General features: G+C 40.8%; 1 protein-coding gene across 3 annotated transcripts; it reads right to left on the bottom strand.

The window, feature by feature from the left end:
• Window positions 1-76,980: 76,980 nt before the first annotated feature.
• Window positions 76,981-133,487, bottom strand: BDNF (brain derived neurotrophic factor). Of its 3 annotated transcripts, none has more exons than XM_059406728.1 (2): window positions 133,204-133,487; window positions 76,981-80,664 (listed from the first exon to the last, which is right to left on the bottom strand). In XM_059406728.1, the coding sequence occupies exon 2, from the start codon at window positions 80,641-80,643 to the stop codon at window positions 79,900-79,902; it is 744 nt and encodes a 247-aa protein (XP_059262711.1). In that variant the 5' UTR covers window positions 80,644-80,664; window positions 133,204-133,487; the 3' UTR covers window positions 76,981-79,899. The 3 variants fall into 3 exon arrangements, with proteins under 3 accessions (XP_059262711.1, XP_059262720.1, XP_059262702.1); XM_059406737.1 differs by lacking the exon at window positions 133,204-133,487 and adding an exon at window positions 114,262-114,593; XM_059406719.1 differs by lacking the exon at window positions 133,204-133,487 and adding an exon at window positions 113,134-113,354.
• Between the last annotated feature and the right edge of the window lie 10,692 nt (window positions 133,488-144,179).

The following is a 144,179-nucleotide window of genomic DNA, read 5'->3' as shown; positions in this document are numbered from 1 at the left end:
TACAAGAGTCCTTGCTGTCCAGGAAGTTGTAGAGGAGGAGCTAGACAGAGAGAATTACAACATGGCAGGACAATGTATGACAGAATATGTGTGATGCTCTGGGAGCCTGTTGCATACTCGGCTCCCTCTGGTTTATATGGAAGTGATATCTTGGCTGAGCTGCAAGGAGAACATGCATCCCCAAATGAGGACATTGAGAAGTAGTCTAGGCAGGGAAAACACCAGTTTGCCAAGACCTGGAAAAGAGAAAGTTTAGAGCACTGCTCATAATTTAGTATGCCTGGACCATGAAATACCAGACAGCATGTGATGAGAAACAGAATTATGGAAGTGAGTGGGGACCAGTTCATAAGAAAACTTAAAGTTACATGAAGGATTCAGACTTTATCTTTTGAGAAAGAAGGTTACAGGGGAAGGTTTTAAAATGGAAGGTGGGTGTGATATGATCAGGTTTGTAGTTTTAAAGGGTCACGCTAATTGTAGTGATAAGAGTGGACTCAGGAGAAGAGAGTAAAACTGGAGACAGAATAATCCAGTAAAAGGCTATTTCAATAATTTAAGCAAGGGATGATGGTGGTCTGAACCAAAGCAGGAGTAAAAAGGGAAAGAGATCATAGATTTGAATACTATTTAAGAAGTAGTTTGTCAGGTTTTTTTTTTTTAAGATTTTATTTCTTTGTTTGAAAGAGAGAGATTGAGAGAGAGCATACACAAGCCTGGGGGAGGGGTAGAGGGAGGAGAAGCAGACTCCCTTCTGAGCAGAGAACCTGACATAGGACTCCATGAGCCAAAGGCAGTTGCTTAACTGAGTCAGAGGTGCCCCATTAGGCGTTTTAATACCTCTTCTCTGAGTTCTAGCCCTCAAGCTCTAAGTACTCCAGTTCTGATGATACATCATCTGCCTTTTTTCTGGAATCTCTCCATTGCTGGTGCTCCTAACTGTCTGAGTCTTCTTCTAACCTACTCTCCTACTTCTGCCTGATCCCTGGGGTCCAGCTACCTCTTGTTGGCCTCTATGAAGCAGCTGGAGAACCTCTTGCACTCCATGTCTCTCTCTCTCTCTCTCTCTCTTTTTTTTTTTTTGGTCCACATATGAGAGATACTGCTTACTTAGATTTGCATTCTCCTTTGATATCATGAACTGGAATCTCTGTGGGAATCTGTCATCTCTCTTTCCCTCTCAGACTGAGCTTTTTACTAGCACTTTATATATTTCAGAGAATGAATCTAATTCCAAGTCCAACTTTTCAGGTTACTTGTCAGCAGTTGAGACATGCTGAGCCTCTCTTCAAGATATAACAAAGGGAAAGAAGTGGTTTGTCTGCGGCCATACTACCCTGAACACGCCGCATCTTGTCTGATCTCAGAAGCTAAGCAGGGGCGGGCCTGGTTAGTACTTGGATGGGAGGGAAAGAAGTGGTTGAGAAAATTTTCATGGATTGAAAAGTGATAACTTTCTCCTACTTTCCCAGGAGTTTTTTCTCTGTTCATTCTGTATTCCTATATGTTGATGACTCCCAAATTTATAGTTTCTGTCCTGAAATCTACTGTATATACTCTGCTCACTAGATTCTTCCATCTGGAGGTCTCCCAAACACGTAAAGTCCAAGCTAACAGCTAAACTCTATGCTGTAATGCTCCTTTTCCTTCTCTTCTTCACATATTATTTGTGCTGATTAATGGCCCTATCAATCACCTCTGTCAAATAAGCAAAAGATGTAAGAATCATTCTGGAATTATAAAGTCTTCTTGCATACTTATTCTATAATAGATCAGAATTCTGTTTCCTAAATACATTTTAAACCTTCCTTATCTCTTCTACATTCTTATTGCCTGAGTTTGGCCTTTTTATGCCTCATGATGGCTAGTCATTTTCTGGTTCCTCTCTCTGTCTCTAATCTTGTTATGACCTAATCCTTCAAAGATAGGAACCAACTGACTATCTCTGATCCTCAGAACTGAGTATGAGATGGGCACATGAAGGTTCCTTGTTGAATTCAACTTTGAATAAAAAGGACATGTGTGTTCCTTCTTTTTAAAAGTCCCTCTGAACTAAGGTCTTCTTTTATCAATATTTTCCTTCTGGGTCCTAGAAAATTCCTCCTGTGCTATGGAAAACCTCAAGTCAGGTTTCTACCAAGACTTTGAGAGGATTTGAAGCTCTTTTTAAATAAAAAGTTTAGCTTTTTCACAGGCATTGCTATGGCTCACTTTGGGGGGTGAGAAGGCCTTCTGCTGGGGTGAGAATACAAGTCAGGCTCCTGAATTTTTATAACAGAATGTCAGCCTTGCCACCTGACAGTCTAAAACATATGCCTAAAGCATATGGATCTCTTTTCAATCAACACAATGTCTTCACTTCCTCTAAAGAGCTCAATCTTGGACTGACTGAAATTCAGCCCTGTCAAAAAGCTTAGCTGAGAAGAGTGATATTTGAGAGATATTTGAAGCTAACCATTCAGTCTCTACATTTTAACCTTAAACCAAGTTTAAAAATTTATTTAGACTACAGCTCTAATTCCATTAGAAATGTCATCATTGAATGACATTTAAGTAACATGCTATCTGGTTTTATGCAGGAATGGTAAAGAAATGTCTACTTCAGAAGAACCACCTCTAAAGTATTTTTCCATTATCTTACTAAATGTATCTTCAAAAGAATGTTTCTAAAGGAGTGGAATACTTTTTATATTGGGTAATGAAATCTATTATAATTCTCTTCAAGACAAAGTTTCAACATTTAAACTACCCCTTCTTTGGGTAACAGTTATTATAGAAAAAACAATAAAAGAGAAACATTTAAAGGACAACAACACTCTAAAGAACAAAATAAATGTTTCTTTGGACAAGAAAGTGAACAGAAATACAAAGCAATAAATGGGGCAGTAGCTGAGGGTCTGCTAGGCTCTGGCACTGTAAGGAGGCAGAGACAACTAGAGTTCAGTTCCCATGGGGTGACAGGGTCTAAAGGTGCCATGTAAGTGGGGATCAGACCTGGGATAGTTGTTTGAAATTAGGGCATGAGATGGGGTACAATGACATGAAAGAAAGCTTAAGACAAACAAACAAACAAACTTCTGTCTGCTACTACCTGAATATCTAAGAAGGGAAGATCTAGACACAACCTTGAAGCCAGGATCTTAACCAGCAACCAGAGCTCTAATGTCATGATACTTGCCACATTAGCCTACCCTTATGGGGCAGGATACCTGATTATCAGTGTAAGATTTCATCTTAGCTTGGGAGGCTAGCTGGATTGGGTGGAGGCAACTGAAAAACAGCCAGCAAGGAAAGGAAGGAGAGAAGATAGATGGAGGAAGAACCCCCTAAATAGTGGACAAAACTTCCTCTTACTCAAGAAAACTTGAAATTCTAATTTAATTTACATAATTTACAAAGAAAAAAATCCTAAGAAAAGAGAGTAACAAAAATAAATTAAATACTTTTTCAGATGAAATGAAAATAACTGAATAATCTGCAAAAGGCTTTATGGTAAGATATCTAGATTTTCACCAACAAGATAAAATAAGGAAACAATTCATAATAAAGAATAAGAAAAATATGCAGAAACAAAACAATATCAGGCAGATCTAGAAATGAGCTTAGAGTTTCTAGATAATAAGATTATATAAATTTTTTAAAAGACAATATCAAAGAGAGAATTAATAAATCATAAAGTAGAGCTGAAGAACTTATGAAAGAGTGGTTTGGAGAATTGAAGGATAAACTGGTAAAATTTAGCTCAATAGAAGTTTCAAAAAATTAGAATAGAGGAAAGTAGAGATCTAACAGTTGAAGAGACATTGGCTTAAGTGTTGAAGACATAAATCCTCAGGTTAAAAATGTAGTCTACATTCTAAGAAGGTTAAATAAAAATAAATGAATATTTAGAAACATTATTATGAAATTAAAAATAAGGAGAAAATATAAAATCTATTCAAGAAATTGATTCTTGGAGCACCTGGGTGGCTCAGTCTGACTCTTGATCTCAGCTCAGGTCTTGATCTCAGAGTTGTGAGTTCAAGTCCTGTGTTGGGCTCCACGTTAGGCATGGAGCTTACTTAACAAAAAAAAAAAAAAAAAAAAAAAAAAAGAAAAGAAAAAGAAAGAAAGAAAGAAAGAAAGAAAGAAAGAAAGAAAGAAAGAAGAAACCATCAGGCAGACAGCAGACTTCACATCAACAACTATAGATACTAGTCAACAATGGAGCAATACCTTCACTCTCAATCAGTCTCAATCTAGAATTCTATGCCTGGCTAAACCACCTGTGGGATTAGGCCCAGAACCTAAACATAAAAAGACTTTCTTAGGAAGAAAATCTCTATTCTTCCTTCTCACAGTATCATTTCTTTGGACACATATTGAGATAAGACAAATGTGGACTGTTGCATGTAAAAACAACAATTTGTCTTATTTACTGTGAAATTTCGGTTTGGCAGGAGTATTCCTGGACTGGGATTGCTATAGGTAGGAGTATAAACCTTGGACAGGAACAATATAAAAGACTAATGGGTTAAAGCTGTGTCTTCTCTGTACTAAGTTAAATCACATACATATTGAATTCATCCCAGGGTGCCTGGGTGGCTCAGTTGGTTAAGTGTTTGCTTTCAGCTCAGGTCATGATCCCACGGTCCTGGGATGAGTCCTGCATTGGGCTCCCTGCTCAGCAGGGAGTCTTCTTTTCCCTCTACCCCATCCCCCTGCTCGTGTTCACTCTCTCTTTCTTTCTCTCTCTCTCTCTCTCTCCCACACACACTCTCTATCTCAAATAAATAAAATCTTAAAAAAAAAAAAACCCACACATACATATTGAAGTCATCCCTATCTGTTGCACACATCCTGGGTAGATAAGGGGAGAAACAAGAAACTGTGTACATACATAAATTTAGGGCTTCCCAATTGGAAAAATACTGTTTTTCCTGACTTCTATCCTTCTATAAATCTAAATAAATATAATGATAGATTCAAACATATTGTGTTATGTGAGTTTGGTTGCCAATCCTAACTTGTGATCACTGCTAGTGGTGTTATATTCTTATTGCACGGAAATAAAAACATTTTCCCACATGTAAGAACAAGAGAATTTTTTACTCACAAACCATCTTTAAAAGAATTCTAAAGGATATATGTTAGCAAGAAGATATTTTAACTCAGAGGAAGACTGTAATACAAGATACAAAATTAAGCAGAGAAACTGAAAAAAGTAAGTGGCACAGTATTCAAAACAAAAAACGAAATCTCTGAATAAGAATAATAGAAAATAGAGGGGAGTCCTCCCTGGGTACTTAGTAGGTTGGTACCTCTGTTTTGTTTGTGAGGAACATAGAGGTATTAATGCTGAATAATGTTACACTCTTCTTGAAACACTTATAAAGAATGTATTTTTTGAATCTAAGCATAGCAGTTAAAAGGATAGATATACTTTCTACAGCGTCCAAATTTGTAGAGAGAAAAGAGAATATAAAAAATTTACAAGTTCTTCTGAAGGTAGGAGTGGAGGCTAAAAAAAAGCAATGACTTTCAATGACTTTCCCTTTTTGCTGTGGCTGTCAGGAACCTAAGACAAATTTTTTCCTTCAATTATTTCATCCTATGTTCCTAATATGTTTTATCTTCCCTTCTCATAAGATAATTTTTACCTCTTTTACCTTCATTTAAAATATCCATATATTAAAGTTAATTTCCTTTTTGTATTAAAATTATAGAATTTTAGAACTAGAAATGCTCTGAGAGATCTTCTCGTCCAAAGAATAAAAAAAATCAAAGAAGGTATGCTACTATTATCTTATCTTGTGTGTAAGGCAGAAATTCTTAATAAAATACAGTGTTTCTTCTCACTAAGTCTAATCATGTTCTTAAAGTACATCTCAAAAATCTTTTCTATTTCATTTGATTGGCTCAAGAGAGGAAACCTATTTACTAATCCAGATCAAGTCCAAGTGTGTCTTGGAGAGGTGAGGAGCTTGAGACATGGACAGGTGAGGCAATTTGTCCAAGGTTACACAGAAACTGAGACAAGAACTGAGCCCTCCAAGCACAGTGTTTTCTGTATTGGACTTAGTTGAATCCGGAATATGTCTCCCAAACAAGAAAACTTCTAACCCCTGAGAATGCTGCTATTACGTTCCTGAAATCTTATTTTTAAGTTCATTTTCTTAAAAACAAAACAAAACAAAATTTTAAAAAAACAGTTGTAGTCTCTAGTTCTGGGCAGGATGAAGGAAAAATTCCATTTTGCTCCTCCCACTAATCACAACAAACCCGCCTGGACAAAATACATAAATCTGAAAAATAGAGAAGTTGGGCTGGCTAGGAACCTCAGGACTTGAGTAATTACTTAAAAGTAAATTCCCTGTTTTTTCTTTTCTTTTCTTTCTTTCTTTTTTTTTGCTCACTATTTGTCTTGGTCTTAGCACTACAGAAGCCTACTACTGGAAGCCCATGAAGACCAAAAAATAGCCACAAGAGGAGCCTGGCCTCTCTAGAAAAAGAATGTGAGAAGTTCTTTGTGAAGAGTATCCTTTATCAGAAACCTTTATCCATATGTACTTTCTTACAGGGCTCATTCCATGGGCAAGTCATGTCCCTCCTTCATCCTAATAGATGCAGGGTAGACTCCATGGGGCAGAGCTCTGTTGCCCAGACTCTCTGCAGTAAAGAAGTGGGGGAACCTTCCCCTGCAGAACTGTGGGTGGCATTCTGACTTCCAGCCCTCTCTTAGTAAGCTCGGGCTGCCATAGCAGGAGACCACAGACTGGGTGGCTTAAACAACAGAAAATTATTTTCTCACGGTTCTGGAGGCTGAAGTCTGAGTTCAGGGTGCCTTTGGATTGGTTTCTGATGGGATCTGGATTCCTGGCTTGCAGATGGTTGCTTTCTCACTGTGTCCTCCCGTGACCCTTCCTCCATGTGCATCCTGGAGACAAAAATGTCTCTTCCTTTGCTTATACCGACGCTAGTCCTATCAGTTTAGGGTCCTACTTTTAAGACCCCATTTACCCTTAATTACCTCTTTCTAGGGCCTATCTTTAGATATAATCACACTGGGGCGTTAGGGCAACAACACATGAATTTTTTTGTGATGGGGGGCGGGACACAATTCATTTCATAACAAATCCTATCCTGTAGTAATGAGGAGGTGTACCTCTCTGGCAGAGCCTGTGCAAGGAACCCTGATCTCCATCCCTGCTCTGCATTAATGAGAAAAAAAAAAAAATAGGTAAATCAGACTTCATCAAAATGAAAATCTTTTGCTTTGTGTAAAATACCTGCTAAAAGGATGAAAAAAAGTCACAGATTTTCAGATTACTGTCTCATAATGAACTTGTATTTAGAATAATAAAGAACTCTCTAAACTCAATAGTAAGAAAACAAACAATCCAATTAGAATATGGGTAAAACACTTGCATAGACACTAGTCTAAAGAGGACAACTGATTATCATAAACACGTAAGTCTCTAGGGAAATGCAAATTAAAGCTGCATGTGTTACATATTACACACATATAAAATAACAAACATTAAAAATATCAATAGTGCTAAGTGCTGATGAGGAATGTAAAATGGCTTAGCCACTTTAGAAAATGGTTTATCAGTTTCTTATAAGGTGAATATACACATATCATATGACTCAGCAATCTGTGTCATGGTTATGTATTTCAGAGAAGCAAAAAGTTACTTCATACAAAAACCAGTACGTAAATGTTCATTGTGGCTTTCTTTGTAACGGTCAAAAACTGGAAGCAACCCAGATGTCCTATAACAGGTGAATGCATAAGCAAAGCCATTAATCTACACCGTGGAGTAACTACTCAGCAATAAAATTAACTATTGACACATATTCACAATTTAGATGCATTTCAAAGAATTATGCTGAGCGAAAGAAGCCAATCTCAAAGGGTTACCTATGGTCTGTTTCCATTTATATAATATTCTTTTTTTTTTTTTTTAAGATTTTCTTTATTTACTGGAATGAGAGAGAGAGAGAGCATGAGTTGGTGGAGGGGTGGAGGAGAGGGAGAAACAGACTTCCTGCCGAGCAGGCAGTCTGATGTGGCCCCATAACAGGACCCCAAGATCGCGACCTAAGGTGAACGCAGCCGTGTAGCCAGCTGAGCCACCCAGGAACCCCTATAATATTCTTGAGGAGACAAAATTCTAAGGGTGAATAGATGAGTGGTGGCCAGGAGTTAGGTTTGGGGCTAGGATATAATGTTAAGGTATAACCCAAAGCATTTCTTTGCAGTGATAGGACAGTTCTGTATACTGGCTATGGTGATGGTTACACTAGTTACAGAACTACACACACACACACACACACCCCAAAAAGAGTCCATGGCAGAACTTATGAAATCTAAATAAGGTCAGTACTTGAGAATAGTAGAATAGTATTGTACCTAGGTCCATTTCTTGGTTTTGACAATGCACTATGATTATGGAAGATATTATCATTAGGGGAAACGGTGAGATACACGACACTTCTCTGTATTATTTCTAGAAATCTTTGGTGAGTCAAAAACCATTTCAAAATAAGAAACTATACTTTTAAAAGATCAGTTGTAACAACATTTTGGAAATGTTCTAATTTCAAACCTATCTGACTTCAAAGCCCATGCCATTACGTACTATCTAATACTAGCAAGGAAACGTTGGAAAAACAGCTCTAGACCTTAATAAGCAGGCACAAATAAGGGGCACTCCCAGCTACTAAAATTCTTTTTGTTTCCTTAGGCCTTAGGAGAACAAAACACAAAAGAGGAAATGGTTCCTTGAGATGATTATGGCATTTGAGGCAGGATGGTTTTAGTTGATCTTATCAATCAACTCTCTTAGGACAATCCCCACTTGCTTGTGATATAACATACTATGAATTCCTCTCGCTAGATTTTCAGTCTATATTCCGACATCTAGATGTTTTTCCCCTGAATATTTTTGTGTTAAAATGTAATGCCCCCCAAAGTTCTTTATTATCACTTTAATCAGTTAATAGGGAACGAAGCATAAGGGAATCCAACAAGTTTAAAATAAACTTTTTAAAAGTTGGAGCCTATAGGCTTTTTATAATTTTTCTTGCCCTAATGTCTCATTAGTGTTATCACATTCCTAAAATACCTAAAATAGTCAAAAGTATAAAATGCTCAAGTAGGGAGAGAACTTAGGAGGCAGCATTTTGAAACTCTCAAAAATGTTAACTGGGAAATACATAAAACAACTCTTTCCTTGTCAGGGTTAAGGTCATGGGAAACACATCTGTTTGCATTTGTAGAGTATGCTGTCACAGTCACAGTAAACTATGCCGCGTGAGGCCACGGAGCAGAAAGCACAGCAGCAGTGCGCAGTGACATCATCAACCAAGCATGGATATCCCAAATTGCTTGAGAGCAATCATCATAATATTCAGGGTCCCACCAAAATGTTGTGATTAAACATCTACAACCAAGGCTGTGTCCAGAGGCCCTGCTTTTGTTCTGAGTAGGGTTTATTTGAAGAAAATGGAATGTGATTGTAATGGGAAGCCTGGGCTGGCTCTGTCTCTTCAACTCATTAGGCTGCTGTAATGTGCAAGAGGCAGTAGGGTGGAGGGTGGCAGGCTCTGCAGAGGCTCCTAAGTTCCACACACCACCCTGGGGCTGGACGAGGGATGGGGGATGACAGGTGCAGAGGACGTGTCTGAAGTCCTCCATCAGAGAACTCCCGAGAAGCTGGAGCCCTAGCCTTCAGGGCAGAACTCTCAGGAGGGTGCTTTCTATCATAGTCAAAAATTCCGGTGATACATTGTTCATGAGAAAAATCAGACAAGGCAATTACAGGAAAGAGCAGGAAGCCACTGCTGTCTTCCAATCAGAGTTTCAATATTTAACCATCACTTCCTAAGTATGGTTGGGCTCGGTGAATTATGCACACAAGGCTGTCCAGGGAGATTTGCTCCTAATAATGGATTTTTGCATCACAAATGAATAGGGCTGTTCATCTTTGTATTCATATCTCTTTCCTGGGGTTACTTTTGCCTGATTTGCATTTTTACCTGTGACTTTGACTTTATTATAAGAAATATATGAAAAATATGAAGAATCCTCTCTTATCACCATGGCCCACAAGAGCCCAAACTGGTTGACCCTGGATTATTTAAATATGCTTGCTTCGATATTTTGTCCTCACTTGCATGCAGGACTTCAAGTAGGTACAAGTCATATACATATACGTATACATATACACATATACCCATACATATACCCATATGCATATGCATATACAAATCCAAACATGCTATTTCCATCAGGAGAGTAAAAACAGGCACTGGCCTGCTAGGAGCCAAAAGCGACAAAATGCAACTATATATGGCTGAGATAGATAAAATAAAAAGTGGGAAGCCAAACACACAGAAATGGAGTAGAAAGCTGGTCACCAGTGGCTGGGCGGTGGGGAACTTGGGTAGATGTTGATGAAAGTGTACACAACTGTAGTTAGAAGATGAATAAGTTCTAGAGATCTGATGGACAGCATAGTGATTATAGTCAGCAATACTGTGTTATATACTTCAAAGTCGCTGGAAAACTAGACCTTCAGTGTTGTCATGGCAAAACACAAGTGATAATTATCTTATGTGATAGGAGTGTTACCTAAGGCTGAGGCGGTAATCTTACTGAAATATATAAAGATACCAAATCAACACGTGGTACTCTTTAAACTTACATGGTGTTTTTATGTTAATTCTATTGAAATACAAAAATTAGGTTATTTCACATTAAAGAGATAGTAGGAACCAGGGGCATCTTTCAGAGCAGTGTTGGGAGTTGGTGGCAGCTGGGAATGGGCTACTGTCCTTTGGGTGGCTTTGAAACTTCGGGGAGGCCCTTCCCATTTAGCACGGGACTCTCAGTCTTGAAGGATAAGGGTAGCTATCTCTTCTCCTGAGGAGGGAGAATGCTCACTTGTTAAGAGACTGCCTGGGCTTTGACCTCTCCCAGGCACAATTTAGCAATTAAGGTTTTTATTTTTATTTTTTTATTTTATTTTATTTTTTAAAAAAGATTTTATTTATTTATTTGTCAGAGTGAGCACAGGCAGACAGAGTGGCAGGCGGAGGCAGATGGAGAAGCAGGCTCCTGCTGAGCAAGGAGCCCAATATGGAACTCGGTCCCAGGACGCCGGGATCATGACCTGAGCCGAAGGCAGTGGCTTAACCAACTGAGCCACCCAGGCGTCCTGCGATTAAGGTTTTTAGATCATACTCGGCATTACTGATGTCATAACAAACTTTACTGTCTAATATAACTCAAGGGAAGTAGTGGCTTATTTTCATCGGCATACTTCTCATGTCGAATTTTTTTCAATTTTATTTAGATATAGTTGACATAGAACATTTGTATAAGTTTAAGGTGTAAAACCTGCCCATTTGATATGCTTGTATATGGCCAATAATTACCACTGCAGCTTTAGCTAACACTTCTGTCTTGTCACACAATTACAATTTCTTCTTTGTGGTGAGAACATTTAAGATCTCTCTTAGCAACTTTCGAGTATATAATACAGTATCGTTAACTATAACCACCATATGCTGTACATCAGATCCCCAGAACTTCTTTATCTTACGATGGCAATTTTGTGCTTTTTGACCAATAGTCCCCATTCCTCGCCCTCCCGCCCTGGTAGACCACAACTCTACTCTGTTTCTATGATTTCAGGTTTTTTAGATTCCACATATAATTGATATCATGTAGTATTCAGTAGTTCCTCGTCTTTCTCTGTCAGACTTCTTTCACTTCGCATAATGCCCTCAAGTTTCACCCATGTTGTCACAACTGGCAGGACTATTTCCTTCTTTCGCACGGCTGCGTGAGATATGGATATAGATATAGATATATAGATACAGATAGATATAGATATAAATTACATCTCCATTGTCTATTCATTGGTTGATGGAGTTTAGGTTGATTCCGTATCTTGACTGTTGTGAATAATACCACAAGAAACAGGAGAGTTCTTACCTTTATTAAGGCTGTGCCAATGAAAAGCAAGAACATCCATGTAATGGACAGTCTCTTATTTTTCTTCCTCTCCCCTTTCCTCCTTTCTTTCTCCCTCCATCCCTCCCTCTCCTCTTTCTTTCTCCCCAATCTTCCCCCTCTCTCTCCCACAGCAGAACTTTTTGAGTGCCATAGGCACTGTGCTAGGCTCTGGGAAAATCATGCTAATAAGATGTAGCTACTGTCCCAGGGATGATTTCACAATCTAGTCTGGAGTACAGAAAAGTAAAGAGGCTATTGCAACCCAGTGTAATCAGTGAAGTAACAGTGTAACAAGTGGAATAGCATATGATGCTGCTACTGCTGATGTTGTTGATGATAGGGATTTATGTTCACTATCCCTTGAGCTAGGTACCATATATTATTCCTATTTTACAGGTGAAAAGCCTGAAGCTTAGTCAATTTTGCAAATTTAAACACTTAGCAAATGTGAAGGTGACATTTGAATCCTATCTAAGCAGTCATTCAAATCAAGCACTTTGATCCTACTCAGTTCGGTTGTATGGAAAAATATTGTGGTGGGATTGTGAAACCAATGCGGTCTTGGGAGATCCCAGAGTGGTCAGGGAAGACTTCTTAGAGGAAGGTACAGCTCATCTAAGAACTGAATAAAGATTAATAGTGGGAAGAGGGAGTAAGTATTCTTGAAGAATAAGATAAATTTGGGTCTGAAATCAGACTATTCCCACCTCCTAGCTTGGGAGCAACATTTAACTTCTCAGCCCCAGCTGCCTTATCTATTAAAGAAATAAGATTAATGTATGCCTATTTTGGAGTTGTTAGAATAAGATGAGATAGCATATGTAAAAGTTCTATTATAGGGCTTGGCATTAGGAAGACACCTAGGAACTATAACTTTTCTCCAGTGTGCCAGTAAGTAATATCCTGTTTCACTGTGTGCCAGGGAACATGTAATTGGTGTTAACCCCAAAGCCATGGGATAATTCAGATAGTTTAAAATGAGAGTTTAGATTATTTGTTCTAATTTATACTAGCACTAAAACCCTGATATTCTCTTGGTTATTTTGGGTATTTCATTTATCTACTTGTTTAACAAGTCATTCAGCTATCATTGAATATACTTTAAGATAAACATTCATGGAGGAAATAAGATGTTTGGCTATTTCTCAGGAAAAACAGAGCCTGAAAGGAACATTTATCAAAACAACCCAATTAAAAAAAAAATCACTGTAACTGGTTGCTGGGATAAAAGGAAGACATGAATCTAAAACATAATCAACTTGCTAAATGTTTCTCAGGTTTATGGTTATTTGTAACATTTTAAAAAATTGTGTACCTTATGATGGAATCACTTCCAGATGTAAGAAGACCCTCTTCTCCACATCATTTAATAATACATTAAGTACCATTGAAATTAACTGATGCAATTTGTTTGAGCGAAGTGGATGTACCTACCACTCATACCTACAGATGAGCAATCTCAAGCAAGATTTTTGATCTTTCTCATTAAGCTTCTTTTCTTCTTCCAATGTCATATCTCAATTAACAGATATCATCTTAAATACTCAGGCTAAAAACTCTGAGTAATCTTTGTCTCCTTGTATCAAAGCAACTGTTAAATGTGTTAGGCAGAACTCCAAGACAGGCACCAGACTCTTGTCCCTGATATAATAGGTCATGTATAATCTCTTCCCCTTGAGTGTGTATAGAACCTGATTTCTTTTTTTTTTTTTTAAGATTTTATTTATTTATTTGATAGAGATCACAAGGGGACAGAGAGGCAGGCAGAGAGAGGAGGAAGCAGGCTCCCCACCGAGCAGAGAGCCCAACGCGGGGTTTGATCTCAGGACCCTGGGATCATGACCTGAGGCAAAGGCAGAGGCTTCAACCCACTGAGCCAACCATGTGCCCTAGAACGTGATTTCTAATTACTCCAGTAATTAGGTTACATTATATTGCAAAGGTAAAACATTTTTGCAGATGTGATTAACGTTTCCTATTCAGCTCATTTTGAGTTAATCAAAAGGGGATTACTTGGGTATGCCTGACCTCATCAGATGAGTCCTTTTAAAAAGGAATTTAGCCTTCCTTGAGCCCAGAGACTTGAAACAGCAGAGATTCCCTTGCTGGCCTTGAATTAGTACCCTGCAATGTTTGAGAGGAGGAAACCTGGGGCAAGAATCTCAGAGTGACCTCTAGTAACTGAGAGGTATTCCCCAACGATAGCTACCAAGAAAATGGGGGAATTGAGTCGTATAACCACAAAGAAATGAATTCTGCCAACATGGGCTTGGAAGTAGATTCTCCCCTAGTCAAGCCTTCAGGTAAGATCACAGCCCAATCAATACTTTGACAGCAGCCTTGAGCAGAGACTTAACCAAGATGTCTATACTCTGGAGACAATAAACATAAGTTTATTGTGAGATAATAAATGCATGTTGTTTTAAGTGATTAAGTTTGTGTTAATTTCTTATGTAGCATAGAAAACTAATACATTAAGTTCTCTTCATTCTTCCCTTCAATGTTTATATTTATCCTTTTTTCTTTATTGCTCTCATGTCTGATTCAGGTCCCTCATGTTTCTCATCTGAACTAATAACTTTTTAGCTAAACTTCCCGCCTTCAGTTTCTCACTTCTCTTGGAATCCATTGCCAGCATATTTTATCTTCCAGAAACTCAGTTTTAATTATGTCTCCCCTCTCGAAAAGTGTTCATCATTCCCATTTCCCCACAATCAAAGATGTACAGCTTAGTCATTTTGTGGCTATGGATTTGGATCTAAATTCTAACCTTTAATGAGCTGTGTGAACTTGGGCATGTCAATAAATGTCTTAAGGCTTAGTAAAATCCAAGTCATAACTGGATGTTTCTCCTGAGGTTATTGTAAAAATTAAATAAAATAATGCACATAAAGTTTTTGTTACATAGTGTGTGCTCCATAAATTGTAGCTATTTGTAGCTAATTGTAGAATTAAATTCAAACCACTTATTCTGGTATTTAAGCTATAGGTGAGCCTCAAAAAACATTCACAGTGACATCTCCTTCTATTTCTTTCCTCAAATCAAACTGATCTGCCATTCCAGTATACCAATGAATTTGAAGTTCTTCTTAGTTATATATTATACAATCCATGTTTTTGTCCATTGTTTGTTTTCCTCTTTTAGATTAGAAGGGTGTTTTTTGTTTTGTTTTGGTTTTGTTTTTGTTTTATTTTGTTTTTTGTTTTTGTTTCTGCCATTCTAAACCTATCAAAATTTCACATATCTTTTGAGGATTAGCCTTTAGGAGACCTCCCCTCTAACCACAGCTACTTTTCTAGTATCATGATACTGGATACTTAGAACCTGTTCTGATTTGTCAGAGGTCCATTCTGATTGGTGATCTTATATAAGTTGTGTCTTTTTAGTAGCAATCTTGCTTACAATCTTTCTTTTCTTTGATGTCTCAACTCAGAATTATTATTTTTTCTGGGTGTTCCTATAACAATTTGCTTGTACCTATGTTTTATATGTCAAACAAACTATGTTTTGAACTTCAACTTGTTCACATGACTATCTTCCTTACTACATAGAAAGAAGAGAATATCTTTAGTTCCCTCCCACATAATAAATGCTTCAACCTTTGTTGGATGATTAAGAATCAGTGTCCTTGGGTGCCTGGGTGGCTCAGTGGGTTAAGCCTCTGCCTTCAGCTCAGGTCATGATCTCAGGGTCCTGGGATCGAGTCCCAGGGAACAGAGAACCCTGGAACAGAGTTCTCTGTTCAGCAGGGAGCCTGCTTCCCTCTCTCTGCCTGCCTGTCTACTTGTGATCTCTCTCTGTAAAATAAATAAATAAAATATTTAAAAAAAAAAGAGAGAGAATCAGTGTCCTTGAGAGGTGACTTCGTGGCTCAGTCAGTTAAGCTTCTGACTCATAATATTGGTTTAGGTCATGATCTCGGGGTCCTAAGATCAAGTCTCAAGTCAAGCTCCGTGCTGAGGGTAGATCATGCTTAGGATTCTCTCTCTCTCCTTCTCCCTTTGCCCCTCCCCACTTGCTCATGTGCTCTTTCTCTCTTAAAAAAATAAAAAAGAATTAGTTTCTTTGAGCCATTTGTCAGGCTTTAGAAAGATGAAGCAGATTTTTGTAATGGATAATGTCTACTAATGGTTGACTGGCTTCAGCAGCACCTTATTTGGTCTAAATAATTAAATATTCTACACAAGAATGCATCAAAGTAAAAACTATGTATGATTTATAAAGCCCAATAAAACCTATAAAGATTTGGATGGCCAATTTATTTAAATGAGTGTATCTCTATCTCCATATCAATGTTTCTTTGTCAGAATAATTTCAGATCTTCATTGCTGTAACAAATTCTTTTATGTCAAGCAATTGCATTTGTGATCCTGAAAAAATCCGAGACACCACCTAGTCTGTGGATCTGCAGATGCGAATCCATGTGACTCTGTCTTCCCTTTCTATCTTCTAACCCATCTTTTAGTACACACTCTCTTTGCCTGGCTTCCTCTTTTTTTTTTTTTTTCTTCCCAGCTGAGGACCATTCTTCTTGCTGGGAAATGTAGACCTCAAATAGAAATGATGTAGCCCTCCCCCTTCTTTTTTTCACTTAGTAACTTTGTATAATAGTCCCCAAAGTGTATAGGCATTCTGTTCCTCATTTTCCCACAAAATGTGGCTGAAGAAGCCTTGTCTTTAGAAATACAACTTCATTTCTTTCTCAGCATTATCCTGTTAAAGCTCATTTCTAGAGGCCCGTGATTGCCTTTGCTGTTAATTCTTAGCTGGATCCTCATTTACTCCAACTTCTATTCATTTTAAATCTGATCTAGCTAGAATAGATAGAATAGAATAATGCTCTCAGAATTTTAGAGACCATCAAATATGTATGTGCATGCATTTTTAAAAAATGCTTTCTATTTACCAAACACAGTGCTAATTTTATATGACTTTTCATAGTGTCCTCTCCCACAAACCTGTGTGTCATATATAATTACTATCCTTGCGTGTGTGTGTGTGTGTGTGTTTAACAAGGTTAGAGAGGTTAAGTAATTTTCCCAGGCAGTTTGTAGCTCTACCTTACTATCCTTACTCGGCAAGGAGAACTGAGATTTAGAAAGGTTGAATATCTTGCTTAATGTCAAACGACTCGTAAGTGGCACACCTAGGATTCAAACCTACATTTTTCTTGAGTCTGTCGTCTGAACTCTTACCACTCCTTCCCCCGCCCCCCAAACCCCGTGCTATAACTCCTTCCTCTCTTTTGAAGCTTTTGACATCTGCTTTCTTAAAACCTTCAGCACATATCAGCCTCTGCTGTATATTTCCTCTCCTTATTATAAATTCCAAGATGACATGGTAACCACTCAGTTCTTTCTTGTCAGAGAAAAGTTGGTCCAAAATAGCAGTCTTTTTGCTGCAGCTTCTATTATTTTAGAGATGATATTCAGTAAGGTAAGTAAAACAATTTTAACCACTTTACTTTGAGCTATAAAAGACTTCCAGTAGATGTCAAGAGAGTTGCAATTTCCCATCAACATATAGTTCGTCTCTGTGTGCCAATTTTGTTACACCCCTTATTTTAGTATATGATTGTTCCCTAAGCCTGTGCAGAAATCAGATATACAGGCATCAAATGGTAGACTTGGTATTATTATTATTTTTTAATATTTTATTTATTTATTTGACAGACAGAGATCACAAGTAGGCAGAAAAGCAGGCAGAGAGAGAGGAAGAAACAGGCTCCCTGCTGAGCAGAAAGCCCAAGGCTTGGCTTGATCCCAGGATTCTGGGATCATAACCTGAGCTGAAGGCAGAGGCTTTATCCCACTGAGCCACCCAGGCCCCTAGACTGGACATTATAATGGAGGACTCTGTTTCCAGAATAATAAAGCAAGATCCTTAATTATACCACAACTTGGAGGAAAAAAAGACAACGATGTTAATTCTGTTTTTTAATACATTTTCCTTAATATTATTATTTTCCTTTAACCTAAGTATCAACTGACAGCTTAATTCCAGTGAACTCAACTGATGGCAAAGAATCCACTATTTTTGATAAATCTAATGACTTCAATCTTGGTTTTAATTGTAATAAGCTAATGAGAAATATATTACGTAGTGGTAGCATTACTACTAATCTTTTTATTTCCCACTCACATTTCAGAAAATAGTCACAGACTTTTATAAAAGAATACTCCAATAATTGCGCAAACACTGTAGTAAGGGCAAAGATGGCTACATTGCTGAAACTAAGTTGTCTTGGTCAACCAACAGGCGATGCCATTCAGTGAGAGCTGGAAGTGTTTATTCGAAAGTTCATGGATAAATGTTCAAACTCAACACATAAAAGGAAGTTTAAGAGTTCCCATTTGTAATTACAAAAACTCAGGGCTGCTGGTATGTTTTAGGAAGGCACTGTTCAGGGATGTTGGGTGGCTCAGTCAGTTGGGCATCTGCTTTTGGGTCAGGTAGTGATCTTGGGGACCTGGGATGGAGTCCTATGTTGGGCTCCTTGCTCATTGGGGGGTTTGCTTCTCCCTCTGCCTGCTGCTCCCCCTGCTTGTGCTCTCTCTCTCTCTCTCAATCTGGCAGATAAAATAAAATCTAAAAAAAAAAAAAAAAAGAAGGCACTGTCTCTAACTTCTATCGATTAAATAAGCAGTAGCATGCTTCTGTAACTATTAGTTCTGTTTCATTCTCATTTTCTCCTCACCCAAATTGCGTTCATTATGCTTCCAGTGTCAAGATTGAGGACTCCTACTAATCTTAATCTTAATCTTATTTATCCCTGGGCTCCTTTCCTTCCTTTTATAGTTGATCCATGTCTTTCGGGAAGACATTTCCTTTGGTTGCTGTATTCTTGATATGAATTCTACCAAATGTCAGGAAAGCCTACGAATTATACCTACTTTCTTATATTAAAATATCAGATTTTCCAGTTACCCATTTTAGTCAATATTGCTTATTTGCAACCAATAGAAATCAGCTTCAATTAGCTTAAGCAAAAAGGGGAATTTATTAGAAAAAGAAAACAGGGATGGCTCATTAAACTCTAAGATAAGACATAAAACTGAGTATTTTTAAACAGCTTGCTCATTGTTCTGTGTCTTTATGGGTTCAAACATTTATTGTTGTTATAGTTAATTTTTTACATGCCTTCACAAACCCCCATAATTTTCTAGGTAGGCATAGTGTCACCTACATAGCAGATCTGAATACATGTTTGTTGAATGAATAAATGTACTTCATTCACTTTTAGGGTGCTGTCACCTCTTCTTCTTCTTCTTCTTTTTTTTTTTAAAGATTTTATTTATTTGACAGACAGAGATCACAAGTAGGCAGAGAGGCAGGCAGAGAGAGAGGGGAAAGCAGGCTCCCTGCTGAACAGAGAGCCCGATGCGGGGCTCGATCCCAGGACCCTGGGATCATGACCTGAGCCGAAGGCAGAGGCTTAACCCACTGAGCCACCCAGGCGCCCCACCTGTTCCTTTTTGGAAGAAGATATGACAGTGACATTTGTCACTCCACAGACTGACAGGATTGATTTGACTGATCTGACACTTAATCTTCATGTTTCTGCAGACTCTAATTTTCTATATAATGTATGAAACTCTTAAAAGATCAAGTTAACACTAGTTCAGGATAATTACTTTATCAAACCATTCAATTAGTTTTCTTTCAAAGCCAGAAATCCTGATTTGAAAAATTATTTTTTAAACCAACTTAACAGTTTGAATTAAAGATCTGAATTAAGAAAATCTTTGCAAGAATAGACGTTGTTTTACTTTTTTTTTTTGGTATGAATTTTACCTTCATTTGAGTGCCCAAAAATCTTAGTGCTTTAAGATGCAGTGGTAGTAAGACTAGGTCAGTAAGGCTAGAGGAAACAGTAGGAAGGTCCTTGGCAAAATTGTTCTATACCAAACCCTCCCTTTCTGGGACTCTCTCCTCCCGTTACTCTTCATGATCAGGTTTCCTCCCTGGGACCCTAGTCCTTGCACTTGCTTTTCTCTTAGCATTTTAGCAAGTTCTGTCTGATTCCCAAACAAATTCCTCCAATCCCTTCCTCAACAGACTCCATTTTGCCTTTCCAGAATGTTATATTTAAATGTCTTATGACATCCTCTTGTGAAAATACTAATTGTGATCCAACTACATATTTAGCTCCACCTTCCACACCACAGCCTGAGACTGTCTCAGTTCCACACTCCTGCTACAGATGCTGTCCCCTCTTTTGAGGGTACCATTTAATCATTAATACATTTTTTAGGCCTAGGGTCTTTGCATCTGCTCTAATGAAAAGATATGGCTCATTTATTATTGTGAACATCAGTGGTAGTTACCATACAATGTATTGTCTGTACAAGGAAATGTTTGAACATGAAAGGAAGTGCTGTCAATTCCAGTACAGGCATACATCGAGATCACCCTGGGCAGATTGGAACTACTGTCACCCTAATTATTAGTGATTATCAAGTTTACCTAGGAAACTACCTTTTTCTATTGAGATTCATTTATTTCTCTTGATGTGTTTAAATCTCTCTTTGACTTTGCAAATTTCTGGAGTGAGTTATTTGAGGAAATAGATTAAGGACCAGACTTATTGAAATGTTCTTTAAAAGCAAACAAATAGGGGCGCCTGGGTGGCTCAGTGGGTTAAGCCGCTGCCTTCGGCTCAGGTCATGATCTCAGGGTCCTGGGATCAAGTCCCGCATTGGGCTCTCTGCTCAGCAGGGAGCCTGCTTCCCTCTCTCTCTCTCTCTCTGCCTGCCTCTCCATCTACTTGTGATTTCTCTCTGTCAAATAAATAAATAAAATTTTAAAAGAAAAAAAAAAGCAAACAAATACTGTCCATCAATAGATGCATGTATATACCACATCTTCTTCATCTGTTATGCATTACATCATTATATATATATATAATTACATATATCTGTTACACATATTTATATACATATGTATCTTTATCCATTACATAATACACACACACAATGGAACATTACTCAGTCATAAAAAAGAATGAGATCTCTTTATTTGCAACAGTATGAATGGAGCTAGAGAGTATAACACTAAGTGAAATAAGTCAGTTAGAGAAAGACAAATATCATATGACTTCACTCATGTGGAATTTAGGAAACAAAACAAATGAACAAAAGGAAAAAGAAGAGAAAGGGAGAAACCAAGAAATGGACTCAACTCTGGAGAACAAACTGATGGTTATTAGGATGGAGGCAGGTGGGGGAATGGGTGAAATAGGTGAAGGGGCTCAAGAGGACACTTGTGATAAGCACTGAGTAATGTATGGAATTGTTGAATCACTGTATTGTACAGCTGAAATTAATAGAACACTGTATGTTAACGATACTAGAATTAAAATTAAAAACAATTCTATACTAGAATTAAAATTAAAAACTATACTGGAATTAAAATTAAAAATGAAATTCTTTAAAAAGCAAATAAACATCATCTCAAGGGCTTAGTCTGTCAAAAACTAAGAAACATTTGCCTTTTACAAGTTCCCTGACAGTGACAGGGACACCTTTTTTTAATATAAGGGATTGATTATATTGTCAGTTGGTGTTCTACTCTTCATTCAGCTTCTTTAGGTTAGAATGGCATTAGTTCTCTAGGTTCTCTTGAGAAGCCTCTGTTAGTTGGAACGGTGTGGACCATAAGGTTCTGTTACAGAAATACACACCCCAAATTGGCTAAGTATTTTAACCTCTTTTAGGTAGCAGTTTCTGAATTTCCAAGTTGGGAATAATTCTTTGTATAGACATACATGATTATAGAGTCTCTGAATTGATCCATACCTCAAAAATAACTAATCCATAGGTTCTCCACCATGGCTACATATCTGAATATCAGTGGAGCTTAAAAAAATACATATGCCTTTCCTGTTTCCAGAAATTCTGATTTAACTGGCCTGGAATGGGACCCAGGCACAGGCATTTGGGGGAAAAAAAAAATGCCTCCGATGATTTGAATGAGCAGTCAGGACTGAGAATCTCTGATTGAATTCAGCAACTCATTTTACTTCTGAGAAAGTGAGGCCCTTTTACTTCAGCTGTCGCTGTGGGTTAACAATTCAAATATCCCTGTGAATTGTGAGATGTTTTTAAAAGGGCTCTGTGAATGTGACATCACTTTCTTTATTTAGAACTGATCATAATTTTTATGGCTTCCAACAGATGTCTTGGTTTCTTGAATTATCCTTTCACGTCATGGGGCTTCTAGAGGACTTGCTGCCAAAGGAGCCGGAAGGTATGCCTTTTTTTTTTTGTTGTTCTCCAGGTAGTAGAGCTTATTTTAGCTTTTTAATTTCTTCCCAGTCCTTTTGCTTCAATTCCTTCATTTATCTTTTTTGCCCATGGAGTTTGTCTTCTAACACTAGATTATGTGGATATATCGCTGAAGATTTCACAACGCCCCAAATATTTTTCTTTTGCTTTTATACCTGAGTGATAGTTGAGCTCAGGTATCAGCAAGCTATGGCCCATGGGCCAAATATAGCCAGCTGTGTGTTTTTGTAAATAAAGTTTTACTGGGACACTGTCATGCCCATTCATTGATGTATTATCTATGTCTGCTTTCAAACACAATAGCAGAGTTGCAACTGAGTATTTGAAGGTATTTACTATCTGGTCCTTCACTGAAAAAGTTTTCTGACCCCTGGTTTAGCTAGTTTTAAAATGCTTGGACTGTGAGTCATTTTTAGGCATTGCTCATCTTCTAATGTTAAACAATGCTGCAAGGATGTCAGAGGTCAGCTCGGTTCCTGCCCACTCTTCTTTTACTCACATTAATGACTTGGTCTTTTTGCCTGAATGCTGAAAGAATTCTTTCTGTATTATTGAAATCTAATAGGCTATATCGTGGCATCACTTGTTTTACATTAATTTTCTTGGGACACTGTACATTTGATCGTTTTTTTGTTTGTTTGTTTATCTCTCTTGTTTATATACAGAAATGAACACATGTAATCCAAGGATACCGGTTATGTACATTTTCAAACATTGATTGGCTTCTGTCGTGCTTTTTTCATATTTATTTATTTTGCTCTTTATTTAAACTTGGTCTTTTGTATACTTTATAGTATTCTCAGGAATATCTATTCCTTTCTTCCTTGACTCTTGTATTTTGCTTTGAGATAATTAAAAGTTCTTATTAAATTCTTGGGGTAGGGTGCCTGGGTGGCTCAGTGGGTTGGGCCTCTGCCTTCGGCTCAGGTCATGATCTCAGGGTCCTGGGATCAAGTCCCGCATGGGGCTCTCTGCTCAGCAGGGAGCCTGCTTCCTCCTCTCTCTCTGCCTACTTGTGATCTCTCTCTGTGTGTCAAATAAATAAATAAAATCTTTAAATTCTTGGGGTATATGACCATATGTTTGGTCGTAATTTTAACTGTCTGATGGCAACATTTGGGGGGGCTGAATGTTCTTCTGCCATTTGCTTTTTTCTGTTTCTTCTTTCTCTTGTAATATCTTTCTGTACTAGCTCCTTTTCAAGGAACCTATCATCTGCTACTTAACTTTGAATGAGATCCGTTCTTTCTGAACTAGCTATTTGCAGGAGATTTATAGAGACAGAATAATATTGTATTTCTTTTATTCCTTTAAAGGTTTATTTATTTGTTTATTTATTTATTTGAGAGAGAGAGAGAGAACATGTGCATGCCCGTAGGCAGAGGGGCAGTGGGATAGAATCTTCAAGCAGACTCACTGCTGAGTGCAAACCCTGATGTGGGCCTTTAGCTCAAGACCCATGAGATCATGACCTGAACCAAAACCAGGAGTCAGATCCTTAGCCAACTGAGCAACCCAGGTGCCCCTATATTTCAGAGTTATAAGAAATTCTTTACAGTTCATAGTTCATTCTCTAATATTCATTTCCTTCTTCTTCTATAACAACAGGATCCAGATTCTATTCATTGTCATTGTGCCCAGCTAAAATGCTAAAATTCCCAGCTTTCTTTATAGCCGGTTATGGCTGTGTGACTAACTCTATCTGTAAACCAATATGGAAAGCAAAAAAAGTGTTGAGTGTGACTTCTGGGTAAGCTCCTTAGTGGGAGGGGAATGAGGCCCTCTTACCCCTTTAGCCTGGAATATGCATTACTGGAGCTCCAGAAGGCATCTTAAACTATGAAGTAACCTTGAAGGTGGAAGCCATGTACAGACAGAAGCAGAGCAGAAAATTAGTAGCTGGGTTCTCTGATGACACCGTGAAATTATGGTACAAATTCTATTTTAAAAATTCTTTTAAATGAGAGAAACATCTATTATGATGTTAAGAGCTTAATCTTAACTGACACAGTCATAAAACTTTTTTAGAAATAATTTTTTAAAAATACTTTATTTATTTATTCAAGAGAGAATGAGCATGTGATCATGGGTAGGGGGAGGAGCCGAGGGAGAGGAACAGGTAGACTTTGTGCTGAGCACACATCCCAGTGCTGGGCTTGACCCCACAACCCTGAGATCATGAGCTGAGTGGAAATCAAGAGTCAGACACTGAACCAACTGAGCCACCCAGGAACCCCAGTAATAAAACTTCCCATAATGCAGGGTTGTATGAGTGAGTGTGGGTACATGGGTGTGTGAGAGAATTGTGTTTTCAGGGCTAATGGAAGGTGGCAGCTGACAGTTCAAGGTCATTTCCACCTTGCCTCACCTCACTGATTGTTTTCCTGTTAAGAGGTCATGTACGTGTGGTTCTGCCTTCAACCCCAACTTCCTCACGTCTCTGGGGTGACAAATGAAGACCAAAGAAGTTTCCATTACAAGGCTGCGTGTTCCATTACCACTGCTGCAACAAGGAATTGGCTTCTCTTCTCAGGGTCTCCCATTTCTGAGGAGCACTGCTGCTCTGCACATTTTGCCTGAGCTCTGTGTTCGCAGCGAGGCTCCGGTGCTGTCTTCCCACGGGCGTCCCTGGCAGTCTCTGCGTTGACCAGCTCCTTCCTCACACATGAGGTTCAGGTTTGGAGCTGTTTCCTAGTTTGGTCAAAGATGGAGCTTGCATTTCTGTTTTCCTTCTGTTTATTGTTGCAGGGTGACTTTGGAGATGAGAAAGAGCATAGGTGTCCTTACTCCACCAGGTTAAAACAGAAGTCCCCTCGCTTTATTTTTCAAACACGATTTTTTATAAATTGGAAAGGGAATGTATGTTCACTGCGGACATGCAGAAAAGTGAAACAAATGAAGGGGAAAATTGCTGATAATTTTGCCAATCAGTGGTGACTCCTGTTAACATTTTAGGGAATATTTTTCCAAATGTTCTTTCAGTTTCTCTCTAAGTAAATTGGTACATAATAATTTTTTAGCCTGCATGTTATTTATTAACCTCTTTTATTGAGCTTTTTACAAACATGATATGGAATATCACTGAATAGTCCACATCACTATTAATTGCTCTTTAGCATTCCAATGTATGAATGTAACATAAGTTATTAACCAGTCCCCTGGTTTGGGACACTATTTTTTTCCTGCATGTTAGCCATTATAAATAATGCTACAATATACTTTTTTTTTTAACTTAAAAAAAGAAACAGCAACAAGCAAAGCATGTCCTATTTTTCACATTTCCTTAGCAAAAGCTTCCAACTGTGAAATTTCAGCTCAGGTCAGATGGTCATTCATTAGGAATTAGTAGTGGACTATGAGGTTCTTCTTATTATTCAAGGTCAGTGCAGAGGCAGAATCATAAATGGGAGCCCCGGAGCTCAGTAATTATTTTCAACGCTGTGGCAAGTTCAGGCTGAAGGTCTGTGTAGCACAGGCACAAAGGTCCACAGACTTCAAGGAATGGGACATCTACCCCGCTGGGGATTCCTAACACCCTAAAACCTAAAGAGCCCTTCTACCCCCCCCCCCAAAAGTCTTTTTAAGAAGACTGCTTATGTTAAACCAATTTTAAACTTAAAAATTATTTCAAAAACAGTACATTTTCCTTATATACCCTCATTCTACATCCCTTAAGAGAACCATCTTTTTATTTTATTTTTTAAAGCATTTTATTTACTTATTTGACAGAGTGAGAGAGCACAAGCAGGGGGAGATGGAGAGGGAGATGCAGGCTCCCTGCTGTGCAGGAAGCCTGACATGGGGGTCCATCCCAGGACCCTGGAATCATGGCCTGAGCCAAAGGCAGGTACTTAACCAACTGACCCACCCAGGCACCCCAACCATCTAATATTTTTTTTTCCTTTAAGATTTTATTTCATTATTTGAGAGAGAGAGAGCCTACATGAGCAGTGGAGAGGGGCCAGGTGAGGGGCAGAGAGAGAGGCAGACACCCCACTGAGCAGCGAGCCTCATGGGTTCTCCACCCCAGGACCCTGAGATCATGACCTGAGCAGAAGACAGAAGCTTAACTGAAATCGACTGAGCCACCCAGGGGCTCCTTAAGAAAATGACTTATCTAACCATAGTATAAGGCTGAAGAACAGGATGTTATCATTGGCACAATATAGGCAACTAAGCTACAGACTTTATTTGATTTTCCCCGCTTTCCCTACTAATGTTCTTTTTTTTTTTTTGTACTAGGATTCTAAGGATGACCCCACATCCCCACATTACATTCAGCTGTTGTTTCCACATACCCCCTTCTAATTATAAGAGTTTCTCAGTCTTCCCTTGTCTTTTTTTTTTTTTTTTGACCTTGACACTTCTGATAAATACTAGGCAGATACTTTGTAGATTTTTGCTCAGTTTGGGTTTATCTGATACTTTTTCATGATTAGATTGAGGCTGTGCAATTTTGGATAGAATGCTGCAAAAATGCTCTTGTAACTCTCTCAGTGCATCATATCAAGGGGTTCATGAGGTTGACGTGTCTAATTGTTAGTGGTATTATTACCTTGATCACTTGGTTGGATTGGTATTTGACCGTTTCTTCATTGAAAAGTTATCACTTTTGCCTTCATAATTGCTAAGTATCTTAGGAGAGATACTTTCCGATTATGCAAATCCTATTCCTCCTCAAACTTGTGTGCAGTAATCTGAACATCCACCAGTACATCTTGTCTGCAATAATTACTGCTATGTTTGTCTATTGATGATTCTTTATTTTTCTCTTTTCTTCTAGGTTTTTACTGTGAGTTTATTGTGAGAAAGAGCTATTGCATCCCCCCATTTATTTATATGATGATTTGTTATATGCACATGGACACATTGATATTTATTTTATTCTCTGGATTAAAACCTAATGGTATCAATATTGATTTTGTTGTTCCAGCTTTGGCCATTAGGTTGCCCCTGTTTTCTTTGAGATGCTGCCGTCTTACTTCAGCATTTCTGTCTGCCGTCACAGTAGGTTCCAGGATCATCTTGTGTTTTCCCTGCTCCCGCTTCAAAATCAACCCTTCTAGGAGTTCTCTTCATTGGAGGATGGTCTTTAGAAACTAAGATCTGGGCACCAAGTTTGTTTATGTTTGCTGAACTATTATTGCTACTGGCAGGCAGAGCTGGAAAAATATATATGTATGTAATATATTTCTATATATGAACCTATGTATATATAGGCAGGAGGTATATATACATACATCTCTCTATCTATCTATCTATCTATCTATCTATCTATCATCTATCTATCTATCTATCTATCTATCTAACCTATATACTGATTCCACTCTGAAACCACTGGGTTTATTCTAGCATCCCTCCTTTTCCTTATTTATAACTTCTTTTCCCAATGGTAAAAAATTCACTCTCATGGGGCACCTGGGTGGCTCGGGTCATGATCGTGGGATCCTGGGATGGAGCCCCATATCGGGTCCCTGTTTGGCTGCTTCTCCCTCTGTCTCTCCACCTGCTCATGCTCTCTCTCTCTCAAATAAACAAAAATGTTTAAAAAATTATTTATATATTGATGATTCTTTATTTCTCTCTTTTCTTCTAGGATTTTGTTGTGAGTTTATTGTGAGAAAGACCTTTTGGTCTGTGGTGTATGTTATTAACTTTTTTTTTTTTTCTAGTTTGCCAGTTGTCTCTCGACTTTATGACACTCCCATTATGTAAGATGGGGAAGAAAGGAGAGGAATGGGTGGTGGTCTGTTGATAGTAGTTCCCATAGACTGCACTTCCTTTTTTGTAAACCTCATCAGACTTCCTATTATTTGTTGAATATTCTCTTTTTTACTAAGTTCTACTCGTTCGGTGTCTTATTTTCCTATTATATAATGTGTCCCATGGGGATAAAGACTATCTTCTTTACCTATTGCTTTATCCTAACCAAATAGTGCCTGGTACATAGGAGGTACTCAATAAATACTTGTTAAATGAATAAATACATAAGTAATCTGTGACTTAGAATCTTGGTTCCCAGTAAAAGAGTGTGTGAGATATAAGGACATATAATACATGGTACTCTCTCTTCAATTAGTCTGCAGCCTAGGTATACACTTAGCATCAAGCACACAAAACTCTAACACTTTTTCTATAGAAAAAAAGATTCTATAGCAGGAATTAAATTTAAGCCTTTGCCCCTCAGTTTTGTGACCAGAGCTCAGTAATGAATAAAACTACTCTGATCCTTTAGGGTGATTGGAATAAAATATATACTTGTCTACTTTTTCTCATATCATCTTATAGTAGCAAAGGAACACAAGATTGAAATTAAGGAGTTCAGGGTATAGTATTTTAACTCTCTAGAATTTACTTTCCTAATCTGTGAAATGCAGGTGAGGCCAGGCGCTAGAGTGATGATTGAAATGGACCTTCCTAAAAATAACCTTTGTAAAACTTTTAGATAACCTAAAGGGAGTATACAAAGGGACACTTTTACAAGTATCTTCAACTCAAAGAGGCTAGAAAATACTGGGTCATCACAAATGCAGCCAGAAAAATGGACCTTCTGTCATTATCACATCAAACTATACATGAACTTAAAACATGTAGAAGGAATATTAAATTTTTTCATACAACACGAAATAAATCCTTGATAAACCAGGGAACAATGTCTTGTCTAAAGGAGTATTTGACATTAATTGATCTGCAAATGTTCAGGGATTTATCATTGATTACAGTGGAATACAAAGAAGACATAAGGATTGGCATGGATTGCTATCAGTCAGGAGAGAGTGTTGCACTTAGGCCATGAGAAATATGTGTGTGTTGTCAAGTAGCTGAAAGAATAAGAGTGAAATGAGCTGTCAAGAATGCATGAATGATTAATATATACGTGCGGTGACATGGGTTGGAATATATTGCACATTCGATTGAGTGGGAAAAGTAGGGGGTATCTAGTACCTGTAAATATATGTGGGATTGTTTTAATATTGTGCATTGATATTAGCCAGATCCATTAAGAGGTTGTCAACAAAACTCATCCATTTTTCTTACATTTCTTGTATCCATGTTTCTTTTTCATTTCCTCTGCTTTTTCTCTAGATTAGAACCAGCATTTCATGTCTTGGTTATTACAATGGTCTCCCAATTAATCAATACACCAGTCTTCACCCAATCCAGATGACCTCATCTAACAACCACCAGGTCAGTATTCCTAAAGCATCCTTTTAATTCTCTCAATCCCCCATTCTCTTACTCCCACAAAATTGCCCAGAATAGTGAGTTTCAAACTGTGTTCTAGGACCATACAGAGTATGCTGCAGAAACGTGCTATTTATTTTTACTCAGCCATTGTCTTTCCAGTGTCTAGCATAATACCTGGGGCAGAATAAGTATCCAGTAAAAATTCATAAAATGAATGAATGAATTAGGTGACTCATTGCTTGCTAGAAGATGGAATTTGAGATGACCAGAAGACTAGATTCTACTTCCTCTTGAATCAGCAGCCCCCACTGTTACCTACTTATTATGTTGGTGTTCCCAAGTTAAATTTTATTTAAGAGTTCTGTTGCTTTAAGTGCTTGTTTAAAAATCAGCAAATATATAAAGATGTCTTATCTTTTCTTGCACCTGACATTCAAATCACAAATTAATGTTCCAAAGACAATTGCTCCTACTCCCTGAAATGTAGAAAATATCATCAAGTGTTTTTCTCAGCAATCCTCCCCCATACCTCATGGCCCTGTGGGGGCTGCCATGTTTATTCTTGTATGATCCTATGCCTGAGACACAGGTTTTGATCCAAACATAGCCAATTAGAGTATCTTGACATCCAGGCCAGAGGTGATTTGCTTGAGGTGGGCACCTGACCCCTGCTGGGCTCTGGGATTTAAAACATTTATTTTTAGAAACTGAACAAGAACAATCTGTCCATTTCTGTGGCAAAAACAATAAGAAACTCTGCATGTTCAGGTCTCCTTTTTTTTTTTTTTAAATTTAAAAACAACATCTTGGGACCTGTGGGTGGCTCAGTTGGTTAAGTATCTGCCTTTGGCTCAGGTCAAGACCCCAGGGTCTGCGATCGAGCCCCACTCAGCAGGGAGCCTGCTTTTCCCTCTGCCTGCCACTCCCCCCTGTTTGTGCTTTCTCTCTCAACCAAATAAATAAATAAAATCTTAAAAAAAAAAAAAGGCACATATATTTTGGGGGGATTTTCTTTTTCATTTTTCTTTCTTTCTTTCTTTTTTTTTTTTTTAGTTCCAGTGTAGTTAATATGCAGTGTTATTAAACATTATTAGTTTCAGGTGTTATTAGTTTCAGGTGTACAATATACTGATTCAGCAATTTATACGTTACTCAGTGCTCATCATGATAAGTGTGCTCGTTAATCCCCATCACCTAATCACCCATGCCCCTACCTACTTCCACTCTGGTAACCATCAGTTTGTTCTCTGTAGTTAAGAGTCTGTTTCTCGGTTTTTCCCTCTCTCTCTTTTTCTTTCCTTATTCGTTTTGTTTCTTAATTTGCACATATGTGTGAAATCATATGATATTTGTCTTTCTCTGACTGGCTTATTTCACTTAGCATTAGATTGTCTAGCTTCATCCATGTTGTTGCAAATAACAAGATTTCATTCTTTTTTATGGCTAAGTAGTATTCCATTGTATATACATATACCACATCTTCTTTATCCAGTCATGTACTGATGGGCACTTGGGCTTCTTCCACAATTTGGATATTATAAATAATGATGCAATAAACATAGGGGTGTATATATCTTTTCCAAATTAATGTTCTTGTATTCTTTGTGTGAATGCCCAGTAGTGCAATTACTGGATCATAGGATATTTTTATTTTTAATTTTTTGAGGAATCTCTATACTATTTCCACAGTGGATGCACCAGTTTGCATTCCCACCAACAGTACATGAAGGTTCATTTTGTCTCTAATCCTCACCGACACTTGTTTCTTACGTTTTTTATTTTAGCCATTCTGACAGGTGTGAGGTGTTACCTCATTGTGGTTTTGATTTGCATTTCCCTGATGATGAGTGATGTTGAGCATCTTTTCATGTGTTTGTTGACAATCTGTATGTCTTCTTCGGGTCTCCCAGTATTTGGAGAAAGCCAATCTGGAGTGGAAGAGACAGAAGCAAAATGCAGAGAGAAGGAGAAACAAGAGGGAGAATATCCTGGTGGCATATGAGCCCTTTACTCTACATGTTTCTTAGGCTGTCAAAAGTTGGCTTCTATGAAATCAGACTCTGGGATGGAGTTTAGGGTATAAGATACTTACTAGGAAACAACAGTCATGGAAATGAAGGGAAGAAACAGAGAGAAGGAGAAACTGAACTGCAGCACAGGTCTAATGAAGGTTTGGATGACCTCACAGAGAGCTCTGCAGTGTTCAGTGACCATCAGAATTATCCTGCTGACCTGAGAGAACCTGACCTTTATCCTCCCACAGTGACTGGTCACTAGATATGGAAGATGTGTCCTTGGGTGAGGCAACTCGCTATAGCTGAGGCAAACCGTGAAGTAGCTAACAGCTGATGGCTGTCTACTGACCACATGGCCAGTATCTGGGGCAACACATCCTTCTTTGAAAGGGATCTGGACAGCACTTCTCATATCCATCACCAAGGCCCACCTTCAGCCTGCCTCCACTGTTTAATGTTCAACCCTTTCTTTTAATTATGAGACACTTCAACCTGTTTTCCATACATTTCTGTTTTTGCCAAATCAAGGTCAAGTTAGATTTTTATCACTTCTTGAGTATCCAGTATGTGCCAGGCACAAGTCTAAATCCTACTTTTTCTGAGGCTCCAGCCGTTGCCCCACACATTTAGAAAGCCCTTTGTTACCAATGATCCCCCAGCAAGTTCACTCTCCTCTGAATGCCAGTAGCACTCATGAGTCTACCATTCACTCAGCACTGCTGTGCCTTTGCCTTTGCCACTGGTGGAACAGTTTTTGTGACACTGTTCTATGAAATAATAGGGACCTCACTGAAGAATGGGGTCAAGAAATTCCTGTGGGACTTGTCCCAACCTCTAAGAACATTATTCATTATATTTTAGTGTTTTTTAATAAATTTTTTAGAAGATTTTATTTATTTATCTGACGGAGAGCTAGAGAGAAAGCACAAGTAAGCAGAGCGGTAGGCAGAGGGAGAGAGAGAAGGAGGCTCTCTGCTGAGCAGGGAGCCTGATGCGGGGCTCTATCCCAGGACCCTGGAATCATGACCTAAGCCAAAGGCAGCCCCTTAACCAGCTGAGCCACCTGAGTGCTCCTGTATTTTTTGTTTTGTTTTCTTTTGCCGCTCCCCCCCCAATATTTATTTATTTATTTATTTATTTATTTATTTATTTATTTATTTGAGTGTGGAGGGGCAGTGAGAGAGGGAAAGAATCTCAAGCAGACTTCCAGCTGAATTCGGTGTCCGATGCAGGGCTCGATCTCATAACCTAGAGATTACAACCTGAGGTGAAACCAAGAGTCAGACGCTTCACTGACTGAGCCACCCCGGTGCCCTACTAATGAGGTTCTTTTGTTTTGTTTTGTACTAAGCTTTTGGAATCCAGGGTCTTTTACTTTTATTGCGGTCAAATATATATGACTTAAAATTTACCATTTTAACCATTTTTAAGTGTATGTTTCAGTGGCCTTTAAGGTAGTGCCCAGCTCAAACTGACACAAAGGAGGTGTGTAGCACAAGTAGTCTGGGCATGGGTCACACCTACATCTAAGCAGGAGGGAAGCTGACTATGGAGGGGGCAGGCAGGGGCGTGCCTGTTCCTTGGCTGGGGTGATGCAGGACACAAAACCAGGGTCAGCCTTTGGAGATCATGGCTAAGTATTTCACAGTCCGGCATTCACTCTGCTTCCTCCATCAGCTTTTCATGATAGCTTTAGCAATCGCATTGTGAACATACATTACCCTCGAAACACTGGACTGGTCACCTCTGGGGGAGGTGCATGGGCTTCTCTCCTTGACTTCTTATTCTAGCCTCACTGCTTGATGGGGACAATCGCTGTGAGATCAGCCAGGACTAAGATGTAAGGCTGCTTTATTGCTCTGATGTTTCCTGATACTCGTATTCACCGAGAAACACTTTCACACTTTTAAAAATAGAGATACAATTCAGTGATTTTTATCGGAAAACTTTTAAACACCAACCGAAAAAGAGAAGTTTTGCAAGGAACCTCATAGAGAGACAGATCATCCCAGGAAGCAAAGTTATATGGGGTCCATGGCTTCTCCACAGTTGAATTGAAGGGGGTTAAGAAGTCTCACCCACCCCAGCCCCAGCGGGCCTGGGGGATTCTCTCCAGTGTGGTCACACTTTTGATTGAGAGTGTCAACTCCCAGCAGGCTTGTATAAAAAAGTTGCCAGAGAGGAGAGGCCGGGCTAGACTGGCCTATCAGTGTAGATCCCCTTAGAATACCTTAGAATCTGGAGGACTGGAAGTAAAGACAAAGGCATCTAATCCAACTAGTAGAAGCATAGAGGCACATCCCTGACAAGTGGGCATTGAGCCCATGCAAGAGCCATGCAGGGATGGGAGCTTACCACCCATCCACACCTCCCTCACCCGCACAGCACCTTCTGTGTTTAGACAGCCTTGTGAGAAGGCTCTTCATTTTACTGAGACCAAAACATCATTCTCTATAATTGTCACCTTCGGTTCATGACTTGCCTTAATACACATATGTTTAAGCCTCAGTATATACACTGCACTGGCTGATTTTCATAGCCCAGGAGGGGTTGATGCTGTCCAAGAAGGTATGTCTAAATGAGACCCTGGGGAGGTAAGGTGGAGGAGCATGGGATGGCAGTGCTCTAGCAGGGGCCCCGGGTGGCCAGTACACAGCGGGAGTGACTTGAATGATGCCTGGAGACTGGACAAGAAGAGTCTGGTGGGCCGTCCCTGTTCTCCCTGCATCTCTCCTACCTAGAGCCTTGGGTACCACAAGGCACTGGGTCTCGGGCTAGAATTGAGGAAACATGAATCTGCTCCCGGTTTCTTACTGGTTCTGTTACCGTGGGAAGATCATTTCAGCTCTTTGTATCTAAGTTCCCTCATCTGCAAAATTGGGTGTACAATACCCAGATTTTCCACTTTGTAGGGTTATGTTAAGGATCAAATGGGATAATGCGCTGGAAGTCATTGTAAGTGTAAGGTCAAAGCCCCTTAAAGCACATATATTGGGTAACATAACCTGTCTCTGCTTCTGTTTCACTTCCTGCCTGCGGTTTTCTTTGTGTTATGTAAACTCTTATTTATAATCGTTTGTATAATGTTAAAATTGTGTATAATTTTCCAAGCACCTCATGCTTTTTTTGAAATATGATGTGGGATAAATATAAACATATAAAATAAATATTTAATGGGTTGTTATGATGACTATTGTCTTGGGGGAATATATATTAGGAAAATAATATACGGGCAATATTATACAAGGGTATCATTAAATTAAAACAAATTTTTTCCCTATAATATTGAGAGTCTGTTTTTTGAACCTAGAGATTAAATATTTTTATGGGCTTAACAGGCAAATGGAAACACAATTATGTTGCATCAAACCCAAGAGGAGGATATGTCTTCTTGTCTCTGATTTTATAAAGCAGTGAGGACTAAGCCACCTAGTTGTCATTCTGATCAGGATTCTGCTGCAGCTTATGAATCATGATTCATGTGCGGGCTCTGAACCCAACAGTTGGGAAGCTGAGCTTCAACAAGAACTTACTAAGAAGAACAGCTTCCTCCCCCAACCTCTACCCACATAAGGATGTGTACCTTGCCCTTGGTTCTGGCCCTTTTTATGCACATTGTGGTATATCTTATTTCACTCAACACTGCTGGATGAAAATAGTCCTCCTTCAATTTACAGACTCACTTTATAGGAGATGTAAGAGCAAGGCCAGGGTGTGATTTAAGGGGTACTATCAAACGCATCCACCCAGAAGCACCATTCACATTGCTGTGCCATAGTTCCTGGAAGTGCACCAGAGATCCAAACCTCTGGGCTCACTAGTACTGTATCTCCAAAAACTTGGAGAGAAGTGCAAATAGTTTGCGGTATATTGTATATTGTGTATTGTATATTGTAATGCCTATTTGTATGTGGTGTTTGGCCCACTTTGACCCACCCTCTTCCAGGGCCCTCCATGAACTTTGCCTGCTTCCCTCCCCCACCTCTTCCTACCACAGCTCATTCTGCTCCAGTCATCCAGGCCTTTCTGTATTCTGGACAAATGAAGCTCACCTAACCTCAGGATATTTGCACTTGCGATTACTTCTGCTTAGGACATTCTCTGCATGGCTTCCATCATGTCTCAGCCAAAACACCATCTTCTTAGAGAAGCGTTTCCTTAATGCCATTCTCCATGGCAGCTTTTCTCCATAACACTCCTGTTTTAATGCCTCCATAGCGCTTACCACTGTGTCTCAATGACTTTAACTCATGGGGATGACTGAGTGACGACTGGGGGAGGTCAACACTGAAATAAGAATATACCACTTTCATTTCTGGAGAGAAGGGGGCATGCAGCATCAGGTACAGCCACAGGGGAAATATCTGGTTTGTGTTGGGAGGCAGAAGCGAGGGTAGAGCCCAGGCTTTGTTGGGAAAGGCAAGGCAGGGCAGAGAAAACTGATTAGGATAGGCTAGTTTGAATAATTCTGGTGGGCTTTGGATTATAGGGGTGGTCTCTAGTTGCCTGGTACCTGGCTCTGGATGGCACTGGGCAGAGAAAATATGGACTTGGTGTGTGAGAATTTGGTAAAGGGGTAGCTGGACGGAGGTGACTCAGGATTGGTTGGTTTGCATAGGAAAGGTGCACTCCATTTTGAGCTCTTTGTCATCGCTAAGAATTGGTTAGCCCTGGGTAGGTCAGCTCTCTCCTGCCAGCAAAACTTCTAATATGTTAAGACATCATGTTGTGGGCATGTAGAGCATGGTGGCTAGAGTTAATAACTTTTTATTGCGTATTTGAAAGTTGCTAAAAGAGTAGAGCTTAAAAGTACTCATTCCAAGAAAAAACTTTTTGTAATTATCTATGGAAACAGAGGTTAACTAGGTTTATTGTGATTATTTTGTAATATATAAAATATCAAATCATTATATGATAGTATGGATCAGTTATACCCCAATAAAAAATTAATCTAAAAAAATCACAAGATACAGAAAATAAAAAACATGATGAGTGCACACTACTTGAAATATTCTTGTTTGTTTATGTATTTCTTTTGTCTACTCAAATAGAAGGTAAACCCCGCAAAGGTAGGGACCTTGTCCCTATTGTTCTTTACTATGTCACCAATACTTAGGACAATGCCTGGCATATAGTAGGTGTTCACTAAATATTCGTTGCACGGATGAACACATAGGAGTTTGTCGAGTCAGGAAGCTGACTCATTTGTATCTCCTTATCCCACCCCATCCCCGTACTTCACCCACGACAGTGCAGAATGTGCAGTACCTGTTATAAATAAAAAACACTGTTGAATTAAATCAAACTGAGAATGATAATACACCATTTTGATTTGCGTAATTCCAAATCGCTTTAGCGAATTAATTTATTTGTTGCAGATAAGATGGATGGAAGTCTCCCTTCCCATTCCCTGCCAAACCACAGCTTTGTGGGAGGACACAAGATGAAATAGATTCAAGACATATGCCCCTTTTAGTGAGGTATTAGCAATAGCTTCTTCAAATATCAAGGACAACATACCACAGGTTATAATGACAACCCCTCGTCTCTGCATTTAAGAGAGAGTTTGATTAAACTTTTAAAAATACAAATGTAATACACCAGGATGTTAAAAGCATTTATGTCTGGACAGCAGGATTATGAATATCTTTGGAGTTTCCTGCATTTTCTGTATTTTTCTATAATAAGCATGCATGACTTTTAAAATAAGAAACAAATCATTCACAAAGACATTAATATTTTGGTTACATTTTATTCTTGCTTCCATACTAGAATATGCCAACAGATTAATAGAACTAACAAAGGAAATGAAAATCTGCTGTGTTTTTTTCTAGATCCTTCTTTATTTATTTATGTCTCAGAATAAATGTGAATTCCTAAATTATCCCTCATGAAATCTATTCAGAGTTTTGATTAACTCCAGCTAATGAGAGCATAGCACGTTACCATGTCATGCAAGAACAGAAAATAGCCTGGTAAATTCTTCGTGTCCCTCTACCGATGTCAGCCCTGCCAACGTTCCTTACTGACGTCCCTGAAACTGACATTACCCTTTCATTGATGTCACTGAATCAGGAAGCTGAAAAGCTGTTGCAAAGTGACTGTTTCTATTGCAAAGGTTTAAAACTTTAGAGATTGAAAGGTTAAAGTTAAAAATATGTATTTTAATTTGAACAACAGATGGCCTTGGAGTGACTACAAGGCTGAATTAACTCTCGAGGCTCTATGGCTGTTTGTGGAAGAGAAAAAAAAAAAAAAAAGACAACCAAAACCCTTAAAAAGCCCACACTGGAACACACAGCTCAAGTGCTGGTGACATCAGCAGAATCTCTCTGTTGAATTAGAGTCCCGAATTTGGCTTCAGAGCCATCTGTTAGCTTCCAGATAGAATAATCTTCTATGAAATTATACCACATAGTTTCACTAATGAACCTTTCCAATTGTCAGAGCCTCAACCTCACAGCTGTCTCACCTTCTGAAGCCACTGGGGCTCCCCGAGCCCCTGAAATACACAAGGGATCCTACTTGCTCAAGTCCACTGTGGAGCTGTCTTCTGGAAAAATGTGTTCTGTCCTAGACGGAGATCTATGGAAGCAGACTTCGAGACAGGGACTTGCATGGAGAAGGTTTATTAGGACAGGCTCTTGTGAGGAAATGAGGAAGGCAGGGTTGGGCAGAGCAGAGGAGATGACCTATAAGACGCCCTGGCTCAGACCTCAGCCATCCTGTCAGACGCTCTATTGTTAGGACGTCCCATCAGAGCCATCCCAAAAGGAGTCAAGGATTCCAGTCATTCTGTCCTCACATAAGCTGTCATGGGACACAGATTGCTCCCTGAACACAGGCATGCCTTGGATGACATAGATCTCTGTGGCTGAGACAATTTCCAGGGACAAACTCAGCCAGTAATTCCAATAGCTGAGGGATGAGCATGTCAACCCTGATAAAGGGATCTGAATGAAACACCCCAGCCTTTACTCCACCCCTGTCCACCCCGATCCTTCAGTGACTGGCATCCACATCCCTGGAGCTCCTTGGGACTCAACTCCTGCCTTCCCTCTTAGCCTGACCCAACCTCTTTTCAGCACCATAGGATCCTAGACACAAACCTCAGTTACCTGGAATATTGAGCATATTTTTTTTTTTAAAAGTAAGCTCTATGCCCCGTGTGGGGCTTGACGACCCCAAGATGGAAAGTGGCATGCTCTACCTTCTGAGGCAGCCAGAAGTTCCCTGCAGTATTGAGAGATTCATTTAATCAATTTTATTTTTAACACTACCAGCTCTATGCTGAAGATATGTCCCCTCTCTCATGGAATTAAGGGAATAAAAAGTGTTATAAGAAGAAGGCCTATGGTCAAGAGAAAGCATTGATAAGCTCAGGGAACTGAAAATGGGTCAGAACACAGAGGGAAAATGGTGGGAGAAAAGTAGGAGATTGTGAAGGGTGCAGCTCCCAGACTACGGAGCTTGGGATTTGTCTGGATATTATTCCATCATTCTTTCCTTGCTTTTGGAAAACATTTCGGTGTCATCCTTGACTCATCTCTTTGCTCAGACCCCACATTCAGTCTGTTCTCAAACCCTGTCAGTTCCAACATAAAACAACTTATTTGTTTGTTTGTTTTCCAACCCCTTCTCACCGTTCCCATTGCCCCTACTCTGGTCAAAGTCTCATCGTCTCTTACCTGGATTATTGAAACAACTTCCTAATTGGTTTCTCTGCTTTTGGCCCTGCCCCCTTTGATAGTCCATTCTCAGGAAGCAGCCAGAGTGATCTTGTAAAAGTATCAATTCCAATGATCTAATGCAGAATAAAAGCCAAAGTTCTTAGTATGACCTGTAGACCAACCTACCGGAACTCTCTCCTCCCCCACCCCTGTGTTGCTACTCTAAGTGATCAGTCTCTCCCTGCTGCCACAATATCACTCTGTGCCCCCCTCACTCACTCTGCTCCACTGGTCTCACTAGTCTGCAGCAAGCCAGATATGTTCCCATTTGGGGATGTTTCCTCTTCCTTCGTCTTTAGATGGTGCTCCCCAAGCATCAACAGATCTAGTTCCCTCCCTTCCTTTATGTCTTTACTCAAAAGTTACTCTCTAGGAAGACTTTCCCTGGTCACCCTTTCTAAAACTTTAACCTTCAACTCCAATATCTCCTAGCTTCCTTTCCCTGTTTCATTTTTTTCCTCAGCACTCTCTACTATATATACACACACACAGACACACACGTATATGTACACACATACAAATATGTATATGTATATACATATATATACGTGTGTGTGTATGTGTGTGTGTGTATTCCTTGCCTGAGACTTCACAAGAGGGTGAGGTTCATAAAAGCAGGACTTTTTGTGTATTGTGTTCACTACTGTATTCTTAGTACCAAGACCAGTGTCTGTCAGCTGGTAAGAGTCTTGATAATTATTGAATAAATGGCTAGAGAGACTTTGGAAGACTTTTCTGGATGAATTGCCAGATCTCAGGCCTGTCTTCCTAGAGAGTAAATCTTTTCATTTTAAAATTGAGCATGGCTAGTGGATAGCTTTCTAAAAAGTATTATATTATTATCTGCATTTTTGAACAAACACAATTAGTTCTGTATGCTAGAGTAGGGACACTTTTAGAAGCTCTTGGGGTATTTTCCCCAGTGCTAAATAGCTTCTCTGTACTGTATCTTGGGTTTGTATTTTATAGTTTTCCTCGAGTTCCTTCACTTACTAATGGGCTTTCAGCTGTCAGTACACGTAAAACTTCTCTAACATATCAAATGGGACAAAAGCCAAAGACACTGGCCCAGCATATTACAATAAGTTGTGAGTAAAAGATTGTCTGGTCAACTAAAAAGCAAAGAGAAGTGGGAGTTACAAGATCTAGATTCTAGCACAGTCAATAATAAGCTGAGCGATGTGGGGAAGGAGAGAACGGAGACTTACGGAGTTATTTTATCCGATCCACACAATAAATGGGTGATGTTTACATCATTTCCATCTTACAGATAAGAAGAGCAGACTATGGAGAACTAATCTGTTCAAGATCAGACGGCTTGCCAATAATAGACCCAGGATTGATTCCAGGTCCCCTAATTCCAAATACTATGCTCTCTTTACCATATTGAGGTAAATCACTACTTATTCCTTCAAGAGAGACATCAAACGCATTACATCTGAGTGACTGTAATCAAAAAGAGTCTCATATTCCATGGGTTGATTGCCTGCAAGAAAAGTGGTTAAGAAAAGAGGCACATGTCAAGCAGACTCACATTATTTTCTTTTTTCTTTCTTTCTTTATTTAATTTAATTTCTCATTCCAAGTCTTTTAAACTTTCTGAGCCTCAGTCTCCTTACTTGTAAAATAGAGATGATGATAATAATAATAATACCCGGATCAGAGGGCTGTTGTGAGCTCTTCTAGAACAGTGTATGTAAAGCATTTACCTTATTGTATTAAAAATGTTTTCATTATTATTATTATTACCATAATAATTGAGTCCTTCAATAAACACTAAAAATGTTTTCATTATCATTATTATTATTATTATTACCATAGTAATTGAGTCCTTCCCCTCAGTATCAGGCACCATCCATGGGGATTTTGGGCCATTTGTACAGGTGACTTTAAAGGCTTGAAGGGGGAGAATAGAACATAAGTCAGCTGTGCAGAACCATCCTTAGAAAGGCGATGCCATCCTGGTGTGGCTATAAACATGTAAAGAATATCAATACATGGGGAGAAGCCAGCCTCCCTACCCAACAGAGATAAAGCCCTGGAGTCCCACTGGCCTGGGCATCTCACTGCTTTTACCGGAAACCTCTCAGCCTGGGCTGCCATCAAAGTGGGTCTGAGCAGTCTCGGTTTTAGGCAGAATGTTCTGTGGATTGGATTACCTGGCTGTAAACTGATCCGTGCATATTCATATGCTACTAAGCATTTGAGCTCAAACAACTGGACTATTTTAATAAGATTAGCAACCTACCTTCTTCCTACCATTTTTTTTTCTCTGCAGGATTCCATGCAGAATCCTGCAGAGAGAAAAGTGTCTTGGAGAGCTAGTGGGATTTCAGGAGGCCCTGCATCTTCCTTCCTGAGGCAGACATAGTTAAAAAAGACATCCATTTTGGGGTCCCAGAACCAACTATGCACCCAAAAATGTACCAGGAAAAACCTGAAATCAAAGGAGTGGTAATGTGGACAAGGAAGATTAATGAGTATGGTCAGTTTCGCAATGGCTGTGCATGTGACTCACCCATGGGTTGAGAACCAAGCTTTGCCTCCAAAGGCTAGAATAACAGATGGCTATATGTTCCATAATGTAATACAGAGTCTCATCATTATATATGGTGTATCATATTGCTAAGGGGTTGGTATTAAGCTTGTAGAATCACACAGTCCTGCTTTTCAAATCCCACTCCCTTCACTTACTAATTTCAAGAACTTGATGAAGTGATTTAACATCTCAAACCTTATTAGTTTCCTCCTCTTTAAAATGGGTTGATAATACCTACTTGTGACAAATGGACCTAAGCCTATTGCTTACTCAGCAATATCAGATCCTCCAGGGATTATTATTATTGGGCCCTTTTGGGGAGAAAATAAGTACCTTGTGATAGTTACATAGCAGGTAGGTAGATAGATGAGGGCTGTAGGTTTCCTTTTCCCAAATTTATCGGGAGTTGCTTTGCAATGAAAGCAAGTCTCAGGCCCAAATCTCAAATTTCGCCACAGATAAGGAAGCAGCAGTCATACAAATGATTTTGTAAGTGTGACAAAATGTCAGGTTCCATGATTCTGTTTAGGTGACTGTGAAAATTTATAAGTGTAGAATTCTGCCTAAATTTCTAATAGGAGCAGATAACACTATCTTCTCTTTCAGAACCCTAAACCTAGGGATGCTTTTTTGAAGCAACTGGGCTATTGAGTGACTAGATTTTTTTTTTTAATATTTTATTTATTTATTTGACAGACAGAGATCACAAGTAGGCAGAGAGGCAAATGGAGAGAGGGAAGGAAGCAAGCTCCCTGCCAAGCAGAGAGCTTGGGGCTCTCTGTGGGGCTCAATCCCAGGACCCTGGGATCATGACCCGAGCCGAAGGCAGAGGCTTTAACCCACTGAGCCACCCAGGCGCCCCGAGATTTTTTATTTATTTATTTGACAGAAAGAGAGATCACAAGTAGGCAGAGGCAGGCAGAGGGGTGGGGGGCGGGGAGCAGGTTTCCTGCCAAGCAGAGAGCCCAATGCGGGGCTCGATCCCAGGACCCTAGGATCATACCTGAGCCGAAGGCAGAGGCTTAACCCACTGAGCCACCCAGACGCCCATAGATTTTTTTTCAAGAGTTGGACTTTTAACTGACAGCTACCCAGATGCCCCTAGTGACTAGATTTTTGTATTCTGTTTTAGTAACGGAGAGCAAGAGTGCCTGTATACTACTACTAGCCAGTCCAGCAGCTGAAACACTCCTTGTGTCATTAACAAAAGTGATTTCTAATACACATTATGCTAATTCTAGTTAATAAACTTTTGGTGTTGACCAAAGACCATGACGGCTAAAAGACTAAAGTAGTTTTGTAGTAACTGCTTCTGGAATGTGGGATTCTAATAAGGTCTTCCAAAGGCTAACTAGACATCCTTAGAGTGTGTTTTCCTGATTAGAGTCCTTTGAATATTAATTAATCTTCCTAAAGTGGTTTTAATTAGGGTAATTACCCAGGATATTAACAACCCTAAGGTGTAGATTGAAACATACACACATATTACTATCTGTGCTAATATATTTCAAAGGTAAAGGCGACACAGAATATCTCATAGAATTAAATGATGCATGTTAGGGACATAGTGTCTACCATGTGCTAAATGGTAGCTATTAACGTTATGTAAATTTGTGTTTCTAATAATAACATTAGCAGGGCATGCGCAGCTTAAGGCCATCCACCTTGGTGGTTGGCTCAGAATGCTGGAGCAAAGGCCAGTGGTAAATGACAGCCTGTCCTGAATTGTGGGCAGAATGATACCTCCTTGGCAGACACCACAAATATACTGATGGTAGGGGGAGTTATGCAAGGGATTGGAATTCTTGGGTGGCAGAGAAGAATGGATGTAGAGAGCCTTAAATATTAATGTTAATGTGACGTTTATAGGTAATACTAGGCAGTAAATGCCGTAAGGACAGGAAATTCTTTCATTTCCCACCCCCTGCTACACCTCAATGCTTAGAACAGTGCCTGGTATGTTATAGTTGCTCAATATATAGCTGTTGAGGAATGAATAAATTAATTTTTAAAATCCAGTCGAGTTCTCTTGAGGATACTCAGGACTTAGTGCTGTGCTGAGCATAAAGTAGAAGCTCAATGAATGTTTATTAATGAAAATAAATGAATAAGCAGTTGAATGAACACATGGAATGATCCCCTAAAGAACACAACTGGGCATGGGCACCTGGGTGGCTCGGTGGGTTTGGCGTATGCCTTTGGCTCAGGTCATGATCCCAGGGTCCTGTGACTGAGTCCTACCTCGGGCTCCCTATTCAGCGGGGAACCTGCTTCTCTCTCTTTCCCTCTGCTTCTCCCCTCTGCTCTCTCTCTCTCAAATAAATAAATAAAAACCTTAAAAAGAGAAAAAGAAAGAATACTGGCAAATTAGAACAGAGCAAATCTTTTGAAACCCAGATTTGCTCCATTTATAGCAATGTCAATGGCAATATTTTAAATAAGATGGTATGAGCATAGTGACATTATAACCAAATGAATATCCCTATGTGAAGAATAAAGGTGGGTAGATCCATAGGGACCTAAGAAAGGGCTCTAAGGTAGTTATGGGAAGTCTCCCTTCCAGGTTCAGCACAGTTTTTGTTTAAGAGTTGTCACTTTCCTTTCTTGGTGGTATTTTTTGATAAACAGTTTTAACTTTAATGATCAAATTTATCAGTATTTCCTCTTTTGGTTTGCACATTTTAGATCTCGTTTAAGAACTCCTCCCTTATTTCAAGTTGAAAAGTAGCATTCCATATTTTTTACTAAAGATTTAACAATTTTTCCCTTCTCAATGTCATCAGTCCATCAGGAACTGATGTTTTGTTTCAGTGTGAAATGGGTATACAATTTCATTAGTATTCTCCCAATCATTATTTAAACAAAATGTTATTGAGTAGTTCAATAACTACATTTTATCATTTGAACTACATTTTTTGACTAAAGTTATTTTTGTTTGTTTGTTCTCGGATGTCCACACATAATGTTAATTCATCCCCACAAATCATGTGAGTGGGAACCTATGGTTAGGAATTTAGGGTGAGGTGTTCTTCCCTCCCACACTCTTGCTTTTCCAACTTCTTTTAGAATCGAGTCTGAGATAGGCCAACACTTTTTATTTGTGGCAGGTTTATTTATCATCTAATGAGGACATCAACCTTTGAATGTAGGGTTCCTTCTTTAGAATTTTTGCTCTACTTTTTCATTCTACTTTGGCTACTTTCAACTTTGTATCTAATGTCTGGCCCAATAAAACCAAGGGTTTGGGCTTTCAGGGATGAGCAATTTTTGTACTAGATTATTTCCTTTTACTGTTGATTGTGGCCTCAAGGATTTTGAAAATTCCCTTTAACTTCCCTACAGCTCATCCATGCATTACAATATATTTTAAGAATTTAATTCAAACTTTTAGGTATTCTGTACTGTGAAAAATTTCCCAAGGACTAGTCTCTCATGTTGCTGAAATAGAAGTTTCTAGGTTTTTTGGTGTTTAAATCTTTGATCCATGTGGAATTAATTTTTAAATATTAAAGAGTGTGGTAGGGAATCCTACTTTATTTTTTCTAAAGTCATCCAGTTAATCCAATTACTTACTGAATAAGTCACAAGATGGCAGTTTTAGAATGCAAATACTCAACATGTTATAGGGAAAAGAACACTAATACAAATATGAATAATATAGAGTCCCTGCCTTGAAAGATCTTACAGCCAAATGAAAAATTACTCCTACTATTACCATTTGCTAGTCTCCATTGGGTAAGAGTAATTTCTTGTATCACAAGGGTCATTTGTGTTAGAAATACTGCCATCTCACTTTAGCTCCAAATATTACAGACATATACTGCTGAGAGTATAATGGAGGATATATTAATTTTTTTTCATGTGCACTTTTGCATTACTATACCTAGTAGACGAGTTCCAGAAAAGTTGTATTATATTTAAATCATGCTTTTAATTTCCCTGGTAGTTTTTCTATTTAAAGGGATTTTACTTTGAATTATTTTACTGAAGAGTAAATAACGACTCCCTAATTTTTCTATGATGCAAATACAAGTTTTTACTTACAAGGGTTTTCAATGCAAACTATATTTGCATAATTCAGGTTCTTTTCTAAAAGAGGAAGCAAAATATAAGGAGATAAGAATTTTAAAAGCAAATCAATGTGTATTTTTAAAAATGCAGTTGTTGGAATACAGACTTGAAGATATTTCTTAAGGATCATTTACATGAATTTGATTTGCTTGCTTCTACACGCGAGGCAACATTTTGGGTGATTTTTTTTTTTTCAAAAGCTAATTTTTAAGCTTTGTAGGGTGGGTGCCAAATGGTATTTTCAAGACACACATTTAAAAAAAGAAGAACGTGCAGTTTTGCGTGGAGTGCAGATGGAGTCTGTGTCAATTGAAGGCATTTTGCCTAAGGACACAGAGAAAAGCACTTTTTCATAAAGACCATAAACTCTACTCTTTTGTTTCTGTTCATCCTAATTTGTAGAAGGTGGGAAGAAATCAAATAAAGAGTTTAGGGCTTCAGTTGTTTCAACAATCTCATTGCTCAAATTTGTATTGATTATGCTGTAAATACTATTTGGCCTTCAAATTAGTAATAAAGGAATATGATAATTTTGGTTATTTCTTATTACTTCTCTTATTGATTCATTTCTATCATGCACAGATAAGGCCTAAGTTCTAGTTTATATTTACAGCTAATATATATCTTCTCACCTTGGCCCCTGCAGCACACAGTATATTAAAAATGATAATAGTAACTCTTATTACCAAGTGCTGCCCCAGGCCAGGCATTGTACTAAGGACCATGGAGGCAGCATTTCATTTAAACTGCAAAATATGGGGTCCCTGGGTGCCTCAGTGGGTTAAGCTTCTACCTTTGCCTCAGGTCATGATCCCAGGGTCCTGGATCGTGTCCCACACCCGGTTCCTTGCTCAGTTGGAAGTCTGCTTCTCCTTCTCCCTTTGACCCTCACTGGCACTTCCTCTCTCTCTCTCTCTAGTGTTCTCTCTCTCTCTCAAATAAATAAATAAAATCATTAAAAAAAATTAAATAAATTGCAAAACAAAAGTGAGGTACCAGAGAGTATTGGAGAGGTAAGGGGCAGAGGCAGGATCTGAGCACGCAGTTTAGCATTAAATCTTTCCTTTTTACCATCAGAGGATATGGTTTGTAAAAACAAGTATGTGAAACTGCTAGTAAAACAATGACGTAAATCTTCATTCTCTGACGTGGAAACATGTCCATTACATACTATCATGTGCAAAACTCAGGTTATAATACAGTGCATACAATAAGATCTCATTTTTATGAAAATAAATTTGGGTATGGGCAAAAATGACTGGAAATAGCAGGGATGTTTAAATATTCTTCTTTAAATTTTTGAATTTCACTTATTAGTCATGATTCTTTACTGCAACCAACAATTCTGGGGAAAAAATAAGTAGCAGCACATGGCTATAATTGGGATCTTTGGTTTTTATGCCATGTGCTACTGTATATCTTATAGATTCTAATCTATCCTTTTGATTATAAAGCCAATTCTCATCATATAGCTGAGATAAAATTAATCCTTCCTGGTGATAATGTCTCATCAGTTTTCTATTTTTAAAAATGAACTCATTTTTGTTTCCCTTATCATTTAGCTTCCTGTGGTGGTGTCAAGTTACAGAATCCCTGCACAAAATGGCACATACAACATAAGTGGGGGGATTATTGGCTCCTGTAACTGGAGTGTGGAGGTTCTCAGTGTCAACAGGTACGACCCACTTCTCTGGGATTCATTTGCCTCTGCTTTCCCACCTGTGAAGAGCTCATTCTCATCCTGGTTCCCCATCTTTGATTAAAGAGGTGCCACATCCTTTTCTTAGTCTGTTCAGGGAGAGGAAGAGTACCACCTCTTAGAGAATTAGGAAGAAGCTTCTTTTCTAGAGAAGCCCCAGCAAGTATCTCCTTGTCTCTTATCGGCCCTTATCGGAATTCTTATGAATTCCTGAGTCAATTACTAAAACCAGGAGCTGGACATTTCTTGAAGCTGAGGTGGGGGCAGTTCTCCAGAGGAAAATTTTGATGCTGTTGAAGAAAGAAGAGGGAAATGGAGGCTGGAAATGCCACAGAGAGCCCATCCTCCTATTCTCATTGGCTTTCAGATTCTGGCTCTTCATAACCACATCCCCTCACCCACCCTATCTTCCAACACACCCGCTCTTAACCCTTCCTAACTCATTTCTCCAATGGCTTTATTCTACCCGCCTGCTAAATAATTTTTCTCATTTAAGTTTTTATCCTCACATCAAGACTCTAACATAACTTGCCTGTGGCCACAACATCAAATTCAAGCTCTAATATCCATTAAAATTTTTCTTTCCCCAACCATTCACTACCACTTGATCATCCTTTAAAAAGTCCTTATTTTGCTCCTTCCTTAATGAAAATTTTCAATGGTTCTCTGCCACAAACAGATCAAGTTCATTCACCTTATCCTGCCATTTAAAAATTTTAACAATCTGGCCTCATCTACAATTTGATTTTCTCTCTTGCCTTTCCCCTTAATTATTTCCAGAAAACCCTGTCTTTTTTCATACCTCCACAAACTTGAAAACATTGTTTCCTTCCATCTGGAAATCTTTTTCATAGGTCTGGGTAACTATGTAACATTCCAAACTATGTACTTCTGCATAATTGCTATGTATTATAACTGCTCATTAAAATAGAAACAACACATTTAAATAAATGCACATTTTGTTGTTTAGTTTATTTACTGATCATGGTGTACAAGGTCTTGCATGAGCTTATAGGACCTACCCTGGTGTTACACCCCATCCCCCAACCCATTTCTTGATTGCTAAACTCTGCCATACAACAATGCTCAATGCTCTTTCCAGCTTTAATGCACATATTCTTCTCCCAAAATATTCTTTCTCTACCTCTGGATCTTGATAAATCCTACTCATTCTTCAGGTGTCTCCTTGAGTATCATGTTTTTAGGAAAATCTTCTCTGACTCCTGGAAGTAGATTTGGTCCTCCTGTCATGTGCTTTTATAGGACTCTCCACTCTTTCTGTATGATACTTATTTCAGTTATAATTACTTATTAACTTGGTTATTTCCTTAGTGCTGTTTCTCCTAAAATACTGTAAGTACCTAGACAGTGACTGGTACTAATGGATGCTCCATTCTTTGTTGAACGAATACTTTTCCCCAACCGTGAAGCATTTTTTCACTAATCTTCATTACCCAACAGGTACTTCTTAATCTTTTTTTTTTTTTTTTAGATTTTATTTATTTATTTGACAGAGATCACAAGTAGTCAGAGAAGCAGGCAGAGAGAGAATGGAGGAAGCAGGCTCCCTGCTGAGCAGACAGCCTGATGCGGGGCTTGATCCTAGGACCCTGGGATCATGACCTGAGCTGAAGGCAGAGGCTTTAACTCACTAAGCCACCCAGGCGCCCTGGTGCTTCTTAATCTAATATTGGTTTTAACTTTGTTTTCTTTTTAATTTCTAAAAACATTTTATTTACTTATTTGAGAGAGAGAAAGAGAGCATGAGACGGGGGGTGGTCAGAGAGAGAAGCAGACTCCCTGCTGAGTGGGGAGCCTGATGCAGGTCTCTCAATCCTGGGACCCCAGGATCATGACCTGAGCCGAAGGCAGATACTTAACTGACTGAACTACCCAGGTACCCCTCATTTTAGCTTTGAATCAAGCAGTGCATACAAATCATTTCATTAGATTTAGAAGCCTTCCAGGAAATAGACATAAACTACCAACTCTAGATCTCTGAAAGGAACTTTACTTTCACATCTTCTGGGCCCATTTCCTCGTCCTTGGTCATCTTACTAACAAGTGAGTCATTCTGTCACATCACATATAAGAAGAAACTCTCATTTGCTACTGGTCTCTTGCTCTATACTTGTTCTCAAGCACAACACATTAAAGATTGTAAGTATTACATAAGCATGTCTTCTGTATGTCAAGGTTTTTCCAATCAGTGGCATATAGAGATACAGACAGATGTAGATATAGAAATAGGCATATAGATAAATCAGACCATTCCCTTAGTATCAGATGAGATCTAACAAAATGTTATTTTTTAAATCAACTATCAAAAATCCGATTAACTATTATAATAGACTCCAAAATTTTTCAATTTGGTCATTTTTTTCGAATATTTCAGGACCTATTTAATCAAAATCTTATACTATTTTTTTAAAGATTTTATTTATTTATTTGACAGAGAGAGATCACAAGTAGGCAGAGAGGCAGGCAGAGAGAGATAGGAGAGGAGAAAGCAGGCTCTCTGCTGAGCAGAGCGCCCGATGTGAGACTCGATGCTAGGACCCTGGGATCATGACCTGAGCCGAAAGCAGAAGCTTAACCCACTGAGCCACACAGATGCCCCAAAATCTTATACTATTTCAGCTGAGACTACAGAATTTTAGAATGAATTTTGGAGAAACTAAACGAAAGTATTTTCTTACTGATGCTACGATAACTTTCTATGAGGGCTACAGAGACAAATGCTGTTCTTCTAACTTGAAAAAAAAATGGAAATGGAAACCATGTCAGTGCTCCCCCCCACTCACTTTGGAACAATGGAAGTGTTCTAAATGTTGGCTGTTCAGTATGGTAGCACCAGCCTTGGGTGACTATTGAGTATTTGAAATGTGGCTAGTATGACCAAGAAACTGAATGTTTAGTTTTAATTAGTATAAGTTTAAACAGTCACATGTGGCTACTGACTGTAGTACTTTGCAGCATGGGTGCATTTACTCTAAGTGATGGATGAGCAGAATTCTGGATTTGTAAAACAAGAGTCAAGAAGTGACTTAATTCTGGTAATCTCTCCCTTTATTTCTCACTTAGTTAAGGGAACTATTCAAAAGCAGAAACTTGTTTCTGATAGGATGCCCAGGCTACAGGGGACATTCCATACTACAGAAATTATGCATCACCTCATCTGAAACACTGAAAGACGGACTTCCACAAAAATAAGTTGTTGAGCATGTTCAAACAGACATTCTCAGGGTTTTTTCCTTCTCTCATAAGGCTCAGACGCAGGAATGTTTAAAGAGTTCCGATTCATATCAGTAATATGAGCACCTATTGTGGCTGAGTGTCTGTGGAAATGTTGCACATCTACCCAACTCATCACCTGTTCAGTCACATCTTTGTTTAATTTTCAAGAATGAAATGATTCATAGTCATTTCATTCATGGGAATTGGTGCCAGTTCATTTCTGGGAGTTCAACCGCCAGATTCTGGAATTGAAAAATAAATATCTTATTATAACCAGGCTACAGGCAGAGCTTTCTGTCTTGTTTCCCCCTCGGAAAAGTATCAGTCATTTCATATTTGGTATAAGAAATCAGTTTCCGGCAAAATATTTGTTGACGTCATTTTTGTTATTCCCTGCAGATGTGATATGGAAAAATAGTCTAGGTCATGTTCAGAATGGAAGATTAGCATGAGCAGTGTCTTTCTGCCTGTTTCTACCCCCACTCCTCCACAGTCACAATTAAGGGGTATTTTTGCCTTATCACAAGAGAAACAACGTGGTGGAAGACAGATCTGGAGGTGCACTGGGAAGAGAAGCTGGAAACTGATCTCCTTAAAGCACTGATTTCATCATGTCCATGTTCAAGTTGTGGCTACTGTTTGTGATTTCAGAGATGATGCCGAGTCCCAGTCTACATTGAAAGCTTTCTGTAACCAAGCAAGCCGGACTCAAAAGGTGAACATTCTGCAAAGGCCCATATTTAAAATTTTATCCGTGTGAATTTTGATCTAAATTACCATGAAGGGCATCTCTGAAGGCAAAGACAGAAGGAGGGTATTTCATTTCTGGAAGAGAAGAAAGAGAAGAGAGGTTTCTGGTTTGGAGTGCTCTGCTGTGACTGTATGTTTAAAAGTACAAAGGCATTTTCCATTCATATTGTAGCTGTTATCCATGCTTCAAATCCAATAACTTTCCATGTACTTCTTGAGCACCTACTATCTGCAAAAAGCTGGGCCCACTGGTACAGAAGGATCCGTTTTCAGCCTGATTGATGATTTAAGTCATGCATTTTTTTAAGATATAATTTCTTTTTAATTTTACATAATCTCTGCACCCAACATGGACCTTGAACTCACAACCCTAATACCAAGAGTCGCCGGCTCTTGGCATCCTTGTCTGAGGCGTTCCTAAGCCATGCATTTTTTAAAATGAATCTTTATATTAAAAAATTTCAAACACACAGAAAAACTGAGATGACTATAACAATCCCCTATGTATCAATCAGTCAGCTTCAACAATTAGCAAACGTTTGCCATGCTCTTGTAATTTATCCTTTTCTGTTGTAGTTATTGTTGTTAAATATGTTTATGCAAATAGCACATCATGTCCTAATGCACTTATACACGTCTCAAAAAAATTATCATTTTCTTCCATAACCTCAGTGTGATGATCACACCCAAGAAAATTAAGGATATTTGCTTCGTATCCTACAGGACACCTGGGAGGTTCAGTCGGTTGAGTGTCCAACTGTTGATCTCTGCTTAGATTGTGATCTCAGGGTCATGAAGTCAGCCCCAGTCAAGCCAAGGTGGAGCCCCACTTGGATCCCTGCTTTGAGGCAGAGGTGGTGAGAAGGCCCATGCTTAGTGGGGTGTCTGTTTTCCTTCCTCTTCCTTTGCCCCTCCACTTGCTCTCTCTCAAATAAACATATAAATCTTAAAAAAATAAAAAAGAATATTTGTTTGGTATCCTCCAATAAGCAGTCCACATTCAAATTTCCCAACTTACTAAAAAACGTCTTTTTAAAATCGGTTTCCTCAAATTAGGAACCAAACAAGGCTTAAACATTAAATTAACTCTACCCAAACCAAGTTCTCTCTCTAGCTCTCTTCCTTCTGCAGGGCAGTTGACCTGCAGTTTCTGCACTCTCAAATTCTTTATGGTGTCATTCATCTTGATTCTTTATCCCTCTGTTTTCAATAAACTGAAATTTAGGTCTAAAAATGCAAGTTTTTTTTGGTAACCATACTTCATAAGTGGTGCCCTGTGCTATACATTCTATCACATCAGGAGGCACACAGTGTTGGTTATTTCATTTTCTAAGCATTTTCTCTCTTTCTTGAGAAGTTAAAGGTGACCTTCAGTAAATCTTTTAACCCTGCAGAGCTTCTCTTTTCTGGTATAGATGATGGGGATAATCATACTACATACTTCTTAAGTTTGTCATAAGGATTAAATTATGTAATCTTTGCAAGAACTATAACATGGTGCGTGGTACATTGAAACACTTAGATGATAACTATTATTGTGAACAAGCATGTCATGTGTTTAGTGAAGTATAGTGGTCCAGGAGGTCCTTAGCAATGTTAGCTAGTACTGTGGTCATTACAAATTATTTCAGCATATAACAGATGCTCAATCAATCAATCAATCATTCAATGATGAATTTAAGAAACACTGGGTCACCAAATTTGATAAACCCAATTTATCCAGAAAAAAATTTCTGACTGATTTAGTCAACACATTAAGATGTTAGAACCAATTACATATGAAGGTCCAGTCTTTATGAAAATACAAAACATATTTTTAGGATGCAGATAGAACAGATAGAATTAGACCTGAAACCAAAATGGGGAAAAGAAAAAAAAAGAAATTAAAGAGAGACATTGACTGCTAATGGCTTTGTTGTTCTACTCAGGAACATTATAGAGCTTCTAAGGTTTTAAACCTAAAGAAAAACTCTAGCAGTAGAATTTCAGGCATGGGAGAAAGCTATTTTGAACTGTGAGGCCTCTTGGTACTGCCTAATTCATACTAAAGAGATAGCTCTCTCCTCTCTTCTAGAAACTCCAGTAATGCTCCTGCTTCCCACCTAGCAACCAAAACAAGGCAGCTTCAGGTCATGAGAAGCACAGAAGAATCTTCTCTGCTTGTGTTATAAATGTGTTTTCTCCACAGCTGAAGGTGATACTTAACACCCAAGTTGAGGCATGTCTAGGTCCATGTTCCACATACCTTCCACTGAATCCTGAGCCCAGGTATAAATCAGACACCCCTACATTAGCATTCAAGAGAAGAGTTGGCATTTCTGTATTTTAAACACTGATATCTTCTGGTTCAGTGGTCCAGCTAAAAGTAAGGGAATTATCTTTATCCTTCAACCCCAAAAATATGTCCTTCCTTGCATTTTACTGACCACTGTCTGGTTTGAAAAAAAAAAAAATTATCTGTTTATCTATCTTCAAGAACCTGGCAAACTGGCATTAATAATGTTATATAATTTAGTTAAAAGTTAATTCTCCTCTCCTGTGAGCCACAGCTGATTTGTTTAGAGAATTATTACCACGCATTGTTCATTGAGTGTTATCTTTATGAATTTCCATTGATGTAGCATGATATGTTACTAAGAAAAATATTATGATTATAATTGCATTTTGGCATCTTAAAAGACTATTTCACACTGCTTAACATCTGCAGTCAACAGATGTTTAAACACAACTCCCTCAATGACTAAAATTTGGCAAAATGTGTCATCGTTGGAACAGCTTAAAATTCTAAATATACTTCTAAGAACATGATACAGGCAGATGAAGTACTACTTGTATGTGTTTTATATTAAATATTAAAATATAACATTATGCATGTATATACCATCCCTATAGCATATGACAGGTTTCAGGGAAAGGATAAGAACAGCCACGAGACATTTCAATCTTACCACACCACAGGTATGCTATAAATGGAGTTGTGTGTATGATCACTGTCTACTGCAATTGGGACCTTTTTTGAAATGCTACTATTACTTGTAGTTAACTCTGGAGGGTCGCAGAAACAAGGCTATGAGTCCAAACAGTTTGTCCCTCTGCTTCCCCATTTGGTACCATTCTCTTTGACTCTGTTCCCAGTAGCTTCCATAAAGATTGATTCTCAGACTTATCTTGTAGATAATCGGCCAACCTTCGGTCAACCTTCAGTTAACTCAGGCAAAAATTCAGTCAGAGGAGTGTGTGTGTGTGTGTGTGTGTGTGTGTGTGTGCATGAGTGTGTATTGAGAGGTAAAGGATGGGGAAGGGAGAATGACCCAATTAATATTTGACTTACTGTTGATCAGTTCACCTGGCCCTGGGTGCTCGCCAATATAGCTAGCACAGCTTGAAGCAATCTGAAGATAATTATAAATTTCAGTTCAATCACAACATTCAACAATCTATCTCACTGACCCTTTATGACAGTTGCTAACTCCAGATTTAGCTGAAAGTTGCTTCCTTTCTTCATGGAGAGCTAAATTCCAGAGGAAACCCCATTTCCACAGCAAACATCCAGAAGTCTGTAGCAGAAAGAATGAGAACTCACATTTTCTATCCCCGAATGGTTGAGTTCACAGTCACAGGAAATGTATTTGAGATTCTGACATTCAGAATTAAGACTCTGAGATTCAGTATTTCCAATTCTGGTTACTATATGGGGCTTTCAATAGACACATCTCTCTCCGAATGCATGATGTCATTCTGTTCCCTGTTCTCCAATAGCTTAAAATCCTATGGAGGAGAAAAAATTCAAATACATAAAATAATGGTGAAGGGATGGTAATGGTTAAATTTTGGTGTCAATTTGACCAAACTATTGTGCCCACTTGTTGGATCAAATACCAATCTAGATTTTTCTGCGAAGATGTGCTTTTAGATGTGGATTTGGGATTGTGTTCCTCTGGAGGATGCTGACTAATACAGGTGTGTTTGTGAAACATCTGGATTCAGAGAAGGTGATTGTTGCCAGAAGGAAGTAGAGAGAGCTTCATAGTAGGATAGACAAGATTCAGCTAGTAGAAGTATGATGGAGGTGGTTTTCCATGAAGGGCAACCAGCTTATACAAAGATGTGATTGGACCTGTGCCCTTGTGGGGATCAGTGTAGCGTCTGGCTTGATGGTCAGGAGGTGGTGTGTTGGAGAGCAGTGGGCTCTACGACTCGAGGGATTAATGGGACCCAAGGACTGAAGTGTAGAAAAGAGCCTCTTCTTTTTTCTTCCAGGCAGGGGGCTTAGATGTCATTATTGCATTTTTCAAGTTATCTTTTCTGTAGCACTCTGACAGCAAAATCCCTTTCAGACTGGGCACAGCTTTCCTGAGCTATCATTTCTCTCCTACCTACTCACCCCTAGAGGCATTTTTCTCTTCCTAAGAGGGAAGCTCTCCAAAGAAAATTTAAAACAATCTCATCAAGAAAATCTGGAGAATAAATGAGTGTGAAAGTAAGTTCACAATCTGACAAAGATTTTGGGGAAAACTTGAGTCAGGAGATGGATGAAGAGGTGGTAGAATGAGGGTTGGTTTCTGAGAAAGAAGAATTCAGAGTCCAAGAGAAGCAGAAATTCAGGACCCAGGAGCATCAACATTCCAATTTATGCAAGTGTCAGACCATTTAAGTAGGTGGATCTTTCAAGTGATATTTTTTAAAAAACTATTTATTTATTTGAAAGAGAAGGGAGGAACAGAGAGAAGGAGAGGAGAGGAGAGGCAGAGAAAGAGAGAGAGGGGAAGGAGAGAGAATCCTCAAGCAGACTCCCCACTGAGCATGGAACCCAATGAGGGGCTCAATCCCAGGACCCTGAGATCATGACGTGAGCCAAAAATCAAGATTCCAAAGCTTAACTGACTGAGCCATCCAGGTGCCCCTCAAGTGATGTTTAAATGAGTAAAGAGGACCCATGTATTCAGGTCAGAAATGATGGTTATGCAATTGACTTTTCTTCTGGAGAGGTTGCCACCTAACTGAGAGGGTGGGATGACTTAATAAACATTAGAAGCAGGTGTATTAGAAAAATATGGGAGGTATTGAGCAGCAGCAAAATAAATAGATAAATAAAAGTTATCCATAATCTTCCAATTGAAAATTTCATAAGAAGTGAAATCCTTCCCTTTAATTCTCCAGCCCAGTACGTGCAGTGAACATGATTCTTATTTTATAAACTCAGGTGTGCAAGAAATAGCACTTCATTTATTTTACATAAATTAAATCCAATTCTGAGTGTACAGCCACTCTCCTCATCCTATCAGGTTATTAGAAATTCAATCTCCATCATTATTGCCATTCTCAGTGTTGGACAAAGGTCACAGGGTTTTACATAGCACCAAGTCCTCGGGACTCTTCAGTCATTGGAAGTAGTCTATATTTACTGAGACATTCATGGTCTCAGAGCACATGATATCTTCCAGTTCTGGCTCCCCAGCTGCCTCTTTGTAAGCCAGGAAAATCTTTGGTGAGACTTTAGAATTCCCAGTGCCCTAGGCCAGTTCATCTGAGGTCTTCCTCTTACTGGGAGTACTCCAGGATCACAGACTTCTATCCATTTCCATTTCAAAGGCCTCCCTGTCTCTCTCCTGCTCCTCCAAAATACCAGAGAGAATTCCTCAATGGGTTTAGGTTTTATAAAATTCCAGACCTACATCAGAAGTGTCTTAAAGACAACTTTGTCTTCTGGCCCTCTGACAAAAATTTCCTTTATAGCAAGAGGCCACAAAAAGCCCTGGCCATCTGCTTACAATGGAAGAAAGGAAGAAATACAGGGAGGATAAATGTAAGTTAATATTAAAAAAAATTGAGCCACTGCACACTGCTGCTTCTGGGAGAGTATCTTTTCAGAGCTCTCTTTTGATTACAAAGTCAAGTACCTATGTACCTATAAGCTGTGTTTTTAAACCGAAGGGAGATTAGACTTTATATATGCAGTTGCAACTTACTTTTTTTCACTTAGTATAGCTCGAATATCTTTCTAGATTAACTTTATTTTATTTGATGACATTAGGTATTGCACCATTGATGGATACTCAAACTCTTATTGTTTTGTTATTACAAGTTATGCTGTATTGTTTACATATATGCATGCTTTTGTGTTATTGTGTGTGTGTGTTATTTTTTATCAATGCTTCCTAGAAGTGAATTGACTGGGTTGACCAAGAGATTAATGAATACCAAACACTCAATTTATTTGCAAACAGCAACATAGTTCTCTGCTTCTGGCACTGTGGGCCCTGGCCAGCTCTGGTGAGTTGGTTTCTACAAGCTGGTTTTGAGAAAGGGACCCAAGAGCTATATTAAAGCCACATTGAACAGAGGTCTGAGGGTCAAGGTAGAGAAGCCAAATCAGATGTCAGAACATCATCAGATGTCAGGATGTCGGATGTCAGATGTCAGAAACACAATAGACAAACAGGAGACAAAGTTCAGGAAGCAGTGAGAATAACAAGAAAGTGGGAGGAACACAGTGTAGAAGTGCAGACCCAGCTAGGAAGGCATGCTGTGTTAGATGGCAGCTCTATGGTGTGTGAAAGACCTGTCCTGGGACAGACACCCCAAAACCAAGATACAGGGCAGAGGTGGGCAGTGATAGGAGAGGCTTTGGCACTGGGTGTCAGGTCGTGAAATTGGGGTTATAGAAGAAAGCATTGTCCTGGGAGGGTTTAGTAGGGTGTTAAATGTTGCCCCATTCAATTTTGGTTCAAGAGAAAAATCATTACTCTGGTTAAAAAAATTTAGGAAATTGACTTGCTAATGTCACTAAACCAGCAAAAGAATATTGTAGGAAACAAAACAAAACAAAACAAAACAAAAGCAAACCTAAATTGGAAGTTCGGTCTTTGACTTATTAGCTGCAAGACTTTGGGCAAGCAATTTGGTCTAGTAACATCTGTGTACTTAAGTTCTCATCAGGAAGTGTAGTATATATCCCTGAGTAGTTGTGGGAAATCAGGGAGATAATAAGATAAAGACTGAATACTTAATATGTACCAGGCCAAGTACCAGGGGCTTTCATATGCTTTGTTTTATTTTCTATAATAATCCTATAAGACATGCACATTATCATTCTTATATTACAGTGCAAATTGAGTCGCAGTGTGGTCAAGTACCTTGCACCATGTCCCATAGCTAGAGAATACATATAACCAGCATGCATGAAATACAGTTGGTGTTGAACACATGGGGACTCTCTCCTTTCATTTTGCCGGCAGTGCCAGCCATCGAGGATTTTAAAATTATCTGATTATTGAGGATAAAGTCCTTGGAAGTGTTCCCTCTATGCTGGGCTAGGATTTGTTTAACTATCATGTTCTTCGTGAATTTGATAGCTTTTTAACCCACCGAGGCCACGACCTTATTGTAATGTGTTGACTTCCTCTGACGCCAGTGTCTCTCAAGGGACTTCCATGTACATTTGTTTGCGGCTGTCTCTCTCAGTGACATTTCCTCCTCTACCTGATTCCCAAGATGATTTGTTTCTCATTTGAGCTTGGGCAGCCTAAGAGATAATGTCAAAATCAATCAATCTCCTGACAAGCTTTATAAATACGTCCCTCAGCTTTGCATCAAGGATGATCTCCGCAGCCTGCTTTCCTCAGGAGCACCCAGAAGAGAACATTTCTTAATATGTGGAACGTCATCTTATGGGGACTTTAGCCTCATAGCACCTGAGTCCAAGTACAGGAAGATGGGAGTTGAGAAAATGTCATTCCCGGGGACTCCTGGGACCTACAGCTGGGACGTGGGAGCTCCTGATGCAATGTGGATAGCCAAGAACCCCTCTAGAGAGGCAATCCCTGGTCTTATCTTCACTTCTCCCTCAGTCTGGCCTGCTGTTTGGGGGAAACCGAAGATGCCTTGGGGGGTTTGAACTGGTTTCTGAGGAGAGATTAAGGCTGGGATCCCGCTGTTACTTCTTCTGTCAGGATGGGCCAGCCCCCAGGGGCTGAACAGTCTGTTGAGGGTTTACCTTATAATGTGGCTGTTTAAAAAAACTGAATTATTTGAGACATTTAAAGTGAGAGACTACACATAAAGCCCCTCATTTCTGACTTCTTTTCAAAAATCACATCTGATTATCCTGGGCTGGCATTTCCATAGCTAGAGTAGGCCAGATCTAAAGAAGCCTCTTGGGATGGGGGAGGCCTTCTCCTATATGTTCTGGTCCCTCACTCACCTAGGTTATCTGCCCAGTGCCCTGAAAATTAGAGTTTTCTTTTCTTTTTTTTTTAAATATTTATTTATTTGAGAGACAGAGATAGTGACCGAGAGCACAAACAGGAAGGAGAGGGAGAGGCAGGCTCCCTGCTGAGCAGGGGGCCCAATGATGTGGGACTCCATCCCAGGACCCTGACCCTGGGACCATGACCTGAGCCGAAGGCAGACACTTAACCAACTGAGCACCCAGGCGCTCTAGCATTTGAGTTTTCAAAGAGGAAGTAGGAAGGAAAATAACAATGGGTTAAAAGAGAGTCGTAGTGTATAACAGGCAAAATAAAAGGCATTTTATAACTATTGGCTTTACATATTGTTTTCCAAGTTTTGCAGAAAGAGAAACTGGAGACCAGAGAAGTGAATTAACATGTTCTACGTCACATGTTTGGTAAGTGGTAGAACCATAATTTAAGGTTGGGGCTCCCTGGCTCCAAGCTGTGTGACCACAAAATCCCACTCTGCCTTTCCCTCATGGTGGCCTCATTTGGAATCTGATTTCCCTGTATGAGTAGGATGTCCATGAATTCTTGAATCCCCAGGACACCTGAGGATTAATATTGCCAGGCCCCTCAGAGTGAATATTAGACCCATCAGCATACTGAATACCAGGGAAACGCAAGGGAAGTCTCGCTTTCCTCCTACCGTAGCTGGCATCCTTTCTGCTCTCTGAAGATCTAATGAGAATGTATGCAGTGATATTTAAATAGGCGAGGAGAAACTGCTCTGTAGATCACGGAGGTTACCATTTGCATGAAGGTGAAGAAGTTGGATGACTCTTGGTCCCACAACTCAGCAGCCGTCTGCATTTCACATCACTGGCCTGAATTTTCAGCCTCATTAAATTCTTTCAGGGCATCTGGTCCCAATCTTTGCAGTTGCCTGAGTGCATATTTATGTCCCAAGAGTTATTGCCATTTCTAACCCGTGCTTTACTGCTCCCAGCTCCCCACTGCCCTTAGTTCTCTTGCAGTACTTCCGGTGTTATTTTAAAAGACTTCCCGCTCTCCATGATTCCTGAGAGCCCACAGGGGCTGCATGAGGATCAGACATTGGTCTTCTGGGTTTCTACGTGGCATCCGCCTTGTTCCATTAAAACTCCCGGGGAGTCATGTTGGTTGGGCACCATGATCTCTACCGTGACACCAAGTATCGGGGTCTTACAGGCTCCCATGCAGCAGGAGGTAAAATAAATGCTTCTGTCTCACATTTTGTGTTTGGCATAGCTATCAAACTCCTGTTTGAGAGAGTCTTAGCCTGGTTTTTTTCCTGGCACTGCTCTGCCTCCACACCTACCCTTACTCTCCTCCATAGGGTCCAGGGCAGCAGGGGACGGAGCTGGAGGCACAATACTGAGTTGGTTTGCCCCACTCCTTCGCTGACTAAGGCTTTGTTTTTGCACCAAGAAGGTACGCCTATTGCCTTCTTCCTTGAGACTGACTTTTCTGTGAAAACCCTTACTATGTTGCCCACACTAGGCATGACAGGATCTCAAAGATGCAGGGGGCTCCGGGTCCAGCTGGGATACCTGAAATCTGGGGTGTCAGGATTTTATATTATCTTGTGTTCTTAAAGCCTACATCATTATTGAGGCTTATTACACAGCCTCAACCCAGACACAGTTTGGCTTCAGTGTTCCTCTGAGTGCTTGCCTATGCAGCTTCCCCATTCTCTTTCCTAAAAAAAGGAAGCCTCAGGACTCTAAGGAGATTTGGGGGTTTGGACTCTTGCACCATATGGGCTGAGTAACAGAGCTGCAGGGCCACAGTGGTCACTGCAATACATGAGACTCCTTGAGCCTGCTTGATGGAAGTGGAACCCCAGGACAGGTTCAGAGCTGGGTCTTGGGAAGGAACTACAATAGTAAACTCTTTCTTATGACTGCTTTCCTCGGCAGGCTGGCTTCATCCTGTCTCTCTCTGCAGACTGTTCGTCTTTGCCTCCCCAGTTCATTGGGCCACCCCAGCCCTCTCAGGTTTATATGCATTAGTCCCAGAAATTCACACAACTTATCATGTCTTTCCCCAATCTGAGTTTCAATCTGAGTTCTCCCAAAGGGAGAACCTGGTTGTTTCCATCTAGAGTGGTGTTAACTTCTGACCCAATACGTTGGGCCCCTCATTTCAGTATCTGTGGATCAAACGGAGTCCATGGAGAAAGTCAATGAAAGCTGGATAGCTAAAGTCATGTCTATTCTACATGGTCATATTTTCCCCCCCATCTTCTTACATGCACTTGGACCTTTCTGGAAAGACATTGAGGAGTGAGGGATGACACTCAAGAGACACAGTGAGGTCTGGCAAATAATCTCATAGCAGATCGTTCTTGAACATGTCCTAGGTGCCAGATAAGTATCGAGAGTGTCACAGGAATCATCTCACCTAATATGTGCAATGGTTGTTACCAGGCTCATTTCACAACGAGAATGCAAGGATCATGGAGCCGGCTGGCCCCAGATCTCTGTAGAGAGCAGAGCTCAAACCCAAACTCATGTTTCTCGTCATTATATTCAGAGTCAGGTACACTTGGTTTCAAACCTTGAGGTTGCCACTAGCTATGTGATTTTAGACTAACCCGTCTGGGTCTGAGTTTCCTCACCTGTAAGCGGGGATAAGAACACACTTCCAATTCAAAATGTTTAAGCAGGGCACCTAAAGGCCATCATTCTTTTCTTCCATGTATCTGGGCTTTTCTGCTTCATCAAGCATGCACATCTGTTCTTACTCTCCCTGACTGTAATCAAGGCCTCCAGACTTCTCCAGCCACCCCCTGAGCTCCATGAAACCTCAGATAAACGGTTTGCAAAGTGGTAAGAAAACGGGATTTGGAGTCAGAAGATTTGACTCTTGTGTCAGCATTGCACTAATGTCTTGACCTAAGACAAGACTTTTTGTAGTTCTGAACTACAGTTTCCCCATCTGTAAACTAAGAATAATAGAGCATTGCAAACATGGGGCAGAGGTGGTGGTGGTGGTATGTGTGTCTGTCCCAAGGACTGAATTAAGAAATGCGTGTGAAAGATTCTAGAAACTCTAAGGCATCACACACTTGGAAAGGATTATTATTATTAAGGCAGAAAAATCCTAGAATGAACTCTGGCCCTATTTTCTGGTTCCCAGGATGTTTTCAGCAAGCCAGTCATTGCACAGTCATTTTGCTCTTAATATGTGGCTGCAAACATGTTTGCATATCTTCCCTTGAAAGGGCATGAGCCTTGAGTCTAGGGTATGTCTTCTAAGTTTCTTTACAGAACTTAGAAATGATGGATGCCTAATACATGTTAGATACAGAGATGGGATTCAGGCTTTCTATGCATCTGTCTTTCCTGTTTTTGTTGCTGTGCTTTTCAATAGTCAGGAGACCTCTTAATAATGAGGGTGAAATCCTTTGAAAATCTCAAAAAGCCCTTTGTAAATGCAAAGGCATTAAATTTAAAGGAGGTACTGTTACTACGAATGCCTTACAAATCTATAAGTAGTAATGGAAATAATAACTCCATGAGAAAAAAAATGCCTTTATTTTCTGTTTTATTTTTTGCATTTGGCTAATAGAGCTTATATAGGTCAAATTTCTACATTTCTGCATCCCGGCTGCCTAAAGGGACATATTGAGATATCAGAAGAAGAAAAGAATGTATAACAACATGGAATCCTGAAATGTTAGAGCTTAAAGGTCACTATGTTCAGCTCTGTTATGAGAAGACTACATCTAGGAGACAAGAAATGACTTGCCTAAGGTCACATAGTGAAATAGTAATTCTTTTATGTCATTATTCTTCCTCAAAAACATATCAAGGTCTTCAGTATTATTGACATTTCCTTGGAAAGAGAACAATTTTTAAAATGAAATCTTTTCTCCTAAGGCCAAGTATCATATATCCTAGACTTCCTGATGGAGATGGTAGAAATGAGGCAGTGGAGGGAAACCAGAAAAGGAGTGTAGGCTCACCAGGTGTGTGTCAGCTCACTACAGATGTGTCATTCAAGTAGCTAATCTCATAATAGCGAAAACACACCTAACCAGGTCAGTTTCTCCAAATTAAATATTGAGTCATTTTCTTCAAATAATTATTTTTTGAGCATCTACTTCATGCCAAAGTGCGCTAGGCTGTATAAAAAGAAATACATGTTTTAAAAAGATGTCTTTATTTATTTTACAGAGAGAGAAAGAATGAGAGAGGGAGGGACAAAAAGGAGAGGAAGAGAGTCTTCTGCAGACTCCACGTGGAGCGCAGAGTCTGACGTGGGGCTCGATCTCACGACGCTGAGATTATGACCCGAGCTGAAACCAAGAATGAGATGCTTAATCATCTGTACCACACAGGCACTCCAGAGTTGGATGCTTAACCAACTGCACCACCCAGGCGTCCCAGGCAATAAATTTTATTCACAAAAATAGATAACATTTACAGAACAGAAACCATTAAGCACAGTGGCCAAGTGCATGGAGCCAGACTAGCTACTCAACGAGCTGTGTGACTTTGAGCAAGGTATCTTAGGTCCTTTGTGTAAAGTGGGGCTGAATAGTAGTTGCTGTGAGGTTCCTGAGTTTAAAGAATATCAGGTGCTTACTGTGTCTGGCACACAGTAAGTGCCATATTAGGTGTGATTTCACACGTATTTTCTGAGTGTCCCAGCAACCTTACGAAGTTGGTACCATCCACCTTTTACCGAGGAGCAAACTGAAGCTGAGAGATCAAGTAACCTTTCCAATGTCACCCAGAAACCAGTGGCAGAGCCAGGATGGAAGCCCAGGTCTGTCTAATAGCTGGACTTCATACCCACTGTGCCCTGTGCTACCCTCAGAAGCAGATCTTGCTCTCAGGAAAGCACTTATTATGTTCTAGGAGCACTATCGCACTAAGTGCCTCTAGGGAGGTCAAACCCAAGTGGGACAGAGATTGTTTCTAGCCTAGGAAATAGGAGAAGCTTCAAGGAGGAAGTGGCATTGGAGATGAGTCTTGAAGGATTTATTTATGCAGACTCAGGAGTGAGAAAGGACAAGAAAAGGGTCAGGGGCGGGAAGAGCAGTGTAGAAGTGGGAAGCAGGTAGTGGCTGTTTCAGTAAAAGTAGATCCTGGGTATGTGCAGGAGAGCAGAGAGGGACATGGCTGGAAACCCTCAGTGAAGCCAGATCACAAGGGGCCTCAAGGATGACGCTAAAGAGTGTACATCTAAAGTTGAAGATCCCTAACATGGCTCTTAAAAAGACCAAATGGGAAGAGAATAAAAATTTGAAGTAAGACCTAAGCCTTAGAGACATGGTGCATGGTTATCAGTAAGAATTGGCAAAATATTTTTCTAATCAGTTATCTTCAGAAAAAGTTACTTTAGTTTACCAGAATAAAACCTTTTTCTTTTTAACCACAGAGGGGGCTGCCTTTGCAAACACCATACTTGTTCATCTGAAGAGCTTTCTCTCTGAAATAGAATTTGTGAATTCCTTGGCTCCCTCATTCTTCCTTTCTTCTCTCCCTTCCTTCCTTCAGCTTGCATTTGAGCTTGGTCCACAACTTGGTTCTTCGACAACTGGTGTCTTGTTGATCTTCAATTCTTATCACTCCTTCATATTATGGATGTTGTCCTACACTCAAATATTACATTCATTGTGACATAAACCTTCAGCCACTAGGGCACCCCATGACTCTAAAATGGCCGAGCTGAAAGGGATGGTAGAAAGAATGTACTCGAACATCAGATGACAGCTAAGAAGAACAGGACCCAGAGAGGGAGTACAACTTTTTCCAGAACACAGAGCCAGTTCAAGATGGAACTGTGTCCTATCCAGTGCTCATTTGGATGCACTGTTTGAGCACATGTGTGGGAAGGACTTGAGGGAAGAATTTTGTTTCTTAAGAGTGGTTCACAGAGTCTCAACAGACCTCTCATATACTGTGCCAAGACTTAAAATCCATGGAGCATTTAGAGCTTGAAGGAATTTTAAGATCATCGAATTCAGTGTGTTCCTTTTGTAGAGGACATGACCAAGGCTCAAAGAAGTAAGGTGGGGATTCCAGATCACACAGCAGGAAGGGCAGAACAAGGTCAGGGATTCCAATCTGCTGACTCCCCGGCCCGTGTTTTCTCTCTGTTCATGCTCATCCTTACTTTTCAAAGTGTCCTTTTCAAGAATCCATCTCTTTACAGTCACATACACTGAAAGGAATTCTGCTTCACAATGGCTGGAAGAGCTTCAAGTGGAATGTAGCCAAACCAGAAGGTTGCCATTTCCTTGGTTATTCTCTGGTTAGGTCAGGTTGGTGTGTGGTAGGGATGGAGGTGTGGAAAGCTGGCCAGTTCTACTTTAGTGAGGTTTTTATCCTTTCAAACCCAAAATGTATCACCATGATTGACTTCTTGGTGAAACCCGAAACCAAAAGAGTTGGGAACTGGTGGAGCAATGCCCAGCCCAACCAAACCCAAGACTGCATGTTTGCATAGCACTTCCGTAGTCCCCTTGTTCTTCATACTCACAAGGTGAACACCTAGCAAAGGCTCAATGGCCAGACTGTGCTGTAGGTGTGGCATGTGTCTATATGTGTGTGAAAGCTCTTTGTAAACTGTAAAACACATACAAAAGGAAAACAAAATAAAACAGAAAGCCATAGCTCTCCCTCATCTTATCCCATTATCTCTTCTGTGTCTTCCATTAGACCTAGAGAACTGTGTCAGTCCAATTCTCTAGAAACCAACCATAATTTTCAACCTTGCTACCCAATAAAATCATCTGGGAGCTTTGAAAATAATATGGATGCCTGAATCCCAAATATTTTAATTCGCTTGACCTGGGTTGTTGTCTAGACATGGTGATTTTTAAAAGAAACTCTCCAGATGTCTGACATGCAAATGGGAAGAAGAATCACTCAATTGGACTGTCCAGTAGCTTTACCTGGCTGCTGGGATTGGTTCCTTATGCTCCTTTTTTTGTAGCTACATAGAGCTAAATGCATTTAAAATGTGTGTCACATTGCGTCATTCAATTTAATTGATGCTTATTGAATACTTTCTTGGGTATAGCTAGGCACACTGTGGTGGGTACACACATGAATGAAATATCCATGGCCCTAGAGAAGCATGGGGTATGACAAGAGGTTTAATCACCTATACAAGTAACTACTGCCTGGGAAAGGAGAAATTCCCTTTTCCTAGGAAAACCCTAAAGGCCTCATGGAATCGAACTTTAAAGATTCTATAAACATGGGAACACTTTTTATCTTCTTAGTAGATGGTTCCTTTGTATGGAGGGGCATGCTTAATTGAAAAGTTGCTTTGGTAAATTCACCATCGTGTGCAAAACAGCCTTGGACCATAGCTTGGGTTTGGAAAATGGAAGCTTCTCTGCATAATAAAGAATGGGAACAGAGCTGAATGCTACATAAGAAAGAGGTCAGAAGAATATTTGGTGACTTTTTGACCAAGAACAGAGTATCCTGAGGCCATTTTAAGTAAGAACTTTTGAGACAAAATGTGAGGTATTATGGAATGTAAACTCCATCTTCCATATTTACTAAGAAACCCGCAGTAAAATACACATTGTTTACCATGATTTGGTGAGAGTGAATTCTGTATGGAAAATACAAAAGAGTGCTGAACCCCACTTTGAGATGGGCAGAGTAAAATCAGAGGATACATATATGGTAACATCTTAGGAGTAGTTTTGCTAGATTGGTCAAATAAAATTGTGAGGCACAGAGTTAAATTTGAATTGAAATAAACACAAATGATTTTTTAATTTATATATGTCCCATGCAGTATCTGGACATACCTATATTAAACAATTACTCATTATTTACTTGAAATTCAAATTTAACTGGGCATCCTGTACTGTATCTGGCAATCCCACAACAGGTTACGGTTAGGTGGACTTTCTACAAATAGAGAGGAAAACCGGAAGTGCACAAAGGCACAGAAGAGCAAGAGTACAATGTGCATGGGAGGATTGGGAGGGACAGTGTAGGGACTGTTGGGAATTGTCTGGACAATGAAGGAGGAAAATAATGTAAAACTACATCCTAGAAGGCTATGGAGGTCAGTGTGATGGATTTCTGCTTTGTCAGCGATGGAGAGCCCTTCACTATGTAAAAGGGAGGGAAATATGCTCTATCCATTCATCCCCCCACGCATCCATGGAGCCATCCATCAATGTATCAGTATGGTGCACTGGAAAGCATGTGTCCTTTAAATACGTGTTTATGCTGTGCACTCACTGAGTGATATTTGGCAAGTCAACTAGCCACTCGTGTCCTCAGTTCTTTAAGAAATGGGCCTGATTAGATCTCTACCCTACAATTCTTACCAGGATCATCATAATGACATACAATTTGCAGAGCAGACAAGCCCACCTTGAATGCCTTTGGAAGATTTGTTTGAATTTTCCAATACTGTGTGCACAAATTCATCGCCTTGTTACCCTCTCAGTTATTCCTCTCAGTCTGTCTATTTCATTGTTTTGCAAAAGCCCTGGACTTTATCCCTATGTCTTCACCCCCGAGGAAGAACTGCATCCCCGTCTCCTGCCAAGTCAGCAAATTTGTATGTAGGTGGGTGTTGCTATTTGCATCGTGTGTTGCAAAGCGTTTTCACATTCGTTATTCCCATTGAAACGTGTTATCAGGAGAGGGTAGACTGGGGTAGGGGGCACAGATTGAAGGTAGAGAAACCCACAGAGGGTGCTGTGAGAGTCCAGGAGAGAGCGAATGAAGGCCTGAACTGGAGTGGTGGGAAGGTAAACTGAAAATGAAAGGAACAGATGAAAAGAAATGACGCAGAAATAAAAACAAAGGGAAGTTGTGACACCCGCGTTTTGGTCTCCTTGAGATCGCTTCCATTTTCTCTAGGTACGTGTCCTGGATAAGGGTGAAACCGGATGCTCCCTGGCAGTTTCAGATGACACCCCTGACTTTCCACTGGATAAAGGATGCCCAAAATAGCCTCTGGTCCCACAGCCTGGTGGTTACTGGGACTCTGATCCCTGTTCTGAAAACATGGGGAAAAAGCCAGGCACTTGCCCACTTACCTTCTAACCAGCTGACCTGGGGCTTTAGCACCCTGGTGCCTGCTGACGCAGAGCATTTGCCAATTTCGAGATACTGATTTAACTTACCCAGGGTGTGGTCTGGGCATAGTTTTGTTGTTGTTGTTGTTTTGTTTTGTTTTAATTCCCTGATTCAAATATGTATAGATCAAGATCTAGAACCACTGGTCTGGTGGTTAAGATTAGGGGCATTGGCTTTGTGCCGTGACCTTGAGGGTATCATGCCAAGTGAAATAAGTCAGACAGAGAAACACTTAGACTGGATGCTCTTACTTATATGTGGAATCTAGGAAATCTGAACTCCTAGAACTAGACTAGACTGGTGGCTACAAGGGGCTGGGGTGGTGGGGGGAGAGAACAAATGTTGGTTAAAGAGTGCAGACTTCCAGCTCTAAGATGAGTAAGCTCTGGGAAATCAAATGTACAGCTTGGCGACTGCCATTAACAACCCTGCATTGTCTACCTCAAAGCTGCTAAGAGAATAGTTCTTTAATGTTCTTAGCATGAGGACGAGATGGTAATTACGAGAGGGGGTGTAGGTATTAACCAACACTATGGTGGTAATCATTTTGCAATGTAAGTGTATCAAATCATCGCCTTGTGCATCTTAAACTTTCACAATGTATGGGTCAATTACATCTCAGTAAAGCTGGGAGGTTTGGGGGGATATGCCAGAAAACATGGGGTTACACTGCAAATGCTAAGAGATTATTAATATAAAGGCAAATGTAAATTTACCAAGAATTTTTAGATAGGACATAAACAATGAAAGAAAATTAAAAATGCTGATGTTAAAAAAATCGGGGACCTTGGGATCATAGAGATGTGGGTTCAAATCTGAACATGACATTTATTACTGTATGACCTTGGGGCAACTTATCCGGGATTGTGTGTTGTTAGTTTCCTTATCTCCTTAATCACTCCCATCTCATGATTGACATGCATTTTAGATAGCATGCAAATCATCTACCACGGTATCTTGTACAAAATACTTGAGGGATATAATATTACTGCCTATTGCCAGACTTTTTTCCTTGTGTTCAGCCACTTCTTCATGTCATCACTCTTTCCTGGGCTTCTCACCTTTGGATCATCTGCCCAAAACCCATGGATACCACTCTTTACATACCTGGAGAACATTCTTGACCCTTTCACACCCCAATTCTGCTCCAGCCTGCTGGGCACATTCAGACCTTGGCACTTGACTTTGTTGCTTGATCTATCCCAGTACCTATGGGATCTATTCTTGCGAAACTGAGGAAACCAGGACAGCCAACGGAGTTCGTCTTTTGGGTCAGTTACATTCAATTGGCAGTGACCACACAAAGCCCCATTTTGAGGATTCTTCTTCCAACGAAGCTCAGTGAGGACTTATTAGTGGTGTCTGCCGTACTCAGAAGGGGCAGGGTGATGGGGAGGGGGTGTCTGGGTTACACCTGCATCGTGTTGTCCAAGACTGTTGCAGACCCTGCAGGGTCTGGGCCGGGCCCTTGCTCTCCTCCACCCATCTCAAACACAGTAACTTCATAAGTGTTTCACCTGAGGGAGAATGGGGGCGTTCCTGAGTTTAGCAAGTGGTTCCAGAAAACTCTGTCCACCCACGCCAGGCAGCTCACAGGAAACCCTTCCGATGTGCTATGAGGTTGAAGGGGGCGGCAGCTGCCCCATTTCCAGGTATCGGAAACAGCTGGCCCAAAGCTCTCGTAACCCTGCCCTCAGATTGTTTAGCACAGAGCAGTGGCCCGTCCACTCGTGAAAGGGCCTCTGTGCAACCCGAGACTCTGTGCACATTAACCCTTAAAAGAGCCAGCCAGTGATCTCTTGAGAGCTAGAAACTAAAAGCACCACTAGGGCTCTTCCTTTTCCATGGAAACCCAAATCTTTGAAGACACACAGCTACTTTCCATTTCTTTTGTTTCTGTTTTCCCCCAGTGTTCTTTACACTCTTCCAATGTTGCAGCTATTAGGCAAGTAGATCCGGATTGAGACCACGTGAATTCCGGGTCCTGCTCTGCTTTTCCCTAGTGCTGTGATCTTGGGCAACTCCGCGGAACTCTCTGCACCTTCCCCTCCTCACCTCTAAAACGGGAGTACGAATATTGCCACCTAGATCTGCACACGGTGCCTGGAACCGTGCTTGCTTAAGGACAGCATGAGTCCTTATCACTGTGTCATGGTCTGGGTGACCAGCGGCTGAAGGACAAGATAGGATCCTCCTGACGTGCCATGGCTATTTTTAGAAACGTGGCTGTGGCTCCTTGTTTCTCCTTCCGACTCCGTGAGTTCATCCACTTTGCCCTGGCTTCAGTCCGTCCTGTTCAGCTGCAATGGACACTTAAGGATAATGGGTTTCATTTGGATTGTACAGTCTAGAAAAATGCCTTTTATTGTAGCGTATCTCCTCCATTTGCCTAAGTGTGTGTATTGGCCACAGCTTAACGGCCAAGGAGTACTGTTAGTGGGTACACAAGAGCTGCCTCTCTCTGAGTTTTCCAGAAAAGACAAAGTGCTCCGGCTGCTAATGAAACACAGATGGAATGGGATCCCCTCTAAGAGTCGGAGAATATCAGAGAAGAATCTCTCATGTCTGGGGTAGGTGAGCCCAGGTCATTGCCGATCAATAGAATAAGAGTTTGTAAAAGCTTCTTGAGACTTTTGCATGGGCCCATCATTTTTCTAAGTGTTTTGTGTGTATTAACTTATTTGTCACAAAAGTCCCGTGAGGTAGGTGGTAGTATTTTCGCCTGTCCTTTAGAAGGAGTTTGGGGCACAGAGAAGTTAAGGAACTTGCCCACAGAAACACAGCCCTATTAGCAGAGCTGGGATTCAGACCCCAGCAGTCAGGCTCCAGAATCTATAGTCTTAACTACCCTACTATGCTCTGAGAGGTGAGAAGTTGGATTCTGGAAGAAACAACCCCTTGGGTTGCTTGGAATGGAGGATGGGCATACACCGGGAGCAGAAGCAGATTGAACCAGAAAGAAAATACAGGTTTCTCAGAGATTGAGGCCTAAAGGTCTCTAGGTCAGGAATAAGCCAAAGTTAGGTGGCCGGCATGAGGCCTTCCAGACTCTCCTGTGCCCAGGAGATTTGTCTCCTAGACTCAACTCGGAACCACCATCCCTCAAGGTTGGCTCTGCAGAAGTGTGCTCTTGGGTTTAGCGTTGCCCTGGTTTATCACTTGACACCCTTGTCTTCAAGGCCATTGACTCAAGAAAGAGGATATATCCAGAGTGCTGGTGCGGCCGTGAGGCAAGTTGATCGCTGCATGTCACTGTTGAAGTGACAAGCCCAGCAGAAAGGAGATGCAAGCCCTGTTTGTTTCGGGGTTCCATACATAGGGACTACGGGAAGCCGACCCTGACGCTGGCCCCAGGGTTTCCTGACAGCCACCGTAGGATAGGAAGTGGCATAAAACCAGCAACTATGACTCGTCTGGCTTTGAAGTGAAGTTTAGAAGAAGTCTGTACCTTGACTGATATTTGGGCACCTTCCCCAAGGGATTTTCTGTCTGATGGTCAAACAGCTGGTAACATTTTCTTAGTCACAAAAACCTTCCCCGGGGCCTGTTGCCACTTCCTCAACTCCCGCGCATACCCAAATGCCTCTTGATTTCCACTTTGTGGCAAGTGGCCAGCAGCAAGGGCCTCAGTGACGGACACAGGAGACGGGTGGTGAATTCTCATCTTGTTCCCCACCTTTAAGTGCTTCCTCTTTAATCTCTTTTTACCACAAGTAATAAAGTAGGGAGAACAGGATGGCAGACTCTTGGAGCTGAAATTTACCTCCGACGCAGTCGAGTCTGTTCCTAGGACAGATTGAGGGAAGGCTTGAAGGTTCAGAGACCAGACATGGCGTGGCTGACTTGGTTAACTGGAGCTGCTGGGACTCCTGGTCCCTCCCGCAGGCTTGCCGGAATTCAGGTTTCCACATCGCCCAGTCAATGGGTAACATATCTGGACACCTCCACCACAGCCCACAAACCAAAAACCTTCTAATGCTCTTGGTGGTGTCTGAAATGTGCAGGAATGGGCGCACACACAAGACATACACGTGCACACAGCAATGGGGAGGGCCTGGGAATACATGACTCTCCAGTCCTTGTTTCCAGAAAACAGTTCCTACAATCAGGAAAAGGCTGACCACAAAGCCTGGAGAAGCCCTTTTTGTTTACAATCTGGTCATTCTGGAGGGGTGAACCTTGGACTCCTCAGCTGGGTGTTAATAGCTGATTAATTCAGGAAGCTTATTTAATTTGTGACCAATATAGCTCTGTTTCCCAGAGAGAGGGCTGTGTTGGCAGGTGCAGAGCCCAGCTCCCCAGATGGAATAATCTCTTCCTTATTAATTTGCTGCGTGTTGCTTCTCATTTCTCGCAGTCGTTCCAAATGTGTTACAAACGACTACATGCTCTGGGTCCTTAATCCACAACTGCTGTAGCTTTGAAAGGAAAGAAAAAAATTGTTGACTATAAACTGTGCTGAGCTTTCCCGGCACACATTTACGTGCTTGCTTTGAAATCATTAGTGTCTTCTTCCAGCGCAGAGCGAGGCTCTGCCTGGGAGCACCCACTGCTCTTGTGAGGAAATGAAAAGCTCGATGGTTTGAAGGATGTTTTCGGGGTCCTGGAAAGAGGTAGTAGCATGCTTGGGATTTGAACTCACAGTTCCAATGTCTTGGGCTGTGCTATCTTCCTATGATTTAGAATATGGGGTGGGGTGGGAGGTGGGGGGCGGTGGGCCGGAAGCTGATTGCCTACATCCCTTAGTCCAGTGATTCTAAACGTGTGGGCCTGAGCTGCTCCTGGAGGGTCTGTTAAAAACACAGATTTGCTGTCTCCACCCCCAGAGCTTATGATTCTAGCAGGTCTAGGGTGGGGCCTGGGAATGTGCATTCCTAACACATTCCCAGAGAACGCTGCTGATTGCAGAGCCTGAGAACCATGGCAATTAGTCCAAGTAGACCACAGCATGGACCCCCTATCTCCAAGTGGTGGTCCTGTGTGATACCTGTTGGAGGTCTCCCGTTTAGAGTTTCAACTTTGCTTTATGACTTTTCCTCTTTCCCCGCTAGATATACACCAAATTCCAGTCTAGAAAAAAAATTTTTTTAATGTTAGGTAGGGCTCAGTGGAGAATGTAGCTCAACTAAATTAATTTGAGTATGTACTGCAATACTTGATATGGATTTTTCCAAAATGTGAGTACTTAAGCGAGACAAAAATATTTCCCCTGGGTTCAGCCATTCTATGCAGACCAGCTCCTGGTTTCTAAGGAACCGTCTGAACAGAATACAATCCCAAAGTGCTGTGCTGCAGACGCATCCTTATGATGATTTCTAAATGTAGAACATGCACTTCCAGCTCAGTCTTCCCATCAACATTTTTTGGTCATTTACTGGCCTAAGACATGCCCCGTCATTAAGCTGCAGTGTTTTGTGCGGGATATTTTAGGACAGAAGGAAGGGCTTATTTTTCCAAAGGGAAAACACATTTGCTTTTCCAGATAGAAGAAATTAGTGACTTACACAAATATATAATGAATGTAAAGGTCGTGTGTGTGTGTGTGTGTGTGTGTGTGTGTGTGTACGCACGCATGATAATTAGAAGACCAGCATTTACAATTCCATGATACTGAGAATACCAAGAATACACTATCCTTATTCAGACAAGCAAATGCCCGGTTGGGGAGCCCCTGACCCAGGGTTTTGTGCCTAGCAAATAATTAGAGGGGTTGAGGTGAGGGCCTATGCAAAGCCTACACTGTTGCAGAAAGAGCTCTTTCTTAATGAGGAATATAATGATGTGTAAGATCATAATTTTTTTCTTGTTAATATTTAGACATTCTTCAGGCAATTTACTGCATTTAGTCACTCATCAAAAGATGAGGAGGTGGGTCTTTCTGCTTTTCTATCAAGAATTAAAGTGGTGTCTGGAATTGGGGGAGTGGATGAAGATACTCCGGCCTGGAAACAGAGGTGAGGGAGGGGAGGCATTTATTAGTTGCAACGTACAGAGGCTGGCTGGTTCGGAGAGGCTGCACCTGCTCTAGTCGCTCAGCTTGGCTCTTAGGTGAGGATTCACGAACCCATCACCAGTTGGCTTAATGTAACCAACAAGAGTCAGATTCCCAACCCTCCTTGCCCCCAAATTGCCAACCAACTAACCTTTAAACCAAGAGTTAACCCACAGCTAAAAAAACCCAAAAAACCAAAAACCAAAACAAAAAACCAAAAACTGAAAACCAAAAATTTTTCTAAAAGGGCCCAGATTCCATCACTAATTTTGCTGTCCAACCATTTGATGTTGGGTCAAATCCATGGACGAATTTTCTCCAGGCTAAATACTTTGTCTATCTACATGTATGTACATAGATTATGTCTTGCTTCACAGCAGCTTCTCAAAATATGCAGCCGCTTCAACTCGGACGGACTCCTAGAATAGGCTTGATGAGAGAATGCAGAGAAGGTACCTATGTTTTGCAGGAGACCCCAACATATACCCCAACGCTGCCTCTGTAGTGGCTGAGCTGACCCCATACTGAAAACCCTTTGGTTGCAGTTAATAAGGTGTTAGGCATCTTATCCAGAGTCTAGTAATCATGTAAATGAGTAAGAGAAGATGTGGCATGGACCCACTCTAGTCATCCGTTCAGAATGTCCCAACTGAGGTAGCATTCACGGAATTAGTACCGCTGGTAAGAAACTATCATAGATGCTTCCAATAACCACAGAGGGCTCTCAATACGGTGAAAAACAATGGATCTGAGAAAGCAAAGATTCTGGGTTATTTGTAGGCCTCCCAATGACTGAACAGATTTAACTGCTTGTACCCGATGCACAGAGTACAAATGGACTAGTCCTGTCAACTCCAACTTGGTTAATTTGGTCTATCCTCCGCTTTTTGTTTGCTTCTCTGGCCTCATCTTCTTATGAAAACTCCCTGTACTGTTTACCACACCCCTTTAACTTCAAGCACTCTGAAAGCCGTACTTCCTTCTCTTCTTTTTACAAAAAATATCTTAGTCTTCCTCCACTATGAAAATTGGTGAAGCCTGAGGTTTACCCAAGATCTCATTCCACTGCTGGGCTCATGCCCTGGCAGCCAGGCAGGGTCTTCCCTTAGAGTTTGGAGTACTTTGCAAGCTCCCTGGACAGATTAGGATTGAGTAATTCATCTCATTGGATCTGTTCTTCCATATACACAACACAAGTCAATGTTTGTTATGACTTTCTTGATCCTTATTTATAAGACAATACAAGAGGAAACCATGTGTGTATGTTTGAAATAGAAATGATACATTGCACAGATATAGTTCACCACGTTCTGGGATGCGTTGTCAGTGTTCAAATGGGGAGTCTGAAGAGTAGGAACAGATGCTTTTTTTCCTTAATGGCTCTTTCTCTAATTTAAAATCCTTCCATTTATTTCCCTAAGATTTAGTGATAACTTTAAACACTTTAACTAAATTACCCAGCGGCTTGGCAGCCATCACAGAGGCAAATCTTTTTAGAAATCCTAGCAATCTGTTAGATCATGGGTACTATGATACAAAATCTGCATGCTTCACATACAAAAATTAAATCAGTGCAATGGATACAAATACATAATGCAAATGGCACCATTTCCAAACTGAGGGTACATGACCTGCTTCCAAATATTGAATTTCTATGTTTTCTTTCCGTCATTGACTTTCTAAATTTGGGCCAATTTATTCTCATTATTCCTAAGTAAACCTACTTTGATTTTTTTTTTTTTAACAGTTATTTTATAATCAAATAGAGCCAGCCAGCCCTGATTCATGGATCCTGAGGTTGCTAGGATACATGGTTTCGTACTCGATGAAAGTGTATCACTTCAAAGGAGAAAACTTTCAAGTGTCCTAGAATATGACACGCCCGTCTTCCACTGTGGAAGACAGGCCCAATCCTAGAGCTTCTTGGAAGCTCACAGGCTGTAGGATTGGCCTCCCCTGCTTTGAAATAAGCATCCTCTCTGGGGGGCTGTGCAATTGCTAAAACTAGTCAGGTTGGTCTTCAAGCAAGGAACACACGTATTTATAATAAAACACGTTTTCATGTTTGGTTTTACAGTGAAGAGAAAAAACCCAGAACCCCCAGATTTTATGTACTTTGAAAATATATTTAAAAACATTAAAAATTCTATATTTAAAACATATATTATATGTTAATTAGTACACTTAAATAGAACTTATATTTACAATAGGCTTCTGATGCGGTTAAGTTTTAATGCCAATTTTTTTTCAATAACATAATTATATAAATATACTAAAATACAATAAATATTTTTTTGTTTTGTTTTACATGGTGAATAATATCTTTACCATAGAGAAAACAAGGCCACAGACATTTACTTACATTTTCAATGGGAATCACCATAAAAAAGCAACAGGCCTGCTCGCATGCATGAAACACTTCTGCCACAAAGAGACCACAGCAAGACTTAAAAAAACAAAAACAAAACAAAAAAACAGAACTGAACAGAACAAAAATGAACGGCAACAGAGAAAGAGTTTAACAAAATAAATCTTAGGTCAACATAAGCCACCAAGCATGTGACTGTGATATATCCTATGGGGTAAGGAGAGAGCCAGTGACCACACAATTGCTCAGTGTCTCCTATCAACCACGTAACAGATCTGGCCTTTGCCAGGACTTTGCAGGACTTTTGAGATTTTGAGACAGGGACTTCCTGTTTTATAATTTTGTCCCTCAGAAGCAAGCTGCAGAAACTTAACGTACAGCAAATATGTGTTACATGTCAAAAATAATTACAAAGACAGTATTTTCAAACAGCACAAAACAAACCTCAACTAACATCTTCCCTCTTTTAAAGGCAGGTGTTCAGATGGTATCGTAAAGGATAGGTTCGGCTTGTTCTAAATGAAAGGCTGAACAAATCAAAATTATTTGCTGATGGCATCTTTATTCCCTGGGTCATGGTGGATGTCCGCTTTTGCTGACCCCTCACCCAACTAAGAGCAGCAACTTCTGGAGGTTTTATGTTATTCAAGGACACTGGTCTAGGACATTTTCAGATTTGGATAGTGGACTGATTGGGTGAGTGGGTTTAGCACTATTTCTCCCAGGACCACTACTGCAGACCCCAACTTTACTTCTCCAAACCCAAGACGGCAGAGGTTGAGGCAGGGACCCTCTCCATGGACAGACAGAATGGGTAGGAGGTTGCTGAGGTCTTCACTGGGGAGCAACACTTTGTCAGCTCTGTCCTGGCCTCTTCCATCGAGCAAGGCACCTTTCCAAGCCTGCGGTGTCCTAGATGTGCAGACACCTTGTTGAAGTCTTGTCTCTGGACAAGGTTTTCTGTCAGTAGCCTTGGTCATCCAACCTGAGTTTTGGGGCTTTTTCCTGTCCCTTCCCCGTTACCAAAAGTTCTCAGAAGACAAAACCCTGGTTTCCTCAAGTCTAATTTCAAAGCTTAAGTAAGTGTTCAGGTCACAAGGATATTCTCTTGCTTTGCATTAGTCTCAAGATCACAATGCCACATTTGGTTCTGAACCTGCTCCAGGCTTATCCAGCTTTAGGACAAATTACCCAGGGGTGGAGAGCATAAATCAGCCTGAGTGGGGTCCTCCAGCGAGAACCTCTTAGCACAGTTAGATAATGTAGGCACTTAAAGCGTGAGGTCCAAGCAACTTGACATAGTCATTCCAGAGCCACCTCTGAAAGGTCCTTCAGAGGCCTCCCTTCTGGAATGTCTCAAGTACCATTCCCCACCCTCACCTAGACCTCAGGATGGCCACTCAGAAATTCCTCCTGCACCACCCAGAAATGACATGTCAGCTCCACACAGCCTCCATAGGGCTGTTCAGTCTCATTTCACTGGCAGTGTGGACGCCTACCCTGATCTAGGCATTTCTGGGTCCTTACAGAACTCCACCTTTTGCTTGCAAGACAATTTTTAAGCCTTACCATGATTTTGTGAAGCCTTACAATGATTGACTGAATGTTTACCCCTCGTAAAAAAGAATCTTCGTTTTTATATTTTGTTGTTTTTTTCTCTTAAAAAAAAAAGGAAAAGAAAAGAAAAAGAAAAGAAAAGAAAAGAACGAAATCACTATTCTCCATGCTTATAGGAGTACGACAAGGACAAAATTGGTTCACTCGTTCATAGCAGTGGTAAAATATTTCAGAGCGCGCAACTGATTTTTCTTCTGAGAGAAAACAAAACAAAGAGGGGACCCAAGGGGGAGGGAGAGCAAAGAATGTGCTCTATGAAAATGTAGGTCTTTCTGATAAAAGGAGCCTCCCCTGACCAAGGCCCAAAGGGCGAGTGGGAGCCTAGGAGGTGCACTGTGGGAAGTGGGAGTGAGCACTTTGTTCAGTTGCCTTAATTTTTATTCATTTTCCGGTCATCTGATTGATATTGCAAACATCTTTACAACATACAAATAAATCCCTTATCAACCAGAATATATAGTTAAAGAATTCTTTCCCCATCCCTACTCCCTATGGGAACTAAAAAACAAAACAAAACAAAACAACAAAACAAACGGAAAAAAAAAACACAAAACAAACAAAAATATAGCCCTCCCATCCCCCATTCCCTAAGCCAGTAAAGCGATGACAACAGCACCTTGACATTGTTTTAATTCCAAAGCTATCAGAAGTTAAAAGCAGTAAAACAGATAATAGTACTAACAAGAACGAAGATACTTACTGTCTAAAATGTAAACGGAATGTTTTGGTTCAAATTTTTGTCGTATTTTTTTTTTGTCTGTTTTCTGAAAGAGGACAGTTTATTATCAATTCACAATTAAAGCAGCATGCAATTTATTATTATTTTTTTTTTAACTTTTTACGTTTTCAATTCTTGGCAACGGCAACAAACCACAACATTATCAAGGAATGTAATGCAGACTTTTTAAAGTTGTGCGCAAAATGACTGTTTCCCTTCTGGTCATGGATAGGTCCAATAAATAGACTGTAGAACCACTGTACTGTATAAACTTCATTTATACATGCAGTTCATAAAATTATTTTTCTTAACTGAATAATTTACCCTGTTATGTATATATACAAATAGATAATTTTTGTCTCAATATAATCTATACAACATAAATCAACTATCTTCCCCTTTTAATGGTCAATGTACATACACAGGAAGTGTCTATCCTTATGAATCGCCAGCCAATTCTCTTTTTGCTATCCATGGTAAGGGCCCGCACGTACGACTGGGTAGTTCGGCACTGGGAGTTCCAATGCCTTTTGTCGATGCCCCTGCAGCCCTCCTTTGTGTAACCCATGGGATTGCACTTGGTCTCATAGAAGTACTGCTTCAGCTGGCCTTTGGATACGGGGACTTTTTCAAGGACCGTGACCGTCCCGCCCGACATGTCCACTGCAGTCTTTTTATCCGCCGCCGTCACCCACTCGCTAATGCTGTCGCACACGCTCAGCTCCCCACGGCGGGCGGGGTCAGAGTGGCGCCGGACCCTCATAGACATGTTTGCAGCATCCAGGTAATTTTTGTATTCCTCGAGCAGAAACAGGAGAGGCGGCTCCAAAGGCACTTGACTACTAAGCATTACCCTGGAAGTGTATAAGTCCGCGTCTTTATTGTTCTCTTCGTTGGGCCGCACTTTCTGGTCCTCGTCCAACAGCTCTTCTATCACGTGTTCAAAAGTGTCAGCCAAGGAAGTCAGGCCTCTCGAGCCTGCCTTGGGCCCATTCATGCTCTCCAGAGTCCCATGGGTCCGCACACCTGGGTAGGTCAAGCTGCCTTGTCCTCGGACGTTTGCTTCCTTCATAGGGGCAGCCTTCATGCAACCGAAGTATGAAATAACCATAGTAAGGAAAAGGATGGTCATCACTCTTCTCACCTGGTGGAACTGCAGGGAGATAGCAGAAAGGAGACACAGAGCTCGTTAGGGCTTGCTTCCGCCGGGCGGGGGGGGGGGGGGGGAATGCAGTGCCACTGCACGATGCAGTGCGAAACAGGGGATTGTAATTCCAGGCCATTCTGCAGGGTCAAGGGTTTTATGTACTGGTGATAAACTCCAGCTGCAGTAGGACACAAGTTAAATGTCAGGAGTGTGCTCTCTATGTGGTTTAATATAAACCAGAGACCGTGCTGTGTTTGCCCCAAGACGAGGCACTGAAACCCGAGGTTAGATGGCTTCTAAGCAAGTGAAAAAAAAAAATGGTGCCTTCAAGGTCTCCTCCTTCCTCCCACTTTAGCAGCTTTGTAAGTTTAATTTTTAATGATCTCTGCTCAGGCTGTCACAAGAAACACAAAATCAGAAATGTTACTAAGCAACAACTGCAACTGTAATAGTCATTTTTTTCCCCCCTTTAGTTGGCAACATGGTCCTATTGAGGGAACATGAGACAGGAATGGTCGTGGCCCGAGGGGTCTGTGGGGGCCTTCCTAGCCTTGTGATATCTAGGCTTGGGAAGCATCATAAAAAAGAAGTCAGGGAGCTGTAAAGAGCCTTTACATGGACCCCCCCCCCCCCTAGAGATAATCTATCAGAATAAAGCAGAAAGATAATTCCATCAAGCCATCCTGCTTTACAGATAAGGAAACCAAAGGATTTGTTTCCTGTCCTGAAGAAAGTTTATATTAGAGCCTGGGGCTCCCAGCATCAGCTCCAGAGTTTCCCTACTACACCTGGGTGGTCACAACTGAAAATGTTTTGCTTATTTCCAAACACAAATCATTTTCTACCCGTTGATTTTAATGGTGTGTCTATGCCTGGGGCTGATATGAAAACAATGTGTCTGCTTAAGAGAGAACTGGAAAAAAGTCTGCATTAAAAAGGCACTGAAGTCAATTTCAAATGCCTCCCAGATGCAGATCCACAGTTATCTCCAGCAACTCTCTGAGCTCCTTAGCCCTTGGCTTTCCTGGCTCACGTACAGACAGCCCCATCTCAGAAAGCTCAGCTTCTCCTTCCACTGAAAATGTGGTCTGGTGTATATATGCGTATGAGAGGGCTCCGAGTTTATCACACCTTTAAAAAGCTGAGTGGCATTTTGCACATTTTGGAATAGGCAGCTAGTGCTTCTTTCTGTGCTTTTGAAGTTTTCTGGGAAGTCCCTTAACAGCACACCACAAAATTAATCTTTTCCTGTTTGCCAGAGGGTTTTCCAGTGTAAATTTGGCTGCATGTCTACAGGCAGGCTCTGGGAAGCCAATTAGAATGGGCGAACAAACAACATGAAAACATACCTACGGACCGACCCAAGGTTACCATCAGATGGTGAAGGACTTCAATGTCACTTACCTGAAGCTCTGGGTCCCTTAGCAAGAGACAGAAGCATCCCCCAGGTCCGACACTCTAACTACTCCTAGCTCTCAGTCCCAGAGCAAGGATTTACAAAGAGACACACACATGCCCTAGTTGTTACGCTGTGCTACCTGCTACCCATGGACTTCCTGTCCATTAAGTGTCACCGTACGGGAAGGCAACAACCTACCTCCTCCAGTCAATAGGTCACACTGTAGAAACGGCTGCAAATGCTGGTACGGAGAAACAATGCTTCTGTTCTCCGCTTTTATAAGAGAGAGCTATTACCATCCCCAAACACCCACAAATTTCCTTGTGGATTCATTCTCACTTTGCACAAAGAGCAAGCATTCTCAGGGCTGTCTGGACACACAAGGGTCTGCGGGTAGGAAGAGCACCCTGGTTTGTATGAATCACACCTGAACTTTTTGTGAATGTCCCGGATTTTTCACCATCGAAGAAATGCATCCTCTGAGGAGCTTTGTACTCCTGGGCAGGTGGTATTACCACTGAAGGAAAACCCTTTTTCCTAATGTTCCCTGTTCAAATTAAAACCTCCACCTCAGATGGAGGTTGAGGAAAAAATGCCAATCTAGAATATTCTACCCCAGCCATCTATATCGCTTGGGTACAGATCTGCTGTGATCAGTCATCTTTCAATACTATTATTTCACTAAATCTAAGATATTGGCATTACAAAACACACCATTTTGTGTATCACTAAGAAATTAAAAATGCAGCCAAAAGTACCTTCTTTATCATCCCAAACTGTTACTGTATACTTACCGAAGAGCTCTTTTAGACTTATTAGGACACATTTTATCATATATAATTTTTATGCAAATGTAACAAAAGAAAACCAAGCAAAGTAAGTTGGTTAAGGTGATGACAGCTGTGCTGGGACTCCTTCCTACCTGGCCAACCAGAACAACAAAAGGACATCAACTGTAGGACACAAGCCATTTCGAAGATGTTAAAAATATGAATCAGAAAATGTTCATTTTGGAATTAATCAAAGAGAGTAAGTCTTGTAAATATTTTCTAAGTGCCCACACAAACTGCTTAAAATGGGCCAAGTTCCTCAGGCATCTTCAACTACAGAGGTGAGACATTGCTTTTTTACCTCGACCACAGTGATGAGTCTCTTAATGACACCTTTTTCTACACTTGGTTTAAAGACGTTTATTTACCCTGCCTTTCACTGTTCTCATCTTTTTCTTAGTAACTTTTTGGTTACATAAGTAGTGAGTCCTTTGTATATTCTTCTTAGCAGTTCCATAAGTAACTGTTTCAGAGGAACAAAGGCTATCTAAGTCAATAGAACTTGGCTTACATCCTGAAGCCCACACTGGGCGCACCTCTCAAAGCTGAACATCTGCAGAGAGTCAGTAATGAACTTTCTAGTGCTGAAGTCCAGCCCCCATCTCCAGCCCTGCCCAGAGGGACACTTCTGGGATGCTCACTGCCTATTCACTCACAAGGCCCAGTAATGCATCCAACACCCAACTCAGTACTTTTTGAGGGGACAATGTTACTCCCTAACTTTTCTGTTTCTGACAGTGATGGTGTCTGCCAACCACCGGCAGTCTTCAGTTAGATGATAAGCTCTCTGAGGGAATGGATCATGTCTGACCCAATTAATGCTTAACACAGAGTAATAGAATAATTCTCAGTAAAAACCTACTGATGAGTTGATTAAACCATGAGAAGACAGTTTTGACCTAATTTTCAGGGGAAGCCTTCCCATTTGAAAAGCACCAGTGAACCCAGGGAATTATTTGGTCAAGTACAGGCCATGCTAAACCCAAATTATAAGCTCGAGGAGATCTTATAGATGTCAATGATCAGCCATGAGGAATCTCTTCAGCTTCTCTTAGAGCTCAACGCTTTACTTGGATGATTTCTAACAAGCAAATAACATGACATCATATGAACAGCCCCTATCATTTGTGTAGCTCTGTTTCTAATAAAAGACTTTGAAAAAGCAGCCAGTGACAATACTCATAGCAAAACTTGAACTTTTAAGTCTTGTAACTGCCTTTTTCGCTGTTAACCTCTTCAGTGAGTGATTTTATACACTGTCTCAGGAAATCCTAAACGTAAGTAAAAGCTTCCATGGTAATTCCAAACATTTTAGGCCCTTCAGATGAGACTTGGTTACGCCAAAGATGAGAGGCGGTGTGATACTGCTAAGTAGACAGTCTATATATCTCTTTATACGTAATAAATTCACTGGGGCTGTCTAATTCTGCTCCAAGGCTTACAACAATCAACTCAACCACATCTATAAAATGCTAGAGAGGATTTCTTTTTTAGCCTCATTCTCAAAAAATTAAATATAGTACACCAGGCTAAAAAGAAAATCTACAAAATAGAAGGAAAGTTAGTTTTAAGCATGACTCACAAGTCTTAAACATTCAACCAGATGAATATCCATGACAGCATGCTATAGTAATAACTTAACATTTCTCTTAAAGACTGTAGAACACTCACAAGTATGATCTAATTTGCCTGTTAAAAGGAGATAAGGCAGGTATTATTATCCACATTAAACAGATGAGACAATTATGGTTCAGAGAGGTTTACAGGTTAGCTCTTCGTCCAGGTTTTTAACCATCAGGACAGGCTGCTGGGTTTACAATATTTAACGGCAGGGAGAAGAGAGGCTCTGCTACAGAGGGTGGTCAGAGAAGGAGCTTCTAAAATGTAGCCAGAGCTCTCGGCAGGTGTGTGTATCCTGGAGCCCGACTTTGTAAAGGCAGCACCACTGAGACGCTGCTTTGTAGTACTGGATAATTGTGACCCGTAAGACCCTTTGACTTTAATGCCATTCCAGTGGATGGAATTTCAGACAACATGGCCTTCCTCTAAAGGAAAGCTCTACAAAAACTTAGGCACCCTAGAACAACATTTCCATGGCCAAAGCTAAGAAGGGAAAGCAAACAGTAATAGGGGTCATTCAGGCAAACAGGAGAAAACACACAAAGTGTTCCTTGTTGCTAATCCCTTAGCGTTTTGTCTATGAGCATGTAATCAAAAGTTTAAAGATATGGCGGCTCATCTTAGTCTTATAAGTAACAAGGATAACTGTAACGTTGAAGAAATTATCGATTAATATTTAATTCCTAACATACATGATGCAAGCCTATGAAGAGACCACCTCAATGCAATCTTGCAAATCAATGTAAATAATCTTTAATTTGTATCCAGTTTCACTCTATGCATATATTAGCCTTTGTTTGTTCATTCATCACCCAAAGAATCTACCTTCAAATCTTATGGTCTAGGAGGGAAGCAGGACATATATTTAAGTAACGAAAACAAAAAGGTAGAAAAGACCCAGGAAAAGTAAAGAAAAAATTGTGTAAAGAGAAAGAGGTTACTTCCAGTTAGAGAATGAAGAATGCTCTGTGAAGAGGAAGGGGAGGATAGGGAGGGTTTAGATGTGTCCAGAAAAGACACCACTGGATGGGTGGAGGCTTGGTTGGAGTCAAAGAGCACGTTTCGAGAGAAAAGAACTCTTTAAGGGAATAGTGAGAAGTCACAGTGAGTGACTGTCCGATTCGGAAAGGCTCTCAGGAGGATGCTAATGAACTCTGACCCTGCTTTGCAGACATGGAAGAGCCAGTGAAGAGTTTCTGAGCAGGAAAACGCTTCTAGAAGCCCAGTTTATCAGCAGGTACAGGAGGGCCTGAAAGAATGATCCAGTGGGAAAGACCAGTTCATTCACTGATTTTCTTCTTGGTGCCTGTTCAACTTCAGAAATAAATAGTGAGGGGTGCCTTGGGTGGCTTAGTTGGCTAAATAGCTGACTCCTGATTTCGGCTCAGGTCATGATCTCAGGGTCGTTGAGACTGGCTCCACAGTAGGCTTGGAACTTGTTTAAGATTCTTGCTCTTTCTTGGGGCGCCTGGGTGGCTCAGTGGGTTAAACCTCTGCCTTCAACTCAGGTCATGGTCTCAGGGTCCTGGGATCGAGCCCCGCATCGGGCTCCCTGCTCAGTGGGCAGCCTGCTTCCTCCTCTCTCTCTGCCTGCCTCTCTGCCTACTTGTGATTTCTGTCTGTCAAATACATAAATTCAAAAAAAAAATCTTAAAAAAAAAAAGAGATTCTTGCTCTTTCTCTCTCTCCCTCTACCTCAGCCCTTCCTTTCCCCAGCCCTGTGCGCGCACACACACTTGCTAAACAAACAAATAGATAAATTCTGAGTAGTTACTTAAGTAAGATTAGAGTCAAGTTTTAACTTCATTTATTTCTATTTATTTTAACTTTCTTTTCTTTTCTATTCTTTTTCTTTTTCTATTTCTTTTAACTTAATTTAGTTCTATTTATTTATTTTTAGGCTGAAGTGGGTTGCAAAAGAGAAGGGGTTAGAGAGAAGTGTGCAGACATGAGTGTGAACCACCGGTCAAGTCCGGGTTGGCTAAAAGAACATCATGGAGGGTGGATGAGGGAAGGCAGCAATCGAGATTCTCATTCCAATTATAATTACACTGAACTTGGATTCCACTGCTCAGCACTTTTAATTCAAAGATCTCCAAATACTTTGCAAATATTAACTAATTAAGACTCACAGGGCCCTAGAGGTGCAGGTAACTATAATTACCCCCCTTTTGTACAGGCGGAAAGGGGACCAGAGTTTTTAATCAACTCATCCATTTGCTGTGGTTCCCCTGATAGAACAAGGTCAGAACCTCAGATTCCAAAGGAAAACTAGGCCTTCAACTACAGAAACCAGTTTTTTTTTCCCTTCATTTCTCTGCATTTTTCCCACTAGGTATATACTGCTTAGCCGAGAATTTAAAAAACAAACAAAAACAACAACAAACAAACAAATAGCTTCACACTCCTGAGGGAAAACAATTGGCAGTTGGAATCCCTGAGTAAAATGGCAGTGTGGGCCTAATGATCACGACAGATATTTAGTTACTTCCCTGAATGACCGATCAACTGAAACTAATACATTATTTTAGTAAATGAAATCGGATGAGGCAGATGTTCCAAAGCTTTGAAGGAAGTGCCTTTAAAAATGTAGTTTTCAATCATAATGTAGTTTATGTTCATGGGTATCCAACTATGCATTCTACACAGCACAGTCCTTCACACCAGGGGACTCTCTGATCCCCAGTGGGTGCACGGTATTGTGACACACACGGGCATTACTTAGCTTAAGAATGACAGAGAAATTGCTGGTTCTTAAGACCCAGAATAATACATACATGTAATTATTGCATAAAAAAGTATATTGCAACTGAATTATTAATTTGATAAATTTACATACATCTTTGATAGAAAGCACAGCAGCTCTGGTCTTTTAGTAACACCTTCTATCCCATACTCCGTCCTTGAAAAAAGCAAATATTTTTCTACTGGTCAGACACCCAGCTTATTGAGGAGTAACACCAGACCATATTCCCCATTAGGATGGGGAGGGGTCTTCTCCTCTAAATTACAATTTGTACAGTACCTTGTACAACGCGCCTGGCCCAAGGCAGAGAACACCCTACCAAGCATCCCAATCCCAGGCACAGCTGCCACCATCCAAAGGTCTTCAAGTGCCTTTTTAACCCAACTGCCCCAATAAACCTACTGGTCTGTGGTAACCAAGGAAGAATCCCTGGAAGCCAGAGCCACCCATAGCTAACGGTCCTATCCATGTTCACCTCCTCGTCAAAGAGTAATACTGTCCAAAGAGCGCACACCTCTGTGGTAAAGTCAAGCATGCACAAGTCAATTGCCCATCAAATGAACAGACAACCAAAATTTTTCTTTTTAAAATACAGTTTTAAACTATTTTTGAAACTTTTTTCTTAAAGATTTTATTTATTTGAGAGACAGAGACTGAGAAAGGGAGAGCATGAGAGTGCGGAGCGTCAGAGGGAGAAGCCAACTGCCCGTTGAGCATGGATCCCGATGCGGGACTCCATCCCAGGACTCCAGGATCATGACCTGAGCCAAAGGCAGTTGCTTAACCAACTCAGCCACTCAGGTGCCCCTAAACTATTTTTTTTTTCATTTCTTTTTTTTTAAATTTTTAAATTTTTTATAAACATAATACATTTTTATCCCCAGGGGTACAGGTCTGTGAATTGCCAGGTTTACACACTTCACAGCATTCACCATAGCACACACCCTCCCCAATGTCCATAACCCCACCCCCCTTGCCCCTAAACTATTTTTAAAAAAGATTTTGTATACTTATTTGAGAGAGAGAGTATGTGAGTGCTCACATGCACAGGGGAAGGGAAAAGGGAGAGAATCGCAGTCAGACTCGTGCTGAGTGTGGAGCCCAACACCAGGTTGGCTCTCACCACCCTGAGATCATGACCAGAGATGGACACTTAACCAACTCACCATCCAGGCATCTCTTAAACTGCTGTTTTTTAGATTACGGAACAAAATGGCAGTTAACATCCAATTAAAAGCTTAATCTCTTTAATTAGGATTCTGTTTTCTTTAGAATTTTAGGTGAGATTTGGTTATAATTAAGTTCAGACTTAATACTGTTCTATTACTATTATTCTCAACTTGTTAAGCCTCTTACTTTAAGTACAGTTAATTAACACACCGTGCTATGTTAGTTTCAAGTGTGCAACACACTGATTCAATAATTCCATACATGACCCCATGCTCATCATGGTTAAGTGCACTCCTTAATGCCCATCATCTGTTTAACCCATCCCCCCATGACTCTCCCCGCTAGTAACCATCCAGTCTGTTCTCTGTGGTTAAGAGTCTGTTTCTTGATTTATCTCTCTCTCTCTTTTCCCCCCTTGGCTTGTTTGTTTTATTTCTTAAATTCCACATGAAATCATATGGTATTTGTCATTGTCTGAACAATGTTCTATTAAATTGCAAAAAAAAAAAGCATTATTAAATTCCCCTAACATTGCAGATAGTAATGTTAATTGTGATATGATCTACCAGGTTCCATTAAGTTTTAATAACCTACTTTCCAAGGACCTGAACAAAATTAAATGAAACCTTGCCTCTCAAAGGGATATCCATGGACCAGCAGCATTACCATCGCCTAAGAGCTCACAAGACATGAAGACTCTCAGGGTGCCTGGATGGCTTAGTCAGTTAAGCATCTGCCTTCAGCTCAGGCCTTGATCCCGGGGTCTTGGGATTGAGTCCTGTCTCAAGCTTCTTACTCAATGGCGATTCTGCTTCTCCCTCTCACTTGTCCTCTGTGCTTTCCTCTCTCTCTCAAATAAATAAATAAAATCTTTAAAAAAAAAAAAAAAAAGCAGCTCAGCTTCCCTTCCTCTATTCCATCCACCCTGTCCACTAAAACAGCATCTGTACTTTGACAAGATTCATGTACTTCAAGGTGATTTATATACTTATTAAAGTTGGGAAACATTGGACTGTAAATGATAAAGAGGAAGGAAGCTACTTAGGCTCAGGAAATGAAAGGGCTGTCGACTTACGTATTTGTCGTGCATTCTGAGCCATGTCATGGGCTTACCTGCCATCTCTTCATTGGTTCCACTTGTTTTATTAGGACATTTATTATGTAGGAAAATAATTTTGCTTTTGTAATGGTAATAAATAAATCTGGGTTCCCTTTATATGTCACCTGGCTTTCCCACTATTGTGCTTATACAGTAAAGCACAGGGTACCCATAAATGTGATTCATTGAGAATTTATATTGTACTACTGACCTAAACCTGGACTTCTACTCAATCACTAATTTTTAATCTTAATGTCACGAGCCATGTGCACGCAAAATTGGCCTCCCTGAAGACTTAGAAGGCCTAACATTTCTCCCTCGATCAGAATCAGACTGGAAATGACACCAACGGCATTGGCAGGTGATAGATTTCCACACACATGAATATTCCTTTCAGCCAGATGTCTCTGATGGTGAAACCAAGACAAAGGCAGGGAAAACTGACTCACTCACTCAATGAAGATTTATTTCTAAGTTTGCCCTAAAACTAACAGCTCTAATACCTAAATAAAACCCACGAAACAACAGCAATGGCAGCAACAACAAAACCCTAAAACATATCCATATATCAAGTATCCAAATCCCCTATCCAACCCAAATTCGTCTTTATCTCAGTAAGGTACCCAGCAGGCAACCCAATTTCTCAGTTGGGTTCCAACAACTAGGATCATTTGCTTCAAGACCGAAGGAGGAAACATGGTTAAAAAAAAAAAAAAAAGTTTTCTAAAGAAAAGTCTAAAACTTCTTGAGTTACAGGGACATCCTCAGGGAGTTGATGGGGTAGTTTCATCAACAGAACTGGAGATTGCTTCACTGTTTAGGTTTTTTGCGAAGGATTGCAGAGACAGCTAGTTCCCAATCACCGAGTCACCAAGTCACCAATACGTACACAAATGACTCACACTGGGAACCCTGATGGTGTTGCTGTTAGATCACCTGCAAATGGGTGGGGCTGAGATGACACAGAACCACCTTTTCCCAGGCGGAATCCTAAGTATTACTGGGTTCCACTTTGAGCCCCACATGGTACAGATGTGAACACAGCTAAAGGGGTGCCTCCTCCAAATGACGAACACAGCACACCTACTATCGGGGATGCTGTGAAAGTGCAGCAGAGCATGGTCTTCCAAGTTCTGGGATTGAGGAATAAGCATGCTCTGTACTTTAAAAGAGTGCAAGGGTGACGTAACTGTGCCCTTTGTCCCTAAGGGGAGAGAACATGCAGTAACTCTCTCAAGCCAGAGGATAAAAGGAATCCCCCCTCAAGAAGTTTGCCATAATGCGGACATTGAGAACAAGCCAGAACCATGACAATTAAAACCAAAAACCAAAAACAAACAAAAGAGACTATATTTCAGTCTTTCCTCAGAATTGGAAACTTCAAATCAACAGGTTGCTTGTAAGGTGTTGCGGACACCCTGGAGTTCCTGCGGTGAGATGCTATGGGAATTTCGACAGCTGTGAGTCACCGCCCACGAGACACGGTCCCCACACAAACACACTCTTAATGGACCCCAGAGCTGTGGTAACAGCCTGCCCTTCCCAGTTTTTCCACAGATGGTGCTCCTGAAATTTTCCACAGCCCATGTATTCCTGTGGTTAATTAGTTATCTGAGTGAATTCCATCACAAAACTATCTGTTCGTAATTAGAGCCATCTTAGGTCCAAACTGGAAGCCTTCAATGTCATTACTTTAGAAGGGGTAAAATGAGAAAGGGGACAGATGATTCTCAGCTGATGAAGAGACCTCTGTCTAGTTTAGATCCCATCCTCTGAACTACAACAGAGAACATTAATTTTTACAAAGCAAGAGGTGAAAAATAGGTGGGAGAAGAAACTGGACAGAGACAGTGCCCCTAGGACAAAAGACAAGCGATCCTTTTAAAAGCACTATGGAAATCCCAAGGGAAAGATGAAATTAGCAAGAGAATGCCATTAGCTCTCCGTTGCTCACCTTGATGAGACCATTTTCAGGAATCGGTTTGTTAAATTCCACATGCCGCAGCCCATCTTCTGGGATGCACAGTCACACCGTACTGAAGCGTGTGGGCAGATGCCAAGACGTGTGCGGACACGCAGCCCTCTCTATAGAAACTCAGTGTTCCGAGCGTTAACGAGGATTAACCTCCTGCGCATGTGGGGGAAAACTGGTGGTTCCACACATCCAGTTGTCCTTCGGGTTATTTTTGCATCTGACTCTATAATTTCTTTTAATGACTTATTGTACAGCACAGGAAAGTGCTCATTATTTGTAGCTTAATGCAGAGGCAAGAATAAGGGAGTATGTGCCCCTGCCCACGGCCCTACCACAGCCCCCAACTCTTGTACGTGTCCCTGTTCATGTGAGAAGCACAAGCAAGCCAGTTTCTGGGCCCTGCGCATAATGAGCCATGTGGACCCTGTTCCAGAAACTGGCCGTGTTCCAGAGCTATTATAAAATACAAGGAAAATATTAACATCTCAGACGACAAAAGATCCATATGGCCGGTCAGGAAATATCCACAGCGTTTAAGCCAATAGATGTACCTATATGGAAACATTTGATTCTGTCTCATGAGCATCAGGACTGTGGGAACATCTGCGTGTCTCCATCCCTTTTCACTAAACATTGATTCCTACAAAATACATGCAAACGGAAACACCAACATATTTAATCCAAGCAGTGGGATGAGGGACGTTTCTAGCTACACAGTATTTTTAAATAAACATAGTACTGGAGGTAATGGTGTGTGTCCGGGGTGGGGGTGATTTGGGGAGAAGCTGTACAATTGGATAAATAAGTAATATAATCTTCTCTTCGTATTAAAAATGATTAAAAATAATAGCTAACATTTCTGAGTGGCACAGTAGGTAACCGAGTTATCCGCAGCTTATAGCTAAGAAAACTGAGGCTCAGAGAGGTTCAATAAATTGCCTAAAATCACATGCCGCCTGCCCCCCCCCAAAAAAACATACACCCAGCACGTGGTAGAAATGGAATTTGCACCAGAGATGGCTTGCATGCTTCTTTCCATACGGGGTCAGATGTGGATGTGGTCTTACATTTTGAGGGAGGTCTCCTTGGCAGAGACAGCCCACAAACCCTATGTATCAATTTCTTATTTATTTAAGCAAAGCCCTCTACGATCATTCCTGGTAAGCAGTTTATTTACACACTAATTTCACAAACATTGACTACCACTCTAATGTTTCTGCTTTACTGTGTCTTCCCCATACTGAAGCATTCCCTCAAGGTATCAATCGTACATGCATACGTGGGCATAGTGGTGTCAGAACAATGGCCAGAGGAAATTTTGCTTGAAATGTCAGAACATCTTCCCCTGAGAAGATCTCACTGGGTCTCGAACAGAACCCCATGGTTTTTAGATCATTAACCACAACTGCCAAATAATCCTGTGTCAACTCTACTTGAGTAAGAATGATCTCAATCAAGACCCAGGTGCCAATGTGCCTTCAGGAAACAACAACAACAACAACAAAACCAACTTAGGATGTAAAGTCTTTCTATTTAGTACCCCAACCTAATCCCCTCAAAATCTAGAGGACTGGTTCCTAGGCCACCCCACTTGACTTGTGCCATGGTCCTGTTACTCAAGAATAGAGCTGAGGGGCTGAGACAAGAGTGGCAAAAAAGGTATGGCGGGACAGTCTCAAATTTATTCTCAAGGAGTAGTTCCTATAACTAGGTAGGACCACGAAGACCACAGAACAGAGGATCCAACATGGACAGAGCAGCAGACTCTCAGTGTGCCCACAAGGGCAACCAAGCTGAAACAGCCCAAGGAACAAAGGTCATAGGGTGAAAGACTTCACAGGGGTTCCCTGCCTCCAAACAGGTGCCCAGAGGCTGTTGGCATGAATGGCAAAGGGAAAGCCAACCCAAGAGCCACACTGAGTGGATACAGAACACGTACCCAAGATGACCTCCTGAATGTGTGTGGCAGGTTGGAGGCACAATGGCACAAAACACAGGATACCTGGCTTCTGGCCACAGTCAACCTTTGGATGATAGCAGACTTCTAGAGAAGTAGCTGCAAAGAGCCTGAGAACAGAACTGGAAATGCCTGTTGTGAAAGCGTTGGCAGGTATCAACAAAAGAAAATGGGTCTTTGTCAGGGGTGTGTCAGCTAGCTTCTGGCCGTCCACCCATATGCCGAGGAAATATTTTTTTGTGTAGCTACATACAGTCATCACTGCAACTCCCCAACTGCAACCAGGCCATATAGAGGAAGAGGACAGGTTTTCCCTTTTAAAGGGGCCCCCTCAAAAATTCAGTGAAAAAGAACGCTTGTTTGAATGGAATAACCATTCTGCCAGGCTCTTTTTAACCACACTTTTCTAGGCAGTAGAGCTAAAGGAATTTTTTTCCCTCCATAGAGCATTTTGTCTGCAGAGGAAAGTAAGACTAAGAATTGATCTTTCCAACGAGAATGAGAGTCAGGTGAACGTGACCTGGAATATGTGCTTTTTGAAACATGGAGATGCTAGTTGGGCTACAAATCCCGTGTTTTTATAGGATTCCCTATTTGTATGATGCAGGAGACCGCCTGCCAATTTTGAGGGAAAAGTGTGACCATACTGTGTCACAGTTTTGTGTTTACATTGTACTTCCACCAGCTTTAATTCATCTTACAAAGTACTAATTATTGAATTACACATCTTTAGGAAAGTGCAAAATCATTCCTCAAAAGTGCTTCCCCTTGGGTGTGAAAGTTCTAAACTCGGCAAGACCTCGTCTGTGATTTGGGAGATATCTTCTGAACTCAGTACCTAGAAATAAGGCTAACAGCTGCGAAATGAGCACTGAAAGCCTGATACACAGAGCGTTGTGGTGGGACAATTTCCTTTTCTGTTCTACTAAACACTGTTGTGGTCTTTAGATTTATGACTGCTAGTTAGGTGAATAATGAGTGCATGCTCAAATTTCCATTGCATGAGCTTCTACAAGTGGCAACTGGGTCCATTCTGTGTGTGTCACCGGAGCTGGCATAAACCCAGGGCCATGGTGAAGCAGTATTTCCACTGGAATTGGTGTCTTCACCAAGTGTGGGACTGTGCAATATTCCCACTGCAAACTAGAGGCAAGGTGGGAGACGGAGATCTCACAAAGAAGTTTGCTTTCCACTTTTCATTGTTCAGATTGACATCTACTCTGCTGGCAATGCTGTGAAGAAACAGCCATTCTCATACGTTGAGGGTGGGAACACAAAGGGTTCGAGCTCTCTGTTTTGTTTTGTTTTTTCTTAAAAACTGTACTTATTTAGTTGAGAGAAAGAGAGATGTTACTGTGAGCAAGGGGAGAGGAAGAAGCAGGCTCCCCACTCAGCAGGGAGCCCAGTGCAGGGCTCGATCCCACGGTCCCAGGATCATGACCTGAGCAGAAGACGCCGACGCTTAACCAACCAACAGAGCCACCCAGGCACCCCAGGGTCCAAACCCTCTGCAGGACCCGTAGGCAGCATCAATCAAAATTATAAATGAAAAAAATAAAAATAAATTATAAATGAATTTTCCTGCTGACCCAGCAATTCCACTTCTGAGAATGTACCTATATAGGTAGGTACACACATACAAGATGATGTATACCCAACATTCGTAATTGCAACAGGCATATAACATCAAAAAGACTAGATTGCCCAATTTCCAGTTGCAAGAAAACAGATAAACTATACAGCACATATGCAGTAGAATCCATGCAACTATAAAGAACAACTGGCTGCTTATATACTGAAATATAAGCTCTCTGAAATATACTGGCAGGTAATAAAAGCAAGGTGCAGAACAGTGTACGTAGAGTATATTACCTTTTGTTTAAAAAATGGGGGAAATTACGGACACCTGGATGGCTTAGTCAGAAAAGCACGTGACTTGATCTCAGGGTCATGAGTTTGATCTCCACGTTGTAGGTAGAGATTACTTTAAAAAAATGGCTTCAACACTGGGGAGGGAACCTTAAAATAAATTTTTAAAATAAATTTTTGAAAGTGGGGGAAAATAACAATATATTCATATTTACTTATGTTTTCATAAAACACTATGAAGGATTCACATGAGATTAGTACAAATGATCTCCTATATATGGTATGTGCTGGGTGGGTAAGTGGAGGCGGGCAAGATGCCTCAACATAGGCTTTTAAACACTTGTTTGATTTTGAGTCATAGAAGTAAATTAAGTATCAAGAAATTAAATTAAAACTAACCAATTTTTTAAAAAAGTTGAACCTACTGACTTCACCTTTGACACCAATGACTCTCCCACACTGCTCTGGTGCAACAGACACTCAAGAAATGTTCGCCAGTTCCTTTGCTATGTCCCAGTAGTGACTAAAATCAAGAAGTCTGTTGAGTGCCATCTCAATTTCTGGGACATTTCCTGGAAGAGACCAGCACAAGATGGGGCAGTTGGGTATAGAGGGTAGTCCCTGGGACTGGGGAATGAAGATCTAAGTTCTGGGTCTACCTTTTCCACTTGTTTTTAAGTTGATCCTATGAAGTGGCTGATAATCGGCCATTTCTTAACTAAGAAACTGGGGAAAATCACAGATGAATCACCATGGATGAGCCAATGGAAGGACCTGCTGCCTCAGCTCTGTGATAGGAGGATAAGAAATCCCACCTTGCCTGAATCACAGCATCATGCCAAGGGTCATCAACACATGGAAAGGGGCTTTATAAACTGTAAAGGGCAACTGTACAAACAACTGTTGTTAACCACACCACCAGCCAGAGGGGTGACCATCCATAGCCAAACACAGGAGGGGAACAAGACCCATTCCCAAAAGTTTCTGAGACACTGAGATGGTGTGTGTGTGTGTGGGGGGGGGGGAGTGGGAATGGAAAGGAAATCTCCAAAATAATCTTGCAATGTCAACAGAAAACAAGAGTGGGCTGACAAAAACAGACTTGAAGAAGACATGCGGTTAAATGACTCCATATGTAGTCATCTACAAATGGATATACTGGAAATTCCATAAGCCTAACAGGGAAATTAGGGAGACATGACATATACGTGAGAAAACTTCAAGAATACAGACTTTAATACACAAATGCAAAATCAGTGTCAAATCCCAAATCCAAATCCAAAACGATGGTCCTTTATCCCTTGTGATCAGTAGAGATGTTGGAGACAGGTGCCTGTTCCACCCAGGTGGGCTCCCAACTTTCATCCAAAATCAGATGTAAACTTCAAATACTTCTGAAAATACTCCCTAGGGGACCTTACCTCAAATTTAGAGACCGGAAAAAAAAAAAATCTACTCTCCGTATATATCCTCATCTGGAAAGCAGATATCTCACTAAAGGAATGGTCAAGGCCCCACCAAGATGTTAAACTAATCAGGAAAACCCAAGTGTGGCTTTCCACACCAGAGGTGCAACATTCCCAAAGGCAGGAAACAACTACAGGAGTAAGTTCACAGGAGGCGCTCTACTTGGTACTGCTCCCTAGATGGCTGGAGAGAAGCCAGAAGACTCTATGGAACTCAGAAAAAGAAAGCAAAGAACACCTTTCTATTCTGATTAAAGAAGGCCCTGTGCAAGGTTGCTGGTTCCAGCTGGTCTTAGGTAGTCTGTATGATGCAGCACATTCTGCGATCACCTCTTAATGAAATCAATCTTGACTTTGGGCCACTCTGAGAAATTCCAATGCCTCTTTGGATCGAAGTACAATGCCCTCACCTCCACCTTCATGTCTCAGAGAAGCCCATGTTTCCTTACAATTTATCTAGGGGACTACTAACCTATAGTATTTCAAGTCAGAGTCTCTTCCTTAAGAGTGGTAAACTATCTCTGATTAAGAAAGTAGAGGCGCCTGGGTGGCTCAGTGGGTTAAGCCTCTGCCTTCGGCTCATGTCATGAAGCCAGGTCAGGCTCTCTGCTCAGCGGGGAGCCTGCTTCCTCCTCTCTCTCTGCCTGCCTCTCTGCCTACTTGTGATCTCTGTCCAATAAATAAAAATCTTAAAAAAAAAAAAAGAAAGTATTACATACCTGTTAGTTAATGATTCATTTATTTCTTTAGCAAATGTTATTAAAACTTAGAGTTTAGATGTATTTGTTTAAGGAAAATAGTTTTCAAGACTGCTTCATGTAAAGTGGGAATAATCAATTTGGCAACTCTTTTTTTTTTTTTTTTTAAAAGTAAGCTCTATGCCCAACATAGGGCTTGAACTCACAACCCCAAGATCAAGAGTCAAATGCTCTCCTGACTGAGCCAGTTAGGTACCCCTTGACTGGTTAATAACTCTTAATGAAGTCTTCAAGTGACTGAATCCTGAGTATAAACTGTCACTGACCTTTTTTTTTTTTTTAAACAGGCAGCAATATTTATTTTTTTCTATTTTTAAATTTAAATTCAATTAGATAACATATACTATATTATTGTTTTCAGAATCAGAGGTTAGTGATTCATCAGTCATATAAAATCCAGTACTCATTACATCACATACCTTCCTTAATGTCCATCACCCAGTTACCCAATCCCCCCATCTCCCTCCCCTCCAGTAATCCTCAGTTTTTTTCCTATGATTTAGAGTCTCTTATGGTTTGTCTCATTTTATTTTAGCTCTCTTCCCCTATGATGCTGTTTTGTTTCTTAAATTCCACCTATCAGTGAGATCATATAATTGTCTTTCTCTGATTGACTTCACTTAGCATAATACCCTCTGGTTTCTTCCATACCATTGCAAATAGCAATTATTTCATTTTTGATGGCTGAACAGGATCCCCACTGTATGTATATGTGTGTGTGTGTGTACACACACACACCATGTCTTCCTTATTCATTCATGGACATCTGGGCTCTTTCCAGAGTTTGGCTATGGTGGACGTTGCCACTACAAACACTGGGGTGCAGGTCACTTCCCCCCACTTCAGACCACTACATTTGTATCTTCAGGGTAAATACTCAGTAGTGCAATTACTAGGTCATAGGGTAGCCCTATTTTCAACTTTTTGAGGAATCGCCATACTGTTTTCCAGAGTGGCTGCACCAGCTTGCGTTCCCACCAACAGTAGGAGGGTTCTCCTTTCTCCACATCTTCACCAACATCTGTTGTTTCCTGAAATTGTCACTGACTTTTAAGTATGACAAGAAAATCTAAGACTTACAGAGGTGGGTGCACTTCCAGCTGCTGGTAGCTTTCAAGGAAGTGTTTCAGTGTTACCCCAAGTGGTTAATTTTATACAGTCAATCAGCTAGAGGCTCACAAATAAAAAGTTATTTATGGGAACACAGGGACAATGAGGTGACACCTCTGAGGTATACATCAGAGTCATGGACTCAAGCACATATTTAATCAGCAGAGCTCTGGTCAGCTGTGTTTCTGTCATTCTCTCATGTGAAGAAACTCAGAGGCAGATCATGAGTATTCCATGAGGGAAAAAAACCCACAAAGATTTTTAAAGCTCCATTTCTGCCTTTTCTCCTTTCAGAGACATGAAGGTCATCCATCCTTCTGTGGCTGGGTTATCCTTGAAAGCCTTTCATTGGGGTCAATGTGTTAAACTCACAGCTTAAGAGGACTGTGACTTAGCCGATTCCTAACATCTGTGCTTTAACAATCTCTGAACACAGAGGCCAGGGACACCATGATGAATGAGGCAGAATCCCTGCCTTTGAGACGGGATGGGGTTAGATACAGATTAAATCAACAACTACTGTTCATTATGGAACATGCTGTCATTGGCATGTCCCCAAGAACAGTCCCAAAAGAGGGAATGAAAGGGAGGAGGGGTAACAGAGAACAGGAGACTTTGACCTAGGTTTTTGTTCAGTGTCAATCATATTCTGTAGAGCAGAAGATTACATTATCTGATCTGTTTAACCTCTTAGCACCTACCAAGCCATAAAGCATGAAAATTGCCCATAAAGAGTTCAATGTTGGTGAGCTTCTGGGCCATGGAAGCTGGAAATCAAGACTCATTTATGGCCATTTACCTAGACATGGTTTCCCATTCACAGTGCTTTCCTAGCTGACCATGACAATGCTGAAGTCTTTTCCATGCCTGAAGGAGATGTTGATTTATTGAGCAACTACCACGGGCACCACAATCAGCTATATGCTATGGGAACTAAGACAATGTATAACACATAGGTTTTGCTTTCAAAGGGTTTACAATTTCAACTGCAGAACTGAGACAAAAATGCATTGTTGCTGAATCACTATATTGTATACCTGTAACTGTATAGAACACTTTATTATATAATATATAACTGTATATAACACTGTATGTTAATTAATTGGAATTAAAATAAAAACTTAAAAAGACAAATATAGCTAACAAAAAGACAAATAAAGCTAACTTACAAGATAGGTGTTTGGGGACAAGGACCATAACTCCCATAACTTTGAAAAAAATTACCATTTAGGGCACCTGGGTGGCTCAGTGGTTAAAGCCTTTGCCTTTGGCTTGGGTCATGATCCCAGGGTCTTGGGATGGAGCCCCACATCGGGCTCTCTGCTTAGCAGGGAGACTGCTTCCTCCTCTCTCTCTCTGCCTGTCTCTCTGCCTACTTGTGATCTCTGTCTGTCAAATAAATAAAATCTTCAGAAAAAATTACCATTTATTCAACTTTTTACTTAATAGTACATATTTGGGGTAACCATACCTCCTCCCTTTGGAAGCCTGAATTGAGAACAGAATAGGAACACACTGCCAAGAGGGAATCAAAATATAGAGCTGGCCTCATGTTAGCACAGCTGGGTTAGAAAACACGGTGGGCACAGGTGTCGGCAGGGCCTGAAGAAGCCAGCCCAGCATTTACTGCTTAAGGCATTACGGCTAGAATGCCAAGAACCTACACAATTGGACATGGTGCTTCCACAGAGCAAGAGAGCGCTGGGCTCAATTTCAGCACCAGCAGTCCATTGCTTTGACTTACGTAGTATACACTCCAGGAGAGGACAGGTTTAGTAAGGTACCACCAATCAGATTGATCACCACTTCTCACAGAAAGGAACAAGTAACAGGGATGAGAAAAGACTTCTTATGCATTTTAGGAAGTAGGTGCCCTTGTGGAACCACAGGATGGGGGGAAAGTATTTCCCTCAGCATTGCTCAAGCCATGGAGAATTTAGGCAACTTGCCCGAGATCACAGGTCTACTAAGTGGTGGACCTGGAATCCAACTCTATCACTCCAACTGGGTCTTGAAGAATGAGTAGGATTTATGGGGCGCCTGGGTGGCTCAGTGGATTAAGCCACTGCCTTCGGCTCAGGCCATGATCTCAGTGTCCTGGGATCGAGTCCCGCATCGGGCTCTCTGCTCAGCAGGGAGCCTGCTTCCCCCTCTGTCTCTGCCTGCCTCTCTGCCTACTTGTGATCTCTCTCTCTGTCAAATAAAATAAATAAAATCTTTAAAAAAAAAAAAAAAAAAGAATGAGTAGGATTTAAATGGATGAAGGGGGAAGAAAGTCATTAATAAACAAATTAGACTCCAAAGATTACAGTAAAACAGAGTCTCGGTCTCGTCAACTTTGGTACAAAGTGAAGCAAATTTATGCAGGAAGCATGTTAATAAAGTTTTTAATTGTCTTGATAATAAGTCACAAATGGTGCTATTTTGGGCTGGAAAGTGCCAACAGCAACAACAGTGACTGAAATTGATTAAGCCCTTATTACGCCAAGCAGTGTTCCAAGCACTTTACTAATATTAACACATTTAATCCCTACCACTACCCCGTTGAGAGGCTGAGGCACAGAGAGTTTAAGTGTAAGTATAAGGTCACAATTGTAGTAAGTGATGGATCTACAATCTAACTTGATAACTGGGCTGGGGAATATCGTCCCAGGTTTTCTGCTCTCAAGATTTTTTCTGAGGAAATATCTTTTGAGTCAAAAGATCTTCAACAGGCTTCCCATCTCAAAGCCTCTGAACTTCTGATTATTATTTTTTTTTTAAAGATTTTATTTATTTATTCGACAGAAAGAAATCACAAGTAGGCAGAGAGGCAGGGAGAGAGAGAGAGGAGGAAGCAGGCTCCCTGCTGAGCAGAGAGCCCGATGCGGGACTCGATCCCAGGACCCTAAGATCATGACCTGAGCCAAAGGCAACGGCTTAACCACTGAGCCACCCAGGCGCCCCGAACTTCTGATTATTGACAAGGCCCCAAAATCCCTTGTCACCATACCCTAACCCACCACAATTTGAACAATGAAGTGAATGATGTCTTTCTACATCACATGATAGTAAATTTATTTGGCTTTTCATTCAGCAATTCTTAAACTTTCCTGCTTATCTAAACCACCTATGGACATTTCTAACCATAATCTATGTCCAGGCTCTGTCCCAAACCTATGAGTATCAAGGACTAGTACCTGTTATCTGTATTTTTTTTTTTTTTTTTTTTTTTTACAGTTTCAAAGGCAATTCTGATGTTCACCATGTTGGGGAACCTCCCCCTCTGTTCTGTTCTTCTATGGCTCACATACCAGGATTCTCAGCTTTAAGTAAAATTTTAACAAAGAAACTCAAGGAACAAGACATCAAAAAATCATATATTCTATTCCTCTCTCTTCAAGAGTTATTTTTTTTTCCCCTTAAAAAAGGGGTGGGGGAGGAACTACATTTAAAAACTCTATTAAACATTTTTGTTATCTTCCCATCATTATTTTCCTCCTTGGCACACAGAAGGTCGCCAATCTCTGCTCTATAGAGGGTTAACAATATCGGCCTATACCTGTGCCAGATTCACATTAATGTACCAAGGGTTTGAAATATGAAACCATAAAAAATATGGTTTCTTATGTGAATACTGTACATTATGGTTGGCAACAGTCAGCGATGGCATGAGGGCTAAGGTAGAAGTCACTGAGTTGCAATCCTTGCTCGGGTTCTAGAGTTGTGCGTCTTGGATCAAGTTATTTCAGGACTCTGAACTTCTGTTTCCCCATCTATTACGTGGGAATCATGTCTGCTCAATCTTTTTCAGAGGATTATTTGTAGGATCAAATGGAATGAAACTTGAGAACTCATTTTTAAAATATGAATCAAGATTTTGGACAAAATGCCTATTGAAGTGTGCAGCCTTGTCTACGTATGATGTCAGCCAAGAAAATCATGTAGGAATGTTAGTGATGACAAACCAACCAAATTTTTGTTCTAGTACCAATGCTTACTGCATTAAGGTGAGTTTTCACATCCTTTAATAATGCTTGGAATAGCGATGGTGAGAGTTCCCTGAGATTTTTACATGAGTGACCCTGAAGAACAATCAGAGGCTCTGGAATAAGAAACTTCTAAGAAAGTCGTTCTCGGGATTGTGAAAACCAGGAAAATATACTGATATTTTAGGAAAAGCAATTTAAAATATATTTTATTAATCATGATCCATTTTAATGATTAACAAAATCTTTACATTAAGGTCATCCCTCATTGCTTCTCAACCGTTACCCACCTACGATTATTTCTAAAAACTCATGCATGGGAAACATTTCATGTAGGAGCATTTCCTTTATCAAGTTCCACTTGTGACTACCCTGAACAAGCAGAAGAACACCTCAATGCAAGAGGACTGGCCAAGGAATGGGCAGGAGGACAGTCTTTTTCACAAAAAAAAAAGGAAGGAAGATTTAGGACTTTGGGATACCTAGAGAAACAGTTTTCCACCTGGGTTTCATAGGTGTGTCCAGCAGAGTCAAGGTGCCTCTTGCAAGGGACAAAACTGATCAAGGTCAAAGGGGCAGACCCTGATGCTCCCGCCTCTACTTCAACTAGAACAGCCCTGCTTATTTTTGTTTTACATACTCAAGTTCCATATATGATTTTGTTAGCGGTGGGGGAGTCCTACAATTCACTTATTTATATTTATACCACTAGTTTTGAGGTTAGTGCACATGGGTCTATCTCTTTGCGTTTGTCTCAAAATGCAAAGCATCGAGTGTTCTCTGGCACTATTCACTCTTAGCTGCCCTGCTCAGGAGTGAAACGGAAGTTGGGAGCATGGCTGTAAGTCTGGTATAGGAGAAGGAAAGTGGGACCTATTACCCCTTCCTAATCCACTTCCTGATTTTTCTGAAATTCACAGAACTACATGAAAATTTGCTTCCTTGTTATGTATCAAGAGGTTAAACATTCCTTTCGGAGTTGACGGTGCCAAACTGCTCGTGGTTACACTGGCATATTTACATGACCCATGAACACCACATACGGACTCTTACTTCTACCACACATTTGAGCAAAAATATCTCCTGACTTCACCATGAATGGAGGTCCTACGGATTAAAAAGCGGTTTTTAGTAAACTCTAAAGACATGCATTACTAAACTTAAACATGTTACTGACTAATCTTTAAAGGCAAGATAGTATTCACTAAAATGACTTTTCCATCTTTTCCTTACTCAGCATAATCATGAAACCAGCTTCCAGGAAATGGAAGCATTCTCACAATTTAAATTTATATACATACAGCATTTATAAACACTGTCAAATGAAAGACACATTCCTGAATACAAAGAGGCCCAAGCATGTCCTCGTATGTAAGGGAAAAAATCCATCATCAAGTCAGTGGAAATGAACCAGCATCTTTGGTTCAGAAGTTCTGCTGTGCTTTTTCCAGCATCTAGCACAAAGAGCTCCTCAGGAAATATCTTCTAGAAGCAAAATGTTTAAGGCAACGTCTAACAAGCATATTTTTGGTTATCTGAATATGAAATGACACCTGAAAATCAAGGGATAAGAAGGATCAACTCTTAAAAGAGAAGTAAGTTATTTTAAAATGTCACAGCCCATCGCTGAAAATATAGTATGGACAGGAAGTTGAGAATTTGCTCAACAGATTTTTTTCCTTCTAAAGACCAGACCTCTTTTGAAGTGAGTATATGAAGAGGTAATGGAAGCCTTATATGGGAAAATCAATGGAGTTCCCTAACAGGTAGCACCGAAAGATGAATGGATCCATACAGGGAAAAGAAACCCCCATGTAGCCTAGTGCCTGGCACCCCCTAGGCACTCAATTTATGCTTGGTGAATTCATGAGTAACATAATCATCCCCTGTGTATAACACTCTTACTATTTTAAAAGAAAAGCTTTGAAACAGGAGAAAAGATACATGTAGCAACACAAAATATGTGATGTCCTAAATGGGATGTAGATAAGCTGACAATATGAATGCTTGAAAGCAGTCTGAGAGATCAATCATAAAGAATAAATATTCATGAGTACTGGAGTGGGCTGTACACCCCACACTCCCAATGTGCATTTTAATGACACACCCATGTGGATTAATCTCCAACCATTCTACCCAAGAGCAAAGTAAGTTATAAAAAAGAAATTTACGTTGAAACTTGATGGGTTGGGAAAGGGGTCCATTTGTTTGACTTTATATTTAAAAAGAGAAACTGTAGAACAAACTGTCTTATCTGAAGATCTCATGGTTCCCAGAAGGGGAAGGTAAACATTGAGAAGGTTTTTTCAGTTCAGCCCCTGAACTCTCTAGAAAATCTAATGTCGAAAGTTAATTTCTTAAGCCATTTGGGCATCTGAATCTGATCAGGCCTCTTTTTAGAAACATTTTGGTTAGTTTGATCCAAAGGAAAAAAGAACTACTTTTGAGAATCCTGATGAAAGTATGGGAAAAATAAAAGTGCAGCACTTTGCAAAAACAAACAAACAAACAAACAAACAACGAACAGAAAGCATTTCCTGATACTCAATTCAGGATGCTGCAAAAGTAGAGGATTAAAAAACAAAGGTATGGGGTGCCTGGGTGGCTCAGTGGGTTAAAGCCTCTGCTTTCAGCTCAGGTCAAGATTCAGGGTCCTGAGATCGAGCCCCACATCGGGCTCTCTGCTCAGGAGGGAGCCTGTTTCCTCCTCTCTCTCTGCCTCTCTGCCTACTTGTGATCTCTGTCAAGTAAATAAATTAAAAAAAAAAAAATCTTAAAAAACCACCAAAGATATGTGATTATCATTATTGGAATTATATGTTAACTAAAAATAGGGAGGACACTTCAGGATATGATCAACGTGTATGAAAAACTTAGGAGGACAAAGGTACTTCAGATCCCATATACCTAGCTCCAGCTTCCCACATTAGCATGCACCCTTTCTGTATGGTTTACAACCTCTGCTTAAACATCTACAACAGGAATGGGCCATATCCTAAAAAAGCCTCTTTTTTTGTTAGATTATAAATCACCCCCCAATGAAGTGCTTTGTATGCAGTAAGCATTCAATATTTGCTGAAATTAAATGGAACTTAAAATACCTCTAGACACTACGTATGGTTCCCTACATTTGTATGTCTGGTCCTAGATTTGCTCTCTGGGGTGACACAAAATGAACCTACTTCTTCCTCCACATGTGAAGACTGTCCTGTAAATAAGGATGTCAAAAACATGATCACACAGGCTGCGACTAATCCCTCTGCCATGGCGTCCATTAGCAGTCAGAACATTCTTTTTCTTTGAGCCTGGACAGCTTCAGAATTCTTAAGCCAGCATTCCAGGTAGCTAGAATCATGTGATGGGAGTTGCTAAGAGAGACCACCCCCCCCCCAAACAAAACAAAAAAACCACCAAAACAAAACCCCCAAACCCCAACCCATTTGCCAGTCCAGCCTAAGCTTTTCTGTCCCCAGCCACCCCTACCGAATTCCCTCAACCATTCCTCGCATGCCCTCACATGCCTCACATGATTTCAAATGCCCTGCGCCTCTGTGTCACCAAGATCTCAGCAGATGAAAGCAATTTCAGTTCCTTGAAGATAGTATCCTATATATAGTCTATCTAAAAAGTGGAGGAGAATTATCAGCTTCCCCATTTGAGGGTTATGCTTCTACTAGTGCAGACCAAAATTTTCAGTAGCTATGTGCACTGCCTGTAGTAACACCTCCCGCTTACAGTGAACCTGTGATTATTTAAAACACCTAGGATTCTTTTGTGTAGTCTGGTAAGTCATCTCCCCAAACCTTTTCCCAACTCCCTATTCTATCCTGTATTTATACAATTGATTTTAACCGAATCATCCTATTTTACATCTAAGTAAGTGTAAATGATCCAGATTCTATGATTCAACAGACTGTCTCCTGGCTTTACGTTTCAATACGATAAACATATCATCTGCGCTTTAGATACACTATCAGCCAACATGTTAATGCTAGATGTACTTTCCCAGTGTTGCAGAACAGACAGCACCTTTGACAGTTTGGTCTAGGAACGAAGCCTGGGACTCTGCCCAGCATCCCTTCCAGCGGCGTGAAGGGAACTGCTTGACCTTCAGATTCTTTATGATGTAAAAGAAATTTATCTGTTTTAAAAACACTTCCCATATAACTCAAGAAATAAACAAACATGTGAGAAGATAGAGAAACTTGTTTCGATTTGGGCATAGTTTCAGTTTTCAGAAACACAGGAAGGCAGAAGGAACATCAGAAAATGCAGCAAATGCTGATGCTAGCAGCTGGCAAACCAAGGCTGACTAGACTCCATCTCATGTGGCAAAAATTACACTCAATGCGTTTCCTCCTTCCTTCTCTCTTTTTCTAGTGTTCCCCCTTCCCCGAAAGTTTTCCACACCTGTGCATGACACAAAATACAGACAATATAATGACTTTCTTTGGTTATCTGCTTACCAGAAAAAATGGGCACTAACTTAACATATACTTTTAAGACACATATACACACTCTTCCACTCCCTGAAGCACAGCAGCTGACATCCAAAACTTTGAAAACGATGAAATGAACATCAACCAGGAAGTGTAGAGCTGCTACTGCATAAATCAACACTAACATTTCCTATGTTCCAAACATGATTGATTTTATAAAAGAATAAAACTGTGCATAAGAAATTTCAGAACTAAGCCAACTACAGGACATCAACCACCAGTACCAGAAACAAAGTAGCACTACACTCAAGTTCTTCCAGCTTCTGCTTCTCTGCCAGCAAAACACTTTTCTGCAATTATGAAGTTTCTTCATTGTCTACATTGCAGGACAATAGACTCTGAAGCAACTATTAATCAATCTATTTGTTCATTCAACAGTATTTGTCCAAGTGTCTCTTTTGCTACCAGCACTGTTTTGGATGCTACTGTGGGAGCATGCAAAAATGAATTAAACACAGATGTTTGTCATCAAAGAATTTTAAGCTAATTTGTAATTATTGGTGCCTTGGCTCCCCTACTATCTTTTGGTGCTGGCTCATTTGTCTATCTTTATCTATGCTAAGGCTGAGGCAGCCCTTATAATTTCCTTCTCCTTGTCTATTTTTCCCCTCTTACTTTTTTGGTGTTTAAAGCCATGCTACATATATGACCCTTTATTTTATTCTTAATCCTCCTCAAATCATTAAAGTTAAAATTGGATCTCAGATCAAAGACTTCTTAAGGGCTCTCTACTCAATTTATTTGGTGTTATTGTATCTCAGAAAGAGCAGTGAACTGCCTGTAGCAAGTGAATAAAGTCAGAACCTTTGTACTCAATGCTTCAATATACATAAATAAAAATAATAAATATTAAAAAAAAAAAAAAGGCCAGCTTTTATTCCTTGCAGGCTAATCTACATTTGGCTACTATACTAACATGCAAAAATGACTTCGTGTATGCATTGAGCTGTGGATCTGCCAGTTTTAAAATCTCATCTACAATCCCAAATGCATAGTAAACCTTCACGCCCCACCGGCCCCCACACTCACCAAATCAGAAGGGTAGCAAGCAAATCCTAGTGACTAGCCTTTAATCTAACTATTGCCTGAAGAGAAAGGGTTCATATGGCAAATGAGCCATTTGGCTTGGTAAAGCTGGTGATTTTGTTCTCTAGGTGGCACTATTACTTCAACTTTTGATGACTTCCTTAAATTTCTTGAAAATGCCGCTTTATTTTCTTTTTTTGAATTTCCATTGTATAAATCTTAATTTTACACACGCTAGTTGTAATTAAATGACGGGCTGTCTTCTAGCTTTATTTTAATAAGCCCGTTTGAAGTTAAGTGATTTCTTATCATAAAATTTTACATTTCCTAGTTATAGTGTCTTAGAATTAAGGCATCTTCCTTTGCCCGCCCACCTCCCTCTAAATATGCAGAGGCATGTCAAAAACACAGAAGGTGGTCATAAAGCTTCAGTCAGACCAAAGGAATCAAGATGAAAGCACATTTAAGAGCTACTAGGTTCTGTGAGCTTTCAAAATCAGGACATTACTACCATGACAACCAATGAAAAGTTCTTTCAAGTGAACCTTTGGGGAAAACTGCATAATGTTCTTTACTCTCTGGGATCTTTGGAAATAAACTTGTGCTATATTATGGTTGTCACTGAAGCTTGTAAATTTACTCTGCTTCCAACTCCGTCACTCTTCCTGGTCCTGCACCCGCCCCTTCCGATTCATTTAAAGGAACCCATCCTCAAGCTCCTGACCATGTGCAAATGAGACATCAGGACAATGAACCACTTCTTAGCATCCAGCATATTTGGTCAGATTTGTTTCCCCAAGAGCCTACCAGTCCCAGAGTCTGAACCTGAATTTGAGTATCTGCATTTAAATGAAAGCTTCCCTACTTATCTGATCACATTCTCGGGTCTTTCTACTGAAACAAGAATGTTTCAGTAGAATGTTTCTTTCTACCTTTCTGTTCCACTTCGGGAACACACACATTTACCATCCTTTACCGACCGCCCCGCCAAGCTTTCAAAATCAATATATTAGCGAGCTTCATTGTTTCATGTCTGCCATGAATGATCCCATATATTTAATAACTGGGTCCATCACTAATTCTAAGGGTTTACTGTAAGTGTTCTGGAAAGCCAGAGATGCGTTTAAGTGAAAAATTATTTAGGACTCAACAATTCTATGCTTCAGTGGAAGTTTAAGGGGACTTTGAGGACACATATGCTTGAGCTTAAAAACACCAAAGCCTTCTTCTGTTTCCTAGGGTTAAACCCCATATACAAATGACATACGGATTTCATTTACCAACATCATTTATTGCTTAACATTACTCCATACTAAACACAGTAAATGGATGCAGAGAGTAACCAATAAGTTTGGTTATTCACTTTTGAAGCCCATCTGGGTATGTTATTCATCCTAGTAAAGACAATGTATCACAACGCAACTTAATGTGTTTCTTGTTCGAATGATTTCTTCCTCCACCAAACAGCCAGCATTTACCTAGAATTCCCCTGAATTCTCTCCTCCATTCCTCTTTAAAATGCAATTCACAGCTTGAGATTACAGAGCCTGCCAGTGGCTGAATGGCGGCTCTAGACGGCTGAGAGTCCTTCAATTAAGCAGCAATTTTGCAATTAGTGGAAACTGAGTGCTCCATAACAATCGTTTGAAAACAAGTTGAGAAAAGTTAGCAATTACCCTATTAAAGGGACATATTCACTCGCATTTGGCTGAGCTGGCCCCCTCACACAAATTGCAATCATCCATACAGGGAGATGGCAGATGAAAATTGTTTCAACCATTAAAATAAATTCGCTATTATCGACATCAAAATGGGAGTGCCCTTCATTTTAAAAGATCTTCAGAGTTTAGCTCTCATACAATTTTTATGCTCTCTGTTTTCATTCACGAAACTGAGAATTATTCTCTCCACTCTGGGACTCGCTTCCTAGATCTCAAAATGTTAATGAACTGCGCGCATGTGACCTTTCTATTGTGTACATCTTCAATATTCTTGAAGCTTAGTAGAAGAGTTAAGTCCATGATTGAGACCCAAAGCTGCTGGCTGTTAAATTCCACAAGTTCACTACCTGGATGTAGAATACAGAGCTGTGTGCTCTGTTTGAAGGGGGGTGGTGGTGGTGGTTTAAGGGATATTTATTTACAGAGAGTTTAAACACAAATGTAAAAACATGTAACAGAGCTTTTTGCTATTATCAGGTGGGCGTGCCCAGTATGCAGTGTGTTCTGAGCTACAAACTAGAGCTATTTGTGTTTCAAAGAAATGAGATTATCACTTATCTGCATTTTGACTACAGAAAAGTGAGATTCCAGGAAGAAAGGAATAGTTTACATTCTAATGGTGTCCCTATTAAACAGGAAACCAAAGGACTTTACTCCAGATTTTATAAATTTGCATTTACAAGATCCCCCCCCACCCTTGTAAATCACAATGAGCCAGCAATATTCCAGCACCTCCCCACCCCACTTTGGCCATTAGGAGCATTAGACAATTAATTCACTTAGTATAAATGAACCATTTGCTTCATTTTCTCAGTTCCTCTTGTTCGAAAGTAAAAGTTACACTTAATGAGAAGACATCCTAAAACAGATTTCCTTAATGCTTTATTCTGAATGTTGACCTACTTTATACCTTAAATGACCTTGAATATCACCTTCAAATAAACGTGATTTCCAGTTACTAATTCAGTTCTGAATGGGCTATGAATGGCTCCAAATGTATGTGAAAAATCACGTTGTTATTTCGCTTTTTAAAAAATGTGATGTCTAAGTGTTCTAATGCTTCAAAAACATGTACGTAAGTCTTGTTTATCTGGAAATCATTTCTTTCTGCTTACATCATTTATAAATAGAATACGTTCCGTAATAACTTAAAATAGCCCTACCTACATAACAATTCTCCTATCAAAATACTTATTACCAGTCTGTATTTACCAACATTTATCATATATTGCAAAATAATGTAGAAAAAAAAAAAGACAACCATTTTATGGCCCTGGAATTCCAGCAATGGTGACCAACATGTTTTAAATTCCAGTAGAAGTTATGGTTACATCTCAACAAGTGTCTCTTTCCTTTCTCTTACCTCTGCTGCTAGTCCAGGGGTAAACTCATAAAAGAAAAATCTTAAACAAGATGTTTGCAGAATAAGGGAAGAGGAGTTAGTGAGTGTTTTAAAGGGGTGCTGGTCCAAGGGCCAAGACTAGGCAATCTCTCTGTGCAATGTGGGATGTGATCAACACGGCGCACTACGTGTCATCATAATCTCAGAAACTCCAACTTAAAAATGATAATGTTTTGCAGGAGGTAAACACTGAGGATTCCCACGTTCAGACAAAATAAACCTGTAATTATACCTCAATAAATAAAAATTTTTAAAAAAGTATATAATTTTAAGACCAATATGTCTTTTGACCTTATAATAAACACATATACAAATAAATTTTTGTATAAAAATAGAGAAGGGGTATTTTCCAAGAAGTAGAGCCAGTCTGAAGCTCTTATTTAACAGCATAACACATCTCATATGCAGTTTAAAAACAAAAACGTCCTCAATTAGACACTGGTTTGCTTTAAGAAATCACTATACTAGAATTAATAAACACTCAGAAATATGATTTCCTTTGCTTCTGGCCAAGAACATTCCTGCATTCCTGTCAAAAAATGTTCACTGGCTACTACTGACATTGAGGAGTAAGTGTAAGATACCTGAAGAATCCAAAAATAAGATCCAGGGAGCCCTAACACACCACCAATCGTAGTCCATCATAACTCCCCCCGGGAGAGGAAAACTTTTTGCACTGGAGCCAAAGAGGAGCCACGGGTCAACTACATCCGAGTCGAGTGTCAGAAGCATCATTCAACAAGTCCCTCCTACCAGCTCCCGAAGGGATCCCGAAGTCATCCTTTAACCGCTTCCCCACCCCCAACCTCCCGGGCCCCAGCAGCTGCTCTGGGTAGCTTCGCCGGCAGAGGGCACCCTCTACCTTCCCTAGCACCAAGCTCCCTGCCCCCTCCTCCTCGCCCCCCAACCCCTGCCTCCTTCCAAGCCGCTCCACCCCCAACACAGAAACGCAGTATCCTTCCACCACGACTTCAGTTCATTCTAGCAACCCCAGGACTTTTCTCCCCTGGGGGTGCCCCCTGACTGCAATTTCCATTCTCAGCCCGTCGGGCGTAAAGCCCCCAACGCTCAGCTCTCGCTTTCCCGGCACGGCTCACCCATTCCTTCTTCCCGGCTTTGCATCCCCAGAGACCCACCCGAGTCAAGACAGCCCATCCTGCTCCCGAAAGTCAAAACTTGTAATTCCCTGGTAGGTGTTCCAAGGGAGAGGCGCGGGATGGGAAGAAGTGTGGGCGCAGCCAGCCCCAGGGTCCTGCAGCCCCTTTCAGGTCCGAGCTGCAGAAGTGTCTCAAGTTTTCCGAGATACACTGCACTGGACCTGTGTTAAGTCCGCGTTGGTCTCAACTCCTGAGGCGCAGGTGACGGTGTGCAGCCCGGTTGGAGCCCCGGGGGGCGGTGTTGTGGGCTGAGGGAGCCAGGGACCCCCTAAAATCTGCGCGGGGACCGCCCAGCCCATAGAAAAGATTCATACCCCAGCTCCGACACAGTCACCGCAGTCAGGGCCCCCGACAGCTGGCGCCCTAAATCTCTCTCACGACCCCGGCTGTGCTAGGGGAGGGTTTCGGGGGATCCCCGGGGCTCCGACTCCGCTCCCGCTGCGCAGCTCCGCCTCTCCTCTAGGCTTTTTCTCCCCCAACTTCAGGGCTGCCTGGGGTCCCTCTCCCTCGGGGGGTCCTGGTTGCCTTCTGGGCCGCGGGATGCCGAGGAGAAAGCTCCGCCAGAGCAACATCAAGTCCCCTTTCTCCTGGAGGGGAGGAAGGGAGTTCCAACCTCTTCCTACAACTTCGGGGTCTCCCAGCCAACTTTCCCCTGCGGACGGGCGGCTCCCGCGCCAAGCCCCAACGCCTGCTACTTGCCTACCTCGGAGTCCACACAAAGCTCACGGGTCCCCGGCGGAGGAGTCACATCGTTATCTCGCTCCTGGCCCCTGCGCCCAGCCCCGATCCCCGTCGCGGAGCCGCTGGCCGCCCGCCCCACAGCAGCGGTGGCAACTGCAGTTCAAGTGTCTCATCAAAGCTTCCCGAAGAGGAGGCGGGGGGCACGCCGGGCCGGCTCCTCGGCCCCGCCCGGGAGCCCGCGGCGCGACGGGGGGCGCGGGACAGCGAGCGGGCGGGTGCGCCCGGGCGCGGCGGCGGCGAGGACCAGGAGCTCCAGCCTGCGCCTCGAGCTCGGGTCAGACATTATTTAGCTCTTCGGTTGAGCTTCGATTGGTCAAACCGCGCCGCCCCCCGCCCCCCTCCCCCGGCTCGCCCGCGCCACCGATACCCGTGCGGGGCGGCCGCTTAAAGGGAACGCCGCGCCTTTTCCTCGCTCCCGCTCAGCTCCTGGGACTCCCGGGGCTCCCCGGGTCCGCGCATCGCACTCCGCCTGTCCCTGGGACCCCACGACGTGGCCCCGCAAGCCCCGCGCCAGCCGGGGGTGGCTGGGCAGAATGTAAGCGCCGCACCCGCCGCCTCGAAGGGCAACCTACCCCCCGCCCGGGGGAACCCCGCATCCGCGCCCTTCGCGGAAACCCCGGCTGGGCGCGCTGGGGCGGGCAGGAGCTGGTGCGAATCTCGCGTCCCCGGGGTCTTGCTCCCCTCCCTGGCAACTCCCTCCGCCCCATCCCAGCACCCAAGTTCTGCGGGAGAGGGCGTGCGTTAACCGGGCCACGAGACACACCTTCCCGCACCTTCCCGCACCACGGAGCTGCAAACGCGAGCACACAATGAAATCTCACGGAGCATGGGGGCTCTTGGTTTACTCCGCTGCCTTAAACACGCCGGCTTAAACAGAGTTCGTGCACTGACCTCTCCAGAGTTTGCCTAATAGGAATTCAATCAAGATAATAACGGCATTTTTTATTAATGAATGCCCCCAGATAACATTACACCAAGTTACTTGCTCCAGCTAGGAAGCCGAGGCAATGACAGACCTCACCAAAGCCAAACGCTTTCTAGCTGACCAAAGAGAGAAAAACGGAAAGAGAAAGAAAGAAAAGGAACCCACCTTTTCAGTCACTACTTGTCAAAGTAAACATCAAGGCAGCTGCTCTGGGGAAGACTTCAGCCCCAAAACTCCCAGACTCTATTTTTTTTTTTTTTTCCTTCTTCTTTTTCTCACGTTCCCTTTCGTTAAAAAAGAAGTCGGGGGTGCGAGTCTTTGGTGCCCGGTATGTACTCCTTCTGTTCCGCAGCAAAGAAGTTAAATTATTGATAGTGGAAATTGCATGGCGGAGGTAATACTCGCACCCCCTGAGCGAGGAGCTCCATTTGATCTCGGCAGGGGCAGGGAGATTTCATGCTAGCTCGCCAGGGGGAGCGGCAGCGCGAGCAGCCCTCTCCGCGGTGAATGGGAAAGTGGGTGGGAGTCCACGAGAGGGCTCCACGGTGCCTTGACGTGCGGTGTCATATGATACCTCCGCTGCCTCGAAATAGACACTCTAGTGCACGAATTACCAGAATCAAAATTCAGCGCATTTAAAATGATACATCTTTTATTAGAAGAGTTCCGTTCCAGGGCATTGCATGGTTTTGCAGATGTTTTCCCTTCCCTCCCTGCAAACTTACACACATAAACCAATCCTTTTAATAATGAACCTGGGCAGCAAAGATAAAGAGACTTCTGTTCTTACCTGTGTGTGTGTGTGTGTGTGTGTGTGTGTGTGTGTGGTGTGAGGGAGGAGGGGGGAGGGGGAGAAGCAGTTGGCTCAGTTAATCCTCCCCTTGCGCCCCTCCCCCACCCAGCGAAGAGCAGTCTGTAGAGTGCAGGTAGCCAAGACCCTCGGAGAGAACTTAAACAGCTAGGGTCGAGAGGACTATTTTCAATTTGCCATTGGACGGACACTGTCAACCGTCTACCTAGGTTCCTGTGTTGAAGCTGAATTTTCTTCCCATTAGTTCAACCGGTTCGTACGCTACCGGGGGAAAACCTTAAAATACAAAATAAGGAACAAGAGGGCAGTACTTAATTTGTAGTCCTTGGACCTTCCGCAAGCATACAAATCATCTGTGTGCCTGCAAAACCCCAGATTTCTTCTCCTGAATTTGTGATTTAGTAAGGGTGGGGCCGTGTCTAGGAAATAACGTTTTAACAAGCACCTCAGGCAATTCGGATGCAGAAAATGAGGTCACACTCTGAAAAACGCTTTCTTAAGGGTGTCAGAGGAACCACCCATCCAATCCCCCAAATTTGGTAGGCAGTTTTATGTGTATATGCATTTTTCTCTTATCTCAGAGGGGTTTGACCCAATAATTGCTAAGACTCATTGCTGTAAGAATTTTCCTAAACATTCCAACATTAATTTGGGGAAAGGGAAAGATTTATAAACAGTTTCCTTTCTTGGACCCTCCTGTGGTTATCAAGAATGTGCTGGTGAGCTGAGTATATAATATTATATCTAAGGGTTTACAGTAAACAAAATGTATTCACTTATATTAGCTGTTTTAAAGCTTCTTAAGACTAGTGACAGAAACAATTACTTTATAAATGAAGACGTTGAGGCTCAATGCCATGAAATATTCTGCCCAAATTCGCGCAGCTAAATGCCAGGGACAAGATTTCAATGAACTCAGGAACTCCAGCTAGAAATATCCCTGCTTCTCCCCACATCAAAATAAACAAAGCTATCTGTTCTTTGGAAGTGTTATCAGAAGGATTTTGCAAATTGGTGCACTGAGTAGTCAAATCGTTCAAAAACATGCATAGTCTTAGAGTGTCAGACATGTAGCTTTGCACCTCTATCAACGTGACAGGACACATGACCAATACAAACTACCCTACAGCACAGATGATGAGGTTTATTGTGGGCTATTTAATGCATGTGAAATCTGCAGGCTAGCCAGAAGCAATAAAGGACAGTGGGCAATGAAGCTGGGCTTGGCCGCCCAAGAGAACCTCTGCATTGATTCCCAGGGGTGTATGCTGAATGCAGACACAATTTCTTTTAATACTGCAAAACAATTTAAGAGACTAGATTTACAAATTACACACACACACACACACACACACACACACACACACATCTTGTACTATATAAAGTACTAGAGGAGCCTTACCTAAACTTTTTAAAATAACTTTATGCTAACTTCAAACCCATGCTTTCCAACTTTAAATTTGCTTGAAAATTAGTTATTTCCCAAGTTTTAAAGCTCAATTATAATTCACTTTCTTCAGGAAAAATACCTACCAAGTTAAAGTTAAGATCTTTGCATTCTCAGTGCTGCTCAGTTAGAAGTTACAACAAATCTTCTACCTGCTAAATCCACATTGCCACATCAGCATTTTTGCAGAAGGAAAAAGTGTTCTCATTTCCGAGACTCTGATTGTGTCTACGGCCAATCTTCTTATTCTTACTCCCTTGATGTTGTACAAATAAATGTTTCTATCTCTACTTTCCAGTGTGTGGTGCAGTTTTACTGAGGAAAAGACAGAGTCAGAAATGGCAGGAATATTTAGATATAAAAGAAGACAAAATGCCAATTCAGATAAACGCTTTGATGAATCAGACCTCTTGACATTTCTGAGCATTTTGAAACTTTCTGATTTGTGATTACAGTGTTACCAAAACAATAAAAGACCTGACTTAAATTACTTTATTTGCCTTAAAAGTACATCTTACATTCAAAAACAATGAAGCTATGATAAACTGAAGTTGTACTGGTGTGTTTCACGGAATTCTGAATAATTCTTTTTCTTTGTTTAGTTCAGGTAGCGTATATGGAGATAGTGCTAAAAGCCAAAAGTCAAACTTTTTACAAAATTATTTTCCTATTATGATCAAGAGTGATGCTGAGAATACAGAGCAAACATTTCTGATTCTCCTTAAAGATTAATCTCTTGCATGTTTGATATGTTAAGAACAAAGTTCCAAAATTCATGATCTGAACATTTTTTCAATCACCCAAAGTTGGAAAAACTTGACTGCTTGAAAAGAAAATGCTCCCTATTTCACTTTTGGGGGGCTTAAAAATTGATTTTAAATTTGTTAAAATATTTATTTATTTTTGGTTATGGGTTAATTCTATCCTAACCCAATGTTCTAGAAGGACAAAGGTCAGGAAGAAATGTGAATTCCCATCTATTCTTTCAGGAAACATAAGCTAATCCTCATTACCCACGTGGGAACAGAGGCAGTAGACTCAGATTTGACACTGACATATTTTTTTCTATTAATAATTTTAATTGGCTGAGGTCAATTCTATTATCGTTATAGGCATTTTATGTTTAATTATGTTTACTTAAGTTTCCTAGTTACTTCTGCCTTCAATCCTCATGCAAAAAAAAAGAAAAATAGTCATCTAGAATCAAATGAATTGACCTCAAAAACTATTGAAAATCTTAGTAATTAGCATAGTGAAAATAATAAATAAACAGAAAACTCTCCTGGTTAGCGTAGTGTCAAAGGTATTTTCATAGTCATGCTGCATGATTTCAAAGGCCCAATCCAGCCTGAACTACATTACTTCTAATCCTACAAATTATTGAATAAGGTCTGTCCTGAGAAAAATCTTAAAAGAGAAATAATATTCCTGTTTATTAAATGGTACTTTAATATGGGGTGTATTTCTTCTCTGTCAGCTTTTCTTGAACCATAAGAAAAGCTTCTAAAGGGTACCTGGGTGGCTCAGTGGGTTAAGCCCCTGCCTTTGGCTCAGGTCATGGTCCCAGGGTTCTGGGATTGAGCCCCGCATCAGGCTCTCTGCTCGGCAGGGAGCTCTCTTCCCCCCCTCTCTCTGCCTGCTTGTGATCTCTCTCTCTGTCAAGTAAATAAATAAAATCTTTTAAAAAAAATAGCTTTTAAGCCATAATCAATTGTGCCCAAATTGGCCAACACCTGTTACAGGAGAATTATGTAAGCAGGCATGACCATTAGTGGCAAACAAACAAACAAACAAACAAAAGAAAGGAGCTACAATATGAAAATGTTAGAAGGGCCAAGATTAGGAGAATAGAACAAGAAGGTCAAAAACCGATCCCACCTGGGAATAATATTTTGTTGGATCAAGAGAAATAGCATCGAAACCATTATAAAACAACTGAGACTAACCCCCAAACATATGAGAGTCATCAACTTGGAACCCTCAGAGTTACCAGATTTTCCCTGAGAACATTCAAAAATTAATAGTGAAGAATAAATTGGTTTACTCATTGTAATGTTTCTGTAAGTATGGTCAAAGGGCTGTGATTGTAGACTGAGACCAAAAGTTAGAACTGACAGTGAGAGCTGCCTGTGGTATGTTGTTGGTTTTATTAGGAGAAAGTCATGAGAAGAATTAGCAAGTTTAAACCAGGGGGTTTCAGGACATTGAAACAAATTTTAAGAACAGATTACCTTATTTTTGTGACTTAACTATTTAGGCTGTTTGATGATGGCAGTAAGAGATTTTCTACTATTAAATTTCATATTCTTCATGGAGAAGTTAGAAACGTGCAAAAAGAGAATTTAGAAAAAGCCATTGAACTTCATAAAGCTGTATAAAAAACAAAATCACACTAGGAATTTGGCCCTTTTTATATGATTCTGAATCTATACAGTGTCTATCTTGAATGGTCTCTGATGAAGGACCTGAGCAGGACGTGCAGCTGGCTCTCTTGTCTAAGTCCACCATGGTAGGAATAAAATCCTCAAAGCTACACGTGTGGCAACTAGGGTTGAGCCTTACATTTCTCTAGCATACAGCATCATTGGAAACATCTCAAACTCTCCATTTTCTCAACTTCAGTTAATCTTCAATTTACTACCTTCATGTCATGGTTACATTCGATCAATTGATGAAAACTTGCTGAATACCTACTACCAAACATTGGTCTACATTTTGTTTTGATACTATTTTTTAAGTAATCTCTACATCTAACATAGGGCTTGAACTTGCAACCCTGGATTTAAGAGTCCCATGCTCCAGGAACAGAGTCAACCAGGCGCCCTCACTCTTTGGGCTATGTTAAAGGCAGATGAATAAAACATATTTCAGCTCTTTAGATACTCAAATTTTAGAACATAAGAATTGTCTTTTAACGCTTTGGGTCATTTGTGAATTAAAGGTTGGAAATTATATTTGGTTTTGTTTTCCCTTGTCATGGGTTTGGTGTATGAGAAGATGACCTTCAACATGCTGGCAGTGGTCAGAGATAGTAGTAATGAATAAGAAACTTGTTCCCAAAGCTGGAAGGGCACCTAGAATCTGGTTAGGGCCCATCATGATTGAACAGTGCCTTAGCTGCCCTTAGTTAGCAGCGTTTTACAGAAGGTAGACAAAGGATAAGGGATCATGATGTAAGCAGTGGTAGGAAGGAAATGAGGCACTGTTCAGGCAAATAATTTTTCTAGGTGCTTAGGTAAAAAGAGATCCAGAAGGGATCTTAAGAGATTATCTCATCCTTCTCTCCCCTCATAGGCTTATTATCATTTCAGACCAGTAAAGCAGATTCCACATTCTTCTTCTGAAGACCTTTCTAAGGACCCAGCAATTCTAGTGCTTGGAAGTTCCCACTTACAACACATTTTTGTTCTTGTTGCAATTTGTATCTTATTTCATTTCATCCAACCTTAGTGAAGATGAAGAACAGCTGCTTACTAACCTCCTTGTGTTATTAAGTCACTACTCGGACTTTTCTCATAACAAGAAATCAGATCTCACAACCTTTCTTCATAAACTCCAACTTCCAATCCATTAATCATTTCCCTTGGTCTACCCTGGACCTCCTCCAAGATCTCCATATTCTTCTGAAAATGTGGAGCCCCATACTAGACATGTGTGTGAAATTATCCAGGGCTCAGGAAACACAGGAGTCACGAATTATCTGAACACAGCTGTTGGGAAAAACTAAAGGGGAGATTCAATCAGATCGACAAATCTTTCCCTTGCAGCTTAGAGACAGAAGTGGTTTGTTCCATGAAAAGATGAGCCTTCATGTCAAAGCTGGATCTTCTATCCTTAGTTTTTAGATGAAGCACTTTGCAAAAGAAACAGATCTTAAACAGGATATTTAGCTTTTATTTCTTTTCTTCTCAATAAAATTGTTTAAGAGCAAGTGATTTTTCTGTAGTCCACATAATATCCTAAGTTGGGAACCTTTATCTGTTAAAAGTGGGATAGTGCTTATATATTCTCAAGTGTTTATTTCGATGTAACTTCTCTCAGAAGGTAAGGACTACAAAACACTACACTACTTTTTAAGCTTCTACTTTCTCCTAATTTGAGAGAGTTCTCCTATTTTCATTTTTGTATGCATATAAAGCCTACTTAGAATAGAGTAAAACTAAACTGAAGTCCATACAAGAGAATCAGGTTAACCTACATGATATCTAGAAGCAAGTTTAACTGATTATTTCACTTGTCATTTATATCTCTGTTATGACCTCACAACCCAGCGTGACCAAATATTTTGGGCCTTTTCATTCTTTATAGCCCAGATGAAGAACATAGGATCAGCAGAAATACCATTTCCACTACTCATGGTTGTCTCTTTAGGGTATGTTTAGGGTATTCAATGGTGACTACAAACTCAATCTAGTAGTCCCAAGAAGAAATTAGGCAGTCATGGAATGAAATCAACACTTTAAAAAAGAAACTGAATAGGAGATGAGCACATTTATTTCCCCTTCATAATATAATTTTGAGAAGTTGTCAAGGGACTCTGTGAACCAAAAGAAGACTACTGGGCTAGGAGTATGCTCTAAGCAGGCACTTCTGAAACCTCTGTCTATCAATGTAGGGCACCAAGAGTGGTAAGTCTAGTTGGATCTAAGAAAGGGTGATGTTGATGCAGATGGATAGGACAAATATAATGTTTCATAAATGTTGAGGACAGAGAGATGGAACAGAATGGGGAATGAATGGGGGAAACACATTCCAAGACCCCTACATTGATTTTTTTTTTTTTTTTTTTTTTTTTTTTGGTCAGTCATTGCTATATATACACTCAAAGAAAACTATTTTTCTCTGCTTGGACAGCAGTTATGATCTGGGAAAGGTGGATGATGTGTGTGAGGTAGTGGGGTATGTGGTTAGATATCCAATTTTGGAAGTCAGACATTGATTCCATGATAGAAATTAAATATGTTTCTGGGATGCAAATTCAGACCACAGTCAGTTTTCCTTGAGACAGCCTCTATGCCGAATTAGAAAAATGAAGACCCAACACATTTGTACCAAATTTCATGCCTCCCCCAAATGCAGTACAATGTTTAGGACTGAGGATCCTTTATTTCATAGACATGCTTTCCTGGAGTACTTGGGAAGAATGAGCCAATACTATTATATATTCTGACCTTTTTAATTTAAAAAAAGAAAAAGTTCCCAGGATAAATAACTGAAGTTAGCTTGCATTGCTCATTGCTTTATGTCTATACTGAATGCTAATTTGAATTACCATTCTCACATAATAAACATATTCTTATGGCATTACAACCAGATTGTGGATGTAGATCATCTTAGAACTACTTTGCAAGCCAAATTTCCATTGCCTTCCATTTTATCTGCACACAAAAACTAATTAAAGTGAGTAAAAATAAGTTGAATTCCATAAAAGAGAATCATGCTAACCTACATGATGCCAATTTGTCTCAAAAAATATATAGAAGTTTGACATATTCTTGACTATTTTCTTGGCTAATTAACATTTTTAATATTACTTTTTGTTATTGTATTTTTGATAACTCATATTGTTGTTATTTATTTATATAAACTGCATTCTTCATTTTTAGGAAGAATTTATAAATATCTAATTTACCCATCAATTAATTGGTTTTTACAAATGCACAACTTCAGAACAGTACTTAATAATAGGAATTAATCACAAAAGTGGAATGATGTGTATGGATGTCATATGAAGAACAAAGAAACAGCCTTAAAGTGTATTTCTTAGGGGCGCCTGGCTGGCTTAGTTAGTGGAGCTTGCATATCTTGATCTTGGCATCATGAGTTCAAGCCCAATGTTGGGTGTAGAGCTTACCCCTGCCTCGAAAAAAAGAAAAAGAGTACTACTTTGAAAAATGATGTGGGTTAAAAAATATAAAGTTTAAATTAGCAAACATTTCCCTAACTAGGGAATTTAAGAAGTATAACTAATATTATAATTCCCCTCTTATTTTTGATCATTTTAAGGGGAAAAAATCAATTTTTTGTTTCATTTTGTTTTCATAGAGGGAGTGGGGAGGAAGCTACAAAAATTGTCACTGTAAACCAAACAAAACTGTTTTCAAATCTCAGATAAGAACTGAGAACCAAACGAAGTAACTGAAAACTCAGGGAATAATAGAGGAATCAATGAAAATTTGAGGTTTCAATTCATCTTGTTTTAGCTAATATCTCAATAATCCTAAAGTAATGGTGGAGTGCTGAAGAAATTTAAAATATAATTAGTTTTGTCCCATCAGTTTAAAGTTAACAAAGTCTTATTAGAATACTATCAATATCTTAATTATGTTTCTATTTTAGTAATTAATATAAATTGTATATAAATTTAGGCATTCGTTGTTTTATCTTTTTATTATTGGAAAATAGAAGAACTACCATTGTCACATGATGTGACTTTAAGGCCCATAGAGTAGTCAAGGGAGTTTAGGTCCTAGGTTAAACTTCATCACTTTCTGGCCATATGACCTGGGTAAGTCACTCCACTAGCCCTCATGGATACTAGAAGTTTCCTAGAAATGTTTGTTGAATAGGTTGAGAGATCGTCACTAGTGTGTACCCCAGGTGCCTGATCAATAGAATGAGGGCAGTGGGCTTTAAACAGGCAGCACATTCAGACCTTAGCGCAGAAAGAACAAATGATTCACATGATTTCAATGCACTAGAGGTACCTGTGAACTAAATCATCTTTAAGATACTTTTGCCCATCTACATTCAGACTCCTTTCAGGAATTGTCTATCACTTGGTAAACTAAACTTGAAACTCATGTAACTCTTTCTCCTGAAGTTAGAGCCCTGAGCCAAGGTAAGAATTCGTACTCTCCTGTCTTTTAGAGAATGCAGTTCTGACAAGGATTTTGGTGGTCTTTTTCATACATTAAAATGTCCTGTAAGATCATCCTTTCCTGGTGGAAATGGTTTCTGAGCTCCAGGATGTAACAAATATATTATGAGTTCAGACCATCCTTTCTTGCATAAATCAGAGGGGAGGCAGGATGATGTCTCCCCATCTTTGATTCCTTAACGTAACTTTGGCAGCTCTGCAAACACCATTGACTCATGCTAAGACTTACTAGTATGCCTCCAGTTCCTCATGTAAAGCTACATCTTTCTCGGAGTTGCTTTTCAGGAGGACGATGGATGCATTTTATCAGGAAGATGCTCATGTACAAGTATAACTCTCTTACCTGGACTACCTCTCAGCTTATTTCTAGAGCTGGTGTTCTGAATTCTGAGTTGGTGCAAAGACCCCAAGGACCCAGACACCAAGTTCTGCATCCTCCCAAATGAAATGTGACTTCCAGAGAAATCCCAAGTTTGGAGTGGAGCCTTTGGAAGAAGAACAGTGAATTGCACAAGGAAAGCCAATAAACATTTTAGTTGCTAACATGGGCTGTAAAGCCCTATAATTACATTCAGGATTGGGCTTGTCCATCCTTCTCTTCTCCATATCTGTAAACAATGTGTTAGCTTTGGAGGTTTGTCATCCACTGTGTTTTTGGAAAGGGTGTGCCTCATCTCAGCATCTGCCGTGCTACAACCACTAACAGTTCGAAAAGGCAAACTTATGAAATGGCTTCAAAACACACTAAGTCCTAATCTAAACAATTTATAACGTTCCTTACTCAGTAACTCAATAACTCTCAGAATCAGCTAACTTGAACTGCCCTGAACAAGTTGAGAAAGGAATTAGACATCATCTGTTAAAGTAAGTGGAAGGAAAAACAGGCAGGTGAAGAGTTGCAGATACTCATCTTGCTCTTCAGTGGTGATATACTTATTTCTGGAAATTCTCTTTCTTGCTAGCGTTTCAAACACGAAATCAATTGTAATAAACAGCTAAGGGATTTACAGATTAGTTTACTGAGTAAAAGAAAGGGCTTTGGGATGAGACTGACCTGAGTTTGAGTCAAGCTTTATCACTTATTGGCTCTGCTAATTTAGGACAGTTAATTAATTAACTGATGCCTCAGTTTCCTTATCTTTAAAATGGGAATAATAATAATCTCTGCCTAGAAAGATTGTTGTGAGGATTCAATTAAATGGAAGTATAAAATGCTCACCACAGTGAACTCAGTAACATTTGATTTTATTATTAATTTATTTGATCCCCACAAAACTCTAAGTATTATCACTGTCTCCTTTTGGTGAGTGTGAAAATGGGGCACCAGAAAAGATAGATGACAATGAGTGGTTTGAATGTCTTTCCTTAGTTAGCAGAGATTCATTATAATTCTGGACTAGCACTTGTGGCTACCAATTTTGAGATTCCCAGCCATCTCAAAGGGCAGGTTAAAGATCTCTTAACAAAATATATGTGCAAACCTGAAAATGGGAGATGCAAATCCAATCTGGGTGGTAGCTACTACATAGGGAGTCATGATTTTATAATGGGCTTTAGAACCAGAGAACTTTAGGTTTGAATTTTAGCTTTTCCACTTAAGATTTGCTGTGTAATTTTGGGTACATCACTTAAACTCTCTGAGCACCACTCTCCTTATTGGTACCATTAGAATATAATCTATCTCAGGTCTCAGGGAGTTGCTTTGAGGGTTAAACAGTATATTCAAATGCAAAGCAAAGAATTTAGCACTGAGTAGTACAAAATAAATGTTATCCCTTCCCATGAAATTTGCATATAGTTTCCCATAGTATCGTAGTGATACTATGTATCACTATCTATGATACTATGTATCACTACAAAGTCTCTGTAGTTTATTGAGGTTGGTGAAGTCACACAAGGTGTCCCAGGCAATGCTGAATCTGAACTTTCTCTCTCTTTTTTAAAAGATTTTATTTATTTATTTGACACACAGAGAGAGAAATCACAAGTAGGCAGAGAAGCAGGCAGAGAGAAGGGGAAGCAGGCTCTCTGCTCAGCAGAGATGATGAAGGACTTGATCCCAGGACCCTGAGATCATGACCTGAGCCAAAGGCAGAAGCTTAACCCACAGAGCCACCCAGTGGACCAACTTTTTCCCTTTTTCAATACAGTAGTGGATTTCTAGGGCAGTGGGTTAGTGTGGGTGGTACTAAGGATAAACCTCAGAGTTACAGCAAGGTCAGCCAGTAGAAACATGTCACTCACTATACCCTAACCACATTATCAGTTGGTTCTTTCTCCACTTAACAAATTGTCTAATGGTAAAAGTATATTTTAAAAGTTTTCCCGAAATGCCAGTTTCCTTCTGCCAGAGAGAAAAACTCAATGGCTAATTCTAGAAGACATCAAGAGATAAGAATTTCTGAATCTATACCATGTTCATAAGCACCCCCCAACAGGTGTGCTGTTAAATGCTTGTGAAATGCTGCATCGTAGTATTTGTAGACTTTGTCACCAGTAGTAATCACAGACACCTTCATATCACTTGCCCATTGTTACAGACATCTCAAAATATGTTGATGCTTATCACTAGTTCAAAATTTTAGTATTTACATATTGTTAGACCTTATTTCATGCATTAAAAAAGCATATTCCTGTATCACATAATATACTATTTTAAAATATTTTTATGACTGTATTAAATATAACTGGCTTCCTTTGTAGCCTTATAATTTTTTATTTTACTTATTTAGAAACATTATTTTGAGAAGGGTTTACATAGGCTTGACCAGACTGCCAAGAGTGGAGTCCATGGCACAGAGTGGTTACAAAGCTCATGCTAATCTAACAGATTTCAAGGAGAAACATTAACAAGCTCATTTAAAAATATTCATTATGGAAGTTGTTAGGGGAAAAAGTAGCCCTTAGTGGAGGAGGATGGTAAAAGCAGAACAATTTCCTGTCAAAGTAACCAGAATAAGGAGCACGGATTGTGCAAATCTGTCTCAATGGACGAATGGCCTCAAGGAAAACTCAGAGGGGATACTTCCAGAATCCCTGTTTAATACTGATCCCATTTTGGCTTTTTATTTTCTCTGCTTAATTTTCTTCACTGTCATGTTTCTCTTTTCTATTCACTCACCCTATAAAGTCCTATCCCAAAGGCTTTAGATACGTGTGGAACCTTTGCATAATCACCCAGGTTGGGTATTTCCTCCTACAGTCCTCTGGGGGTAGGGTAGTAGGTAGTTGGTATTTTCCTTGAAGCTGGAGATAAGTCAATTCCAGTTCCTTGAAGCTGGGGATAAGTCAATTCCAATTCCTTCTAGTCCTGATAAGTATGGGACCTAGCATATTCTGAAGGAATTTCTAGAATTCCATACATTATAACATGCACTCTGAGCACAAAGATCTGAGTTTTTTTTGTTTTTTTTTTTTTTGCTTTTTGGGGCAATTGATTGGATTTCTCTTTCCCAGTGTCAGTTTTTTTTTAGTGCATTTAATGTTAATCAGGGGTTAAAAGCATCAGCAGAGTACTTTCAAACTCCTGTGGTGGTCCTGAAAATGCTTGCAATGTGACAAAATGTCTAATGTAGAGCACATTTCTCCCAGCTTCAGACGGAACTCTTAAAGTCAGGTGACATGTTGCTCAACTTCTGGTTTTTAGAAAATATATTTTAAAGTTTTTTTTTTTTAATTTTTAAAATTAATACTTTGGAATATATTTTGCCATTTGTCTAAAATAGAATTCAAGAATGATATCTGTCATCCCTAGTGCATCAGAAGTTATTTTAAATATGGCATCTTTATAAAAGTCAATAGCTGCCTCATCAAAGGGCAATCATGTCCAGTGTGGGTGGCTGTGCCAATTGTTTTTGAACTACTGCAGCAAGCTAGCCAATCCCAGGGAATGGCTTGCAGCCTTCCTACACCCACATTTTTTCTTAATTATCTCTACCAGGCTGAGTTAGCTAAGGACAGATCTATAGCATTTCCTGGATGTCAAAATGCCCACACACCTTCTGCAATCCTTGAGCTACCAGATCCCTTTCATCTTTTTTCCTGGTTGGTCCATCTAATTATCTATTATCATGTGTATATGATGCATTATTCATGAGGCCCAGACAATTTCAAGATATAATATCTCTGATTTTAATAAGAAATGACCTGAATATTAACATTTATGCTTGCCCAAAGAAAATAAGCAATTAATTTGATAGTGAGTCAATCTCATCATCCCATACCTTTAAAAAATAATCTGTAGGAGTTCAGGATAATTGTTCAAATTAAAACTCTCCAAGTCATCATTTCTCAGAAAACGATAGGCTCAATATCTAGATTTCTTCTATGCTGGGTTTCAATAAGTTGCCTTCACTTCTCATAATGTGCTTCTTAACAAGTTAAAGACCCAGCAGCACCCCAAATTATAAATCATCAAATGTTAGGGTGACTTAGTACTTACCTTCTACCAAGAAAGAGTTATCCATTCTATCACTCAAACTTGGAGCTTAAGTGGAATTGAGAGTTTATCCTGAGAACATCTTTTTGTCATATGTGTGAAGAAATAGAGCTCGAGGGAGACAACTGATTTTTTCTCAGGTACTGACTAGTTGGGAGTAAAGCTTTAACTCGGGCTGTTCACTGTGTTCTCTTGAAAGATTCTAGCAGTTTGTCCCCTTCTAGGGATTAGAGCAAATTAAAGAACTAGTCAAGTCTCTAAACTATAAGCTCCACCAAGATAAGAACCATTTAGTCTTCCTTATTGCTGAATCTCCAGGTTGTCAGTTAATGCTTACCGTGTAAAATTATAAATGTTAGTGGGTCCATAGAAAATATACCTTTTGGGCCTGAAGTAGGAAATGGCCAGTCAAGCTCACAATCCCCATAAGTATCAGAATATCTACCAAGACAAGCAAGATTCCAGGAATCTAAAACTGGGGTGAAATTCCAGAGGCTTAGAAGGAAACAAGCCAGCCTGAATTCATGCATCAGAAATGGGCTGGGCTAAGTGACCTCTGAAGACCTTCCCAGCCCTCAGATTCTATGACTCACAAGTAAAAGTAAAATGATTCTCGGCTTTGGCCCTTCCTATTTTCTGTGTTGGTTTTGGGGGACTTAGTGATCGTTGGTTTTGGGGGACTTAGTGAAACGGGCGCGCCGCTACAGGAAGACTCTTGCCTTCTTTGAGCCTCCAATTGTCGGAGATTGAAATGGTTTAGGAAGGGAAGGTCATAGCAGAATTCTGGGAACTATTTGTAGATAATTTTTTTTTTTTTAATCAAAGAAATCAAAATAGAAGAAATAACATATAAAGTCCCATCAGATGCCTAAGTGGGATTTGAGGCAACATAGTCTGGACAGGAACAAGCACAATCCTTGAAATTTGAAGAAAGAGATTCTGTCAGTCTTCACTGCTTACCAGCAACATGGTCTTGGACAACTCTGAATTTGAATTGCCTCATCTGTAAAAAGGTGACTGCTAATTCCTACCTCACACAACTGCTGAAGAGAACAAACAAGGAAACTTATTAAAAGCTATGATAGCACTACATGCCTACAAAACACGATTATCAGGAAATACAAATAAAGTCTGCATAATCGCAGAATTATTTGTAGGACACCTTTAGAATGTTAAGAAAAAAGAAAAAGCATTTAAAAGTCTGCCTAAATTAAAAAAAAAAAAACAAAAAACTCAGAATGAATGCTCTCAAAAATAGCCAAATGAAAATGGAGGCAGGGATAAAGAATTTAACATTCTGATCTTTTCAGCATGCTATTTTGGGGTATTAGTTTTCATGCAACATGTATATCTTCCTCAAGACACACTTACTAAAGCAGTAGCTTTAATTTCCTAAGTAAAAAAAGGAAGAGTTCCTGTTTTTGAAAGTATGATCACTCTTCAGTCAAAGGGGGGAGGAAATTTTCTTTTTATTGGTTAAGAATTTAATCTTTCTCCCCTTAAAGGCATTCCCCCTATTTCACTGGGTTTAATAATGGTAAGCTCTCACTAAGTGTTAATATTTATTTTCATTAAGTACCACACTCTGTTCTTTACATGGATTATGGCATGTAAACTTAAGAGATCTCTGCTTGTGAAATTCACCAGAAAACAGAGAGACAAACATGCCCATACACACACACACACACACACACACACACACACAGCAGTAGTAGATCAGCAGAGAAAGACACGAGCCAAAGAAAGATAATTTGAGTTACTTCTGAGGTAGCAGTTGTAAAATTAAAATAGGCAACTCATTAAATTATCCATAGAGTGAAAAGAAAGCTACATAAATAGATATTTTCCTGGCAAGTCAGTGCTTTTCAGAAAACAAAATTAGTTTTAAGCAGAATTTTAAAATCAGGTATCAGTTCATATTCATTAGAATCATTTAAATGGTTAGCTTGTCCTAATTAAAAGCAAAGAATAACTTTACTGGCCCTTGGTAGAAGAATATTTAATAAAAAATATGTTCAGTTAGACATCATTTTAACTGACAGATTGTAAGCAATTTGATCCTGTGAATGTTGTTTGAGCAAGTTGGAGCCTGGTCCCCAAATCATAGAATTAAAAACAAAAATCCCTTTTCAGTCATGCCTCAGCGCTGATTTTTCTTTATTTCTCTTTGTTGGTTTTTGTGGCTGATTATCTGTTTTGTGTCATCTAGGCCTTGCCTCTCACATTGCCTGATTTAGGGATGTTGTTTCTTACTAATGTTTCCCCTAGAGGACAGGCCAGGAAAAGAAAAAAAAAAAAACTAAATTCACTAGCTTCTCCTCTTATTAAGAATTTAGATGAGAGACTTGTTAGAAAAAGAGTCTGGCAAATAAATGAAGTTTATGTAGGTTGATTTTAGATCTTTCAAAGGCCTTCTTTCCAATTTACACTGATAGGCAATTAACAAATAATATTTTGTAAGCCAGGAAAAAACTTGCTTTTAAAATCCCCACTTTTTTACCTTAACCATACAAATCAAATGGTTATCTAAAAATAATTAGTACCCTGGTTTTATTAAATGAAAACGTGTCATGTAAAAAGAATGTCATAGTGATACCTCCCATTTATAGAGTGTCTGCTTCCCAGTTTGCAAAACCCTTTCAGACATTTTTTTTCCCAATCCTCAAAAATTGCTGTGTTGTAGGTCTTACTATCAATGACACTGAAAAAGCTACAGGCAGGATGAATATATTTTCATCTAAATCAATACTGATATATTCCATTGGGGGAGCTAGACCAAGCTAAAATCTCACACACGGAAATATTAATATGCAAGACCAGGGGTATAGAAGTAGGCTAGAATACCGTTAATTTTTAGGGTTAAAAACACCCCCCCTCCCTTTCTTCCCCTATCACCTTCTAATCTTCCGTCTGATTTCAAACAGGAGAATTGAAATTTCTTGCCTCCGTGCTGAGCAGTTCTATGTAAATACACATAAACAGTGAATATCAGGTGCACATTCTTAAAGTGACATTCATTTCCACGGCACTTTAGGCGAAACCATTTTATCTCATAAATCGAGGATGTGTGTGTGTGTGTATGTAAGAGAAGATGACGCGATACTTTGCAGGTTTAAGTGGTTGATGATGTCGAGGTTACAAGAATTAGACTGTTAAGCATTTTCCCTCCTTGCCTCCCAGAGCCACGAAATCTACAATTTTCTCGGTTCGACTGTCAGATAAATTGGCAAGTCGACTAAAAGGATAATATTCCCTTAACGATGCATTCATCTGAAGCCCTAGCAACTGTATTAGGCAGCAGTGAGTATTCGCTAGAAAGACATCTCGAGGAGAGGGAACTCTGCAATTTAGAGTGACAGATGATTTTTTTCTCATCCATCAAGCCGCCTCGAAATGTCACAATATTTACACCTCTTCCTTGGTGAATTAGAATCCAGACAGGCAGACAGGGGGAAAAAAAAAAAAATCCGACCCGTTGCCGCTTGACTGGGGAAAAGCAAGCGTTGCACCTTTAAATTCTGCCCTACCATTCCCTGTGCCCCCCCCTCCCTTCTCGGGATTTTGCAATAAATCTCCCAGTTCTGCGTTCAGCCCTGCAGATCCGTATTTAAAACAGCACCATCTGGGAAGGGTGGGTGGCGATGGTGATGCGGACTCCTTGGAGTTCCTTTGCAGCACGCTTGGAATTGCATCAGACTGATCAGAAATCCCCCCGCCCCCAAGACCAGCCCCTCCCGCCTAGCTCCCCTCCCTGCCCCTCCCCTCTCCTCCTTTCGCGTAGATCTGACTGAGAAAACGACTGGATCTCGGAACAATCTGTGCCCCATTCGCTGCTGCAGACTTGCTCCGTAAACCCTGCCCTACGCTCCCTTTGTGTGCGGAGCAGCCTATCACCGTCATCTGATCCTAGTGCCTCTTTTTTTTTTTTTTTCCTTCTAAATCTCCACAATATCCTCGCGTTGCCTATGAATCCGTCCCTTCCACCTGAGCAGAGTTGGGATTCTTTCGTTCGCGAGAATAGTCGAGTCTAGAGTTTCGGAAATAGGTTTTCCCCTACACTACCGCCCGCCCCCACCCCAAGCCCTAGACTCTTAATTAAGAAGGGCTGATCCGGGAAGGAGGAGTCCAGAACGCCCAAGCCCTGGGGCGAAAACTGCCAGTGGGTTTGGCTTGGCGGCCGGAACAAAGGGTCCGGGAAGGGGGTGGGCTGAGGTTTGTAAGAGTGTGGAAAGGGTGGTGGCCCACGCGCTGGGGCGCGCAATTCCCTGGGGTGCCAGAGGAGAGGCCAAAGGACAGTGCTGCCGCTGGCTCTGGCCGCTCCGGGTCCCCCCGGGGGCGGAGGCGGGGGAGGTGGAACGGAAGGTAGGGAGGCTCTGAGCAGTGTCGATCCTCCCCGCCTCCCGGCCCAGCGCGCCGGCGGCCCCGGCCCGGCGTGGAGCCGGCCGCCCTCCACCCGCGCCTCCGGGTGCATCCTGGCGGTGGCTAGGCAGTCTGAGCCCCAGCTGATTGGTGGCTCTGTCCAGCCGCCGAGCGGATCTGCGAGTGTTCTTCTCCATCGCCTCCAGCCACCCAGGCCCCCTCCTCCGGCCCGCTCCCTGGCTTTTCAGCCCGGAAAGGACCTTCTCCTCCCAAGCAGAGGCCCCCCCTTTTCTTAGTTACCCCGACTGACTCGGACCTGGGCTCAGTGAGGCATCCGGCCCGGCGGGGGAGCGGAGCGCGGTGTCGGCGGCTCCCCTTCCCTTGAGAAAGCGGGAGCCCTCTAAGCCAGCGCCCGAAACTCGTGGGGAGGGAGGGGAAAACACACACACACACACACACACACACGGAAAGAAACATCCAGCTAGGCGCGAGGGCGACAGAGGGGAAGAGATAGAATGAGGGAGGGATGGAGGCAGGAGGAGGGGGCGGGGTAGAAGAAGGGTGGGGGGGCGGGAAGGAGGGAGGGGGGAAGAGAGGGAGGGGGGAGAGATACATAGAGAATGAATTCTTCTCACTAGCAGAGCTGAAATTACCTTGATTCATTTTGTGTTGGAGATTTAGCGTTACCTCCTACCCTCTTCCCAACCTCCTCCTCCCCACCGTACACCACGACCACAGCCTAATTCTAAATGGTACAAAGTCAAAATTTAGGAAACTGAATGTTGTGTAAAAGCCTCATAATTAGTAATGAATCTACTGTACACACACACACGCACACACACACACCGGCAAAGAGAACGGAAAAGGAGGTGAAGGGGAGAAAAAGAGAAATCTTACATTTGAATCAGACATATGCAGGTCCAAGTTAACTAAACTCATTATATCCGCAGGAAGACTGAGCATTTTTTTTTTCTTTATCCCCCCCACCCCCTTCTCGCTTTACCCCAAGGCTCTCACCTAGGGCAATCCAAACTGGGCAAATACCAGGAAACAACCCCCCTCTCATGCCCTCCTTCTACCTCCTCCCCTTCACCACAAGTCCTCTCGGGAAGACCGAGTATCAAAATAGCTCAAGAATTGGGGTTGCAGGGGGTCCCCGCCCCGATGCTTACCTTCTTTGCGGCTTACACCACCCCGGTGGCTAGATCCTGGAGATAAACACTTGCATTTCCCAAAGTTAACCCAGTATACCAACCCAGAGCTTGCCAAGAGTCTATTCCAGCCTACACCGCTAGGAAGCCAACTTCAGCGAGCTCAATGAGGGGACCAAACTGGGGCTCGCTTTCCAAACGCTCCGCTCCAAAATCTGACTCTCTCCAGCCCGATCTCGGTGTGAGCCGAACCTCAGAAAAGACGCTTCTTAAGGGCGACACGAAGCTGGCTTTACTGCGGGGCTAAGACGGCTACTTAGGGTACCACCACCTCGGACAAATCCGTTGGCTCTGTCCAAGGTGCTGAATGGACTCCGATCGCCCAATTACACACCCGGCGCAGCAGGAGGAAAAGGCTAAAAAAATCTCTAATTCAGTGATACTTGATATTGCTCTAGACGGTTTCTTCCACTTCCTTACGTTTTGTCACGTGTGGATGGCTTTGCCAAAGCCATCCTGTTAATAGTTGATCACATGTTGATGAGACCCTTTTCTTCTATGAGAAGATTACCCATTTCATTACCGGTGATATACACTTCTGACTTATTTCTCCCCCACCAACCCCACCCCCCATCCGCACCCAAACTCCCAGTCTCTACCCCATCCTTACCCCATCCACCCCCTAACCCCAACCTCTAGTAGCATTATTGTTTTTAGATGGAAATTAACCCCCCTGTGAATGCCAATTACATGCCCACAAATAAATCATAGAATATGCTCATACACCACACACATAGAGGAAAAGAATGGAATGCAAGAAGGCTGGGAGAGAAGCATCAGCCTTGAACAGCCAAGATAACACCCCCCCCCCCAGCTCCAAGTTTGTTCCACGCAGTTCCACATTGCTGTGTTAAATCTCAAATGATTCCAATTAAAGTTGCACTATGTAAAAACCCGATTCTCCTGGCCTGAGTAGCTGCTGTTCTTTGGCGTGTTAAGTGCCAGGAAGAGCTGTGATATGCCCGTTGTTAAGCAACATGTCAAGATTTTTCAATTATAATGCGGGGTTTATTGCTACTCACCATTGTGCCTTTGCTGTCCTGGAGACTCAAGTGTCTTAAAATCCCGTCTCCCCAACAGATGCTGGAAGGTAATGTGTCTTGTTTGAAGTCATCATGTGAGAAGTTCGGCTTTGCTCAGTGGATCGCCCACCACTTGGTGTGACTTATGAATCTAATAACCCTTTGCAATATCCGCAAGCTTAAACTCTCAACCACCTTGGCGACTACAGAAGACAAAGCAACTGGCATCGAGGTTGAAAAACCTATAGATTTACGCAAACGCCCTCACTCCGAGAGACACGTTTTCTCTTGAGTTCTAAGGTAATTCTAATGAATGAGCGAGGTTACCAATTACTGCCCAACTGCCCTGCTAAATAGCGGGTGGTTCCTGGGGCTTCCTCCCAACCGCCCGTCGCTGGGTTCTGGCACAGAAAGTTCCCGGGGAAAGTGAGGAGTTTCAGGGTACCCTCATAAAAATAATCCAGCCTGCACACCGCTTCCTTGCCCACTGCTCAGGTCACACCTGGGGCTCTGGCAAAGCTGAGCTCTGCTCGGGAGATTTCCCTGTCGCCAGGTAAGAAAATCTTCGCCTTGTCAGGCTAGGGCGGGAAGACCGCTGGGGAACTTGTTGCTTATCAGCGCCAGGAGGCTACCGCTTTAATAATAATACAAGAAGAACGCAGGGGGAGGGGGTGGGGGGCGGCAACGAAGACTCTTCGTGCTGTTTACGTGACCAACTCACTGTGACGCCCTTGGTAGAAAGGAAACTTCTTAGAAAAGTTCGTGCCCCTCCCCCTTCCCCATCATGACTAAGGGTCTCCCGCTGATGAGGTCGTGAGTGATGATCAAGTGGGGGGTTGGGGGCTAGGCGGCGGGGGCTGTGGGTGAGGTGACTTGTCCTTGGGAACAACTGCCTGCGTCGAAGCGCGCATCAGCCCGGTAACTTTTCCTTTCCCTCTTAGGGACTGATGACTAGGCGAGAGGCACCGGGGCGAGCCACTAGTTGCCCACAGGAACCTGTGTAAACCGAGCTCTCGAGCGGCTGAGTTGAATGAAGTTATAACTGCGTTTGCTCTAATAGGTTATGGCTTCTCAAATGAGAGTTAACAGCCCCAGCGCGCAGCTAGGTCGGCCTGGCGCTCCGCGGACTGTAGAGCCGCGGGCAAAGGCAGAGAGGGGTGCCACCGCAGCGGCTCGGCGCTCCGCGTCCGCTTGGTGCTTCTTCCCCGGAGTCGCTTCCGCATGGTCCGGGGGGCCCCTCGGCTGGCCGGGTGCTGGGTGAGCGCGGCGGGGAAGGGGAGCCACGCGCCGGTTGAACCTGGGCTGGGATTGCGAGCGGTGGGAGGGGTCTCTCCCAGGAAGCCCCGCGGTTTAGACCCGCGCTTCCTCACCAGTGGCTGCGCAGGCTGGGAAGTGGAGAGGTCACGTGCCCGCGGAAAGTAACTTAGAAAGGAAAGGATGAACTTCAAGGAGAAGAAAGAAAAAAAAAAAAAGCACGATAGAACAGACCACCTTGCCACTCCCTCACCCCCACCCCCCACCAACCCGGTGTAAAATAAAGGCCGGAGAGGTAGGAGAGGGGCCCCGCTCTATGAAGACTGGGGGAGAACTCGGGAAATCTCAGGCAACAAGCTATATAACTCGATCTTTGGCGACGTTTCCTCAGCCTAAGGAGGCGCTAACTCAAGGTATCTTTCCATTGAAGCTGCCCTTTGCCTTCCCTCAGCCGGTGCCTGCGAGCCGAGCAGAAGAAACGAAGAGGATTGTAAACCAGTTGTTATGGAGATGCCGGTCGCTCTGAGGAGCGCAAGTACCCCGGGAAGTCCCCAGAAGGATTTCACGTTTCGTTGTTTTGGCACCAACACCATGATTTTGCTTTCCACCCAGAGTTCCCACAAAGGAGAGCCCATCAACGTCGTCACAGGCCCTGGCCGCGGCGCTATTGACTGCAGGGATGAGGCAGAGAGATGCTGCATAAGATGGTGGATAGGTCTTAAGTTTCAGACCACCGAGCCCTTTCCAAGCTGCACTTACTTTACGCCAGTCTGAAGTACTGTATTTGAATGTCATTCGTGCTTCCTTATGTATAAAAACCTCAGTTACACGATAGGATTAGAGGCAACAGACCATTAGCTTTCTGTGGCTCTTCAAGGTTCTACTCCCCTCCCCCTCCCATCCCAGAAATGCCTTCCTCCTGGGAAACAAGCTTTACTTCCTTATTCTGTATATGGACTTCTGTTCATTGGAACTCCCATTGGCACCAGGCTATTATTACTATATGTAAGTCTAGTGTTGAGTTGACCTCTCTAGAGATGCTTCCAGAGCCAATGCAGTTTATCCTAGGCTCCAGCCAAGGTACACATATACAGACGCTTCCTAGACCTCATTAGGGACAGTTGTAGATTTGCCAGGCTCCTGGACACCTGAGGTAGATTATGATAAAAGGGTGACAGACACCCTCACAATCATCAGTGCGATAGTTCCCTCGAACTGAAAGAACTGCTCAGATTGTCTACAAACTGCCACTTTTTGTCGATCCATGAATTAGCCAGCAGATGCTGCCCTAAGACTGGGACAGCTGGAACATACCATCCTCAGAGGTCTTGGGGTACAGGTTTTGTGGACAAAACTGGTTTCCTGAGAATGCAATTCATAATGCTATAATTAAGTTTCCCTGCCTATTCAGTAACTCCATTACAGATCTGAAATCTTGAAATAACACAGGGAAATGATCGCTATATGAGCATAATTATTCCCATTGTGTCCATGTTGTATGTATATTTGACTTCTTTGTCAGCAGTTTGTAGTTTGTATAGAGACTATCAGATATTTCTCTGATGGATCTTTATTCTGAAAACTAATGCCATATTTTATGGTAGGTCACCCTGAATTGTTAGTCTGGGTGACTGGGGATTCAAAACATGAATGATCAATTAGTTTGAAATGATTTAAACAACACATAATTGTACTGAAAATATTTTCCAAGGAATATTTTTGACTATTGCCTTTCTTTCTTGGAGTCATTGTTAAAACCTAAAAGTCATAGATCAAGATGAGGGAAAAGGGCTGCTATATAATGTGAGTTATTACAGAGTCTTGGAGAGAGGAATGAAGAGAAGGTGTTTAACACGCAGTATTTTTTTTTTTTTTTCTGGACTTGATTTCATCAGTGATCTGAAGGTGAATTCTCCTGGTGTATGATCAGCTCTCCATCTTTTTTTCTCTTCTTTCCACTCATTTACATATTTTCTTTTTTTTTTTTCCATCTGCAGAAATCCAGTGTCTAATATAAGCAACTATTGCAGTCATTTCATTTGTTGAGACATATGCCAAGTACTGTACCTGCCACAGTTTTCATCTTAGGAGCGCTTATTCCTGAGGTCATCTCATTTTCTCCACACAACCGGAGTCAGCTGTGATATGAGTATCCCACTTCTCTAGGTTCATCTGACCCCATTCATTTTTAGTAATGGTAAGAACATTTCAAACTGTTTTTAAACAAATCTTGTTCCTTAAAGATCCTTTTAAACAAACTGATTTAAACAAATCTTGTTCCTTAAAGATCACTACTTAACAATGTACCCAGATTTTAAAGCAAGATGTATTAACATAACCTAGAAGAAAGGATTTTTGCTTGGAAACCATGAATATTGTGTTCTTGGTAGGTGAATTCTCTCATGTTCACATGCAGCATTCTGCCAAAGCCATAGTTGTAAAATTTGTTCTCTGAATGTAACTTTATGAAGATGAGTATAAAAATTAATAAGAAAGGACTTATCTAGACTAGAAGGCACAAGAACATCATTAAGAAGATGTGTAAAGAGTCTTAGGATTAGTAGGAGAGTGGTAACAAAACAGGAGTCTGGGCAATCAGAAATGGAAGAATATTTCTTTTTCTTAAGGAATTAACAGATGCTTGGAATATCTCTTGAGACAAAGCCTGCTCTCTTATAAAAGGAAATTCAGTATGTCACATTAAAAAGGATGGTTTGGTTATTCCCTCCCCCTATCAAGGCAGAAGTGATGAGACAGTACTTCCATTCTTTCTTTCCAAATCTATTTGATTGTAATTAATTGCCAAGTGTTCCGTCTCACCTTGTGTTTGATGAATTAGTTCCTTCCTTCTCTCTTACTCCTACTTCTTCCCCTTTAGTACTTTTTCTATGCCTGCCATTTCCTGAGGCTGGTGACCAATATATCAATAATTCCTGTCCTAACAAATCTCAGAGTCAAATAAACCCAAGATCTAATCCACGAAGAGTTGGAAGTTAGGTGAAGATGACACACTGGAAGAGTGTTTGGCTAATCATTGCCCAGATGTCAGCAATCATTGCCTAAGGATCACTTGTTATAACCGATGAAGAAGAGTGTTCAAAGAGAAGCTTCAGATGGTGACATAAGTGCTGTCTTGGAGACTAAAAAAAAACAAAAAAAGAACACCAAAAAAACCAAACCAAACCAAAACAAAAAAACCCCAGCAGAAGAGTTCTGTTTATGATATAAGAAGTGATTCTGACCAGGTAGGAAGAAAGATCGGCTCCCTTAGTCACTTCCTGATTTTTAATGGTTCTCCACAGGCAATAGAAGGAGAGGCAAAGAATCACGATGCACAATTTGGAAAGCTTTCTAAAAACAAGAATAGGCAATGATTGCCAAGAACCTGATGTTGAGCTTATATTTAAAAAGAACCTAAGGAATCTTCCAGTTACAAACCTAGTTTAGATAGGAAGGAAACAATCAGAGAATCCAAAAGAAGCAAGCAAGAGAAAGCTTTGGAAAAGTTATGGTTTAGTTGCAATAACCCTGGTGCATTCCTAAGCCTGACAGGTAAGCACAAGACAAAAGATCTGATCATGATCTAACTCAATTTCAGAAAAACCAGACAACCGCATAATGAGGTTGAATCAAGACCACATGGGATTTTGAAGAACTGAATGACTCTTTCCAAACCGTCTTACAGACAAGAGATGAATAAGAGGAAGTATGGGTGGCAAGTAGGGGGAAGTGACATTTTTCATGTGAAAAGCTGATAGAAGATTAAGACAGGTCAAAAGCATGTCAGGTCAGGACTTGGAAGAAAACATACTTATAAGTATAAGTATATAAGATAATGTTAGAAATCAAGTAAAATGAGGAAGCAAATCCCAAGGAGTCACATAATTATGAAAAGGCAAATGATAACTTGTAAGAGTAATAGAGTCTATATTGTGGTAGAGCCTCACAGGCTATGTTTGAGATTTAATCTACTTAAAACATCCGAGGGATAGTTTCACAGGTGCTTACCCATGCATTTTTCTAAATAATTTAATGGGCGCATGAATTTCCTGGGCAGCTTTTTCTTTTTTTCCTTTAAGTAAACTCTAACCCCACTGTGGGGCTTGAACTCACAACTCTGAGATTAAGAGCCATATGTGCTATTAAGTGACCCAGCCAGGCACCCTACCTGGGTAGCTTTTTTAAAAAGCAGATTCTGAGTCTAGCATGAGAAATAAGATTTGGCATTTTTAACAAATTCCCAATGGGGCTGGACCACACTTTGCACATGCTGCTCTAACCCATGGCATCATTTGGATTACAGTCTTTGTTGAAACCCGGCTAATCACTTTATTAACTGGAGTGAATGCCAAATAATGAAAAATAATTCAAGTGATAGGCCTCTTTTTTTAATCCTAATATTACACCAGCCACAAATTCTAACATGCTCTTAGAAACATTCTAGAAAGTTCCTGAACACAATGAACATCCACCTCTTACTATAAGTAACATTGGCCATAGTTTAAATGTTTGTCTTTTTATATGCTTTGAAATAAAAGGAAAGTGAATCGGCTTGGAATTTTCTGGGCACATTGCAAAACTGAAAAGAAGTCAGGAAAATTATTCTAGTCATGTAAAGAGGATTGGTTAGGTCATATTATAAGTCCTGAGCTCATTCTGGGTTTCTTTCTATAAATAGGATATTTTGGAACTAGAGAAGGCATAGCAGAAGGCAACCAGAATGACAGAGGGATTTGGGGAATTTGCTTCTGCTGAAAGGTTAAAGAAACTAGGTCTGTTTTCTTTTGTAAGGAGAGAAAAGATGGTACCTCACTGAGGTGATACCATTTAAAAGTAGTGGAAGTAATAGGATGCGACAAGAGTGCCTTATGGAAACAAGAGTAGAAAGATTCTGGCACAGAATGAAGGCCAGAAGAATGGCTCTAGCTTTTCTAAAAGGCCCTCGGTGAGCAGTGTTCCTACCGGCAAAATTTCACTAGTCACAAAAGGAGGGATAAACAATGGATTTTTGATCAGAAAATAAGTGAGAAATAGAAAATAAAGAGACGGGAGGTAGAGGGTGAGTTGGGGGGGGAGGAGAACCTTGTCCATTTATTCATTGAGAACATTTTAAAATAGGCATTTATTAATCCTGTAGAAGTCCTTATTCATAACACATGGTGAACTTGACCAACTTTCCCAGGCTCAAGGGCTCTGCTGTTGTAACACATCACATTTCCACTTGCTCTTCAACCCAAAATGGTACTTTTTCCATCAGTTCAGCAAAGAAATGTAAATAATCAGCAAAGAAATGTAAATAATGCAGGACTCTTCCTCTAAATTACTTTTCCCTTTTCATCAATCCTGGGAAAAGTTCTTTCTTTCTTTTTTTTTTCTTTAGGTCATAGAAAAAGCACTGTCCATGACTTTGCCTATGATCCTAACTCCTTCATCTGATCCCTGAGCTCGGAGATGGACGGACTAGCAGGTCACTGTGGTCAACCCCATCATTTTATAGCAGAAAAACATGGAGCTTTTAGAATGGATAATCATGCAGTTTTGCCTGTTTGGTATTAGAAAATATACACTTCCCAGAAACTTTGAAAATTCCCCAATGAACTATGTGGAAAATACCAGTCATACCATAAGTTAACTCAGAATTCTAGTTTTCAGTCAAAATTCCTTTTCAGCTCTGTGTCTTTTCAATTAGATAGCTCTTGGCAGGAATTGTTCTAGGTCCACTGCTTTAAGTGGTCTCAGGCTGCTATGAGTTGTCAATAATTCAGGGAAGCAGGTAAGAGAAGGAGGCATTTCTCTGGAGCTTCTCCTTAGATGTGTATGATGCTCTTATGCATGTTGTTATCTCTAACTGCCTCTCCCTCCGTCAAGGTAACAAGGGGTTGCCAATCCCTGCTTTCGTACTACCCTGCCCTCCTCTGCATCCCCAGTAAGGGTTAGCCTGAGGAACAGAGGAGGAATGAATGTTGCAAGAAGAGAAAGCAGCTTCTGTGAAACTCCTGAAGGGATATTTTAGGTAGTTACTGCTATGTAACAAATCACTCCAAAAATGTAGTAGTTTAACATGAAAATAAACATGTATTATACCAATATTACACCAAAATATTGGTGTAATACATGTTTATTTTCATGTTAAACTACTGACTTTAAGTATTTAGTCAGGAATACTTAGTTGGGAAGTTCTGGCTTGGGGGGCAGGGCAGGGCAGATCTCTTGTGATACTGCAGTCAAGATTTTAGCTAAGGCTGTAATCTTCCGAAGATCTGGTGGAGAAGCTATTCACAGACATGGAAAATTGTTGCTGTGTTGGTGGAATTTCTCCCCACGTGGCCTTCTCCACAAGCTGCTTGAGTGTTCTTACAATATGGCAGCTGGTTTTTCCTTGAGCAAGCAATCCAAGCAATAGCCAGGCAGAAGCAATCCTTTTTATAACCTAGCCTCAGATATCATAGAACTTCACTTCTGCCACATTCGATGTGTTAGAAGTGAGTCACCAAGTCTTATCTATGTGCAGGGAGAACATTAGACTTCATCTATTAAATGGAGGATCGCTGAAGAAATTTATAACATATTTTAAAACCACCAGAGGTGGGAAAAATGTTAAATTGTATAACTTGGTACCAAAAAGGGGAATGTAACTGGGGTATAGTGAAAGAGGAAGGGAAGAATGCAAGATGAGATTGGAGAAGTGAGCAGCTAGGTTAGACCATGTAGGGTCTATGGAACATTTTGGATTTTTATCCTCAGGGCTTTGGGGAACCTTTAAAATGAAGAAGTTACATGATTAAGTTTATATATTAAAATCTGGATGCCCTGTGAAGACTAGATTAGAAGGGTCTAGGTATAGAGTCTGGGTGAGAGTCTATTACAAATAGAGGTCTATTACAATTAGAAAAGTGGATAGATAGGAGATGTATTTAGAAGGTAAATCAAAGGACTTGGTGATATGTTCATGTGCAATAAGGATGGCAAAGCATTCTGGCATGAGCAATGGCGTGTTTGTAGAAATCGTTTACTGAGTGGAGAACATTGAAAGAAAGGCAGATTTACAGTGTAGGGGAGGTCTGGGGAAGATCAAGAGTCTCGATCGTTTAATTCTTATAGTTGCACTGGGAGACACGTAAAATGATAGCTACCATCTATTGGGTACTAACTCTACGCCAGGCACTGTGTTCAGAACATTACCTACATTATTCTGTTAGGAATCCTCTCAGTGTTATATAACCAAGTTATGGAGAGGTGCACTAACTTTCCTAAAGTCAAACATCTTGTACGTGATAGGGTAGGGTTTAAAACTCAAGATTTTCAGATTCCAAAGCTCATGCTTTTAAGGCTACATTTACCCTCTTTGCCTTCTCCCTCCCTTAATATATCTCTGATGGATTTTTTTTGCCGTCTAATGTGTGTTAGAGGATTGCAACAAGCCAGTCTCCATGAACTATATCGCCCTTATCCCATCCCCCACACCATGGCTGGTAGATAATTGAAGCTTAATATAATTTTGTTACATGAGTTGGACTTAGACTTTCCCTTTTATCTCTGGGAATATTTGTTTTCTAACCTCATACAGCACAGAAACATAGCTTGGAATGCAAGGTGAGCCTGGAAGAAGAGCACAGAATATCAACTGTCTTGTGTTCCAGGAAGGTTTAAGCCACATCTGGTGTCTCCCCTTCTTTCAGCTCCATCCTAGAAGGTGGCAGATGCATCGTAGAAGAAGCCTAGACAGAACATAGGCCAACTCCTTTCTAAGATGCAGGTTATTCTTGAAATCCAAGAGCTACAAATCAAAGATGGGGTATACACTGCAAATTAAGGGGCACTAATGCGATGACTCAGAGTCCCAGAATGGGTCTGAGTTTGCAAATCGCTGAGGAGATGTTCCCAAAGTCTTGACAGATCTATGTTAAGGCAGAAACAAGGACATCATATTCTCTAATATTACTGTGATTCAGAATCTAAATAGTGACCTGAACATCAGAAATGTCAGCCAAGAAATGGGGAAAGAAATGAGCAGATCAGAGATCTAGGTCTGCAGAGAGGCCCATGAACCCAATGACTTGGAATAGAGGCAACTGTGAAAAGCCTGAAATTTCAAGAGAAAAGGAGAAATCTCTGGTCCTCACACTGGGTCTTTCTTGGTTTCTTTGTCTGTTTCCTGACTCCTTTAAGACAGCATACGAAGTCTTGGAATCATCCGATGTGCTAGGAAAGGATTCTGACTCTATTACTCATTGTATTGTTTGACCTGGGCAAATTTTTCCACTTATATAATGGTATTAGATTTGACATTTGTTATGGGCTGAATTGTATTCTCCCTCCCCCCACCCAGCTTCCAATACTTAAGTCCTAATCTTCAGTATGTCAGAACGTAACTATGCTTAGAGATAGAGGTGATTGAGTTAACATGAGGATGCACAGGTAGGGCTTTAATCCAATATGAATGGTGTCATGATAAAGAAGAGAGAGACTCCAGGGAAGTGTGTGCACAGAAGAAAGACCATGTGAAGACAAAGTGACGTCTTTGCAAGCCAGAGAGAGAGACGTCTGAAGAAAACAGCCCTGCTGGCACCTTGATCTTGGACATCTAGTCTCCAGTACTGTGAGAAAGTAAATTTCTGTTGTTAAAGCCACCCAGTCTGTGGTATTTTGTTATGGCAGTCC

The sequence above is a fragment of the Mustela nigripes genome, chromosome 1 (assembly GCF_022355385.1).
Source record: "Mustela nigripes isolate SB6536 chromosome 1, MUSNIG.SB6536, whole genome shotgun sequence".
NCBI classification, from domain to species: Eukaryota; Metazoa; Chordata; class Mammalia; order Carnivora; family Mustelidae; genus Mustela; species Mustela nigripes.
The sequence above is the reverse complement of the archived record's forward strand: the minus strand, read 5'-3'. Positions and strand labels throughout refer to the sequence as shown.

Bases quoted from the DNA above. Each gene is read 5' to 3' on its own strand.
- BDNF (XM_059406728.1), bottom strand. From the start codon at position 80,643: ATGACCATCCTTTTCCTTACTATGGTTATTTCATACTTCGGTTGCATG.